Source organism: Embiotoca jacksoni, unplaced genomic scaffold (genome assembly GCF_022577435.1).
Source record: "Embiotoca jacksoni isolate LCO1_2020_lvr unplaced genomic scaffold, fEmbJac1.0.p SCAF_3, whole genome shotgun sequence".
NCBI lineage: Eukaryota > Metazoa > Chordata > Actinopteri > Embiotocidae > Embiotoca > Embiotoca jacksoni.
Window position 1 is genome coordinate 19406697 of NW_027185381.1, and position 144179 is coordinate 19550875.

Here is a 144179-nt window from a genome sequence, read left to right on the forward strand (position 1 = left end):
GGAGAAAGAGTGCTTAAAGCGAGGGAGATGATGGATTTGTTGTTTGCTCTTGCTAGACTGGGTCTCCTAACAAAGCAGAGAGGGGGTGTGAAGTTGAGAAACAAGCTGAGAATTGGCTCATCCACTGTTTTTTAATTGGAGTTTGTGATACTGGAGTTTTTAAGCCTGAGGCTAAAACGGTTTGATTTTTACTGTAACTACTGTCAGCAGAATGTGGCTTATTGTACAACATAAAATCATACAAATTCATATCCTAAATTCGTAACATTATGGGGTAAATGACATCAGCTCATCATATTTTATAAAGCATCTGAAGTTAAGAGCATTTCAAAACAAGAGTAGCGCCAGGAGACCTGGCACAACGGGTTTAACCTCCAGGTTACACAGGAATTTCAGGTAAATCAAACTTCAGAGACCAAACCTACAGCACAGTCCTGCTATTGTTGTTTTTTTTTGGCTGGAAGAAACCAGCTCAGTTTCATGTGACATGGTGTTACATTTTAATGCATCAAATATCTTTCTGAAAATGATTGTGAGGGTGTTATTACCACAAAATAACCTGAAGTGGTTATCTGAATTTAGAATGGTTTTCCCATGTTGTTTCCAATTCAATAGATTTTGCTGGTACTTTTCTGTTTCTCTACTTTATTCTGAAGACCAAAAAAAGAAATAAGAGTGTAGAAAATAGGTGAACTGATCTTCCACTCCTTTTACTGTCCGTTATCATGAAGGTAGTAAATGTTCTGGCTCTGTTTGCTCTGGAAGTAGAGCACCATCCTTCTGTTTTGGGTTATAAAATGATGTCTGAATATACCATAAAGCAATAGCTGACCTTATTTTCCCTTCATATCCCGTGACAGGGCAGTACCATATGGAAATAGGACAACTGGAACTCAAGCCTGAATGTAAGAGTCTCTCAGACAAGTTATTAAGTAAAAACAAATATGAATGCCAAAATGAATGCATTAGTCCATAGTTGTGTTATTTCTTAATAAACTCTGCTTCTGTTTACCTTTTTGTTTTCTTTTACAGTAGACTTCACCTGTCCATTTCCAGAGGTCAGCTATCCACCTGGAGGTATTGTATTTATGTATTTATTTATTTATTTATTTATTTATTTATTTATTTATACCAATCTATGTATTAGCACTAATATGCCTTCATTCAAATTTCATTCATCAAATAAAGGACTTAATGACTTGAATTCTTTATATCTCTGTTTACTTAGAAATCTATGATCCCTCAGTTTACTCCCTCGCACCTGTTGCCTCGCCAACACCTTCTAGTCCTGGTGAGGAATCTATATCCACACCTGCAACATAAATATTACAAAGGGAAAGAAAAGATTTACAAAATGGTCCAACAATACTTTAATGTCATTCTTTCAGATATCAAACGGTCCTTCAGTCGCCCTCATCAGGTCAAAAAACACAGTAAGTAAAAGAAACACGCTATCACGTTACTTTTTAGAATGTTAAACATTCTGATATGTTTACTGCAATTCACTTTTTCACCAAAAGACCCGAGGGGGACCCATTTGTGGGAGTTCATCAGGGACATTTTACTTCACCCTGAGCGAAACCCAGGGCTGATCAAGTGGGAGGATCGGACAGAGGGGGTTTTCCGCTTCCTGAAGTCAGACGCAGTGGCACAGTTATGGGGCAAGAAGAAGAATAACAGCAGCATGACCTATGAGAAACTAAGTCGTGCAATGAGGTACACCCGCACAGCTATCACACATGTAGGTACACAAATATAAAATCTCATGTTTGCATAGTGTAAATACATACCACACACTCACACCTACATTACATAGTGCCTAAATTAGAAGGTGTGGGGTAAAGTTTTCAACAAATTACTCTATCATTAAATTATTCATAGAATTGCTGCAGATTAAAAAAATTAATCCGACACATTTACAGGAGCTTTCCCTAGTTTGGCCAAGGCTAAAATCAAATATGCCATGAGGAAACATTTCACACTGTATTGTTCCCAATCCAATTTACTTAGAAAGCTTATAATGCACTTTCCAGTAAAAAGAGCCTACTGTAACAGCTAATAGATTCACTCTAATACACTTTAAAACACATATTCACCACTTCCCATCGCTGATTACCCAGAATGGACCCATTTTACTGAAATGGCCTTCTCCTCAGAAAATCTTCCAGGCTGAGTAGTCACAGCTTCACATTCAAATGAGCTAATCTAATAAACTTAATTTAATTGTGGTGCAATCCACTGGGAACTACAAAATGTGCCTGCAGGTGTTGTTAGTGTGACCACAAACCTGATTTTCTGTTTACTGTGGTGCCGCAGAAGAATTTGCAGCTTGATGGCATCACCAAATAGACTGGGGCTTCCAGTTATCGATAACAAAAGCAAAGGAATAACAACCAAAAGAAGTTTGCTTCAAACTCTTTCTTTCAGTATAATTATTTTGATTAAATACAAAATCGGTATAATTTTCACAGACATTTTAACTGCATTATTTGATACATTATTTTTCTGCAAGTTTAGAACATATTTTTTGAGGGAAAATGGTCATTCTAACAACAAAGAAACTGATGTCAAATTCTTACCTCCTGATAAAACACAGTGAGTTTGATGAAAGAATTACAATAACATTTAATGGAATTACTTTTTTAAATTAACCCTGAAGCACTGATGTCTTACGCCTCATACTTTCCTTCCAAATATGATTGAGTACGCACCACAGGATCACAGTACTGCAGTGAAAGCAGTAACTATAATCTGGTAGATTTACTTCACCAAAATCACAATTATATCAGAAAAGTCAGAAGAAATAAACACAGAAAATGTGTAAACATCGGAAACAGGTAAAATAGTATTAGCATAGGAGTTATATAAAGGACACTTTTAGTTTAAATATTTAAAGCAGTTATAGTGGCTGTTAAAATAAATGCATTGAAAGGGTTTGAAGATTAAGCACAACAATTAAAAGAGCTGAAATATATATATATATAAAGCTAGGAAGTAGTTGAATTGTCAGCATGTATGTAAACTGAAAGTAAATGGATCAACAGTTGAAGAGCAACGGTAAACTGTCAGCTGATTAATAGGAAGTGGCAGCACCTGAAATGTCAGTGAGTGTGTTGGCAATGAAAGCGGCCGACAGATAAGAGCTTGCAGCAGTTAAACTGTCAGTGGAAATGTAAAAGATGGAAGCGGTTGAAAATCACTGTGGATTACATTGAACTGGAGGAAAATACTTGCAGTAAAACATTTTCTGGGTCCCTCCTACTAAACTTAAAAGGTTCAAGTTTTAGAATTTCAAACATTTCTAGATGATCTGGAATTAATTCATTTTATTTGTCTGTTGCAGATATTACTACAAAAGAGAAATCCTAGAGCGAGTAGATGGACGCAGGCTGGTTTACAAGTTTGGGAGGAACGCAAGAGGATGGAAAGAGTCAGACAAGTGACAATGTCATTACTTTATCTTTTTTTGGTTGTTTTATGCAATTGTGTTGTTTTTATTGACTGTTTTTGATAATGTTATTTTTACACGTTCGTTTTTCTGCTGACTTTTTCTTTGAATTCATTTTTTTGTTGGGACACTGCAGATATTCTCTACTGTGCCTTATAGCAGTCAAACTGCACATGTTTACAATCTGGCTGAAGGAAAGGATAACAAAACTGCCAAATGAAGCTAACATATAACATAAGGAATTATGTTTTTCCTGGATTTTTTTTTTTTTCTGAATCAGATACTCTCTCCAAGTCCCAGAGGAGCACCATGTTGATATAGCATTCAAAACACATTTGACAAACAGGAGTATATTGAGTGGTTTGACATTGATACTGTGAAGTGTCCTTTGGGAAGGATGCTTAAACGCTGCAACAACAACAACAAAAAATAATAATAAAATGAAATGCCATAGGCACAAAGCAGCAACGAAGTACAGGAACACACTAACAAGTCATAGACTATAAATATTTACTGCACAATCTGTCTTACTTCATACTTTGCATTCACCGAGCTGTCAAGAAAGTGTGTAAGTTTGTTGATGTTACATACAAATAAAGCTTGTGATTTTTCAGAATTACATGTGTACAATTTGGGTGTATATCAAGAGAAGGACAATTCCTGAGATTTTTAATTGCTATGAAGGCGGATCAGTTCTATTAATGAGCAGTTTGGCTTCAGTCTAACATGTAAATTGCAGCCGATCTTGCCCAGACTTAAACAATATTGACTGTCAGCAGAGGGAGGTTTAGATCCACAGCTGTAAGGCTTGTTCCTACTAAATCTGTCTACAAATCCGACTTTGAAAAGCTATGCATATGGTCATTCTGAAATGACAGTCTGAAATGCCACACACTTAATTGTTTGACAGTGCGTGCCAACGCCGGCAAGCTGGTTTCTGTGGGCAGAAGACAAACGACTGGTCCATGATGGCCAGCAAGATAAAAGCAGTGTCAATAAAAGGCTCTCTTCTTCGGCCTATGTTCACAAGCAAATCCATATCTAATCTTCACTGATTTATCTGCCTTTCACAACCCTTCTTTACATAGTGTGGCATTGAGTGCCTCCACATTCTGTCATTATCTTTCCTGATGGCTTCCAAATTTGCCCGTGACACTATTGTATCTCCTTCACTTATGTCTTCTCTCTCACACATCAGTGTCAAAAACCAGTGATGTCACAATATGGACTGAAGGAAATTACATGTCATGTTGTTATTAAGGTCTAAACACAAATCCCATATGATCAGACCTGATAGAATTTCTAAAAGATAACGTTTCTCCCCATTAGCAGGAAACCATGTCTGATTACAAGAGTTTGATATAATTTTGTGTTTCATTGCTGATTGGATGAAATACAGAAAATTGGATAGAGACAATAAAGGCAGTGACTGCTTCTGATTGGATTGGAATTATAGCTACTGATTACCATATTGTTACATTACATGAAATAAGCAAGCAGTGATGTTCAAATTCAAGTGCATATCCATCACATTCTATTGTTTTGATTCATTGTTGTATATGGAGCAATCATATATGTTGTAGTCTCTCAAGAGCTGCACTTGTCATAAACCACACGCACTTTTAATTTGACTTGTATAGAAAATCAAGCACAGCTGTGATTAAAGTTTCACTAATATAAAAGTTACAAGTTGTGCAAGTTTTAAGTCCTTAAATAATGACAGTTAATGATAGCTGTGAAGCAAAGCAGACAATAGCTAATGATGCATTGAGTACATATTATGAATTATTCAAACTTTACTTCAAATGCTTCATTGTATTTAATCACCATATCATTATGACTCTATGCATTGTACATGAACATGAATATGTTGTACGACAAAGACATGAAATGGAAAATGCCAGCTCTAATCAGAAGCACAGAAAGACATGAACATCTCACATCTGACCTTAGTTTCACTAATAATGTGGATGCTACTGTGAGCTTTGATATTGGAAAATGGTTGATGTGACTCACTGAAGATAAATGAACAGTTAGGCAAATGATGTAGACAGATCTACTGTCTGCAGACAAAAGCTTCATTTTCCTAACAAACTACTGCCCAGTGAACGCAAACTTTACATACCCTCGGTGTGCGATGGCACATGTAGGCATCACATTCAAATCAGGATACTTTAACATGCAGAATGTTGTATGTGAGGAGTTTTTGTTTGATTCTCTGAGAAATAAATGGTTCTCAAAAAACGACTAATTGTACCTTTCGAAAGCACCGTTAAACCAGCATAACAAGTATTTACAAGAGTTGGTTGTTGGGCATGAGCGGCAGGCAGGGATGGCACATGCAAGCATGCCCCCAAACCGGTTGTAATAGATCTGTGTCTGTGAAGGAAGAGAAACACATTAATGCACATGAGGGGAGATATTTAATCCACGTGTCTCACTTTAGCAGCGAGAACTTTCATTGCACACGAACTATTGTAAGACTACACTGGTACAGACAACAAGTAAAAGGTACAAGTAAACTTACCCATTGGCCTCCTGCACTGATGAAACAATAACTGCCTTTGTCAGGCCAAAAACAATATGCAATACCTGCCCACTCACGAGTGCCTTTATCTCTTATTGTCAAAAAAAATATTTTCAGATTTGAATGAGCCACGCAAAGGCCATTTTATTATTTAAAAGGGAGAACATTAATTCAATCAGATAGATGCTGGAGGAAGAACAGGGAAGTGATAAAAGATAGGCACACCACGGGCATGAAGACAGCCAGATGAGATTTTGTGTCTTTGTCCCATGCCTACTCAATGGGGCTATTGTGTTCTCCGCAGCAGATACACTGTTCCAGCTTATCAGGGCTCCTTATCACTTTCTCTTCACACTCAAATGGACCTGTGAGGCATTCAGCCCAAATTGTGAGTTGGACAGATTGCGTCACTAATAAAACTTTAATTTTTGGAGGGGGTATGTCTTAGTTCATTGCCCACTACTAAACAACACACTAAACATATGAAAGAAAAAAGTAGTTTATGGTGTTGAAACGATAATTTCTTCATTTACTTTCATTTACATAAAATGAAAACCCTTCCCAGAGACGTGCTCACATTAACATGCTTCTGTATGCTGCTGTAGTGAAAAAATTTCCCCTCGGGGATTAATAAAGTAACTACCTAACCTAACCTAACCTAACAAAAATTAATTTGATGATTTACAGCCAGGTCGTTTCTGCATTTTTTTGATTCAATCAAAACATGAGGAAGTATTTGTGAAATTGCAAAGAGGTTTTGTTATGATAGTATGTTATGAAACCAATTTCCTGGTCAGGTTTTTTTTTTTGCAATGTTTGTTTCCTTATTTACTTTTGACCATTTACCATTTATGCCATTTCCTTGTTGACTTGGACACTACATAAAATTCATTCATGTTTTCATGTTGTCACACGTGCATTCTTTTCAGGTGAATTTTTAAAATTTGATTCTGCTGGGAAACGTGCAAAAATTTCTGTCACAACATAAAGCCAAATAATTGTTTCCAGAGTACATGTGGATAAAATGGAAATGTAATTAGTGTAATTTTAAAACACTCAAAATCATTAATCATGTCTTTCTGTGTAAAAAGTATTGCAAATGTTTTTATCAAGATAGTTTCAGATGGGCTGGAATTAAAAGTGTAGCATTATGCAATGCATTTACTTAGTGTGTTGAAAAAGGTCTCCTTTGTTTCATTGTTTGTTTTCATTGTTCTCGGATGACAGAGGCCTTTCCTCATGCACCCACACAGTTTTTCTTTTTCTTTTTTTCATCAAAATGGAATTTTCCATGATCAATAATTAAATCGATGGAAAGTTGATTCACACCCAGAAAAACAAATGTTAACATACCAGCACTACAGAACTGAGAAACCAAAGCAGCTAAACAGAATCCATCAATTGTTACTTGTATTATTTACACCTTTGCTTTTACTGGTATGACATGTTTAAATCTCTCCCGTGGAAAAAAAAAAGGACAGTTGGGTCCAGTGGTTTGACTATTACACTTTCATCTAAAATATGAATGATACTGTGATGGACATTGTTCGCAATATGCAACATAACTGGGATGTATGGTGTTAATTCAAGACAGATGCTCATTGCTTTCTTTTGTGGTCTATTAGAGTTACACCAAAAAGACACAGCAACATAATGTGCACTGAGTAAGTCTCATACTAACAGCACTTGTACGGTTTAACTGAGAGCACCGACCTGTTTAATATATAATGGCTTAAAACTAATTTAATTTACATGTTTAAAACCACTCTTTACCGGAGCCTCACTCTGTCACCAGCAGAGGGCAGTAGATCACTAAACCGTGGAGATTTCACCCGTTTAAATGTGACAGAACAACAGTACAGAGGACCTCGAAAGGACGATGGAGGTACTTCACTTCTGCCTGCTTGTTAATGTCGAAATAAATTCATAATATTTTTTCTTTAAAAATAAAATGTGTCACCGCTCAGCTCATGTTAATGGGATATTTTAAAGACTTCCTAATTTTAACAGGATGCATTTTGTTTCGGAAACGTTGCCCTCCCGCGTCCTCCCGGACAGTTTTATCGTCCGGCAGAAGTACAGACGCGTCTCGCAGACTTTGAGGACGACAACATGGCGGCATCCTTGCGTCTGGGTCGTCAAGGAATTTTATTTGGCCTAAGGTTGTCTCGTTTTAATAAATGTTTGCGGGCCGCGCACCCCCGGCAGGACCGCGTCAGACACCTCTTTCAGTCCCCATGGATGCTCGGTGAGTGCCGCGCGGTTTAACGCAGCTGTCGTGGCGTCTCGCATTTGCTTCGGCGGTGTTTATAGTGAACGAGTCTTATTTTTCCAACTTCAAAGTGTTAATAATGTCAATACTTGAAATGCTAGATTACTGCGTCGCTTTACTTTTATGCCACCGTTAAATCATAGTTTAATAATACACCATGTGAAGAAGAAGAAGAAGAAGACACCTGGTAGCACCTAACATTGGAAGATGTAAATTATAATGTTTGCCCTTCAGGCTTTGTAAATATAAATGATCACAGTGCAGATATGATGGAAATACCAACTTTATTTGCTTTATTTACTGAAGTACACACACCAAACAAACAAAAAAGACCGACTGACAGGTACCAACACGTAAAAAAAGAGGTGATTAATGTGATTTGAAAATGTAAATGTATATTTTTTTTTTTTACTGTTGTTTGACTATATATTTCCGTCCAGGCATGTTTGAACATATAAAGTACTCTTTGTTTCTGTCTGATTAGATGTTGTTTTTTTGTTGTTGTTTTTTTTTATACCCATTTAAAAAGGTAATTTACCCGGATAGAAAATAGACATTTTTAAAATGACACTTCCTGCCTCGTTGAAAAATCCAGAATCTATAAATATGCAAGAATTTTACTTTTATGGAGTTTATTGCTTGATAGAAAATGTAAGATACACTAACAGCAAATTTACAATTTAAATGCCTTGCAGGCTTTCCGTTTCTCTTCTCCACCCGTGTAAGCTGCCTATTGGACCACAATTGGTTTCCTAAACTAGCTGTAGTTTATGAGAATACAGTCAGACGTAGACGTATGAACAAGTTTAACAATTGATATTTTTTTAATTGTCAGATACTGAGGGACAACAGTAACAAGAAACGTGATACTGAAGGACTGTGTTCATCTTACTTCAAGTCAAGTTTTGTGACACCCCCAGATATCCAGCAGATGGCAGCAGCACACAGGCCTCACAGGCTTTGCACGTTTTAACAGAAGTTTGATTGATGGGCTTCAATGAAGCAAAGCTCTTAAAAGAATCAACTACAACAACAAAACTCTTCATCTTTTTCTTTGATGCATCGTTGAGTCCATTTGTCCAGTTTTAATTGGATTTGTTTCATTTTATTTGGTTTCTGACACCTTGGATTAAAAAAAAAAAGTCTTAAAAATGTTTGTATGTATTTTTCCCAGTGCATATTGTCATGTGAAAAAACAATTTAAAAAAAAAAAGTGCGCATACTCCTCGCCTCTGCCTTATCCAGCTACTATTTCTGTCTTTTCTTCATCGTATATCACGTGTATCATATATTCTATTTCAGTATATTGTAAATGGCTGCAATGTGAGTGCAGTTCGTTGGGCGTAAGGAACACAAAAAAGAAAGGGCTGTTCCCACTGCCATGTCTGAGAAATAAACCCGACTGTTTTATTTATGTAGCACTGCAGGCTAAGTTGTAGTAAAGAAGGGACGCCTGGATTTGTGCTTTGGTCCGACAGCCAGTGTCCAACACAATGCTGTGAGCCGCCTGTAATCTGGCCTTGTTGGTGACGGTAGCTGGTGACAGTGGGGTGCTTTGATGGCGGCTCAAAGGCCTGCACGGATATGAGTGCCTCTACAGCCTCTGGTGGAGTGTCAGCCAGGATTACAATAACATAAGTGACCTGCCAGCATTCTTCTTTCATAGTGGCGCTGCCTCTTCCTGTGCTCTGCACGTTGACCCCCCCTCTCTCTCTCCCCTCCCCCCACCGAGGGGCTTATTGCATCCAAGTGCAGCTACTTCTGGGTTTGTTACTTGATTTGTTTTGACATTCATGTATCCTACTTGAAGTTAAAGACAGGGGCTGCAAGGGGGGTTCTGAATGGGAATTTTTGTTTTGTTTTGTTTTTTTGTTGTTGTTGTATGGATTCATTATGCTTTACTTTTAAGCAGGATGATCCCTGACTTTGCTGCATGCCTTCATGTAAATTGAATGTTATTCCCTCTCCATCCTACAGGTGTCAGCCCACTCAAAGTGCAAATGCCAGCTCTCTCCCCCACCATGGAGCAGGGAAACATAGTCAAATGGCTGAAGAAAGAAGGTAAAGGAAACACATGATGAAACAAGACTTTCAGAGGCAGCTCTCCTTGCCACACCTTCTACTTGATGTCTCTTTGCTAATTGCTGTTCAACTACTTTGTTTTCCAAAGGGACAGATTTCCTCAGTATTTTTTACACATGGAATTCCCCCTCCTTGCTGTAAATTTGAACACTCACGTGTTGTCCAAATTGATATAATTCTCAAAGTAACGGCCTCTACATGTAGATATCTGAATCAAAAGCTCAGCATTTCATTTTTCCCACTATAACAGACCGACAGCAGCACTAATCTTTACCTCCATGACATCCCATTGCTTTGTAAGACAGAGGCCTGAGCAGTGGATCACCTGAGGGCCTCTGGTGGCTAATTGGCTCAAGGATCGCAGCAGTCGCTATTCATCACTGCTTAGCAACTCTGCTCAGCCGCACTCATTTATCAAGAGGCAGCATGCTGAATTCTGATTGGCCGCTCTGCTGTGTTGCCATGTGCTTCTGTGACTTGGGCTGAGATATGTTCATGTATAAGTGAGAAAGGGAAGGCAAAAATAAATTCTCAGTGAGAAGAAAAACACTTTTAAAAGGCTACTTTCTTTCATTTGCACAAGATATTGTTGCCCATAAGTTCGTAGGATTTTATAAAAGAATATATTTAATCAGTCTCCAGTGAAATCTTGTGTGAAGAAATTATTTTTTCAATAAAGTACACTTAACAGTTATGTTCCAGCTTCTTGAATTAGGATTCAAGGGCCGGGAACATCAACCTGAAATTTTTTAATTTCCTTTTTTTAGAAGAAGAAGAAGATTGAAACAATATTGAAAAGTTTAGATTTCTGAGATTTATTTGTACAGCAAATATATTATGTTAACACAATCCTGGCCCTCTACTATAGAGTGTATTTTTGTTGTTGTTGCATTCTTATAGAGGGTGAAAAGGCCCAGGGTCGTCTGTTTAATCTTTAATATTGCACATCACACCTAACCCCTGGGGTCATTCAGTGTTAAAGCTTCATACAAATCCAATCTTTACTCACTCTCAGGGGCTTCCAATGTCAATACTTCCTCTGCTTGTTCTACCTTTGCCCTCCCATCCCCATCTACTCTTCCACCTGTTCTTCCTGTTTACTCCCTACACCTCACTGTACCCTAAACAAACTCCACAGACTCATCTCTTTTTTTAAATGTGGGTATTAATTTGAGGTTTTTTTTACCTTTGTCATTCCACTGTCCTTGATTTTCCTAGTCTTTGCTAAATGCGCAGCTGATACCGTCTTACAGCTTTTTATGCCAAATGAAATGCGACTCGATATCATATCTGAATAACCCTTTATCTTGTATATCTTACCTCTTCTTTGCATCTTAACACATGGAGATATGTCATGAAGAGGGTTCACTCACACTGTGTCTGGTCTTAACTGACTCCATGAAACAGATTGACTGCAAGTGCTTTGGGCTACAATGTAACCAAAACCCTTTTTTAATTTAAACTATTGATTTCTAAAGCATTTCCTCCACAGATGATGTGTAAATGGTAATGGTAAATGGTCTGTACTTCTGTATCACCTTTTGGTCTCAAAGCGCTTTAACATGGTTTTCCCATTCACACACTAATGAGACAGATCACCATGCAAGGTGCTGCCATCAGGAGCACATTCACACACCAATGGTACACCATTAGGAGCAACTTAGGGTTCAGTGTCTTGCTCAAGGACACTTAGGCATGTGGACAGGAGGAGCTGGGGATTGAACCACCAACCTTCCGATTAGTATTCAACAAAATCTACCGTCTGAGCCACAGCCTCCCTCCAAATGCTCAGTGTACAACTGATAACAGTAGTTTGCGTTTTCTCTGTTTCCCAAGAGCTGATTACATCCCATGTATTTGTGTATTTCTCCATTTGAATGCCAGTGGTTTCTCCAAGTGTGTATATGAGCATGATAAACTAAACCACTGGGTCCTATTTGACATCCTCCTTTACTGCTAATCAGATGATAATATAGTCCAGCTCTTTCATGGAGTAGACTGGTGGGAATCTGCTAGGATTGTAAGGATAGGGAAAGATCTCTCCTAACAGACACGCTGCATTTCCGTATCTCACATTCTTTCCCATGAAACATTGATTAGGCTTCATTTGATATGCAAGGCAAAGCCAGAACGGATATTTTTTGCTCCATAACCTTTTTGTCCTTTCAGTGGAATTTCTCTAATTTATATGACATTTGATTTGTTCTATCTGTGTGCAAAGCCCCAGTGTAAGAGCAGATGACTGTGATCCTTCTATTTTCAATCACAGCTCAAATGAATCTTTGGCTTGCACTTTAACGAAGGTCCGAAACCCCTTGACAATCAAAACATTGTTTGGAAATTGGGTGCTTGAATGCCAAATACATGTTTATTTTAATTTAAAGGTTCTCGCATATCTTTTTTTACTCCCACAGGTGAGGAAGTGGCAGCAGGCGATGCCCTTTGTGAGATTGAGACCGACAAGGCTGTGGTTACCATGGAGTCTAATGACGACGGTATCTTGGCAAAGATATTGGTGAGTGAACAAAAACACACACACAAGCCTGTTCTGCAGGAGATGATAAAAAGGGAATTTGGAGGCAATTTACTTGCAAACAACAAGCACATTTAAACCTCGAGTGTGGTGTTGTTACATTTATAAAAAAAGGGGGAGGTTAAGGACATGTTAAGTTGCGGTGTATTTAAATGTGTGTGCAGTAGTTAGAAAATGGTTCACAGGATGTTCTCCTCTTAATATTTGTGAGTCTTTCCCTTGTTGCGTATGCTAATTGGCTATGCTTGTTAAATCTGTTTTCCCTATACAGTGACAGCAAAGCTTTGACGAGGTGCCTTCGCTGACAAATATTTCTTGCTTTCCATCCCCCCAGTGGGCTGTTTGTTGTTTGAATTTTTAATAGGTTGCCAGAGACAGAATGATCACTTGTCTTTCATCAGTACTCCGCCACATGTTTGTCACACTGAACAGAAGTCATTATTACCTAGTAACTTAAGCAGGATAAGTTCACTTTCCTGGCCTCCCCTATTTCAAAAGCTGAGGGATGACATTGAACTGTTATTGCACGTTCCTGCCCGATCCTCTGCACCATGTCACAGAGATTGCCTTATCTAATTATATGACGTGTAACGGCCGTGTAATTTTTGACATACTCATGTTGCGGTGATGCCTGAGTGGAGCAGGGTTCAATTAGGCAACGTGTCTGTTTGTAAAACCTTAACAAATAATAAATACACAGCCAGTCTGCATCAACAAATACGCATCACAAATGCACACCCAGATTCATAATCATTCACGAGTACACCGTGCACTCTATTGACAATTATTAAACCATCGGCCTCCATGTCATTTTTCATGTCTTTCACTTCACTTGGCTCCATTCGTTCACATTCCCTCACTTAGCTGCTGTGAGGATGAGGTAGTTTCCATAGCAACCAACCAAGAATTGGGGGGTAGGGGCTTTAGCTGGCAGAGAAAGATGGTCTGCTTCGATAAGCCCCCTACTCTCTCGCTCTCTGTCGCTCTCTCTCTCTCTCCCTTTCTTTCTTTCTTTCTTTCTTTCTTTCTTTCTGTGATACAGAGTATGTGTTTGGGTAAAATAAAAAACAGCCGACATGGCCAGTATTCCAGAGATTTTTTTTTCACTACCATTGCATTGCATGGCAAATGTGGCATCTACTTCGTCTGGGTCAGAGTACATTAGCCCTTAGTGGTGTAACTGTGGCTCTCCAAGCACCCAGCAGGTTTCCAATTTAGAGACTGCCATAATTACCTGTCTGTGGCTAAATGCCTGGACAGATGTGGAACTGGTGCTCCACAGGGGTTATTTATGGGGGTCAAGTAACACTCTGGCCCCTTTACCAATTTCCAACCAGAGCTCTTTGGGGTAAGTGAACTGGGGGTAGATCTTGCTTATGTTGTGATATGGAGGTTGGATATAGGAACACCCACACCATGAACACAGATTACTGCATCTCATCATGCTTTTACTGCGTTGCCTACCCTGACCCGAGGACTTTAATCTGAAAATCAGCACCAAGTGCAGTCAATCATAGGCATGAGGAAATGACACGCACGTTTGCAGATACATAGATGCACGCTGGTCCTCTTTGTTCAATATGAATATGAATGTTACTGAGCATGAATTGAAGAACACCAGAAATGGCTTGATAGATATCAGTAGGTGAAAGTGGATTAGTTGGTGATTGAAATCATTAGCAAATAGCAGATAAGATTAATATGAATTAATGAAGATGTCCGACATGTTCTGTGGTTCTGTCTCTTTCCCATGTATCTTTCCCTTTACCCCCACCTTCTCTTCATCTCCGCATACTGTCATCCAGGGGATCAATTTAACCATCAGCAACTCCTCTAAATCAATTGATGTTATAAATCACTTTCTAACCTTGTAGAAGTCTTCGGTCAAAATGGCCAAAAAGCCTGTCTGTTTTGTTTGCTCCAGAACTTCTAACCAGATGAATTTTAATGTGGATTTTCTAGCCTGTAGGCTGTTGGCAAAAAGATCCATATTTTCCTTCAGGGAAGACAAGCAGTGCATTGGGGAAAAGAGGTTCGGACTGAGTTGGCACATTACTTCATGGCATCTACCCTTTAGAGAAAGTAAGAGCAATCCAAAAATATTTCAAGGAAAAAAGTAAATGACTTGTGATTAAGATTACTTGACGGTATAAACGCAGAATGCCATGGTTGTGGTTAGCGAGCTCAGGATGCCCAAAAGGAATAAGTTGACTGAGCTACAGTTTGAATTGTAAGTCTTTGTGATTTTATGTGAGCGATTTCATTGGAATGGCAGCCTGTTGGTGTTAAGACAAAGGATCTAGCTGCAATCCTCTTTGTGCATTATATGTCATGCTCTATTGATCAGAGACAAACCTTGTCCCACTAACTAAACAAGCTCGCTCTGTTTTTTTCCTAGTGTGTGTGTTCATGTTTAGTCTAAATCCATATTCCTTTTACAAGTAAGCCTTTTCATACACTGTACGATCAGAGATTGTTCTGTGCTGAGCTTTATTGGCACCGTCTCCAGTTCTGTGTACATTGGACATGATCTGTTGTAACAACTCGATGACAAACCTAAAATGTGCACGTTTTAGGGAATGTAAATCCAAAGCTTTACAGCTCTAACTTTCAAAACTGGTTAATGCTAAAAGGAGATTCAAAAGATGTCAAGGCTGAGCCTATTGTAGCTGAGCTGAGGAGACTCCCATGGGGTTTGTATGGCTGTGTGTTAACATTTTGGTGATGAGTAGGTTAAACCTCATAAATGGTCCACTCTGACTTGGTAATATCATTAGCCTTGCTGATGGGCTCGAGAGGTCTCTGAAGAGCTTTTTTCTGAGATGCGTTAGAGAATGTTGCCCCTCAGAAGGCTATAGATCGTGCCAGCTTGTGTAAACACAACTTGAAGATGAGAGATCACACAATTGACCAATTACATTATACAAAAGTGGTCATCCATTAATGTAGAACCATTGAATGTGGATTTAATTACAAATTCCAATTTATTTATTTTTTACAGAACGCAAATTTTCCAACATTATAAAAGAAGAGCCAATTGATCCAAACTGTAACAAACCTAAAGTGTATGCTTCAGTGTTACATCACACTACATGTGATTGAAGAGACTCTCCAGATGTTTTTCATAGTTTATATAGTGTACCAGTCTAGACTTGAGTACATTAAGACTGTGAAGGTGAAATGTTCATGATTTGACATGCTCATATTGCGGATGGAATTACACTGCTAGCTGCTTCTGTCTGACAGCAGCATCTCTTTGGACATAAGGGAAACCAACTTTGTCAAAAATGGTGGCTATTTTGAGCCATTGCAAACACTGAGGTGTGAACACAAGTTACACGTCCTATACCTTTCTGTGTGTTCTATAACCATTTGATGGCAGTGTTGAGCCCCACACCACTGCAGCGTGCTATTCATCTTTTTATGCAACTCCCCATGATGCATACTGGCTACTGTGCATGTGATTTTACTGTGAGAATCCACCCAGGTGTTCTGTCTGTGTCTGTGTGTGCGTGCGCAGAGATTTATATGCTTTAACACAGTGGAAAATATAAATCACAATTGTTTTGATATATATAAAACTAATCAGACTGGCTACATTTAGATTGATCTTAAATACAACAGGGGTAGGATAAATATTTGACAGCATTTGGCACAAATGAAGAAATGACTTCTGTTGGTTGACGCTGGGAGGTAGCGAGGAGGAGTGGCTACTAACAGTACTGAGATTCAGCTGGAAAACAATGTTAAATTCGAACTAACAGTTGGACATAACGCCACTTTGAGTGCTGGCAAAAAAGTATTTTCTAACAGATTTTCAAACAAAATAGGCAAATAACATGGTTCGATGGGTGCAAATCTATTTTGGGTAGATTATGCAGATACATTTATGATACATTATTTTTAATGGGTTGTAATAATTAACATACGAATAAGCATAAGAATTATAATACTGTCTTTTGTGATCATTATCTATACACATGAACTGTTCTGCTGTCTGACACTTCACCAAAAGCTGGGATTTGCACTCGTCGTCATTTAAAATGTCTGTTTGGTCTCATGTTTTCCTCGAGTTACACGCAGATATCCTAATCACATATCACTACGTCGGTTGTGTCGCGATACCACAGTTATTGTGGGAAACATATTGGGTCTCCATTTTCTACCGTGGAAAAATTGTTTTGGGACTGAAGAGAGGGATCTCTGTAGAAATTTACAGATCTCTGGGTTTCCCCGAGAGGCGCTTACGCTTACCCTCATCTATCACCTACCACTGGCCAAGACATTAAACATGAAGAACAAGACAGACGACAAGCTTAACACGCACGCACGCACACGCACGCACACACACACACACACACACACACACACACACACACACACACACACACACACACACACACCTGACTTATTTATCCTTTGAGAAAAAAGTGTAAGTTAGAGAGAAAATAGCAATTGACTTTGTTAGTCATACATTAAACATATGTTTGCACTTCATCTGAAAGCTGTGTCACGGATCTATTTCACCATCTGGTGTGTTGTGCTCTTGTGTGCCAGTATATTGCACCTTTTGGTTAGTCTAGATTTGCTCTTACATCATCATTTCGTTTTTCAATACATGGCAGATTTACTTTTATAACAAAGTTCACTGAGCCGCTAGTGTTTTATCAGACGCAGTTATTTTCTTATTCTATAAATTGATTGGGTGTATTTCAAATGTTAGCACTGTACAGCAGTGCTGTGAACTGCAGAGCTAATACTGAATGCAAATTGTGCTCGTCGTGTTCATCTGTGTGTTTATCTCCATAACCTCGCTGCTGGACAGTTTGGTAGAGTATGTTCACAACTTCACTTTCACAATTGTCCCATTAAAACTGCATCATGTAATTGATAAATATTTTTGGAATATTTATTCAGTTGTTTTCTCTCGACTGATCAGTGGTGTGTTGGATGGTTGAGTACAACAGCACATCTGCCTCCTGCTGCTCTGTCATATTGAGCTACACATTTAGAGGAGGCAGCTCACTCAGGAGATGCCTTTTGAAAAGTGATGAAGTGCTGCAGTTCAACCCCTCTGTGTCGTGCTTAGCCTTTCATTTAGGCTGATCAATATGTGAGGCTTGAACAGCTTGGGGAGAGTAGCTAAAGGCTTGCAGTGGATTTGGATTACTCCGTAAAAAGATAGTGAATAAATGGTAACAGCTTTGAACAGCATAAAAACTCATCCAGGGCACTGCAAGAAGCTATTCAAGCATTGTTCAGCTTTTTCAAGACGGGTAATGAAATTACTGATGAGGAAGTGCCATTTTTCAAGAGGTGCCCTTATAATGGCTGTCAAACTGTTTATCTGTGAAATGAACGCCGTGTTAACCTCAGTCTCACTTTCCCTTCATCTACTTTTTATCTTTTGCTTAAAAATCGTACATCAGGAGTCCTTCACCTTAATTCTAGCGGTCTCAGTTACAGTTATGAAGTGATGGAACCAGTTTTGTTAATGCTCCCCACTCACTGTATAAGTGTCTCTCTCGCCCTCTTCACAGATGGAAGAGGGCAGTCACAACGTGCCCCTTGGCACTCTCATAGCCCTCATGGTGGAGGAAGGGCAGGACTGGAAGCAGGTTGAGATCCCCCCTCCAGATGCTGCACCTCCATCTGTAGCTCCTCCTGCTGAACAAACAGCCTCTGCCTCGGTTGTGGCCCCTGCAGCTCCCTCTCCACCTCCTCCACCAAAACCTGTCACATCAGGACCGTAAGTGTCACTTTCCTTTTTTTTTTTTTTGGTTGCTCAAATCAGAGCTGTCAAATAAATAGGTTAATTAGTGTATAGTGGTTTCTCTAAAACCTCAAATTTAAAAATGCTTATAAAAAAGCTTTTAGTTATCTATTCTTGCTTTTAAGAAATAAAGATAGCATTAAACAGATTGTTTTTGTTTTTTTATCAGAACATCAAGATTAAAGTTAAGTCTTTAAAGCAAAAGCATAACATTTTGCCACACTCTCTTTCTCTTGTTCAGGTTGCGTCTGAGTCCAGCAGCAAGACACATTCTGAACACCAATGGCATAGACCCAAGACTGGCCACACCTACTGGACCAAGAGGATTGATCACCAAAGAGTACGTGTTTGAATGAGTTAGCTGAGGTTAGAAAGAGCAAAAGATAATTATTTCACTAATTAATGATGGAAACATTTTGACAAAATATATATATTAATTTTTTTTACGTGAAAGAAAATTAATTTTTTTTGTGGAAGCTGTAACAATTTGTAAAAATCATTACACCCTACAGATAATTATAATATGACCTATCACACTTAATATTCATATTAATGATAAAACTAATACTGACTGAAAAAAGCATTGTTAACAAGATTTTTTTGAAACTTCATATTTTTATCTTTGACTTGCTCTTTTGCTTTGCTTTTTGCTGCATTGTTTGTTTGCACTCGATTTAAGTTGAGCGTTATCACAAAAAGATCTTGAGTGAGGGATGATGATTCTGTTGACTAATGTCTGTTACTGTCAATGTAGAGCTGAAGATGAAGTGTGCAGATCAGTTTAACAGATCAAGAGTATAGGCTGTGTGAACAGAAATATGGAGGAGGCTCGGCGAATGAAAAAGATGTGGTTAAGATTTTAGGTGTTTTAATCCTGCTAAGTGGTGAATTCACACAACGGAAAGCTGTGAACACACAAAAACACACACAACTCTAATGGCTACCTGCTGTAGGGACCTGATTGAATGCACTTGTTACCCACCTAACTCCCTGCTGGGGAATCTCATCAAGACATTTCTGTTGCCATAGCAACCCAGTCTCTGGGACCCACTGGTGACCATAGAAACAAAGAACATATGCTTTTGTGTGTGTGTGTGTGTGTGTGTGTGTGCAGTGAAGGAGAAATATGCTGTATATGATGTGTCACCTTAAAGACTTAGGATTCCTCGGAATTCAGCAAAGTCGTTCCTCTTAACGCATAATTCGTAAACTTAACTGGATTTAAAACATCACTTCTATGCTTTATGTTTAAAAACTCTTCTCGGTAGTATCATTAAAAAGTGCATCAACTGCTGCTTGCAGGCCTCATATGCACATTGATTTAGCCAATTTAACATTGAGTGTTTTACTCATTAGAATTTTAGACTAATGACTAAAACAAAAGGGTCCATTTTAATTGCAACAGAAAATTACAAATCAAAATTCTAATTTCAAAGTTTCTTAAATGGCAAACGGGGAACATTCTTGTTCTAGACAAGAGAGTTAATGTATTGATATGTTCTGTGTATGAAGTATAAAGCTGTAATTAATCCTCTCGGTTCATAAACATGAGCGTGCTGTGTGCTTTATGGGAGTCCGATGGATTTCCAGGTTTTGAAGTTTTAATTGTGTAATTCGTAATGCGGTTTTAATTATATCCCCATGATTTGACAGGGTTGCTTAGATGCCTCTCTTTAAACCCTCGGTTGGACTTGAGATTTGCATGGATGGTTTGCCAGCCAATTCACTTACTGACACTTAAGCTGGCTAATTAACTCAGAAACAAAGGCTGATGCTGAAAGGAAACCAATGAAAGTTCCAGATGAGAGAGAGAGATGAGCCTCTGGTTGCAAAGAGGTCTTCCTGAACTGAATGATGTGCTGTTGAAACAGTTTGCTGGCCAGATAAAAAGCCAATACACCTTTTAAAGCACTACTAATCTGGGGAGTAAAAGGTGTAGTTTTGTCTTTTTTTTATGTGGATAGTGTTTTCTTTGAAAAAGGGGGATTTCAGGATGACAAATAAACAATTTGACAAATGTACAGCTACAAGTCAGGATCTTGTTAGTAAAACATGCTAATCAACCAGTAATATATATGACGTCTAATGTAAATACAAAAAAACCTGCTCGGTCCAGCCACAAACCTAAGTGACTTTTGAACTCGCAGGATGTACTACAGATCTGCAGACGAGGCTGCCAAATGCACATACTAGAGACAGTCATGAGAGAAGTATCTCAAATGTGAGGTAAAATGTTCATAATTATTATATATACTCAATAACTGATGGAATCCAAATATGTTATATTTTTGTGTTTTAGCAATTACCTTTTAGTCATTATCTTTTGGATATGTTAAGTTTGATATTACAGAATGGCTTATAATAGTGTATTAGTATAGGCTTAGCATAAATATATGGTGAGACTGAACAGTTCTTCTCTTGTCAGAAACCAATCTCAAATTCACATAGGCTTAGCTCCTTCGTGAAAGGGCATAATAACAGACCCAATTCCCTTTTCTTTGTCCTGTTGGCACATCAGATAAGCCTGAATCTAGGGAAAGGTACCCCTCCCATTTCACCCTCTGCTCCAGCAAGGCCCCTCTGTATTGGACATGAATAACGGAGGTCACGCAACCCAGGGATGAGATCATTGCATATTACATAAGCCACAGGGGGGAGGGAGGGGGGAGGGGTTAAAACAGTATACAAACAAATATATTTCGACCTCTACCTTTCTCTCCTTATCTTTTACCAAATAGGCTGTGTTCGCCAAGAGGCAACACAGTGAGGACTAATGTTTGTCATAAATGTTACCTTAAGCCATACCCCTCGTGTTTATTTGTATTGTCCTATAGGTAAAAAGAGCACGTTATTATTAACTTGTTTGTTTTTTAACCACATATATATTTATCAGTGTATATTTATTATAACCCTCTTGATTGCACTTGTCAAGCATGCAGTGCAAGTATCGCAGTAGTTCAGAAGGATACACTGTAATACATTGGAAAAAAAACTGCTGTGCTGATATTTGAAAGTTATAATTTAAGTCCATAGCTGTTAAATGTCACTTGGTTGCTATTCTGTGGCACTGAATGAATTGTAAAATCTTTTGTTTGAACTTTTTGCTTCCTACAGTTTAGTCATGTTTATGGAAAAACTCACAAAATGGGTTAAATAGCCATGTGGGTTGGTCCAAAAGCTCGGCTGTTTTTGTTTGTTTAATGATTAATGATTGACCTTGACCAACACAGGTACTCTTTAACAGTGAGAGGCTTGCTTGTTCCCTGGCTCTCTGGCATGTAAAGCATCAGACCTGTGCTTTAGCTGAAGTAATACCTTTCTATTATCAGTATAATCAGAGTATACATGAACCCACTTTAAGACAATACAATGTCTTGGGTAAAATTCGAAGTCATTAAAAAGTATGAAAATACAGTACAGGTTTTTTTTTTTTTAAAGAGATGTTGTTAGAAACAGTTGTTAATGCCTTTTATCACCATGTTACCATCAGCCATACAGTACTATTTATATTGTTAAGTCACCGGTTGTTTCAAAAGCACATTTTCTTACTGAAACACTTGACTAAAACTTTTTTGGGACAACTTCCTCAAGGAGTGAATTTTTGATTTTGACATATTTTTTTATTAGGGCCCGAGCACCAGAGGTGCGAAAGCCCTATTGTTATTTAGTTTGCTCTTGTTTTGCCATCTAAATGTGATGTAAGTGTACTTGATTTGAATTTGCAACGCTTCTTTTTTTTTCTTTTTTCTTTCTTTTTTTTTTTTTTTTACTAAAGTCAGCATCTTCTAGTCTGCTTTAACACTAGACTCAATTTCAGTAATTCGTTATTTGTATTAGAATCTACTAATCCAGTAGAGTGGGTTTCATAACTTCAACACCCTTTCTCTCATTTTAGTCTGTCCTAGGTGGCAGCAGAAGACAAAGTTTTCATGTGTGTCTATTCACAGTTGGTTCTTCCTTTCTGTCTATGTGCATGTGAGTGTTGCCTCGGTCCCTTTTTAATATTCTAGTCACCTTCTCCCACTCTTTCAGAGGCTGGTTTGCCTTGGTTGTCAACAGAGGTGTAAACGGTTGGTTTGAAAACCACATGCAGTTGACCTGCATTCATTTCACAACAGAAACATTTGGTCAATTTATATACGGGATATTCCTATTCGTTTTTTGTGGTGGAATTTGTGTCAGTCTGTAATTTATAAACACTCGGTGTAGTCCCTCAGGTTTGTTGGGGGATTTCCAAGTTGCCTTAGCCACTCCACAAACAAATACCCCTATCAGTAAGAGAAAAGGAAGAACTAGTGTGCCAGAGGGAATTAAAAAAAAAAAGAAAAAAAAGAAAAAAGAAGAAGCAGCTCACAGACAAGGAAGGAAGACATAGCTGTGGGGCCCAGACTGTTCCTTGCTGCATGGTACGGTCAGAGGCAGCTGGTCCAGACAAAAGACTGGATGCATGTTGGTAGGTAGACTGCAGTGCACTGAACTGGAACCAGAGAGCACAGAACAGTCACACCTGATACCTGCCCCTCCCAGCCCTGTCGCTGCAAAGACCAAAATTATGGGTGAAAAACATCGAGGGCGGATTTCTCAGTATACTGTCATCCGGTCTGTCGTATCCTTTACCAGCTCATGTTGTCACTTTCTTCACAATATTATGAAATAGTAGCCTATTACGAGGAAATGATCCCTATTATGCTGTACAAGGCAATGTTCATTAAATGATATCACTCCAGTTAAAGAGTAGTCATATCAAATTTTTACTGTCTGTTCGAGGTAATAATAATAGGTCATGTTAAAAGTGGGATAAGTTGCAAGAGGGGAATTCTTTAAAGTATGCAACTTAACATGAAGTCCAAAAAAAATAATCAGTCTGCTATATTTAGTTTTGGTGTCTTCGGAGGAAAGTAGAGATGTCCATGTCTCACCCTGCCAGTAGGAAGGATTATGAAACCAAGGTTTTGAATAGGCTTGTCCCCTGCTGCACCTGACACCTGATCCTGCCTGCCCTGATGGTGTTTGGGATGAGCATATGATTCTCATGACACCCATCCATTTACAGATAACCGAAAGTTTCCTCTCGACAAGCATGACGCAAACAATAAAACGGATGAACCCAGCAGAGTGCCACTGGACTCCGAGAGGGAGCATCTGGGTGAACAAAGCATTATTCTACTGTCATTAGCTGTGGGATTGCTGCTTCACACAGTTGTAATTTCATTTATAATGGTCAAAGAAAAATCAATTACAGCACTTTTCATCCAGCAGAAATAATTTTGTATTTGATTTCATACAAAGAGAGGCATGAAATAGCAAAGTTCATCTCGGGTTTGATGTGTTAAATCAGCCGGTGTACAAGTGCAGTTCAACAAACATGGACACAAATAAAATTCAGAACATTATGTGAATGTTTTGGAAGAAACTGCGAAGCCTTGTATCTCGTGTAAATGTTCGACTGAATGTATGATAACATCTTGAATGTTTCATTTTATCCAGATATGGTATTTGCCTACGTTCTGAGCCAATGCTCTGATGTGGTGGTATCGAAGCATGTGTGGTCATGGTACCAAAGGTTTAAGGGAATTTGCATCTTTTTGCCCCTTTCCAGAATAACAATACATTATTTGATGTGTTCTGTTTTACAAGAAATATTTAACTAGGAATATAATATTGTTAAAATGTATCAGTGTTTCTTCTCCTACCAGAGTTTGTCTCATATTTAATTTCCTGTTGGTTTGTTTGTTTTTTACTTTAGAGACGCACTGAATCTTTTGAAGACATCTCCGCCCAAAGCAACACCAGACCCGGTTGCCCTGAGTCCTGTCCTCACCCCGGCTGCTACTCCTCCAGCCCCAGGCAGCAGACCCAACATACCTCCTCTCTCCATACCAGGAAAACCAGGAGCCCCGGTGAGCACTTCTCACACTCTCTCAGCACTAAGAAACAGCAAAATATCATTCAGAATTTAAAAAAAGAAAAACCCTCCCCTCACCTCTCACTGTTGCTCTCTCTAAACGCCCTTTTTTTTTTTTTTTTTTTTTTCCCTCATTTGGTGATTTACCTTCGTTTCCCTCCACTTGTCCTCCTCAGGGAACTTTCACCGAGATCCCAGCCACAAATGTGCGGCGTGTAATTGCTCAAAGACTAACCCAATCGAAGACCACCATCCCCCATGCGTATGCCTCTGTTGACTGTGACATGGCTGCCGTCATGCAGCTCCGCAAAGATCTGGCCAAAGGTAAAAACACAAGACTGGAAGTGAGCTTGTTTGCATTAAAACAGTTTTTTACATACACATGTTAGCATCATGTCCTTCAGTTAATGTCTGACTCTTAAGAGTGTCAAGGCAACTTTTCCATAAAGATTTGAATTTCAGGGTTTTCACATGACTGACACTCGTGTTCAGAAAACGTGTCGTACTCTGTCAGGGTAGTCATGTTCCTCGGGTTCAAATCGACACACACACACACACACACACACACACACACATACATCTCCATCCCACGGAGATGTTGGCTTTTATTCCTCATACAGGGAAATTGATGTTTGTTTACAGTACTTTGGAGATTTTAGGCAATCTAGATGTTTAGATTTATATCTATCAAGTGATACAATCAGGGATGCCTGCAACATCATTCTTTCCGTCATAGTCAGTTTGGAATTACATAAAGAGACAAAAACAACCGAGACGGCCTAAATCCATGAGGAACTGTGGCTCGTTCCCCAATATGCTTTGAACAACCTACCTGCCAAGTCCCTTACAGAATTGTTGCTGTTTTAAAAGCAATGGCTGATCACATCAAATATTGACCCCAATTTCATTTAGATTTTTTTTTCTGGTTATTGCATTATGTGTGAAGTTAATTTAGATTTTTTTTTTTTTTTTTTTTTTTAAACCATCCATCACATTTGACTGTTTCCAAGACTTACTCAACAAGGGTACGGGTGGGAGAGAGCTCATATGTTCTATGGGTCATGAAGTGGGTATAAATGACACATTAGACTAAACTGGTGGCTGCCTCAGCTAACTTGAAATGGCTCAATAAATTTCAGAAAACAAATGGTAACAACAAACAAGTTCAGTGACAAAATTCAGTAAAAATGTTGGGATGACTATTGGTGCATTCGCAAAATATTTACCAAATTAATTTTTTGATAAATAATCGCAAGTAATGTGAATATAATGACTGAGTGGGTAAAGGCAAATAATATAATGGCTCGATGTGTTTGGCGAGTGCCGTAAATGACATCACTTTACTGTAAGGTAGCCTTTAAAAGCAGGCAAAGACAACATGTCACGACAGTATGAGATCCAAAATCGAAGGCGATATCTAAACTCATTTCACAATATTGATGTCAAATTTATATATTGCCCAGCCCTATTTATAGGACACTAAAGTACACTACAAGAGTATACATTTCTCTCTGGTTCAAAGTGTTTCAAGTAGATTCCTTTGAGTGTTTGCTCTTTTGTTGAGCACTATGTAATAAATGAGAGAATTCAAGACGAAGAAAAGCGTTAAAGGCCTGCGAAGCAAAATATATGAGTGAGGGCAATGTGTACGAAAGGAAAGTAGATCAGCCCTTTCATAAGAGTTATTATCAGAGGTATTATGTGGATGGAGCTTGATTAGTCAACCGCCAGCAGTGTTTTTCTCACATTTTTGGTGAACCACCCTTTTACTTTATCTGCCTCGCAGCCTTCTCAAACTACGGTTATTGAGCAAACCGCATCCTCTTGTGCAACGGACATCCAGATGTATGCGTTTTTGTAAAAGGAAGTTTATACCACAACCAGAGAAAGGGAACGTTTTTCATGTGTAACAACAGTCACTTTTCAGACACATTTACTGCAAAACCTATTTATCTTTAATGACTAGAATGTTGTCTGTGCTTACTTTGGGCTATTTTTCATGTTGTTATAGCAAGAGTGCTTTTCAGTTTACTGTTTTAAAACAAGCTTTATTTAGCCTAACCTTGCCTCGGTGTCAAACAACCAGTGAATCTCTCTGGGCCCTGTGTCTGTGATGGAGGAAACGGGACGGCCATTCCAGAGCTATTAGCGAAGTTGTGTGTGTACTGAGGGTGTGATTCTGTGTCCGGTTGTTTTTGCGGACTCTCATTGTTCAGGAGCAGAGCGATTTCACGGTTAGCTCATTAATCATCCTGCTCACAGCGTTCATAACTGTCTGGTACCGCACTATCGGGCAAGTAGGAGTTGGCAGTGATGCCAGTCCAAGCCCGCCTGGCCCGCTGGTATCACATATTGACACATTGAGTGGAGCCAATGCTAATGATTGCTGGAGTGCAGGTCAATAATATATAGGTTTTTTTTGTGTTTTTTTTAAACCTGATTGTATGTATAGTATCACTCATTGGCGAAAGTTTAAAATGGAGGCTAATGTCAAAAACAATATTTTGTATTTATTAGTTTAACCCTCAACAGACTGCTTTGTGCAGTATGACTCTTTGCAGGTCTTTTACAGAGTAGATGTCCTCTGCCTCTATGTTGATGGTTTGTCATAGCTGTCTTTGACTGTGCTTAGATATTTACCAAACCCTTTCTTTTAGCTGTCCAGCCACTTCCTTCCATTAATTATGGTAAAAAGCAGATATTACAGATGTTGATTCTTATAAGAGCTTGAATCAAGTTCATAGATTATTCTTTGTCTTTTCAGAACAGATCAAAGTGTCTGTTAATGACTTCATTATCAAGGCAGCCGCTGTTACACTCAGGGTAAGTATTATTTAGAATCTCTTCATTTCTTATAATTGGTTCTTTGACAAATTTAAGCAAGTGCTTTCATTTCTTCATCCTGTAATCTTCTGTATTTTTATTATATCATGTTTAATTTACAATTTGCCAACAGGTAGCTGAACTTTAATTTCTGTCAGTCCTTAACAAAGCCTGTGCACATACAGACATAACAGAAAAACATAACAGAAAACAAACTGAGGGATGATGATCTCCAAAATGCCTGTTTACAGAAGTTTTTTTTTTGTTTGTTTGGTTTTTTTTAAACAAACACTAAAGAAAGACTCTGTTGTTCGATTAGAGGAATGTGTGGAAGGCATTGGGATGGGGGAGGGTGGTAAAAATAGATGCATCCATCTTGTAATTTAGTTATTCCAGACAGGAATGTCCCAGCAGCATCTCATAAGAACATCAGTTCCAATCACTCACTTATTTGTTTAAGAATACTTGTCAGCACTAAGCATTCGCATGTATCTAAGACTGTGGGAGCCTCAGCATTGTGTTAAACAGACCACGGCTAGATATGCATGTTGCATGAAGACCAAGCAACAGCAGACAAAACTGGCTATTTGATGCCTGTGTTACAGTAAATATGAGGAATGTGGAACATAAATGTACATTTCCCACGTGATGGCAGTGGTATAAAACGCTAAAGCACCACAAGGCTCTCTCATAGTCCAGACACAGGGGCTGATTTATCTGCGTGCGTAAAGTCACGTGCAAACTTCACATCACCCGCAAAAAAAATGTCCAAGCTGATCTACTGACGACGTGCAGTAAGGATTGCGTCTTTCAAATGTGCAATTCAACACGTGTTGTCCATTTTGCATGTTTGCCTGAATGCATATGTAATATTGGGTGTTTCTACTCGAGCGTGCAAAATACTGGGAAATGCAAATACATACATTTTGCACCCACAATGATATTTACTAAACCTGAAAGTAGAAATAGGAGAACGACTGAAAGGAACGTGTTAATCAGTTGCACAAATCTGGAGAGACGGCTGCTCTTATTGTGGTGAGAAGAACATGGTTTTACACCCGTTTAAACATTTTTGAGATGACGGAGGCAAACAAGTATTTAGACATATAGTTTGTCCAACGATGACATTTCTGAGTTATTGAATGAACTGAATTGTGATTTACAGCCAACAACAAGGAGAAGCAACATAATACCAGCAATTAAAAAAATAAAAATGATTGCTACTCAGCATTTTCCTGCCTCTGGGTCATTCCAGCGTATCGCTGCGGTTATATCCCAGCCAGTCCCGTTATTCAGGTGTGCAGAATTCACAGGTAACTTCATAAGGTTCCCGAACAGTCACGACACACTGAATGACACTAATTCACCTGCTCATCACAGAAAGAGCTGAACCTGCTGATCGAAGCATCTTACCGTCCCTCCTGTTTCATTGCCAACTTTTTATTATTAAGTAGTTTTTTTCGCCTTTTTGTTCTTCCCACAGTATCAACTTCCTTCCTGACAATCTCTTATAAAGCATTTTGTTCTTGTTATTTTTATAATTCTTAATTTCAATGCGATCAGATTTCCTTTTCCTTTTGAAGTCGTTCTGTTAGAACGGCTGCAATCACTTTAACAAACGCAAACTCGTCATTTAAATACAGTGATTTGCATCTGATATCAGTGATGCAAATACTCTTAGTAAATCAACCGGAAAACGGGTGCAAAATAAATGTACAAACTTTTGGAGAAAACAAACAATTTAATGCCCTTTATTTGAGATCTTAGTAAAGCAGGCCCACAATGTTTTACTGTTAGTACAACGTGAGCAAAACACTTCTTTTTATTGGTTCGTCCACTCGACTAAGATATGTCATTTGCTTGTGTAACACTGTAGCATCACAGAATTGGCAGAAGTACTGTATTTTTTCCCCCAAGTTGACCTTAGTACATCAGGAAGTGGTCAATTTAATGTCACCATTTTCATTGGTGTTTGTAGGTCACGCCCCAAAAAATAATAAAGAGGATTTCCTGTGAAAAAGTAAAACATCTGTTTTGCTTTTTCACTATGTATTTATCTATTTTATTATAGAAGCTCCACCACAGCAGAGATCAAGTCCTCATTTTATCTGTGCAGTAATATTACACATTACTGCATGAAAGCACTCTGGAATCAATTTGGGGACACATAATTCTTCATGCTTTTCACTTTATGTCTTTTTGTCTTGTCAGTTTTACATTTTAAACTCGGGTAGGACCTGGGTTGACCTCTGACTCTTTGTTATAGGAAATGCCAGACGTAAATGTGACCTGGTCTGGTGATGGACCCCGTGTGCTCGATTCCATCCATATCTCAATTGCCGTGGCAACTAACAAAGGCCTCATTACTCCAATCATCAAGGATGCTGCAAACAAAGGAGTGCAGGAGATCTCAGCTAATGCTAAGGTAAAGATCACATGGATAAAACCATTTAAAGACAATAGAACATTTTCTATACATTATAAGATGCTATAAATGAGCTCCTCAACCCCTTGTACAAAAGCATTTTCTCTGGATTTCTTCCCTGGTTGGTAGATTATAACTTGAAGCTGTGGGGGTGTCCAGTGTTTCACTTCACAGGTGAAGACATGGAGTTTTCTGGTCATTTGTACATGGAAAGAGATATGGGAATTGAGACTGGACTGCAGTCCAACTGTATGAAAAAAAAAAAAATAGCTGGAGACATCTGTAGAGTTGGGCTTGCCTTCAGGCTTGAACTTTATTTTATTCAAAGTAGTCCCCCCTCCGGTCATTATATCAGAGTATGTGGAGCAGGAGTTGCTTCCTTCAGCTGTAAAAGGTCTGTAGATTTGGCATAGTTTGATTTAGAGGGGTTTTTTTGGGAGCAGGTTTAAGCTGCCACTGGCCACAGCTGGAGTATAAAGCAGCAATGGGCAGCTCTTTCTAACTGCTCATTGATTCATGATGGTTTCTACACAACGTTAGGCAGTATTGTTCGAATGCTTTTTACCCGAATTAATGCCGGTACATTTTTGACATCCCATTTTTATGTCGGCAGCAGTAATAGTGGCGGTGACCACAGCCGAAGTACCTGCATTAGTACTGGCAGTGACAGCGGCTGAGGTAGTACGAGTGGGGGAGTTCTTCTTCTACTCGTATTACCAAGTTGGCAGCGATGAGAATAGGTGTGGTCGTTGTTGGGCATGACACCCAGTATGTGTCCCGAGTGTCAGTGAGAGTTGCTGATGGTTCAGTTGAGAGGGTGTGTAATTAGATTTTAGACGTCCTATTACTCAGATTCCAGCATTCATGACTGCGCTGTAATGGCTTTAATCCATGCGATCCGCTCTTGCAATTTATGCGATTACTTCAACCCGAGTGCCGTCTGTTTCTCTCGATAGACATCTTGTCACACTGATGCTATTGACGTAAGTGAGGCGTTGTGAAATATTCCGTAGCACTGGAAATGATGTGTCACCTCAACATGTGATTGTAGAGATAAGTAGTGTCGCAGTATTTCATTACAGTTTGACTCACCTTTTCAAATTTACAATTTACGCGTTTGATTCGTCGCCCTGTTGACTACACATAGCTGCTACCTTTAACCTATACATTGTATACAGTATATTAGAAGCATATATTTTATACATGAGCGTTGGCATACATGGCATACAACGTCTGCGTATTATTCTGTATACAAAAATGTTAAAGACGTTTAGTTCACAGTCCATCACAAATAATACGACAACACAAAGCACTGCAAGGATTATAATAACACAATGCTATTCTATGCCAGTCATAGTGTTTCAGGATGGAGCTACACTACAATATAGCACAAAATATTGTATAAATCTATTGTAACATACAACATATTTGTTTTTTGTTAGTGTTAAATGCAATATTTGATGAAAGTGAAAGGTTTACATGAAGTCCAAAAAAAAGAATAATCATTTTTAATATGTTGTGGAAAATCCTCCGCCCATACACATCAGCAGACACTTTGTATCCTCTCGGAGACGCTTTCCCGGCCCTCAGTGTCGCCGCCAACCACATCAGCTCGTGTCTGTTGTGACATCTTTCTGCCTAACTAAAGTTTGTTCTTCAGCAAGCGGAATGCAGCTCGAATGGACTGACATCAGGTGACCGACTCGGCCGCTTGAGGATATGAGTGGAGCTCTTTGCTCACTTTGGCCGTAGGTTTAGGATCGTTGAACTATTGAATGAGGAAATGTTACCCAATGAGTTTTGATGCATCTGGATGAGTCTGAGCACACGTGATGCTTGTGTACACCTCAGCATTGTATGTTGTCGTTTCCATCAGCAATGAAATGATGTGCGTGTTTGATTGAGCTACACACGCCCAACAAACAAAGGCGGTGGTATCCTTTGGATCATGAGCTATTCCTCTTTTGCTTCACCATTTCCTCTTTCCATTAATTTTGAAAAGAAATTGTTTTTTTTTGGAGAACTGAAATTCTTCTCGTCATATCTTTGTCTGCCATTCTTAAACTGCATTGTTATTAATATCAGTTTGCCCCTATTTTGACCCCCCATTTGGAAAATATAGTCGGTGTGCTGCATTTTTTTTTTTTTATTACTTCAAGTCAAATAAAACATTGTCCATTAGTGTTTTGATATCAAATCGATTTATTAAATGTTACATCACCAACATGCACCTATACACATAGGCAATAACACATTTCCATCCACTTAAGCTTTCAAAATGTTCTTTGCCTCCCGCTGCTATTTACTGCTTCTGCCCCGAGTTAAATCTACATTTGCTGATGCTTATCGGTCTCAAATTAAAATCAACATGTGGTTTGAATGAGGGCATGAGTTCTTGTCTCAAACGTACCCACCACCGCCGCCGCCCCCTCCCACCACTGTATCTCATGACCATGTGAGTCATTCTCAACTTTCTGTGTTGGTTGTGTCCCCGCATTAACCTTTTAAGAACGATTCCATTATAACAAAGTTCATTTTGTACAAAGACGTGGTGCCGATGCAGCTTAGAGCTTAGAATAGGATGAAAGGTCCATTTTCAACAAGAGCCTATTTGTTACTTCATCACTGTGTGTAGCTTAATGTTGAACCTGTATTTTCACAAAGTGAAACGTTGATCTTTGATGTGACTGAAATTAAAGAGTCATCCCTAGTGAAGGTGAAGTGGATCAAGTGCATACATGAGAAACAATACGATTATCAAACTTTGTTCCTATCTGACAGTTACATTGTGCTTTCTTCAAGCTTGTCACTTTCATTCATGCAGCTATAGAACGATGATCCACAGAACCTGGCTGGCGTAATGTGTCTGTCTTTTGTCGCCAGATGTCTCATCTTCCCTTCTGGGTGTTGTCAACTCCCTTTCTTCATTTTGGCAATGCACAGTCTGATAGTTTCCACTTATATCACTGTGTGCCAGTGGACATTTAATCATTTTCTTGAACGTGATATTTGAAAAATGTATCTCTGTAAGCCTTTCACCAAAAGGTCTGACTGCTATAAAACTTTGACTGACAGGCTTTTCACTTTTGTTGAATTGCGCTGTGTGAAAAAAGTTTGTCTGAAATAAGTCTGTTGCATGCACCAGCTATTTGATGTATATCAATGTGCGGCTCCCAATTAATTATTATCACTTTGCTGCTACTAACGATCACCAATATGCTCAGAACAGCCAAATTCCTTTGTTACATTCTATCAAAATGGAAACATCATTCAGTGCCAAGTTTTGATACCCAGGCATAACTTTGGTCGCATTTATGCGTGACTGAATCTCATCAGCATCAGTGAACGGCTTATTTTATTCATTTCAAACACATTTTTGTCCACATACCTGTCTGATTTGCATCTGCCACATTAACTGGAGGCTTCTCGGTGCGCAGCCGGGTGGGGAGCGACTAAGTAACGCTACATGAGCCGAGGCGTTTAGGGAACATTAGTAAAATGTAGTGTCTGTAAGGCATTTAGGGGACGTTGATTAATGTAGCCACAGAAAACAATTTGGGTTCCACTTTCCCCTCTCCAAACTGCATGAAAAATTAAGATTTGTATCGCACGTAATTTTCTTTTATTTTTCTTTTAAATGGAGTTCATAAAATTGGTATCAAAAACGGAAATCGTTTAGGAGCCTGTATCCGCATCAGATTTTTCTATTGATACCCAGCCTTACACAGGGCTGCATGGCTGTAGATGGCTTGTTTGGTTTAGTGGCCTACTGTAAATAAAATAACAAAACACACTGTGGTTCAGTGCCACACTCAGTCAATCAAAACTGTGCAGGGTTATTCCTTTATTCGCTTTGACAAATCAGGAGCTCTGACGTATTTCACATTCTCGCATGTACATCAAGTTTTGTATGTCACGTATCATTTGTGTATTTGTTTAAGATTATATGTATCTGGCATCAACGCTTCTTCCATTTCTTCTCTGACGCAAAGCTTGACAGTAACTTGTGATGTTTTCGAAGGCTCTGTCCCAGAAGGCTCGAGATGGGAAACTTCTACCCGAGGAGTACCAGGGAGGCTCATTCAGGTAAATCTAAGACGTGCATCATTTCATGGGTGAAGAATATGCATATCAAAAGGGCCGGAATTATGAAACCGAATGTTATTTTCAAGACTTTTCGATCTTTATTGAAATGAGAAAATTGACAGTTATACTCAACTATTTGCCTTGTGTGGGAGGAGCGGCCCTTTCGCCTCTAAATGTAATTCTATCTCATAACTTTCCTTTGCAACTCAGTAACAAGATAACCGTCTTAAATTTCCGCTATCATGACTTGCGTCCGGTTTCGCAGATAGTGAATATATTATGCATATTCTACATTTCATGTGAGCCCCAACTGAATGTGGTCTTGGGCGACAGGGACCATCAGTTACTGCGCTATCCACTGCGTGGCTTTTTTAACTCATTAGAATTAATGATGTCATTTAGACATAAATGGGGTTTCTGTGTCAGGGAGAAGTGATGAATTCCTATAGAAATGCAGCCCCCTTTGTCCTCTGCAGGATATATGTGTATCCCCTTCCTCTATTCGTTTTATCCTCCCCCTGAGCTACAACTCTCATTAAGACCAACAGGAAACTGCCCTCGGGTCAGTCTTGCCTATCATACGCAACACTTAGGGGGAGTTTCAGAAGCTGGCGCTGCTGTATTAATATTTACTTCTCAGTGTTCTCTTTTATAAAATAAGATGTTGACTGAAAATCATATTTAAGTGCTTAATTCACCGTCTCTTTTTTTTTTTTTTTTTTTTTTTTTTTTTTTTTTTTTTTGTATGCAATCACTACAAGTGATAATGTCCCTTTTGGCATCAAGGAGTTGGTTTGACAGCCACCATTATGTCCGCTTAGTTAGTTCTTATGCGTTATCTCCCCCTGCCGAGCTTAACTATGTGCGTACTGTCTCCTCTCATCCCATCCCTTCCTCCCTCCTACATCCCCCCCCCCCCTCACTCCCCCCCCCCCCCCGGTGGCAGTATATCTAACCTGGGGATGTTCGGAATCAGCGGCTTCAGTGCCGTGATCAACCCTCCTCAGGCGTGTATCCTTGCCGTCGGGACCTCCAGGGCTGAGCTGCGACTGTGCGAGGATGACCAGACGCTGCGCACTCAGCAGCTGATGACAGTTACGTTGTCCAGTGACGGACGGCTAGTGGATGATGAATTAGCCTCACGGTTTCTTGATAAATTCCGTGCCAACCTGGAACGACCGCAACGCATGGCCCTCGCCTGAAAAACAGAGAGAGAGAGAGAGAGAGAGATCTTTATGAAACTGATTGGTAAGAAAAAGCAAGAAACACGCAAATGACCAAGCCTGGCTCGTGCTCTAACAGACAGAGAGCTCTTAAATAGTTGATACCCATTCTTGCCTAGATTAAGGCTTACAATAGTAACTTTGCACATAATGTAAACTCCAGTTTGTGGCTTGCTTCTGAAAGAAAATCACCAGGTTTTGAGTTGAAGGAGGAGTTGAAGTGGACTTCAGCCAGAGTAGTCGAGGATTCTAGCTCTGGTGCCAACTATCCCCAAGATAGAAGTCGCATTGCAAAGTGTGTCCCATATTCTGGAAAATGGATGGTAGGTCTAACATTATAGTGTTGTATATAAAGTGCTTATTCCGGTTCAAGTCCTATTTTTCAGTCCCGGTGTATCGGCTCTCTTGTCACCATAAGTACACATGCAAACGGTACCATAAACGACTCCATCCCCCGTGTGCATTCGTCAAAGGGATTTATTACTGAGCATCTGTGGCAATGCAGTTTCCAAAAAGGTTTAACCCGTATGAACCATCCCCAGTTGTAACAAATTTCAAGAATCTAACTCGTTAATTATTAATTGTTCATGTTAACATTTTATTTAACTTATTTAAAACATACATCACTGATAACAAATCATTCAAGTCCACGTGTACCCATTATGTTCAGGTTATGGTATCTTTAGATGCCAATAAAAACACACTGTTCAACCTTCAGATCTTTGTGTGTCTTATTAAAACTCATTTTCCACAGTTTTCATGTAGCAGCTACCAAGGAAACCACAGCTGTGTGCGCGTGTGTGTGTGTGTGTGTTTTTATTTAATTAGAATCTAAAGAGATTACATAATAATCACTTCATAGAAGCCAATTAAGATAATTTGCCTGGTTTAGTGTACAGGTCAGACTCTGCTGGCAGATGCTTATCTTTTGCTGTAAGCATGGACAGAACAGCTGTTTACATGCACAGGTCGGAAAGAGCTTATCTGAGATATGCAAAAACAGACTGACGTCGTCTCTTCTTGAGATTAAAGCAGAAGTGCGGAAGATTTTTATTTTAGCCTTTCTCAAGTCTCCAGTTTAGATTTCCATTTTACACACTGCATATTGCTACAGGCTTATACAATCAGATTATGGGAGCAGTTGAAGTAGTGCAGTTTTACAAGGCAAAAAGACATCGTGGCCGAATCCCTGGCTCTGCTTAGGTGCAGCATTGACTAATTTGCAAGATGGGTTTTCTCCATTTAAATTTAGAATATAAATGACCTGAGGTCAGGCGTGGATTTTGCAGGTAGCAGTGGAACAGAGGTACAGGAACTGCGTTAATTCTTAATGTGATCCTGGCCAGGACCGTAGAGGAAAAACACTGCCTGATACTGACTCCAATAACTGCCTTCCCCCGACTATCCTGCTTTTACTGCAACTCTTCACTCACTTAACAACCACTTTCCAATGACTGTGGAGCGAGGACATTTTGTTCTATGGTTGCTGTGGCATCAGATTGAGATTCAACTTTGAAGAGAGGGAGACATGGACACAGACATGAGTACTTTGGGGATGGGGGGGGGGGATTGGTGATAGAGTGGGTGGGTGGGGGGGAAGATGGGGATGGCAAAGGCAATTGGCACAGGCCAGCTGTTCTCTACAGTATGCTCACTGTTCTGCTAGCCATTTGCAGACACACACACAGACAGTTTCCGCAGTGCTGGTTACCAAGGCAAAGTGCACTCAAATACAAAGTGACAAGACAAAAATGATGCCATTTAACATTTCAACCGGAGCCATAATCACCACACAACATTTGGATAAAAAAAAAAAAAAAATATTGTGATAATGCTATTTTGTTTAACTGTCATGTTGTTCTTCTTGTTTGTAAATAAATAAAACACAAGATGTCACCATAAACGAGGATCTCCGACCCGTAGCTCGCGAGCTACCAGTAGCTCAGTAGATCGCAGAAGGTTCGAACAATACGCGACGTTTCCCACGCGTAGACTTACCTGGGTCGGCCGCCGAGGTATAATTTAAGCTGTTGTTAGGCAAAATGTGAGAAGAGTCTCGGAGTTGTTATTGTTCACATAAAAGGTGCTCATTCACCTGGTTTGGGTGGAGCTCAGCTATGTGAATAAATGTTACGAAACATGAGTAGGTCTTGGACACTTTCATTTTGTCAAAGTAGCTCTTAGAAGAAAACATGGTTGGAGACCCCTGCTAGAAACATTACTTTTGTAATCACTCATACTTCTTTCAGTTGATTTTTTTTTTTGCCAGATTAGAAAGTCATTGCATTTTGTAAATTATATTCAATTTGTTAACACATTAGAGGCCATATCCCATCATCCGACATCACCTCTTCTCAGCCTGCGTCCATCTAATCCTTTTCTTCATATCTAGTTGTCTCCTCCCCATTGACTATAAATGTGTTATTTCTCTGTGAGATGTTCATAATCCAGCCGCTGTTTTGTATTCAGTATTTAGCTCCGTTTTCCAACTTCACCATCTGTTGGGAAGAGATAGACGGCCTTCACAGATGGAACCCGGATCGAGTCAAATTCAGAAACTGACATAGCTGCTTGAGAAGGTAAAACCAATGTGTGCTGCTGCTGTCAAAGCACATAAAAAAAAAAAAAAAAAAACAGCAGGGATAGAACGCAAACGTTTGTGTATGCGCACCATGTGTTGGCATTTTTTTTTATTATTTTTTTTTTACTAAGGATTGCAGATCCGCTACTTTACAGTACAGTACAGGCGAACTGTGTCAAAGTGCTCAGAGCTGCCGCCAACCACGTGTCAATTTTCTTAGAAACGCTGTCTCGTGTTCCTGCGCCGACGTACGTCCTGCGCTGACGTGACGTTTGTATCGGGACAGAGCCTCCTTATGTTGTTGGCATGCAATATCCTTTAGGCCTAACGAGTGCGAAGCAGACCATTCTTGTCGAAGCGATATTATTTTGCTGTTCACTTTCTCTGCACTTTGTTGGTACCCATGTCAAGATGGTGAAATCGTGCTCTCTTATTACGCCTCCCTGCTTCGTAACATTTTGCTATCGGCTCGACAGCTGCTGGAGCTGTTAAGTAAAGCGGTTGAACAATGCCTTTTCAAATATCAGCTCTGCAAACGCAGCAAAACAGATTCTGACATTTCCTTGGCTTTCGTGTCACAGGCTGACATTTACTCCTCTGATGGCCGCCCGCCAATCTCTGCCCAGCGATCTTGTTTCGTGCAACAGCTGGACAGGAGACCTGCCCACAGACAATCAGATTTGTTCCCGGCAAGTTTTTTTTGATGAACTGTGTCTGCAGGGTCTCGAAGATAATGCAGGGGCCCGGGCGGGCGTGTAGGTCAGACTCATGGACGCACAGCATGGTTTCCGAGTGATGGAGGCAGTTGCTATGGAGACCAAAAAGGGCGAGTGTGTACCTCTGTTGTGCTGATACTTGGATGCCCTTCAGATACATAATCTGACGAATGTGTTGGTCCAAATAGCAGAAGTGGCACTAATGACTGAATTTCATGTCTGAGGGTTTTCGACTGCACATCCAGTGAGGGATGGCAACGCGTCTTGACTGGCCAACAACGAGCATGGGATGGGCTCGTGTGGTGCAGTCCCTCTGTTTGCACCCCACCCTTTCCCAAATCCAGCATCCAGCCCCTCCCAGCCCTCCTGGCCTATATATTATAGCTTTGAACCACGTGTGTACTAGCAGTACTTTCAACTCAAGTGAAATCAGTTGGATTTTTACTGAATCTCTACATCTTCTCAAGGAAGGCAGCATTTTGAAGGATGAAATAAGAATCAATTTGAACCATCTGAGATTTTTACTAAATCTCTACATCTTCTCAAAGAAGGCAGCATTTTGAAAGATAAAATAAGAATCAATTTGAACCATCTGCTCACTTCTAAAAGGAACATAAATCTTTGTATTGATCTCTTTTAGTCTGTTTTATCTCTCAGAAGTTCCTACTTTTCCCTGGTCTCGCACTCACAGGGACACATGCTGTACAGTATTTCCCTGTGTGAACGGGCTTTGCGAATAATCACCAGCATTGGTGAGAGGCTCGCTCTCATCCACATTATCTCACGCTCAAGTTTGTTCAACCATTGTTGACAGGATTTCCTCTGGTCTCCCATTTTCCCTTACTACCAGCACTTCTCCATTCAGCTGCTGTTTAATTGAAATGCGTACTTTGTTCGTGCTCAGAAAGACAGCTGTGAAATTACCACCGCGTACTTCTACTTCCTCTTTCTGTCTGAGTCTAAGCCTTGATGTTATTTCTTTAAAAAAAAAAAAAAAAGCTTCCTTTGCAGCTCAACTTAAGGCTTCCTATTAAACTCTTCGGAAAAGAAACTCATCTAAATGTCCCATAAATCAATGCAGCATCAGCGAACATTTCACCTGTGAGATTACTGAGGTTTGTCACTGTGCAAACTGAATGTGCGGATGCCACACGACATTCCATTTGGCTATACAGCACGCTGAAACACTCACTGTCCTAACACTCACTCTCTGCTGCCCCAGCACCCAAACAGAAATGAGGCCCTTGCTTTGTTGTTGTTGCAAAGCCCGGCCTTTTGAAGCAGTCCAGTCATGCTCCCATGACGCCGGGATAGCTCATTCAGCCCGCGACACTGCAGGGTGAGGCAGAGCTCGGCCAAAGATACACAACAAGGGCGCAGTCCTAATAACTTGTCTCACCTACTCAGAGGCCTCCAGCCGAGCAGCAGCAGCACAGATACTCACGCTTCTCTGTAAAAACCTTAAAGTTCAGATAACAGGAAGTAGTAACAATAAGATTCTTATCCAGATGAAGACAAACATGTGTCTCATAAAACCCAAAAGATCACACCTTTTCATCCTCACTTCCTTCACAAAATCTACTCATAACTCGCTATCTTTGAAACAAAGATTCTGCACTGCTAAAGGAACGACTAAAGAAAAGAAGAAAAAAAAAAATACTAACAAATTAGACTGACATGAACTTAGATAACCTTAAATAAACTACACAGCAAATTCAGAGCTCTAACCGGGCAAAAAGAGAAGCCAGTAAAGAGGGAACCTCCAGACTACCAAATTGAGGTGGGCGTTATATAACCCGGAGACAGTGGCCAGCTGCCTTTAATTCTTTGACGAAGTTCAGCTCCAGCCAACCAGAGAAGCTGCGACACTAAAGAGACAACACACACCCACCACAACAACAACACAATGCACAGAAGCCCTGGAAGAGAGGCCCTTGGGCAACCACTCTGTACACCACATCTGTGCAAACACTTATTTTCACTGCATGTTTTGACTGTGAATTGCGCATTTCATCTCGCTACTCTATATGGACATCTTGCAAACTCTTCTACTCACATTCCAGTGCGCTGGTCGGAGGGAAAAAGGCACGTTGCTTAATCGGAATGCTGATGTGGTGCCATTAGTCAGCCACTACCACAAGGATTCCCGACCACATGGACGTCTGATGAGAGTGTATGTGTGTGTTCTCACTGCTTTACCATCATGGAAATTCTCTTTTTTTTTTTTTCCCCTTCCCGGTTTTGCGTGTTGGCTGACTCAGCAGTCTGATGCTTAATTCAGGGTTTAGTCATGTGGAGTATACAGCTGTTCACCTCCACTGTAACGTGACACAGCTCTGATAGCCGGATAATAACCCCGGAGCCTTGGTTAACTCTCGATTTTTTTTTTCAAACCACTAGTCAGGCTTATGTGGCTACAAATTCACTTTATCCGTCTTGACTTTTAAAAAACACCTAATACTTGAATGAGAAACATGACCTACTTCCTCGTTGGGCCATTTTCATGTTCACACGAGCTCTCAAAAGCAAGATGATTTCAACTCCGGTGAACAAGTTTATTTTACTTGTGTAGACTGACCGTGATTGAGAGTTCTGTGCATTCCGTTGTGCTGGAGTGTTGACCATGTTAGAGTCTCCTTGATTCAGTCTGGCCTGTGTGGGACTGTGTGTATGTTCAGCTGTTTAAAAAGGGATTTGTCAGTCACAGCAAATGTTACACACCGACCCGACTACCCGTCAAAGGATTGGATCATCTTAGCAGTTTGTGTCAATGTTGTTTCTCCGGAGAGAAACTGGGGTAGACATTGTTCTGAGAGGGGAACACACTCTAAAACTCTCTCTAACTAGATAACGATTTGTCTTCAGAGTCTCTCTGTCACACTGTTTCTTACTGTTGCACTTTCTTTTTCTTTCCATTCTTGTCTCCCTGGATTTTAATTGTCAGTGTTTTATTTTCAGTAGTTCCATATTAGATTGGACCGTACATCATTTAAATTGTTAACACGTTTACATTAGTCTTCGTATCACAGAGAATGTATTAATGGCACCACGGAAGAATGATGAGAAAACCTCACTGAGGTTAACGTGAAGAAAAAAAAACCGCGGTGAACCAAACAGTTTTTCCTGTATGGCGTAAACATGCTTGTTTGATTTTATTGCTCTCAACGTCACCATGGCAACAGGAAGTGGTTAGTATCTGTAGGGTAGGAAGTGTGAATTGCGTTGATGCCCTGTTTTCTTTTTTGCTTCAACCTGTGAAATCATAGGTGAGTTTGAATTCAATCATTGGACTGTATTTACATTTGGATTTAAAATCATTGGTTAAATATGTAGTATGTTTTGTGATCATCAATTGAACATGGTTTCGACCCTCAGTTGATGTACTGTAGAGGTCAGCAGTTCGATTCTTTCAGACTAAAAGTAAGCATCTCCAATTAAATACGTTATCTTTGCTTTTTACCCACAGGCCACCAATCTGACTGTTTTTCCATGACCACTTATGAAACTGCTTGACCTCATCAGTGGTTGGAAGGGTTATTTATAGTGCTGCATTGGGAGCGCATTGTTCTCAGGGTCTTCAGCACTGTTCAGAAATTAGTTCACCTATTTATTTTTTTCTGCATGTTTTGTACTGATCAGTATCAGCGGTGTGATTCAGATTATGTTAGTGACTCTGATTCCAGTATTTGTGTTTTTGGTGTATTCAGTATTTTAACATATGCTAGCATTGTAGCTTTTAGGATCCCCAGTAGCACCCACTGGTTTTGTGAACTTCTGCATTGACTTCACTTTTCAGATCCAGAATCTGCGTCCATTTTTACGTACAGCCTGCGCTATAGACACTTTTGTGTTTAAGTATAGCCTCACTTACCCCCTTGCATGGTTGTAGACTCTTACTTAGCCTTGTTCGTTTAAACTTTCTGTTTTTGACTGGTAAAGCATCTACGTTTTTTGATTGAATGGCATAACTGTAAGGGTCTGGAAGTCGCCTGCGTTCATGTGACTTCCAGTCTGAGAACAATCACTTTCTCATAAGATGAGGCTAATGAATGTGGTCTTTAAAACAATGTTTAAAATAAAATTTAAAAAAAATAAAACAGAACTGAATTTTTTTTTTATCATTGTGATCGAGGAGCTCTATTGGTGCTATGTCACTGAATTAAAACTGCTAGCAGCAGTGGGTGAGTCGGGGTGGCATTCCCCCCCCCCCAAAAAAAATATAGAAAACAGTAAAGTCACAAAACTGTATAGTTTGACGATGTCGCACACAGTCAGGAAAATGCTTAAAATACCAATTCAATTATTATCCATCTAAAAGTAGCCCCAACTCTCAGTCCAGTACCTCAAATCTCTCTGTATGACAACCCCTCTTAAAAATGAGTTGAAAATACTATGATGTAAGTGTCCTGAACTTGAGTGTAATAATAACTGTGTTCAACTAAAGGGCCAGGTCATTCATTGTTTGAGTGCCGTTCCCATGACTACGAAGTTACTGGCCATGCTGAGCCATTAGACATTGTTTATGGTTGGTTGGTAGGGAAGTCACAGAATTGCAGACAACGTCATGCTTTCTTATGACAGTTGTTTGTTTGAGCTATTAGACAATCGTATACAAACAGCATGAGACACGTCACCGGGGAGATTCCGAAAGCCTTAGATGACTCGATCGATCGCCTGATGAAGGGAAATGTTAAACCTGAGGTAAGACTACAGATAAGTTTCTTTATGATAGAGGTGAATACTCTGGTTGTATTGATATTTTGATGTAGCATAGTTCAATATCAGAGGGCTCCTTACTTAGATTAGTATCTATAATAGATTTTCATAAGCATAATTTTGGTCATTTCTTTCAGTGCGGTTGTGCAAGGCAGGTAAAGGCGTTTTCTATTCCGGTTTTGGATCTATGAAAACTTTGAGATGGGGTATGTGTCTGGGAAATGGATGTGACCTCTTTCAATTGGTGGCAGAAGATCGCACTGAGACATTGAGAGGATAGCAGGGAGCAAAGACAAGAAAATCGGTTGAATTGACAATGGAGTGAGGATTGGACAAAAGACCAGATGGAGCTGAAACTGTTGCTGTCAGGAACATGAAAAGAGGAAGTGGGAGGGGGGGGGTGGTGGTGGCAGGAGACAGAGGGGAAGGAGGGAGACAAGGATAAGCAGCCCAGACAGAAGGAGAGATCACCTACTTGTTATCCATTACAAAGTGTAGCAGGAAGAGGGGAGAGAAAGAGCCAGGGAGAAAAAAGAGAGAGAGAGTGTGTGTGTGTGTGTGTGTGTGTGTGTGTGAGGTGGGGCGGGAGGGGAGGTGGGGCAAGTGTGGGAGAGGCAGAAGGGTGTGTGCTCTCATGAACAGCTCTTCCACTTCTGCACGTGTCCCACTCGCCTCTGTGTCTCTCAGACAGAGAATAGAAAAGTTGGGGCAAAATCTGAGTCAGCTCCAGCAGCTACCAGACACTCACAGCAACTCCCTCCACAACTACACCGGGTTTCTTCTCTCTGCCTGTCTCTGCCTGTCTCTCTCTCTCTCTCTCTCTCTCTCTCTTGCTTTTTTTTTTTTTTCTTTTCTTTACTGCTCCCTCACTCATTTACTCTCTTTCACACACACACACACACACACACACACACACACACACACACACACCAGCAGTCCCTCCTGGCAGAAGGAAGAGGAGCACCACAGGAGAACTCTTGCACACCTTTACGCCCAGCTGCACGGCCAGCCATCACCAGGACGCTTTGCCCAGGATGTGGACTCTTCTCTTGGGGGTCATCTTTGGATTACTGGCCTCCTCCAGGTCGGAACCACTTCAAGGTGAGGAGACTTGTGCCTTTGCTCAGCAACTGGCTCTTTGTTTGGTGGATTTTTCTTTTTCTTATTTTGCCTAAATCGTGCCGGTCTGAGTGGCAACACTCCTTTGTTACCAGATTTTAGGACCAGACAGTATCACCCCCCCCCCCCCCCCCCCCTCTTGAGCCTTGTTGAGCATTTGAGTGAGAGCTCGTGTAAAAGAGAAGCCAGTGAAAGAAAGAGGCTGTGCTCTGTTGCTGCTGCTGCTGCTTGTAGAATGGATGAGTGGATGCCGGCAAGAGAGCATGTGCTACACCAGCACAGACAGTCTGAGACTCCTGATAGACACAAAGGAGACAGGCGCTCTGGCTCATTCTCTGTCTCATACATTCACACACTGAACCTTATTTATCAGAGTTTTGGATGATCAGTATAGCTTTTAGAAGCAGACTTTATTTTAAGGTAGAGGCAGAAATAGAGATTTGTTTTCTCTTTTTTTTTTTTTTTTTTGTGCAAGGCTGTCACGCTTAATGCTTTATTGTCTGACACAAAGGATGCTCAGAAATCCCCCCCCGCCCTCACCTTCCTTAATGTCTCCGCATTCTCTTTTCTACATGTGATTTCTGTGTTAGGTTTTGATTGGATTTGTTGCTCGGAGCGATACAGCTCTGGAGGTGAAGTTGTTGTTGAATCAAACAGGTCTGGGTTTTGTCTGGCTTGTTCCCTGAGGAACTGGTGGTGGGGTTGTTCTCAAAGACTCCTTCTGGCAATGTTCCAAGGAACAATCAGCATCAAGCTATAAATTTGACCGGATTTTAAAGGCAAATGAGGGACTACTGAGCCAGCTTATATGTGCAGTGCATGTGAAAGGAAAGACATCTCTGGGTCCCTGTGGGTCCACTCTCCCCCTACTGCTTCGACATGTGTTTTCCCCTCAGGCTCCTTAAACTGTTGAGGAGTTGTGAGCTCTGTGTGTGAGTTTGTGCCTGTATCTCTATGTCTGAGGGTTAAGAGTAATTGGTGTCTGGCAACTGAAGTGTCCTGAGGTGGTTACTGCCCATCCTGGCCCAGACGTTGTCTTTGAACTTTAGACCTTTAGCTGCATTTTGCCTGAAGCACATCATTAGGACTGGGGCTTGTGGACTTGCGGACTTGTGGCCAGGCCAGACTTCCATGTAAACCGAGATGAGATTTATGGAAGCTTTTAATGATGCTGTGTGCATGCCCACCAATGGAGGGTTTTGTCTGGGGAGAATAAAAAGAAGGTAATTTGACATAAAAATGGTATCTCTAATGAAGCAATGTCTGAAAATGCCCTCAAGGCTTTTTTTTTTTTATCCAGCAGTTAATTGAATCCATTTTAATTCATATGTAGTTGTATGACCTCTGCAATAATTGCAGCAATAATTCAAAGTAATAAATGCATTTAAATAATCCATTTGATTGGAAGACTATAAAATGTCTGTGAAACTTTCGCTCTTTAATAATTTGTCTATTTCTCACACGTATCACTAAGTAGGAGATTTAACTATTGATCTCATTGAAGAGATAAGCAGCACTTGCAACACACCCAAAACTCCCTGTAACTTCAACTTGTGCGCTTGGATCTTTGGAGTTTCCTGTATGGATGACATGTTCCGATTGTCCACTTATGGCTTGAACAGTCTGACCATAATTATTGCTGGACAGGAATTCTGTCCACAGAAGACCGACCTTTTCTTTGGACAGGAGTCTTCTCTCCCTCTCCCATGTACATGCACTCAGGTTATTGGCCTCCTTGGTTTAGCGACCCCTCCTGTGAGCGTCCGTGTCATGTTTCAAGGTGAGGGGTGGTCAGAGGCCCCGTGGACTGGGCCCTGACAAAGAGGGCTTGTGCCTGTATGAGCTCTGAGTACTTCCAGACACGTGTTGGCCTCCTCTACCAACGTACCCACTGCTGGAAACCAACCACCCTGAAGCTGAATGGCCCTGCACCAATATCTTGTATAATTCCTCTCCTCTCTTTAATTTCCGTCCTTCATCGTCTATCTTCAACTTGAAGTGGTCCTAAATGGTGCAGGAATTCTCCTACCACAGGTTTTGTCAATCTTTTTGTATGCTGTCACACCTATAAATTACTTTTTAAAACCATTTTGTGAAGTTCAGCCTCCCTGTCCATACTCCCTCTGTCTTCCTTTCCTCTTTATATACACCAAACTACTCAAAAATGTGACTGTAAAGTAAACACATCCTCCTGCATGAGGCTTTAGTTTCCAAACTCACTATCATAAAGCATAGAAGTAGACTCTGATCTATACATTGGATTTGAAGCACAAAGAAAATAAAAAGGTATTCTCTATATTCCATAATTTTGCTAGCAAGATACTGTATAGGCTAAGTATAATCGATTAAAAACAGTGCTACTGTTACTTTAGAAGAGTAGTTTGACATTTTGAGAAATAAAGTAATTTGGATTGTTTCTGATAATTAGATGAGAAGATCAATATGACTCTTTTTTTTTATTAAGTATGAAGCTAAGTGAGACGGAATTTGCTCAGCCATTGAAGAAAGACTGGAAACAGAGGGGAACAATGAACTAGCAATGTGTCTCTTATATATTTCTGTTTTTCTATGAATTAACAATTTATAACTTCAGATGTGTTTGGTTAGTTTATTTTTTAACTTTGGAGAAAGTTGGAATAGATGTTTCCCCCAGTAGGTTAAGTCGGCTATGCTAAGCAGCGGTTCCAAAATCAGCCACAAAAAAAAAAATCAATTTAGACATTACTCATGCGAACAAAAACAAACAGTCAAAGGACTCCTGTGTTTAAGTGTTCCACTCCATACAGCTTTATTTTTTAAATTTAAATGTTTAAAAGGAATGTTGGAGGTCAAGTTTCTTAACACAGATCATCTGTTTGAATTAATTGAAAGTTTATTTTTAATCAAGAGGGAAGCTTTAAGACTGCAAAAGGAAAAAAAAAAAAAAAACATTTGCCTGTTCTGTTTAATAGAAGCTTTTCAGTTTTCAAAAGTGAACACAGTGGGTGGAGGTGTAGGAAGACAGAAAGTGAGAGAGGAAATGTCACTTTATAGAGAAAATCACATGGTGAGAGTGCTTTTGGTGACCTCCAGGGAGTGTGTGTGTGTGTGTGTGTGTGTGTGTGTGTGTGCGCGCTCGCACAGACATATTTTCCCCTGATCTCATGTTTCACCTGTCCCACCGGCCCGGTGGACCTTTTGTTGTGACCAGTGGAGAGCAACTTCCCTCAAGTGTGATATTGCAGGACACTGGAGCATTGTGGCAGTGAAGGAAACAAGGTTTCTCTCCAAACCAGCTGATGAACTGTGGGTAAAAGGATGTCACAGCTGTAGAAGGACATGTACAGTAGAGTCTCCGTTCAAGCATGACGTTCTTCATCTCAGGGTGTTTTCAGAAACCTTGTGTGAGAACATTTTCAGCGAAGAGCGTTTAGAGAAAACATGGATGAGAAGATAAAGATAAGCCAGAGCTGTGTGTGTGTTATTCATTTTGACATCACTGGTTCTCTTGCTGTGCTCCGCGCTGTGTCGTGGCTCTACAAAGCCATGAAGAAACCTTTAAGTGTGTTTGTGTGCCAGTGCATCTGTGATCTGCCTGTCTGTCTGTGCACCTGTGCGCGGGGGGTAAATTGTACTTTATTGCTGGCATAGAAAAGACAAACAGAGAGTGATGAGAGGAAAACAAGACAAAATGAGAGAGAGGTGGGAGGGAGAGGGGGAGGGGGGGCTGGAGTGAGAGTGGAGAGTCGGGCTTGTCAATTACTTCTGGAGCAGCTGGAGGTTTTTGGCAAGATGCTGCGTTAAAGCTCTCTTTCTCTCCGGCTCTGTACATCCAGACTCTGCAGTCTCCTTGGTTTCAACTCAATCAGGTGACAATAGAGCCTTTGGGAGAGTCAATGTCCTGGCATAACAGGCCTCTGGACTGTATAAAGACACCCATGACCATTCCCTCTGCATACTAATGATTAGTCCTCAGATTCATGTCAGCCTCCTTTTCAGCTCACTGATGGTAAACTGTGCTCACTTTGATCTCTCCGGGCAGGTTTGCAAGGCCAGGGCTGTTGTCTGTGTTTTTTTACGCCGTGAAGGACACAGTCCCATGTGGCAGCATGTGATGAGGTTCTTTCAGGTGTGTGCGTGTGCATGTGCGTGTGCGTGTGCGTGTGCTCGTTTCGCGTGCACGTCTGCAAAGAACTGAAACTACTTTACAATACAAGTGTTGGCCTTTGCTCTTGTTGCTCAACTGCCACTAACAGCAGAGAGCTCAGCTTCCTGCTGCTTTGAGTACTCTGTTTACTCATAACAGCAAGTGGAAAAGTGGGTGGGCTGTTTTTCTTATCATATTGAGTGTTTTAGAAGTCAGCTTTCTCCAAAAGGAGATAAACAAGGCTCCCAAAATACAAAAAACAACTTTGCAAAGGTCTTAATATTTGGGGTGATATACTTTAAAGTTTGGGTACATGCAGTTAAGATGGCTGTGGTTGGATAAGTGCAACACAAAGACATTTTCATTAGGCAAAATTATGTTGTTTTTTTTTTTTTTTTTTTCTGGCCCGAGTATTTCATTATCCGCCAATGCAATAAATGTGTCATGGTCGGGCTGCTACAGGCTGAGAAAGCTGTACAGTTGGTTGCTAAACAGTGCACTTCCCTTTTCATTGAGACTGAGGGAAGAATGAGTCTGTTATTATCCAGTAAACCGCTGTAAAATCTACAATAGAGCTGACTTAATTGCTGCAGGACAATTGTATTAGAGTATATTACAGTGTGAAGGCATTACTTTATATTAGTATGTTGTTATATTATTGTGAAGGAGCATGTTTTACTGTTTTTAAGTTCAGCTTAAAAGGAAAGAAAATGTTTTTAGTGTAAGTTTTGTGGACGAGTTGCATTAAGTTTCTTACAAATTGTGCATTTGTCCTCTCAGAGGTCTATTTGTTCAGAATCTGTGTACTATGGGTGTGACCAAATGTTAGATTTTAAACCAAGTGTCCTGACTTCCCTGCAGAAAGCTATCAAAAACTCTGCTCCATATTATGTGCTCTCTCTCTTCCTGTGTGATGTTGCTGCATGCTTAAGACATCTTTCACAAGTCGTGTATTTGTCACTATAGTAGCACATTTAAACAACACATACCAAACAGACAAACGGCTTCTTTTTTTTTTTTTTTTTTTTCATTTCATTTCTTACGCACGAACACTGCAGATTTCAATGCATTTTTACATCTGTGAGATTTATCGTACAGGATCCTCCATTTATCAGCTGTCTGTTTTCAGTCAGAATGATATGTTAAGCTTCCACAGATATAACCCATCCGTTTGCTGATCAAATTTTCAGGGTTTTGATAATACATTTTTTTACTTTATGATTTCCCATGAAATTTGAAACCACCAGAAATTAGGAATGAAATGCTTTTGAAAAGACTTTCAATGGACTTCCACAAAAATTCTCATGCACTAAACTTATTTTATTTTTTGGGACGTGGGAGGGGTAATTGTACAATGATGACTATGTCAAGAGTAAATATCCTGCATGAGAGCTGCGTGTCCCCAGTTACTACATTGCAGACACTTACCAGGTGGTATCTGTCTTTTATTCTCAGAGCAAATGTTAAACTGCTTATTACAGAAAAATCCTCAGGTGTTTAAACTCTAAAATTGATTCCTTGTCAGTTCCAACCGTTTTTTTTTGGCTTTTATTGTGAAGTCCATGTGTGAGCTGAACATGTGGCTTTTTTGAAAGGAGTGGTAACCATGTGTACACAAGCTGTTGCTTGCTCATCTGCTCATTTGCTCAGCCTAGTTTGCATTTTGTCGTCATTTCCATTTCGGAGAGTCATTTTCTTGAAAGATCTCGACCAAACGTATATGCAAATGTGCTCACGTGACACAAATGGGCATGAGGCACTCTGTGGCAAGGGTGACCAGATTTTATTGTTCAGCTTTTCACTGATCTAAACTGATCAATGTTGCTTTGAAGATCATGTTTGGCCACCAAAATCCGATAAATTCATAGGCTGTTTTTGTAGTCTCGAGTCAATAATAACTATTGAATGCTTGCATGAAAACCAAATATAGTGAAAGTCCCTGCTCCGCCTTCCAGAAAGGCAAAGAGCCAGTTAAAAAATAAGAATAAATCAAGGAGGATATGTCACAAAACCAAATGCTGCCCTTATTATTGGCATACAACTGAGATTAAGCATTTCTGAATTATATCAAAACATGAATAGGGCTGTTTGTTGCAACTTGAAACTAATAAGAGAGCGATAGTAAAGTTTCCCATTAGCATAGTTTACTTTGTTTGCTTTTTACTGTTGACAAACAGGGCCACAGCTCATCCTTTGCACAACAGTCTAGACAGGAATCCGGCATTTGTTTACCTCAGTATGAACACTGGTGATTTCAACCAGCAGCAGCTCTTTAGAGGTCTGGATCACCTACAAACTGTGACTTCAACAGACACAAAACAAGACTCTGCTCATCATTCACGGTCTCTGTTATATAATCAACTAAAAATGAATATTTTGTGGCAATAATTAGTAATAATTGATGATTTAAATTGGGGCTGTACAGTTCATACTTATTATTAATTATGGGCAGTCTAATGTTAAACTTACTGTCCTTTTGAGAATCCAGGTAATGTGACAAATCCTGGTGTGGATCACATAATGATGTTTGCATGGAAAAAGTAAAATAGTTATTCATCTTTTAAATGAACCAAATAAGCAGCCAGGTGTTTACAAATTGGATACTTTTACAATTTTTAGCCGTATTAGTAGCATATCAAGACTGAAGAATCTCTACAACAACTAGATAGATTGAGATGAAATTGGTTCAGACATTCATAGTACCCAGAGGATGAACCCTAATGACTTTGGTAGATAATGAATGGTTAATTCTAATTGAACAAAGATTATAAACAATAATTCTTAGTTTCAGGTAATAATACACTAATAAAAACATAGTTATGAATATTATATCCCATTTCTGCCAACAGTTCCTCTTAAATCCTACACACTGTTCCTTTAATAAAAGAACAACAATCTCTACACTTGCAAAGACTGTATAATTTCCTTTTAGACAGTCTGTGGTGTTTTGGCAATTCTTATTTCTTAATTTCTTAAGTATCAGTATTGTTTAATTCTGTACAATTTCTTCCACACTTTGTTTGGAACAAAAAAAAATCTGCGGAAATCCTCAAAGCCCGAAGGCAAAGCATTGCTGCCTGTCTTATGATGTACTCTCAGAAAATAACATGGAATAATTCATCCATCTCGTGACACTTGTATACTGGCACAGACACATTACATATGTACAAATCAAGATTTTACTGATTATATATCTTATTGTTGTAGAAGTGTTCATGTGCACCATCATGGTTTTGTACAAATAGTTTGTTTTCCTCAGTCAGAAAAAAAAAGGTGAAAAAGACAAACCCTGGATCCCCCAAATATTATGCAAACAAAATATCAATGAACAATAAAGAAAATCTCCTAATTATTGAGTTAATTCTGTCATGTCAAAAGCAACATGGGTAGTAAACCTATGCTGAGTTTTTAAGACACAAACAACAATGAAGAGGAATCCTGTAAAATAATGCATATTCTTCTGTATATGTTTCCCCTTAGTGAACTCCCGCTCCTGCAGCCATGCTGGGGTATTTCTGGTTGAAGGAAAAAGCCGTCACTCCCTGGACTTCAACATGTCTGTGAAAGTGTGTGAGCAGCTGAACAGCATCTTGGCAAGTCCAGAACAAGTCCAGGAGGCCTATGCTAAAAGCATGGAAACCTGCAGGTGAAGCTTTGTCTAACAAAGTATTTGTGTTGATTGTTGCTAAGAATACTTTTTTAACTGAACAGTTGAACACAATGTTTGTGAATTTTTATCTGTAAGTCATTAAAACTGTAGATTGAACATTCATGATGAAACATTTACAGTATGGACACTACATTTTAAAGATCTTGCAATGAATTGGATTAGCTCACATCTTTAATTCCTTCAGTTCTAAAAAGTCACGAGAAATGATGTCACTCATCATAATGAAACCCCATAATAGAGCTTTAAATACACTCGATCACCATCATTGCACTTCCAATGAATGAAACCACCATCTGTTCCTCAACTGTATTTGTCTCTACTTCTCTACACCACATAAGTGACTTCTGTTTCCAGTGCGATGTTCTGTGATTGGAGGCCAACTGAATTCTGTATCAACAAATATTCATGGTTTGTCCTTTCAGGAACGGCTGGATCAACAATGCGAGCATCGTCATTCTCAGACGCACGCATCATGAAAACTGTGCAAAGAACATGACTGGGTTAATAATTAATTCACGTGTAAAAGCTGGAGATCCTTATGATGCCTACTGCTATGATGAAAGAGGTGACTTTACCAACAGGAAATAGTCAGTTACATTTTGTCTGTGAAGCTCATACACAAAATGTCATATATTTACAGCATAGACCTTCTTATTTGCTTCTCCATTTTATTAATGTCTTCTTCCTGCTCTCTCATGTACCAGATGGGCCCGAGGTGAACTGTAGTAATGCCTTTACAGTGCATGTCAACTTACCCTCAGATGAACCAGGTTAGTACTGCATTCCCCTTACTCTAATACATTTAGCATCCCAAGTTCACACATTGAAATACAGTTAAATGACACCAAAGCTAAAAAAAAAATATTAAAAGTAGTGTAATATGTAACTATCCAGTATGTATTCATATTTGGCGTCTAACACAGAAGGATCCTATTGCAGGATTGCATAATTCTCTGAACAACTGTAAGCATAGAGGGCAAAATAAAACCTCCGGGAACACCTCGGTCTAGTTACCAAATGACCTCATCTCCATAGTCAACAAGACATCCTCTCAGCTCCCAACTATTTTACCTGAGGTAGGACATGCGGTTAACCCAAATCATCTCCTGGTGAACAAGAAGACTGCAGGGTGAGGTCATTTTTTATAGACATGAGTGCTCATAAAAGATCACTTTACCAACCACTGACCGTTCATAGGCAGCATTTCAAATGGCCTCATTATAGGTTGTTAAGTTGTGTATTATCCTACAAAGAAATAGAAGAATTATATAATAATGCTTTGTGAATGCACAATGATAGAAAAAATGGTTCGAACATTTGACAGTATGTACTTACTTGGGATGTGGCAGTGATACCAAAATGAAAATATAAATAAAAAAGTGCACTAGAATAAATACTGATACAATTTGGGTCATGCTTTCACAAAACATAGATGCCCTGTCAATTATCAGTAATTTTAAAAAGCATAATGAAACCTGTTTAAAATCCAGAGAGAAGAAAGCTGAATAACACTTGTTTTGTATTTTATATGTAAATACCGGCCGGGGCAATTTTTTTAATTTTTTTTTTTTATTTTATTTTTTTATTGTTGTCTATGTTTCTACTGTCTGACAAGGCATCGTTCAATAATTTTGCTTTACCTATTTAATACACTGTGGTTATAACATTTTATGAAGGGTTGCTGAGTATAAGACTGTCAGAAACTCAACTTTACTGCAAAAGTCCTCCATGCAAGCTGTGTAACAAAAGTGGTGGAATGATGATAAGAAATGAAAAAAATAAAGACAAGTTCGAATCCCAAAAGAGAATGTAGTTAAAATGTGTAACACTATTAAATGGGATCTAGATAGATTTTGACACTGTTTTATGACAGAACATATCACAAGTTTTGTGTGACTGTAATCATTCACAATCCTTTCTATTCTTCAATCAGATGAGTCCTCACCGGTGCCTCAGGTCCCAACACCACCAGAAGGCAAAGAAGAGCCAGAGACAACTCCAAAGTCACAACCTGAGGATGCTGCTAATAGTGAGGGTGGTCCCTCCACAGCAGCCCCCGGGGAAGATGTTTTTGGGGACGAGATAGGTGTGAATCCACTAGTCACTACCATTCCAACAGAACTGAGTACGGAGGAGCCGGAGGAGCCGGAGGCCACCACAGAGAACGCTGCTGCGAAAGAAAATGCCTTTGGAGGGAATGGGAACAGCAGCGTGGGGCCCACTTTCACTCCTGGAGAGCTCGACCAGACTACCGGATCAGGGATGCAGCCATTTCTCCCTGAGAACGAAGGAGCCTCTCCAACGGCCCCTGTTGGGGTGACAGAGGAAACACGACATCCCAACGAGCAACCCGATGAGAAGTTAGGGGGGGAAGGAGAGGATGCTCGAACAAAGTGTAAGAAAAACACAAAGCAAGGCAACCTACAATCAAAGCACATGTAGAGTTGTGTGTATGATTCCAGCTCACCACATTCAGGATTTGGATCAAATAACACATGCATTCCTTTACCATGCAATAAAAAAATCACTGCTTTGCAATGAAATAAAAAGACGGTATGTAAGAGAATGAGTGCTCATTCAGCTCTTTAGTAATTTTTCGAATGCATTTTATTGCAAGCTTCCTGTTATATTATCTACCCCCTGTATAACCATGAATATAAAATGGCAATGCTTAACTTAATTTGTATTCAAAGTGCATGAAACTATGCTTTAAAACCAGCACATCATGACATCAGATTCAACAGGTTTTGGAAGGACTGTAGTAGCTTTTAGAATTTAGGACGCCCCCTTGTGTCAGTTTAAGCTGCAGAGTGGATTTGTTAATTTTGCTAACACACTAAATGAAAAAAAGCTGAAGACACTGAAACATATGTAGAGTTCAAGTAAATTCAGGCCCAAACTTGAATATAATTAGTTTTGTTTTCAGACAAATAACAGTACTAGACATAGCAGTTTTAGACAGATCCAGTAAAGGTAAAAGGAATTTTCTTATTATATATCTTGCAGTAAGTACACTATTTGGTGCCAAAGAGGAAAATAAAAATATTATTTAAGGTAATTTAATTTGGAAAGCAATGTTTGCATTTATTTTTTGAGAAAGAAATGTCAGTAAATGACTATTTATGTATAATTTTGTTTTATTGCACTGCAGCTCCACCATCACCTAATGACCGGGGACGGGTCATGGGTCCTTCTGTGCCTAAGGATGATGTACAGGATGACAGTGGTTCATCAAGTGAGCAATAATTCTACTTCACGTATACTTCTAACACCCTGAAGTCCACCGCAGTCAAATAAGTTCATGTTGGGAAAAGTACACTCCACTTTGAATTCACTCTTTACGGACAGTGATTTTTTTATTTGTTTTGATACTGTTGAAACACGGCTTGTTTTTTCTTTCTCCAGACTGGCTGGTAATTATTGGAGTGATTGTGGCAGTTGCTGCTATTCTTCTTGTATGTGCAGCTGTTGCCAAAAGAAAAAGGTAGGGCTTGAGTTATTTATTTATTCAACACCTAGGTGTTCCAAATTTGTACATATTTTGCTGCAGATGGCAAAAATCAAACATAAATTTGTGTGTCTGATTGTGCTTTTGCAGCTGGTGTGGCCGGAAACAAACCCTGATGATCACATCCAAAGATGGAGGCGAGGGCAACGGGGCAGCAGCATCAGCATCCGGCTCCCACAACCAGGACAGAGAGCAGGAAATGGTGACCCTCATGAACAAGGAGAAGATCCAGGAGAACGGCAACACGGAGGAGTTCACGGTTATCACGCTGGAGGAGTCGCCAGATAAAGAGCAGCTGGCGTGAGAAGAGACGAGTGTAGAGACAGACAGGAAGGAGTTGGTGAGGGGAGGAGAGTCAGAGTGAGGAGGTGGGTGGGAGAGTAGGGAGGTGGGGTTTGGGGGCTCCGAACACTGGGGTTTTAAAACTGCTTTTGGTGGCCAGCACTGAATGGACGCTGAGTAAAATTGGATGAGTGTGATATGAGTGTGATAGAGAGATTGTACTGCAGCTGAGGCCTCTCAGTGGGACCACGTCTTTCAAACCAACACGTGCACCATTTTGTTTCTGTCAGGTTAGTTAGGACTGAAAGGCGTTCAGAAGGGCGTGGGAATGTGTTTTTGTGTCCGTTCTTGTGTTTGTGAATTTGTATGCTTTGTTTTTGATGGGGCTGGACAGGCTTGGGTGTAAAGGGTGGGTGGGTGGGGGGGTGATTTGTGAAGAACATATTGGTTAGAAACGGATCTCCTTTTTATAGATTTGGTGGATCCTAAAACGTTGGGCTGTTCAGCCTAAATGAGAAATAATAAATCATTGATGATAAATGAGTTATTTAATTTGAGATACAAGAAAAAAAAACGATTTTCATGTATTTAATTTTGTTTGTTTCATCAGCTTATTGTTGTAGGCTTGTGTATATTTCAAAAATTGCCTGTGGACTGAAATTTGGTTTTTCCATTTTCAAGAAAACTGAGGGTCTCACTTACCTTAATTTATGCAGCTTTGATTCCCTTTCCCTTGATTTATGTATATAAAGTACATGTTTTGAAATTGACTTAGCAATAGCTGCCAGTGCTTTTTGTTTTGTTTTTGTTTTTGGTTGGGAGGGGCTTCATATCCCTTTTGAGTAAAGGAATGTCTCCGTTTTTGAGAGTTATTTAATTAGAAACTGTACCTTTGAGGAAAACAGTTGTAAATGGATTTTGCAATAGTCAAAGTGGAGTGGATATTGCATGAATCAACTTGAAGTATATCACAGAAAATTGTGCAATTTATGCCCTACTGAAGTCAGTTAATATGATATACATTTATACTGATTTGGGGAGATGATGATACCCTAAAGTTATCCTGAGGATAAGAAGAGTTATAATGATGATGTAGATGTGAAGAAAGAGAAAATGTAAGAATCGGATAGTATCTCTTGTACAACAATCATTTTTAATGCAAATTTAATGCAAATTTAAGCTAAATTTTGACAAGTATGTGACAGAGTCTTAGCTGTATAATACTGAACTCAATCACATCCGATAATGGGGAGCTTATGTGCCGTAAACACAGCAATGTAAAAGGTTTCTTCCTAAGAAAGGGACTGTGACAACACTGTCTCTTTAACCCAGAGGGAAGGGGGTGTCCTGAATGAAGCTTGTGTGCTTGCTCAAGCCTCGTGTGCCAGCCGCTCTTGTACATCCACACATGTAAACAAAATGCTGCAGTTTTTCTACTGACCTTCTCATTGGTAAAATATATCACAATTGTGTCATATCAATATCATTCCTAGTGTGACAGCTGATTTATTTTTTTTGCCTGGTTTTCAGTATAAAGCTGAATAATATACAGTGATTGCAAATAGATTTATGTTTCTGACTTGTTCCGGTTTTTTTTCTTTATTTTTGCTCCTATATGATTTGTTTGGAGGAGAAGTAGCAAATGTATTAGAGTAGGCAAGTTTTATGAAATATTAACAAAATATGTCGCTGAAAAGATTTGTAAAGTCATGAATGAAATAAATGTGTATAGAAATAGATATGCTACAATGTGGCGTTCGCTCACTGATTACTCTGTGTGTGTGAATACAAAGGGAAGCGGATGAATGGCATGACAGAAAAGGCAAGTGGTTACATCGCTACCACATAAGAGGAAGTGAGGTTTCCATGGCACCAGGGTCGTCATGCGAGAACATGTTAACACAGAAAACAAAGAGTGACACAGTCATTTAGAAAAATGGAGATGGCATCTCTCCAGTATTAAAATGCATGCAATGTCGTCAAACTGACAAGAGGGAACAATAACCGTTTTTTTTTCAGCATGCATTTATTATACACTGCACTAAGTCATTAAATACTTTCATGAAGCTGCTCAGGTGGAATGCTGCAATAATTTTGGGCATTGAGAACAACATGCATTCTCTTTCCTACTCAACCATAATTTGTGGAGTAACATTCAGTGAATTTTTGTGACTATATTGCACTAGTTTTGCTCGTGCTTGTTAAAGCTTTATAAGCAGTGATGCAGTGGAGAGTAATGGCTATATATCAGCCAGCAAATAGCAACAAAAGTCTAATGTTTTAGCTTGCATGTAGCTAAAAGTATGCTGGAGAAGTGAACTTTTATTCAAATATTGCATGTAATATACTTTATGTAAGACACTTTTCAGACAGTTAACAGTAGAGTTACGGCAAATTTTCTTCTATGATAATGGTGCGGTGTCATACTACCTCTTGCTTACACCTGGGCCATCACCTCTAGAGAGCAATTTTCAAACTTAACATTCCTCAAACTCAGTGTCTTGCACTTGGCATGGGACACCTATTGGATTGCTGGTGCCAGATTGGATCACAGGGAGGGAACTCTGGTTGGCTGTTGTTAGGTTGTGGGAGGGTCAAATTTAGGGCTTAGATTATAGGGTTGGGGATGAAATGACAGACAGAGAAACAACCAATAGTAGCAGTGTAGAGTTTAGGGGGTGCATCTCTACAGCTGAACCAATCTAGCACCAACCATCCTGGATCTGAGTGTTTGGTCTGGAGTTCATTCACATTGCATCAGCTATCCTAAAAGTTCACATTTGACCTCTTTTCACAAGCCTGTGTTCAGCAAAGCTTTTTTTCTTTAGTGTGGGTCCCCCTGGAAAATTGTCGATATTACTTATTACCTTAATCTTTAAATATATCGATGACAAAGCAGGCTAGATGTGCTTAATAATTGCCATCGAACAATTTATTGTCCATTTCAGCTTTTTTAGCCCTTAAGTAAATAGATAATAGTCAATGTAATCCACTTATTTTACAATATTTCACCTTTTGGAGTAATGCTTTGGTAAAAATTAGATTTTCTACAGTCTGGGTGTCATAATTAGATCAATTGAAATGAACATAAATAATGTATTTCTATGCGTGGGCATGTGTGGGATTGTATACTTATGTAACAAGAAAAAAATTCATACCTTCTGAAAAAAATCTCCAGAGATCAGCCAAGTTTAGTTATGAATCAACATTTATTAGTTATATTTGTATATGTACACCAAAGGTACAACACTTATTGATATGTAGAAACAGATTTTTATGTATACCATAGACTGAGGAAAGAATTCATGATTTATTTTTTTGTCTTTTTTTTTTCTCAATAGTGTATTTCCCCCACACATACTCCCTGCCTTTACATCAAGATTACAACAGCTTTACAAAGAGGGAAGGCCTCGAAAAGTAAGATCAGGAAAGCACATTGTAGGCAGGAGTGAGACAGGTTATCAGCTCTTTTTAGGAGTTTCTTCAAAAAGACACATTTCGGTGGAAAAGGACAAGCTTGAAGAAATACTGAATCTTATGTCGTGTCAATCGGTTTCCATGTAATCAGTACCACTTAGCTGAGCAGGTTCCAGGTGTTTGTGCATATAGTTTCTGTGTAGAAAGCAAAAAGGCAAGTGGAGTAAAGGCAGTTTACTGAGTGGGATTTCTATAAACCTCCGTGATGTTGATGAGATGACGGAGGTCGAACGTGAGAAGATGTGGAATGTAGAAAGGCTAACACAGAGTCTAAGAGATCTAGATATCCATGTCTTGCAGCTTTGAATGCACATACACCAGGTAAACAAAGACGCCTGAGACTAAAGCCAGTTTACTCCTTTGAAAATATTTCAGATGAGCCACCTGAGGAATGTTGCTCTAAACTGGAACAGGCATTTAAATACAATTGATGTTGTTTGTTCCTTCACTCATTACAACCGATAGGCTGTGTTTGATTCCCCGCTCTATCCTACATACAGGGAAAATTTGACCTTTTCCTTTATTTGTCTCTCTTTTCAAGAACCTTTATCACAGTAATTTCCACCAAAATAACTCATGTTGGCCCCCTTATCAAACCAGAAACTTCCCCTTACTCTTTTTTTCTTTTTTAAATTTCGCTCTTCCTCACTGTCTTTCTTTCTCCTTTTCATGCAAACAGTGTTCGTTCCAGGATCACTGTAATTTCTGGAATATTCTGCATTGCCGCTGAACAGAACAATTATATATTTATGTATGTACAATGAAAATGAATTCACACTGCTTATATCTTCATGGAACAAACATTCAAAATGCTTACATTAGATACAAAAAAAAAAAAAATATTTATATATTGGTGTGTGACGCGTAAGTAAAACAACTAGTTAACAGCTATTAGAGAATAAAAAAAACAAGCAATTTATTATACGAGTTCCTCTATACATTTTGTCTAGTCTAATTTTACTCAGGACATAGATGATTTTTTTTTTCTAGAGGATTACATTAAAAATGTCACAGCAATGAAACTATATTCCTACATACCATTTTAATGCCCCCCAAAAGAAAAAAAGGAACAAAACCCCCCAAAAAAAACATCTGTTACCTACAATATATACACAAAGTGCAAGGAGGCACTTCAAAATATCATGCTTTTTAAGATAGTGGTGCAAAAAATAATTATAATTTTTCTTTTAATTCATGCTTCTAAGACTGTGAGTTTGAACATAATAGTGGTCAAACACTCAATCCCCATCGGTAACGCTGGTCTGCATCATCTCCTTGCTGGAGAGATTTTTTTTTTTTTCCTGAAGATCACAAGGTCAAAAGATGAAGCTCAAAGAGCCTAATAGGGTGTCAGTGCAGTGATTACACTTATAGATGTCATGACCTTCAAGGTTTAAAATAGTTTGCATGTGCGCTTATATGTGTGCATGTGGAAAAAAAAAACAGGTGTGTGTGTGTGTGTGTGTGTATATGCGTCAGTCTATAAGGTGTGTTGAGCAGAACACCAAGTGCGCACCATGTTGTATCAAAGCACACTTCTGTTAGCCGAGTTTTAAAAAAAAAAGAAAAGAAAAGACGTCTTCTGAGAGTGTGTTTTCAGGAACTAAAGCACAGAGTGCTGCACTACATCTTGTGTTAAGGTTCCTACTTCTACTTTAATTGGCATTTGTTTGAAGTGAACACCTTCAAGGCAAGGTCATCATTTAGAACAAATGGAAAAAAAAACAAGAAGGATACAATGCTGATAAAGAAATCAAATCCACACCCACATCGCAGACGTCTCACCTCTCACTCACACAGGCTAAAAAAGATTAACAGCCAGTAGTCCTGCTTTGTTTTTGTGTTTGCCACCTTTTTAAGTCATTTGGTTCTATGAGATGATTATACTTTTATTACCTGATAGTTGGCAACATTCTGTCATTATGCGTATATATGAGTCCATTTCTCTGTTCTCGGTTTCCTAAAATGCCTTGTTATGGACACACAGCTGCAGCATCTAGGGTTTGTAGAAACAGTCTTGAGCTCTGGTGGCAAAAATATATTGTTGTTTACCTTTTTAGGTCTGGCTAAACAAGAAGCTGGCAAGTGTACCCGAAGAGTGTTATATCAATGATCTGTCTCTGTTTGTGCAAACCAAGAATCCATCTAACAGCCGAGTGCTGCACTGTTTTCTTTTTTTTTAATGTTTCTGGTGACGTGTGCTCTGGCAGTGTTCAATCTGTCTGTGCTTTCAGATACTACACTGGTTCACAGCAGCGTTCAACCACTGGAATGTAGTTGGAAAAAATGTGCGTGTGCTTTATTATATGTGCTAGGAAACGTCCCTTCCTGTCATATAATCATCTTATAATATTACTTTCTTTTAACAAAGACCTTTGCAATAAACTGTTAACATTTCTTATAGTCAAAGCTTTCAAAAGTTGTGCTGTTAAGAGGCCATTTCCTTGAGGTGAAAAAGCTTCAGAGAGCCAGTAAACATTCTAGGATTATAAGATTTTTTTTTCCTGTAAAAGAGTAAACATACAAGCCTGAGTACCTTACTTTCATTGTGTTTATAGTGGGGGTTTTTTTTTGTTTTTTTTTACTCGTGTCGACATGGAGCAATAATATGCATGACTTTGATTATGCCACTGACTGAAAATCAACCTAATTGGCATTTTGGTTTCGTTTGTGCTCTTTTACTTTATTTGTGCTCTTTATATAATATTTTACTTGTGCTACAATTTATTAAGGAATGTCATATTTTACAGGTTTATTTTGAACCTTTTTAATTTCATTGGCATCATAAAGTTTTTTTGGGGGGTTTAAGAGAAGTTTCTGTATAAAGTTTTATATTTAGGGCAGTGATTTTCTAAGCATTAAGTTTTGAGTTTTCATCAGAAAAAGTAATAACATCAAACTGCTGCGCCAGCCAGTTCTAAATGGACGACTTAAGAAAATGTAAGAATGTGTTGCGGATGACGTCATAGAGGCAGTTCAAAGGCCTCTGTGAGTTGATTGATTTTCTGTCTGTTTGGTCCCTATAATTGACTTGGTCATGTTTTTAACCCTAGCTTTCTCTCTCTCTCTTTCTATCACAAACACAAATTAGTTTTAAATCTCACTCAACAGGTGACACAAAGGAAAAAAAAGTCCCATTTCTTTACAGTAGACATAACAAGGAAAACAAAGAGGGGGATATAAACGGGCTCCATGGTATGATTTGTGCTTTATAATTTTACTTTTAATAGTGCTTGTAGGTTATGAGGCTCAGTGTGGTTTTTCCTCTTATCTATTGTTCTCCCTGACTGCTACCCTTTCATCAATTTGCTAGTCCTCTGGGATAGTGGCTAATATTGGGCAAACATAATTGTAGTCAGATGCACTTTAAAGACTGACTGTTATCTTCTAAGAGACTAAGCTGAAAAGTAAAAGCAGTGGGCTTCTGCTCACATTGTGATGGTACTGACAGGGATGTAAAGCAGGGAAATTCAGTCCAAATTACATTGGTTGTCATGATTAATGCTCTAACTCCCACTCATCCTCTGACATTAGAATAATGAATCACCTTCATGAAACTTGGAAGATGGTCTCAGTGCAGTTATACAGCCACTTCTTCTCTCTTTATATAAATGTAGAACCAGGTTGTATTGCTAAGAATATCTTATCTAACTTTATTTTTCTCCTTTCTTTCCTTCCTCAAGCCTTGAAGTATGTTGTGCAAGTATTTGCTATACAGGACATAACTGCGCTCTAACAGGTGAGGTATACCTATGTTATCATTTCACGGTTAAGTGAATTAGTATTATATATCAGTCAGATAGACAGTTACAAAAACTCTTAAAGGGACTAATAAAAAAAAGAAAAGAAAGAAAAGAAATCTAAACTACATAAAAAAAAAATTAGTAGTTCTGTTCGTGTGACTTTTCATTCACTCTTTTTTTATCACCAGATAGGAAAGCTTGTGGAGCCCAGGAGCAGGGGATCTCTGTGCTGCCATTATTCATGTTTCCATGGTTCCTCCTCAACAAGCGTGCACTCCGCAGCAGAGCCGTTAGTGGCTGAGGTTACCTGCAAGCAGTTAGCAGGGAGATCTAAACAGTGGATCCAAGGCACAGATTAAAAAAAAAAACCACAGTTCATTTGCTATCAATCTTTGGATAAAATAATGTATAGTAACATTGCATTAATGAGTCTCACTTGTGAGATAATATGATCAAATTTCAGCTAAAAAAAAATCTGATTGGTCAGTCAGGCTTATAAAACTTATAAACTGTGACTGACCATGATTTATTCTTATGTCATCAGAAAAGCAACTTTACTGATCTATTCTGATACATCCCGTTTTTAAAGGCCAGGTGTTGAGGTAAATGTTTTAGATAATACACATGACTGTAAACATTCAATTACTTGCCAGATAATCCCTTACAACATTCTTAATTATTTTGGTCATCGTAATTGTGGTACTTTGGCAATTAAAACACAGCCTCTTAGGTAACATTGCTATTTTGTAACATGCAAAAACTATGGACGAATACTGGAACTCCTGGACAACCACTGGTGATCATGCTTATGGTAACTGGGAAGTTTCTTTAACTGAATTGGGAACAGACCACAAATGGATGATGACCACAGACTCAACAGGCAGTCAAAAAAAAAAAAAAATGAATCAATTATGAATACAAAATATACACACTGCATGAAAACAAGGTACAAACACTACAGAATGAATGCATTGTTATGTTTTAGCTATTTCGCAAGCACTCTACAGTGGTTTGCATATTTGGAATGGGGTTAGAAATGTGAGTTAAAATATTTACAGGTAAAATGAAACAGAAAAGAGAAAAATAATGTCACGGTAGATACCGGAAATAGCAAGCTTTTGTGTCACATTTATATGTAAATTTCTATGGAGATTCAGAAGGGAGGACATAACTTTTGACTATGGACAGATTGCTGGTGTGACAGGTTACCGCCGTTGCTAGGCAACACCCTTCATCCTTTAATAAATGAATAGGCTCATCAGTAGACCTTTCCCACCTGGGTGTGAGTGGGCAAGTGTGTCAGGGAACAAGTAGCCTGAACTCCCAGATATTATTCTAAAAAGCCCGGAATACATTCAGCCATGGGATTCAGACTGCATCATGTTTTACATAATGGGAGCTACTTCGCAGTTCTCCATTTCACAGCACAGTTCTCACAATGGGCAGAAATAGATGGTGTCAAAATGCAGAAGCCCTGGCAGGGAGTGACTCATAACAGCGTGGTAGATGGGTGTATGTAGGGAATATATGAACTGCTAATTAGCTGTAACACTTCCCTCTCACTACCTTTAATCCTACAGCAAATGGTGACCCTTTGGAAACAGTAAAATAATTCAAATAAGAAACATTGAATGGCTCTAAGCTGCTCAAAAATAAAATAAGAGCTAAAATTATTACAGAGACTCTCAATCGAAACATTATTTCATCAGGACATTTTTTGGAAAGCAAATGTATTATGAACTTTTGATAGAAGGGGGGCTGTTAAATAATTCCTCAGAGTCATAATGAGGATTATCTGGCTCTGCTTTTTGATTTAGAGCCAATACCCACCAGGTTACAGTGATCAGTTAAAGCTAACTATAGAGGGAGAGCTGATGTACCCTAAATATGTATGCACTGATATTTTATAATTACAGTTTTGGATGTATTTATAACACAAAAGCTGCTATTCCAGAAGAAAGAAATACATATGTACACATGCATCTGTTGCTCTTTTGCTCTGCTACTGAGGTAAAATAACAGTGGTTGTATTTACATTGTTGTGTACAAAGATGCAATGAATGAAACAAACAGAATCAAGCAGAGGTGCAGGGTGAGCATGCAACAACAGAGAGGGTTATATACAAGTCTCTACGTCTGTAGGCATTAATTGTACCTTGCATTCATCTACTACGACAGGATTGTTAGCAGTGGCACTAGCAGTTGTGGTAGCGGTAGCGGTTAAGACGCACTGGTTGGAATTGTTTTCGTGGTGGTTCTTCATGTCATCGTAATAAGACTGGGTCTTCGTCATCATTTCGATGTCGTCGGATTTAGCCGCGTGTGCGTCCAGCTCTTCCAGCTCTGCCTTCGACATGTGGTACACGATGCCTGCACCGTAGGAGTCACCCACCACATTCACTGAGGTCCTGAATCGATCCCTGAGGAGAGAGAAAAAAGTAAGAAAGATAGATTTGGATGATTTCATTAAGAAAAATACTGGGAGGGATTTGTACAGGCAAAGAGAAGACTCGGTGTGTAACCACAATACACATTTTTCTTTTGTCGAACTTACAACAGCCAGTCGACAGCAACCAGCAGACTGATGTCTTGGGTCGGCAGGCCTACGGCAGTCAGGATCAACAGCATAGTCACGAGGCCGGCGCTGGGAATGCTGGCAGCTCCAACACTGGCCAATGTGGCTGTCAGACTGGATGAAAAACACAGGTAAGCAGCACTCCATCACATTCTTCAAAGCCACTACACCTAACCACATCCACCAAAACCCCACTCTACACCGCGCCATAACTCCTCAGACACCGATGACCGTGACATCGCTACATCCCACAGCCACAGATGAGAACATTTATTCTCTATGGTGCTTGTGTAAAGAGCAGAGGAGTGGGTCCTCCATCGTTCATAGAGAGAGAGGTTGAAATGTGAGCGATAGGATGTTTAATTTGAGGGTTCATCGATTTATATGCCATAAAAATGTCAGATTGAAGGTCATCCATCCTCAACTCACTCTATTATGAGAAGTAGTGTTTGGGGAAAGATTGTTCTCGATAAAAAAACATGAGCAAGTGGTTGTTGTTTCTCTTTCTGCCTGTGCATGTGACACGACACTGGGACATGCAGCTGCCACCTCCTGGTGGTCTATTTGATGCACTATGAATTTATTTTCTAAATTTGCTGCTTTGAGCCATGCAGGCTTCCCTGCTCACTGTTAAATGTCTCTACACTACCGCTGAGTTTGTCCTCATTTATTCAGAGCTTACTGTGTTTGCTGAAGTGCATTTAAGACTCCATTTAAAGCCTCTTTGAATAGTGAAAATCCTTACTCTTATGACTAAAAGTACCTTTGTCTGCAGTCAAATTCATCTTTAAGGGAAGATGGGGTCCATTTAATAAACCTTTTCTTTCACAAAGTTATTTCTGAACTAAATCTTTCAACTTACAATAACTGTAACCATGGATTTATTTTTATTTTGTTCTGTACAAAGTGTATGGTTTTAACTGTGAACCCAGTGAAATTAAATGGCTCTCATGTGCAAAGCATAAGTGTTTTTCTGACCTGACGGTGACAATCTGTCCAGGGTCAAGGTGGATACCGTTCATTTGGGCAATAAAGATGGCAGCCACGGCTTCATACAGAGCAGTTCCATCCATGTTGATGGTGGCACCGACTGGGAGCACAAAACGAGTTACTCTTTTGTCAATACCCAGATTCTCCTCCAGACAACGGAAGGTGACAGGCAGTGTACCAGCACTGGAGGGAAAATGAGGAAGCAGATTATACTTGTGTAAATATTTGTACAAATATTAAGACACATTCATCCATTAACGCAGCTGTTCATCCATTGATCCATTGATGCTGACCTGGAAGCTGTCCCCAGAGCAGTGATCCAGGCCTGGAAGATGCCCAGGAAGAAGGTGAAGGGGTTTTTCCTGACGATAACAAAGTAAATGCTAGGCAGGAAGATCGCTCCGTGGATGATGAGGCCGATAATCACAGTCACCATGTACATGCCTAGCTGCCTGGCCACCACCTCCAGGTCCTTGATGGAGATGATCTTGCCACAAATCAGACAGGCAATACCGAAGGGAGAGTACCTGATGACATAAAAAAAAAAAAAAAAAACATGTTATCAACTTAATTTTAGCTTTAGACACAGAGGGAAAAGATGTTTGTCAAATTCTGTTTTACATAGATATGATATTTTTATATGTTCGAAAAACTAGTTAAATACCTTGTCATAAACAAAAAAATAATTTTGACTTTCAAAATGAATTTCAAAATACAACTGTAAGTCGAATGACAATCTGAACTGATACTAACCACATGATCATGATGACGAGCTTCATCACAATCTCATTGAGGATACTGAAGAACTCAATCATGAGTCTGGCCCTCTCTCCCATCTTACCCATGCAGATGCCGAATGCGATGAAGAAACCAATCAGACCTGTGACGGAAAATCACAAATGTATCAAACTTTGAAGTCCAGTCTCCATCATCAGGGAATTATTATGAGAAGATGGTAGGAATTTCAGTGAAAAAAAACATTAGACTTCTCTATTTATTTGCTCCTGTTAAACCTGTAAATGCAATACTAAAAATGCAATATTTTTTTCGCCATGCTGGTATTAAGCTCAAAGCACCGTGCCTACAGGGTTTTACACTCTTAGACTTGTTAAATGTTGATTGTCCCCATACAATGCTGTGAGTCTTCAGTTAAAATAAGTGTTACATACCCAAAACATTCATGCCACTTTTGAATTGCAGTGACTTTTTGATGAGGAACTGAGGCTCCTTGGTGATATTCGCGACTAGGCCCTCCACAGTGGTGGCATTGACATCCTCCTCAACAATCACCTCCACCTTCTTGGTGACTGTCTGGATCTGAAATAAAAAAGAGTAAAAGATATTTGTGATTGTCTGGATCATGAATCTTGGGCCAGTTTAATAAACTGCTTATGACACATGCATCTAAACTGAGAAATTGCATTTGTGTTTCTCTGTTAATAAATCCACAGACTGTCCAAAGACACCCAAGCCTGACCATTTCCAAACACAGAAGGTTTTTAATTTCTCTGACTAGTCCATATTAAGTGATACCACTCATCAAAGACTAAAAGTGCCCTTTGTATCTCACATACAGTCCTTTTTTTGGTGTTTATCATAAATCCATTGCATCCATTACCTGCTCGAAACAAGCCTGCACCAGGTTCTCTGGGAACAGGTTCCTGATCAGATCAAAGAAGGCATCCAAGCTGGACACGTCATCGTTCTTCTCGCCCTGGCCCAGATTCTCCTTCAGTTTAGGGTTGCCAGGGTGGATGACTAACACTAGGATGACTCCCAGGATAGCAGCAATAATAGTGGTGGTCATGTAGTAGACCATAGCTCTGGTGCCCAGGCGACCGCTAGATTTGGCGTCCAGACCGGCCAGACCTGCACCCAAAACAAGCAGGATCATGTTTACCTGGTCATTACTTTGGTCTTATTGAATGGAAATGTTGACTCAATGCTGAGTCATGAGGGGTGGAACATGAGGGATAAATGCAAAGACCATTAGGGGATTATGTAAGGGTGTTTGATCAAGTGCATGACAAATTAAATCATAACTACCAAATTCTGACTTCAGAATAAGGAGTGCAGTATCTAACACAATTTTAATTGTGTTACTGCAGAGAAAGGTGTAGATGGAAAATGTATTTGCTCTTGTAATCAGTCGACTCAAATGTACGTTGAGTTGTTCACTGCTATCAGGTGTTGATATATAAATTGCAAAGACACCGGTGTAGTATGTAAAATATCCATTATTCTTAATGTATTCGATTTGTGATCTGTCACACTGCACCTGTGATTAAACTGGAGATGATGAGTGGCAGGATCAACATCTTCAGCATCCTCATCAGGATATCTCCAGGAAACGCAATTACCATGACAATATCTGGATGAATCGGGGAAGCAACACGAAGCAACATTCCTGATACAGCTCCCAAGATCACACCTTAAGCGCAAAGAGAAGTGGGAAAGAGTGAAAGGGTGTTTTATTGCAAAATAGAAACACATCTAAACTCAGTCAGATAATTAGGATTTCAGGGAAATAGAAGTGACATATGTCAGTAAAACTTTAAAAAATGGCTGTTTTCTGTGTCACTCGAGTTTAAACTCAAACCATGAAAAAACAAATGATTGATGCTTTGTTCCTAAAGATATCTTAATAACTGCCCCCCACCTTATCAGTTCAGTCGTTCTGTACAAGAGGCTGTCTGCTACATGCATAGGGAGGACAGTGGGTTGTAGAGATTAAACGGAAACCTGCTAAGGGAGAGTAAAGCTCATGAAGGATTAAGATCAGATTTCTTTGAAGCAGGAAGGGGAGGCAGCATGTCAGATTCCCTGGTGGAGCATCTCTAATCTCTGCAAACCCAAAATGTTTTCAAGGATTTCTTTTTTCACTTTCTGGTCAGGAAAATAAAAAAAGGCAAGTATTCAATAAATGACAGAAAAATAATTTTTTTTTTTTTTTTTTTTTTTGACCCTTAGAGACATAATGCCTCTTCTAAGCAACAGTCATTTTCCCGCCACACACTGTTCCTGCCAGAAAGTGAAGTTGACCTCTGGGTGCTCTGACCCCCCCCCCCCCACTGCTCACCAGGCCTGGTCGTTGGCCTCTGAGTCTGTCTGTCTTAAGCCAGACAAAACTCAAAAATTCCCCTGGGGCTCTACTTCCTCTGCCAAAAATAACACAGCCTGATATGTTGTTTAATAACACACACTGGAATCAAAAGCCCTCCAGGTTTTTTTTTTTTCTTTTTAACTAAGTTGTCTTCTGTGCTTCAATCTATCCTCCAGTCTAGCAGCATCCTGTGGTTTCTGCACACCCAATGATTTTGGATGGCGCTTAATTTCCTGTGCCTTCTCTTTGGCCCATTTGCAAGTTCCCATTCAGCCTCTTATCTGCCAAGTGACAGATAATCAATGATCAGGCTAGCTCGCTTGCTTTGCAAGAGTTCTGCCAAGTGGCATGAGATGTACACACCACACACGCTCAGACAAGCACACATCCATTTAAGCAGGATACAGATAGAAATTAAACAAGTTAAATAAGCACACTGATGTGCATTTAGACAGTTTTAAGGTTCACAGCCAGTGATTTTAAAATGGTAAACCTGATAGGGACCACATAGCTTGTCAGATACAAAAAGTATAAAAAATATGTGCTGCTTAAACAAATCTAATTTAAGATTTAAACAGAAATTGGATCACTGCTTTCATGCCCTTTCTTTTTTTCACAAAATCTTCCCCTGCAGTGCAAAGAGCCACTGCTATAATCACAATACTTCCCATGCACCACCAGAGGCTGTTTGGGTGTCCACAGCTTTTGATAGCAACAGGTGGCACAGAGCTGGGGAAGGTCAGAACACCCAATCATCTTACTGTCTGGTACACTGAGAACAGATGGCATCTCCTCCTCATATTGCAAGCAAACTACATAATCGAGCTCTGAGTTAACAGAAGACTGAGCTCAGTCGTTGTCAGTGTCCATCTTTAGCGTGCCATGTTTTATTTTTTTAGGTCCTTAATGTAAGAAAGAAAAACAGGTGATGATGTGGTGACTTACCGAGGACGGTGAGTGTGAGCAGAAGGTTCTTGAACAGTTTGGAGCACATTTTGGCACATTTTGACTGAGGCCTGGCCTCGATGGGCTCCAGGTGACTCTCATGCATCCTCACCTCCACTTGTTTAGGCATACTGTTGGCACTGTGAGAAAAGAGAAAAAGAAAGAACCAAATGAGAGGGGCTATTTACGAAATGCAAAACCACTGACTCTATTGAGTATACATTGCATGGTCATATATATGTTATGTTTGGCTCTGAGGTGACATGTAGAAAACACATCATTTGGATTTGTATAATGTCCCTGAAAACTGTATAAAGTTAAAAAGAAAACTGTGCATAATTAAAAATGTTAAGCATTCAAGTGTTGCCAAGCTGTCACTGCAACGCTGTTCATGGTTACTATAGCATCCAACAGATGGAAGCTGACTACAAGCTGCTGCTTGTAAAATTGCAGCCCTTTGGGGCTATACAGCATCTCAAGTCTGTTTTATTAAAAGCGTATTGTGTATATCTCTTTAGAACAGAATTTTGTTCAGACTCATGTGAAGAAGTTGCTTTATATTTTCATAAAACTATAACTGTTTAGTTTTGGTTAACTTTATAGACATCTGTGCACTGATTAAGCAGAATTCTATTTAGAAAAATGCAAAAAAAAATGCTGTTACACATCAGACATTTAGTGAACAGTAACGAAGCAAGAAAATCTGAATATAAATTTTAAACTAAGCAGACAAATATCAGAATAGTCTTATTGGAATTTATTATGTATGTTTTTAATTAATTTCTATATGTGGTGGTTCACACTATAAACAAACACCAACATAAGTCCTTTGGAGAGTGTCTCTGCAAATCCCTGCAGACAGCGAAGAAAAAGAAAAACAGATGGCGAGAAAGAAAAATTACCAAGAGCACCAAACAGACTAAATTTGCATGAACAAAAAAAGTTCACTATTGAAGACTTATACACCCTCTTATATTGTTTATCTCTCTCTGTGTTATGACTACATGGGAGTTATTTTAGAATGACTAGAAACCTCACATTCAACAGCAGGAAGAAGGGGCTAAGCAGGATTAATTGAATGAAAAGTGATTTCCCATACAAGGCAGCACAGAGACTTTTTCGTCTCTTATCGAGGTGTGAATGAGTTTATTAGTGAGATGTGAGCCAGCTGTATATGTCACCAATTAGCCAGGTGTCCAATAACTCCATCAGACAATATATCAAAATATCAATATATCAATCAATAGATCATATTGTCTTGCTTGGTTTGACATCTTTTTTTGTCTAGGAGGAAATTAAAATATCCGTGTTGCTATTCATCTCCAATAAGCCCATAAAATGTCTGCTGTGACGGATTACAAATAACAGCAAAGAGGATATAATGTGACTTTGACCTTCACCTCACCCCTGGGGTTCATGTCCAAAAACGCACAAATGGAAGCTTCAATGGTGAAGCAAAATTCTTTTGGTCCTCAAACCCTCCCCACATAGTTCACGATGAAGTCCAAACACTTCAGAGATATTAATCATGCTGGCTGTCAAGTTGTTGCTTTTTCTTTCAAAGCTGAACTTGATCAAAGGCAGGACATGGAGCTCAAATCAATAGGCCACATTTGGAGAAGTTCATCCCAAACAAAGGCTCTTCACTGTGTTATTGTTGTTGTGTAAGCCATCACTGATAATTCTACATGAAAACACACACACACACACACACACACACACACACACACACACACACACACACACACACACACACACACACACACACACACACACATACACACACAGCCTCACACACTTACACACACCTCCTCCAGCTTTGTGTATTGTTGCGGTGAAAGCTTGGCTATAGGAAGACCACCTGGTCAACTTCCAGGCACACAGATGGACCCGTCCTATCTCCTCTTTTTAATATCAAAGTGAAGTGTGAAATACAGAAAGTACACGCAAACAGCAGGCAAATAGCAGCCTCTTTAAATTCTACCTTTGTGTTATTTCTTAATAAACTGGAGGAATCTGTAAAGAAAACCAGAAATAAAATGCTGAAAAATTGGTACTACTGAGTAACCCCATTCCAGAAGAATGATGAGTTCTGTTAATTAATTTTTTCCCCCTTTTCTCTCCCTTTTGATATTTTTAGCACTAAGGGAAGAAGCAGGCGATATTCTGTCATGATCCTCTCATTAGCACTCCTCTCACCAGGTCAGCGACAGATGAGAGAGCAGGTTTGTGGGACCCAGTAATAGATGAATATGATAATATATAGCCGAGAGTCATCAGAGAATTATATATTTCACACCAGTGGAAAATAGCAAAGTGTTTTTTTTTTTAATGTTATGGAGTAATTTTTCTGGATGGAAAATTCTTCTCGTACATAATTTTAGATTTGATTAACATTGCATGAGCTCTGAATTATTTCTCTGGGCCCTAACAAATAATTCTGAGATATTAAGCTTCAAAGTTTTCAGCATCCATTGAGTTAAATGAGCTGCTTCTTTTAGAAACTGAATGCAAAACATATCACTGAGTTGTTAAATAGCCAAACATAAAGTAGGATTCTTTGACTATAATCGGATTTCACAAAAAACTGTTCAGCAGAAAATCAGAATTCAGAAGAGCACAAGAATGCACACAAATGTACAGTTTCTGCTTCTCAGTCTGTAATGGGATCATCTTTTAAACCGGTTAATCGTGGCCCAAGGGTTTAGTCAGATTAATTGCATTACAGGCCAGTAAAGCCATGAAGAATTAATGAAGGACTTAACACCTATCCAGGTTACATACAATCTAAGCTGACATATTCAAATTCTTTTAAGTTATAATTCTCTTTTCACCTGTGCACTTCATACAAAAACTTGTATATTTTACATATAGACATATTGTTTAAGTTAGTTCATCTTAAAGTGACTGAAGCAAAAGACTTCAAATTAAAAGGAGTTAGAGGACATAGTGCCTAAAACCATAAAAGCACAGTACTTACTTCATTTCGTTGAGGTAAGTGCTATATACATTGACCAGGGTCAAATCTCCAGCCTTTGGTATTTAAGAGCGAGCCAGCACAAGAAAGTGTTAGTAGGATCACAACTTCTCCATTCAAAAAAATGTGGTCAGATCTCAGCTGATGAGGTCCGAGGAACAGCCGGCGGCTGAAAACAACAGAGCTTTTCTGACAGCTCGCCGCTCTCAGCTGTCCTCCAACTCCGGGTCCAAAGCATCCAGAGAGGAGCAAGTCAGCACAGTCCAGACGACAGACCCAGGCACAGCCACAGTAACCTAAAATGCCCCATCCTGATGTCTGCAAAAAAAAAACTCAGCCCCCACCCCCGACTCCACCACCACCACCACCACCCACATAACCAGCTACACACCGAGGTGCACACGCACACATGCATCCAACAAACCTACAAGTAAATAAATAACTAAAAAGAAGAAATGGAGGGAGGATTCAATATCTGAGTTTAAGAGTCAAATCCCTCAGAGTCGGTCCATTCCCAGGACACTGTAATCCTCCGAGAGAGCACCCTTCCAGACTCATCCAGCCACCATTGATAGCATGAGAGAGGTCAGGCTACTGGAGATGAGCATGATGATGCCTGCTAATGGCACAATTGCTAAGAAGGGAATAAATGACAAAGGAATGATGGATGAAAGATTTAATGTATTTGAGGTCATCCTGATGGAGAGTAGATAAGAGGTTCATGTTTACTGCTCTTTACAGTAGTTAAGAGGACATATATAATGAGGTGGACATTTTTATTTCTTTCTATTTAAATATTTATATATACTCCACTACATGCCCATTTGAAAAGGAAGGATAGCCACAAAATCAGGTCCACACATTTAAGTCACACACACTCCAACATATAGATTCACGTATTCTCACTATTCAATTAAACTCCAAAGCGCTGAAGTCCTACGCACAAATGATCTGTGTGATTCATGTGAGGATGGTGTCACGCTGATCTCCCTCTAGTCTCCCAGCAGCATGGGATTTCACATCGTATTGAGCAGTATCACATTATTCTAATTAGGGAAATGTGTTGGAAAGCTATTTCCTCTTCAAACAAATGACCAACTGCACAACAAAAGCCAGAGGAATGCCATCTGTTTGCAAAGGTTGTGTCATGAGAAATCACTCATCCTAAATCCCTTGATATGTCATAGTCATTCAAAGGGCTCACTCAGGGAAAAGGGTGCGTTTTCGGGATGAGAGCAAGGGACCAGGACAGAGAAGAAGGGGTTACAGGGGGGAGTAAGAGGGACACTGAGGGAGAAAGGGGTACTGGGGTCACACCAGCACCTCTCAGCCAAGAGAGGGGCCTGTGAGGGGAAGGCTGAGGCAGCCATCCCTGCTCTTGGCTGGTACCATGTGAAGCTCTCTGCTTCCTCTCTCTTCCTTCTTAGGGGCTTTGTTTCACACGCAAACAGTGGCAGTGGCCCCAACTCACCCGGCCAAGGGCTGCATCCAAACTGGCAGGGGCGAGAAAATAAAGGAGGGGGTTCGAATGGGAGGGGGTGCAAGGGTATAGCGATGGGGGGAGGGCAGTGGGCATGTCCAGAATGCCGGTTCTTTCAGGCCACTGATGTCATGCCTGTGCCCACCGTGGGAGAGCAGCGGAGGGACCAAGGCGCCCCTTTCTCTTTGCCCCTCCACAGTCTCTTTTTCCAGGATGAATGAATCTTTCAGAAGCGGCAGCCCATTGTGTCCCATAATCGACGGCGATTATCCCGATTTTATGCAGCCTTCCCAGTGCGAGGAGGTTCCCTGAGTGCTGGCATTGAGGGCCGCTGCAATGCAGCAGGGACCACGAGGGGTTGTCGTAGCAACACTCTGTGGCTTAGAGAGAAGGGGATGAAGGGGAAAGAGGAAGCTCGCAGCCACACACATACCCAACACACAAACACATAGCCTGCAAACACACACCACATACAGATGATGCATGGCTTGAAAGATTAACAGATAGACTCATTTTATCTTTACCTCACTAAAGAACATTTTATGTCTATTTTAAGTAGAGCTTTTTGTTGTTGTGCTGCAATTTTACTAAACTACTGTCACATGCTTTGCCATAGCTGAGGTTTATACTGTGCCACCATGTGCTCAATAATCAATGAGTTATGTGTATATAATTCGGGTTGTTGTGGTCCTCGCGATAGCACTGAGGTAGATGTAAATGAGAATAAGTTTCCCACTGGTCTCTTAAGGAGCCCAAAGCCTGTTCTCTTGATTGGGGCATGACAATATACTGTGAGGTAAAAGACAACTGGAGCTGGGCCGGCCTCCGGATATATCTGGCCCCTCTGGGCCTCACAGCCACTTCCATTACAGTGGGAAAAAATGGGCTCACACATACTGGCTGCCTAGGAGCTGTGAATCCCCCAACCATACCCCCCAAAAGGAAGCTCTCAGCAAACACTTCAGGTTGTGCTGTGCATAGGAAGTGGGAGATAAATTCCAACATCCAAAGAAAGGGAAGCTTTGTCACTTAACACCTCTCAATTATGTATCCCTTGATGGCTGTTGGGATGAATATATTGAGTGATCAAAAGGGAGATGCAAGGGAGATGTCCTGAGCAGAAAAGAAAATTCCCATCAGGAGAAGTTGCCTTTAAAAAACATTTGTAGGGACAACCAATCAACCACTGAGACTTTGCTATTCCTTTATCCTCAGAATACTTTTCTCCAGTGACTGCCCAAATTAAGTTCATCCAACAGTGTTTTCAGTTGGTTTATTCCTTGGAGACTAATAAATAAAGATGGAAAACTTGTTTTTTTCTGTTTCAGCAACATCTAACAAGGGTTTCATATCCGAACCTGATCTACAAAATAATAATTTACTGGGTATTTGGGTGAGTCCATTGTCTGCATTTATTTATGTCTCATTCAGCTCTCAATCTACTCATCCAGAGCACACAACACACTTTACTGATGATCCTTTATGTTCCCATACTGAATATTGCAGAGTACTGTGTTGGTGAAACCAAACCTTTATCCTCTACATTTGGTCAATTTAAGAGAGTAGGTGCTCATTTGTTAACTTCAAAGCTGAGGTTCACTTCCAAGTGAACCCTGCAATGATAATACATTCTGATCAAAGACTGGCACGGAGTCAAGGGAACTGCACAGTGAATGAAGCAGATCTTTTATGATATTCACTCAAGTCAGTTCCACGGTGCCACTCACTGTTGTTGCACTGAATTAAATATCTAATCACATTCTAAAGAACAAGAACCTAGAACATGTGTCAATTTATCGTCCCATTTTACTACATTTGTAAAGTTGCATTTAGTACTAGTTTAGATCAGACCTTTACCATTATGTGTTAAAACAAAGCAAATATTAAAAGTGTGCTTTTGGTAATATAGTGTAGAGTTTGGTTATTCTGTGGAAAACACTCTTTTTTTGGTGGTATATGTTTACAAGGACAGTATTTTTAATTGATAGTTTAATCAATGCTTAGATGGGTAAAGATGCTCACCAAACATATCTTACAAGCAAATTGTGCCTTTAAATTCTACATGTGGGCATTTTTATTGCTCTAACAGCTGTAATACTTCATTCTGACCATCTACTATAGTCCCATTTAATACATGATCTTTAGTGACTGTGACAGTAAAGGGCCATCCTTGAAAACATGTGGGCAGTCTGTTCTTGAAAGGCTAAGCCTTCCAGATAGACATGGGTGCAAGGCAGGTATTCAGTACCACGGTCAGTGACTATAAACTCTGAAGGAGCTGCTTTTATTAGCTTGTAATGCTATTCTACAAACTGCAGACAGATGAAGTAAAAGTTTTCACATCAATCCTTACACTAGGAGAAAGCCCAAACTTTCTTGTTTGCTCAACTTTTTGTGTTTTTCTATAACTCTAATGACCCCCAATCTCCTCTGCAGTTACTGCCGTTGATAAGCACTAATTTGCAAAATTCTTCATGCCTTGAATGCAATCGCTGTTAACCTCAGTTTTTCACATTTTCCCTTTTTACCATTATATTTTACTATTAGAGTGGATCAGAATTCTGATAATGCATAAATGAACCATACTGTACGTACGTGCCTGTCTGTCAGCATCCTCTCAGGTTTCCCTTTGTTTGGCAGGATGCTTTGTGTCCATAATGAGGCGGTCATTAGAGAGTCTCTGTGAATCCTGAGGCTACTGTTGTATCTGCATAAGTCTCTCAGATGTGACCAGTCGCACTGCAATTATGTTCTAACAGCCCATTATGCCAGGGCGTGGTTTTGTCACATGACTGAATAAGGTGATTCAAATTCTTCTGGATAGTATCTAAGAAACTTTCGTTTGATGGCATCTACTTTAACCATTACTTCCGAAAACTTAAAATCTCCTCTTTTTTTTCTTTGCTGCGAATCAAAAAGGAAGACATCTCAACAAAGGCTTATCTCAAACCTCTGACATATTCCATATCTCTGCTTCTTGAACCCTTCTCCTTTCCTCTGTCATGTTTTTAAGAGTCTTAACTGTAATGCATTGTTTTCAGCTAGGTCCTTCTAAGCTGCTGCTAAAGGATTTTGTTACTGCTTGTCCAGTATGCCCCATCCCCAGCCCCCATCACTCGCCTACAGCTGCATAGATGAAAGGTCAGTAGAGAAAAGAAGATCATCCATAGTAATGTGAGATTTCCCCACTGTACCTCTCTGAACCTCCTCTATCAGATGATGGGTTACAAACCTATTGCAGACACACTGATCTCTCATCTGTGTCTTCCTATAGTCGCTCTTGTGTTCATGCTGGCTGCATATGAAGCAATGCTACAGTACTATCATTAGCAGAGGCACATCTGTTTAACTGCATTTACTATATAGCAGCTCACAGCTTTTGATGGCTTTGGTCCGATCCCCATAGGAGCTCATTAAATCAGCCCGTAAGGTAGGACCACCCCCACCCCCTACTATAACTACCACTATGGTATACCCGCTACATTGGTGAGAGGGGGATGACAGGGAAGGTGGGAGTGGTGAAACGGCAACAATGCAATAGAAAGATAGATGAGCAATTACGTATGGGGGAAGGGTGTAACATAAAAAGGGGGAGGGCGGAAAAGAGAAGGTGTGGCTGATGAAGGTAAAGATGGAGACAAAGGAATTGAATCGCAAACAGATGAGAAAATAAGGGAGGGTGGAGAGAGAGGGTTGGACGAAGGTTTGATTAAAGCAATCAGCTGAAGTGGAGAATGAGCATGTATGTACATTTACTGTAAATGATGAGCTGCTACGTTATCAGGTTATCTGTGGCTACATGAAGAGCAGACGTCTGTGTAGGGCAGCTGTCCCTGTGAAATGGGATTACAGCACAAATCACATTTCATACATCACTAGACTCACCTGAGACACTCTCAAATTTAAATACGAGATACAATGCACTTCGTGTCACAGTGCACCCACCCCTCCTCATATTTGAGCAGTCGGAAATACAAAAGCCAGACACGTGTACACATAAAATATTGCACTGTCATCTGTGATCATAAATCTCTGCTGGTTCAGTCCCATGGTATGCGTGTTGAGGTGATAGGGGGTTACAGTCTCTTTCAGGATTTGCCAATAAGAGGACAAAGTAGGATGGATGTTCTCTCACTATTAAACACTGAAGTCTGTAGGGACTAAGCACAGCCTGAAGCAGTAGCCATGCCCTGCTCTCCTCACACCACCCTGCAGTGTTGACAGAAAGGGCATTCCAGCGCGCACACACACACACACACACACACACACACACACACACACACACACACACACACACACACACTCACTCACACACACTCACACAGCTCATTACACTAGCCATCAAAGCCTGACCAACACATATACCTATTATAGTACATTACTCACCCACTCTTGATGAGGGCTAATAGTGAGAGTACATTTTTCAGTGATTATAAGGTATGTTCAATAATTTCTAGAAAAATACAAGTCAATATGAAAATAGGCTTTAAATATAGTAATGCCATAATTTGCAAATTTTGAAGTGAGAACATGTTGACCACAGACAAAAGTGCTAAAAGTATACCTGCTCTATACTTTAGATGTTCCAGCTAGTGTTGCAAACTACACTGGCTATAATCTACACAGCCAACAGAAATTCCTCTGACATCCAGAACAACTCATGTATGTACTATTGCTTGGTTTGATATAGTCCTGTGCTTCTTGGATATGTGCCATATGGTATCTACTGGCTGGATGACATGCTATGCTTATTTCTGTAAATATAGCCTGAGACATATGTAGACATGGCCTATATGCTGATGTTAGTGCACACACATTTCTATAAGGTGTGATTATTAGTTGAACATGCAGTGTTCTCTGCATTCATTGTGTTTTTCTTTTTTAATTAGAACACTCTTTGTCTGTGTATCTGTACTGAGGAAAACACACATCATCAAGGATAACTAGAATACAATGTGGAAGCATATCAGGAAAGCAGGGAAGTGTGACCAGGCTGTCAGTCTCTCACTTTCGTTGTCTCGTTGTGTGTACAGTATGCATCTCTCCTGCTCATTACACACACTCTCTCACACACAATTTCTCTCCATCCTTTTCTTTCTGCCTGTTCTTTAGCCTTTCTCAAACACATACCCAACATTATCGTTGCTATCACAACAAGCCGTATCACCGGGTGTTGTTGTACATGTCTGACAGACAAAACATTTTGAGCAGAGGCAGGTATCTGGAACTGTGTTTGGACCTGTTTTCATGCACTGGAGCATTTTGGATCCCAACAAAACCTGTGAAGTATAGAAACCTGGCATGAACATGTTTGTTGGCTGACTTTTAATTGACAAAATCAATCAGTCAATGACGTGAAAATATTAAATACATCTCCAATGATAAAGATAGAATAGAAAATAGAAATATGCCTGGCTTCCGTTTGGAAAAGCCAAACTGCAGGCTGTCAGCTTAAGTATGACTTGTCTTGAGGCCCCTGCACTGTGCAAACCTGCTTTCCTTTCAGGACCACTTCACTAACACTGTTCTTTCAGAACCACATCTACGCACACAAACCAGGAGTCCTTTTTCCATAACCCTGAAATACTGGGAAAATAAAAAGTTAACTACTGCCTACTAATTGTTGTTACAGGTGACACACCACAGGGAGACCCTTGCGGCTGCTCACTTCATTGTTTTTCTTTCCACGTGATTATTCGCTGCACACTTTGTTAAACTACGTAAATATTTCTACAGTCCCAGGAATGCCATAGAGAGTGAGCACGCTAGCACAGGCTTTTTTCAACACCTAATTATGACAGCCTGCGTATGGTCACAGTCGATCATAATCAGAAGCCCTGGTCAAAAGCATTTTCAACACATTTCTGCTGTTTCATCCCAGTCGCAGCCAAATCCCCAGAGCGCACACATCTTAGACTGCTCAGAGGATAGAAAACCCCCCTCAGTCGACATTTAAGGCATACAAATTCCACAAAATCCTGGTTTCACTGTAATCCTCGTACTGTAAGAGAAAGCTCAGGATTTCCAGTGATGTCAATGTAGAACTGATTTTAATACACCAGATAAATCTTAATTAATTTAATTTGAGTACATAATATTGATCATGATTATTTTTTGTCTTTTTCAGATGCACAGCCATAGTTCATTTTAAGGTATATATCTGTCCACATGTCTAGATAGATAGAGTTCCTAATTAACCAGTGCATAATGTGGTGAGCCAAAACCCTCTAACAAAACCCTCTCTGTGTTCATCAGCAATTGAGGCAAGCCGCTCTTGGAACACGCCACCCCCACGAGAATAATGGGCCACTTTACAGGCCTCCAAGTTAGTTCACAGAATCTGGAGCTGGGAAACCGCTAGTACAGGGTTCATGGGGAGGAGGGGCAACTTAATTGTTTCCTCCGTTTTTGTTTTTGTAACCCCCCCCCCTCCCACCCTGCCACCCCCCCCCCCCCCCTCTCTTTCTCCTCTTTTAGCTCTGAAAAGCGGGCTGACAAACAGGCGATGAACGAGATTGTTGTGTGTTCCGCTGGACAAGTGGGTGAGGTAAACAAAACTAGACTGCAGGGTCCATCAACTGGAGCTCCTCAGGATGGGATAGGCTGAGCAGTGGGGAGCAGCACACATGCAGAGGGAGGATTGGTCAGGGATCTGTGTGAGTAGGAGGGGTGAGGGCCACTGCCAGTGTTGGGGGAGAAGAGGGTAGAAAAGGGTGAGGGTAACGGGTCCTGAGGGGATCAGAAGAGAGAGGGAGAGAGAGGGAGAGAGAGAGAGAGAGAGAGAGAGAGAGAGAGAGCAAAAAAAAAAAAAAGGGCTTATTCCGGAAGAAGTCGGAGGTGGACATGGGTGCTGAGGTTACTCCTCCAAGTGTGGGCATTGTATTTGGCGCTGAAGTTCTCATGCATGTCCTGATTTGGCTCCCGAGAATGTCTGAAAGTGATGGAGCTCTCTGCGATTAAGCGGACAAGTGGCAGCTCTACTTTGCGCTCCCACAGCTCAGGCTATTTACATACTCAAGAGGAACATTAACGCCGGCCGATCCCCCCAATGCTGAACAAAGAAGCACACAAACCTGCCTCTGAGGCCCATTACGCACTTAATTGAGGATTTGTGGAATAGTAAAAAGGGGCAAAAGAAGAGGAAGGTGGGTGACACTGGGAAGGGTAGTGGGTGAAGTGGGCAATAACACTAGTTTTATTTAAATTGTAACTTTTTTGCATAATTTCTTTCTGTGTTCCCAGTCAATTTAGACTTCCTCTGATGGCAGGAGGTTCAAATGTGGAAATGATATCTAGCCACATTATAGTCACCAAATGGAAACTCTGGGCCTCATCAATCCCTTTCTTCTATTCACCTTGTTCTCCTTATTTCCATTTCACTGATCCTGCCATTATCTTCATTATTAAACTGCTATAAAAGCTTAACTCCGGAAAAGAAGGACATGAGGAGAAAAGCAACTAAATAATCTCTTTCCGGATACATTGAAATTTGCAAAAAGTTCACAAGAAGTTTAAAAAAACGTTTGTTTGTTAATGACGTATTTTTAATATGAATGAATGTCCTTTTGTCCCTTTTCTCTGTGAAGTCACGTGGACCTCTTTCTGAAGTGACAAACAGTTTCATTGAATATTTTTATTACTGGGAGTGAATGTGAAGTATTTATGTTTTATGTTAAGATGCTTCTGCTTGTGAGACATAAAGACATCAGAGATAAAGTTCAGAGCCCTGGCGTAAACCAAAGGTAGCTCCATCTGATAATCAGTGTGAATCTGTCAGACTGAATCTTGTGACAGTTGTTCAGATGAACTCTTTTATTTGTTTTGAACAAATCACTTAGTGTGCTTTAATTATGATTCCTTTGTTGCTACTCAATGGGCTGGTTGTTCAGAGTGGCATGGTCTTTGGTGCCAGGGGAAAAGACAAAAAGAATTAGACCCCCCCTGTCCTGCCTCCTCTTCCCTTTACCAATCCCTCCCAGAGCAATTTCGTGACTCCCCCTGCTGACCTGAATTCCAATGTAACAGGTGCCAATGGGATGTGGGTGGTTTGGGGTTTTCAGGGAGGAGGAGGAAGAGGAGGAGGAGGAGGAGGAGGATGGCCGTAATAGTGGTGAAGGGATGGGTAGGATGATGCCCTCACTGTAACAGTTAACACTGACTCAATCCCCTCTGGGCACCCCTAGCTAGTATGATGATGTCCCTTATTAATTCTGAGAATCTGAAAATAGATTTACTCATATAAATTGGAGCAGATAAGGTGACTATCAGACAGATGAAGTTTTGTATATTTCTGTGAATATCAGGGTGTGTTGGCCGACAGGTGGGTATTCTCTCAGCTTCCTGAACTGGCAGGCTATCAGTACATGACTTTTGACCTGTGTGCACCAGATGGTCTGTGTGTTTGATTCACAAGGCCACGTGTAGTCACAGGCTGTGCTCATAAATATTATAATAAAGTTCTACAAATGATACACTAAAACTAGTGGAAGGCTGAAATTACATCGGATGACATCAAGATTTAAGATTGTATTGTTGACTTTGTCATTATTTATCGTCGCATATATTTAGGTTTCATGGCATTTTGTCTGCTCTGTCCTGCTCTTTGATCTCATCAAGGCAAGTTCCCAATAACATTTGCTGTAACGGCAGTACAATTAACGAAATGTGCACCTGTTTTCACTGTATTGTTGTATGACAGATCTAAGGTGGCTTTCTTTACCTGCACTGTGAGAGCAATAAGGTCAATTTCCACTGTACACGATAACTATCAGACCAATTCGAAGTTGAACGGAAATGAAAACGGAGATCATCTTTTCTACATACATGGTTTTACAAATAAACTGCTTCTAAAAGGCCACTAATACTTCATAAATTGCTCATCACACATGGCTCCACTTTGGTGGTTATGTTTCTTCCCTGATACATCAGCACCATTTGTATGGGCAGTTTATACTGCTGTCTCATAGCGAAACTGAAGAAGTCCCCTCAACCATGGTCAGCAGAGATCTATCGTTTTGCCGCCCAGCAGCAGTCTCACTAGTGAATGCCTGTGTTTCTGTTCCTGTGCAGTCATACAGAAGGGAAGGGAGCCAGGCTCTTTGTTTGGTCAACCCATGGGAAAGGCCTCACTCTGTTCAGCTCTCTGAAAAACGAAACACTGATTCTATAGGCAGGACTACAAGAGCAAAAACAAAAAAAAAGGAGCATGGATCCCTTCCTCCCCATATTGGGAAGATTCACAACCTGAATCCGGGGATGAAAAGGAGACCAATCGCAATTCAAGGCCCAGGATGGAAAGAGTGGGTAAATTAATACAGGAATACTCCAGTACAGAAACAAATGAAATTGAATGATATGAAGTTAATTAGGTAGGACTGAAATGAAAGGAACGGTTAAGTGTAGAAAAAGAGGAGTATGGAGAAAAAGAGACAGAGATAGACAAGCATGAGGGTGGTAACGAGTGAAAAGAGGAGCTGGATGGCACTTTGGCAGCTTCAGCGTGTTCCCAGGAGGATTACTCAAGCACTAGATGCCACAGACTGCCAGCAAGACCCCAGAGAAGCTCCATGAATGGAGACACACAACCACACGCACATAAACACACATCTCTGTAGATGTCCCCCTGCTCTGGTCTAGTGTCCATTTCACCTGTTTCCTCTCCTTCCTTTTTTTTTTTTTTTTTTTCTAGTTTTACTCTCGTGTTCCGTTTTCTTTCATTCCTTCACTTTTCCCAGTTTCTTTTCCCACACCCTTTTTTTTTCCACATCCTTTTTTTTTTTATCACACTTTCTCTCACTCCTTCTGCCGCCTCGGCAGAAGTGGGAGGACAGGTTTGACTTAGCCAATCACAGACAGGTAGCGGCTTGTGCTGCTCTTTTATTTCCTCATGTATGGGCAGAGCTGTGTCTCCAGGAGGAGAAAAAAACAACCACCCTCTCCCTTCCTCACTCACACCATCCTCTCATCATTTATCTATTTACAACAACAAAAAAGACTTCTATATTTTACTGTCTGTCCTCCCCATTTCTTTCTCTCTCTGTCACTCCCACATAATCACTCTCTCCCACTCTATCTCACACTTCTGGTAGTGTACAATTTCAGTTTGTCTGGCAGTAACTAAAATGTTTCCACATTCTTCTTGGATTTTATTGTTTTTCTAAGCAAAAAAAACTGCATTAAAGAACATTATGCAGCAGTGTATAGAAAATGAAGACACTGAAAAACAGCGTTAACCATAATTGTCAGGTGTACAATTAAACAACATATATATGACAAGTTCTTACTGTGAAAACAGGACCATATTATCACGTTCATTTCATCACATGTGAACATATGAACATCCTATAGGAGTCAATTAATCTTCCATCTTACTGCGCAGTGAAAATGCAATTTTCTTTTAATCAGCTCATGCCTGCTTACTGGTGATGGCTCATTTGCCATCTGGTCTACCGTTCCCAGTCATATAAACTTATCCCAGACAAACCCATGCAGTGGATTTTTCGTCTAATAACTCTCAAACACAACAGATCAATACAATCAATCCATAAAACTGTTGAAATCAATTGGTAATATTACATTTCCACTGACGAGCACAGTGAAGAAGATATCAGTTATCAGCATATCGATTTTTGACAGACGACAATTAATTCCTTTTCCTCTCCATATTTTTCACCCCTGGCATGCATATCCACGACTACCCTCCCCCTGTGTGTGTGTGTCTTCATTTAAACATTTACCCTGCCGTGAGTACCCTGATGGTTGTCTACCCTAATTAAAGTAACATCCTCACAGATGGTTACAATAACAAATTCTGAAAATAATATTTTGACTCGTTTCACTTCCAGGGATGTTGCAGTGTCTTGTCTTTCCTGTGTGTGTGTATATCTCTGTATGTTGTCTCTGTGTGTGTATGCGTACGTGACTCAGATACATTAATGCTCAGAAGGGTTGTTACTTCCAATATTCTACATTGAACTCACACTTTGCTATGATTATTATAATAAAGACAGTCAAAGATTAATGTAATTTAGACATTTTGACATTTGATTTATGGCCTGTTTAAACAGGCATTTCATTATTGACAGACTTGAAAGTTATGACTAATTATATTTGAAAATGCATTTAAAGTGGTCCAGGAAAAATACTCTATAATGCTGTATTTATTTTTGATACATTCAGTCTATTCAGACAGCACTCAATAATTCTGAGTTGATAACTACATAAAATAGAAAAGAAAATGTATTTCCTATGACTTGGTGTAAGAAATCATAAATACCCAAGAAAAAAATTGGTTTTCTTTTCAATTTTTTTTCTAACAAATGCAGGTAAAATGGATTAATCTGGGGAGCAATCCCAGATAAAAGTCCATTACACTAATGATCCTCCATGTGAATGGTTGCTAAATGTCTTCATATGAGCCCAAACAGACTCCTATTTATGTGAATGTGAATTGTCATTTATGTGAATGGGTTGTTATGACTGTATTTCACAACATGCCCTTACATGATAAACACAAATGCTTGTACGTTTAAAAAAAAAAAACTTCTCCCATGCAGATTCTGAACATGAATCTACATGATTATATATAAAATGAAGCATCCTGCCTTTCAGCATGTGAGCTTGCCTTGAATGTCTGTTATATTCATTCATGTAAGGCAGCAAATGCCACAGTGCAGTAGTTTGGAGAGCAGCCTCTGGCAAAAGGACAAAATGCATTAGCTGCATGGACACTTTCCTTTACAGATTCTCCCAGCAATTACACTGAAGGCCAAGGCCTCTTCAGATCCCATCCCTGCGACACACCGCACATGCTACAGGCAGTTGCTCACACTAAGACCACCAGTGGATGATGAAATTCCCATTAAAATCCAACATACACATCATCTCTGTGTGTGCACCAGGTTTCATCCATCAACATCCTGTTGACAGAAGCATCCACAAACACACCGTGTACACGTTTTCAAGACAAGCCAAGAGTAATGCAGAAGGCGATCAACTGAGGGAGCCAAGAGAGTTGGTTTCCATGGTGACATTGATGGTGCTATTGGAAAACTGTGTTTCTGTTTGTGTGAGCCCCCGCGCCCGCGTGCATGCGTTTTAATATGAAAGAGGGAAAGGCCTGCGACGATTGGCTCAAGAGATGGGTGGCGTTAGTAAGGTAAAATGCATTCTATGTCTCTTTTCAGTAGCTTTGACTCGTTCTGTGTAAAAATAAAATGCTTCCCAAGCTATCTTCGTACAGCAACAAAAACATGGAATTCCAACATGGTCATTTTGTAAAGGCAAAATGCAAGCAAACAACTCCTAAGGGTAGATTACAGATAAGAAAATAGGCTTCTGCAAATCACCACACATGTTACCTTCACAGGGCAAATAAATTTACACAGCCTGTGTAAACACTCTACACTCTATATTTGAGATCTCTGAGAGAGCACTATCATCTAGAGCTGCAATTTAAGATACAACTTGTTGACTAACTCCTCATCAAAGTCACCTGTAAATGTTAACCAATTAACATAAACGTGCAGTCACACCTGGTGTCTGACAAGATTTTAGCCTATTTATAAAATTTCCAAGCTACAACTTTTAAATGAATTCAGTTGTTCCATGAATTCAGCTCAAAACAACTTTCTTTTCAAACAGCACGGGACTTGATCTGACTAAGAAGGCAAACCTTGCACAAACCTTGCCCGAAGTAAGACAAGCGGAAGTCTTTTGGTTTATTTCAGAGAAATCAGCTTTTGGCATGATTAAAAACTCCAGAGAATAAAGACAAGCGTTTGTTTCAGTCGTTATATCTCCAGCATGTGTTGGTGTTGGCCGAGGTGCAATCTCATCAAATGTGGACAAATATGCTTTACAAAAAAAAAAAAAAAAAAAAATATATATATATATATATATATATATATATATTTTACTTTGGTTTTGACTGACAAGAAATAAAGGATCATTTATCCAAAGCACATGCAGTCGACTGTTATTCAGCGCCTGCACGCCTATGTGTGCAATTTGCGAAATCCGAATTGGAGTGAGAATAAATTCAGCCCTTTTGTTCATTCGTGTAGCGTAATGTGCAGCTCATATTGTTGACGGTCGGCGCACCGGGACTTTTCACTGCAGGTTGTCAGTATGACTATCGAGTGTCTGGTTTTCTTAAAAAGAAAAAGAAAAAGAAATCAGAGGTTTATTTAAAAGGAAAGCTGCAAACTGGTGCTCCAACTTGGCGCCTATTTTTAAATGGTTTACCTACAAACACGAAACTCGTGCACATGCACTATTTCTCAATTAAATCAGTTATTTCGGTTTCCCTGTAACTTGTGATAATAAAGAACAAATGAATCATTAAGTCACGAATAAGACAAGCCAGACATTCCTTCATCATATCCACCACTGAGCCTTTGTGTGTCCCGTTTACAGGCTAAAAAAAAATCAATGCCAAACAGCATCTTACCTTTGTTGCAAATCACGATGAAAAAAGTTTTTGGTGCTGTCCCCTTGCAGGGTCTTGTCGCATCCGCTTCAGAAGAAGGTCAGCCTCAGAGCTGCAGAGCGCACAGCGGTCCAGGACAGGAGCGCTTCACGGACCAAACAGAGGGATTTTCTGTCAGTAAAATCCGAGGAGCTCCGCAGCTCAACGATCCCACTGAATGAGCTCTGCCTCACCTCACTCTTCGGCGCTTTACTCCCCCACCCACCTCCGCCCGTTTCCCCCCTCTTTGTCTCTTCTCCATGGGAATGCCCGCTCCCGTTGGCTGAAGATGCAGCCTATGCCGTACCAATTTCTTTCTCTCTCTGTCTCTCTGTGACCCTCTCCATCGCTCTCTCTGTTTCTCACACACACACACACACACACACACACACACACACACACACACACACACACACACACACACACACACGATTTACCGTCAAAGCTCATGCAAAACCTAGATCTGCCTTATTTCGCTTAATATAAAATCCTCAAAAAAAAGTATTGTAATTAATTCAATTCAATTCAATTTTATTTTATTTATATAGCGCCAAATCACAACAGAGGTTATTTCATGGCACTTAACACATCAAAGTACTTACAGCAGAACTTTACAACATTATGCAGAGAAACCCAACAATTCAACAATTCCCACATAAGCTAGGAGGGGGGAAAAAAAACTCCTCTTTAAGGAAGAAACCTCCAACAGAACCAGGCTCAGAGGTGGGTGGCCATCTGCCTCCACCGGTTGGGGTGAGAGGAGAGCAGAGAGAGAAAAGGTCAGCATAGAGATACAAGAGAAGAACTGTTGGTGGGGCCGACAATCGCAGAGCAGAGACATGCAGCCCCATGGCGGGACATCTGGAAAAGAAAGAATAGAAACTACGCGAGCGAGGGAACTGAATGGGGAGACAACAGATAATAAGCAAAAGCTATGGGAGAGAAAAAGATGGTGAGGTATGAGTCTATAGAGAGTTAAAGAGTAGGAGGAAAGAAAAGACGCTCAGCGTGTAACGAGGTCCCCCAGCAGCCTCGGCCTATAACAGCATAACTAAGGGTTGGTTCAGGTCTACCTGAGCCAGCCCTAACTATATGCTTTATCAAAAAGGAAAGTTTTGAGTCTAATCTTAAAGCTTGAGAGGGTTTCTGCCCCATGAACACAAACTGGGAGCTGGTTCCACAGGAGATGAGCCTGAAAACTAAAGGCTCTGCCTCCCATTCTACTTCTGTAAACTCTAGGAACCACAAGCAGACCAGCGTACTGAGAGCGAAGTGCTCTGCTAGGATTATATGGTTCTATAAGATCTCTAAGATATGATGGAGCCTGGTCCTGTAGGGCTTTGTAAGTCATCAAGAGAATTTTAAATTCTATTCTTGATTTAACAGGAAGCCAGTGAAGAGAAGCTAAAACTGGAGAAATATGATCTCTTGCTAAATCCCGTCAAAACTCTTGCTGCAGCATTTTGGATCAGCTGCAGGATTTTTAATGAGTAATTTGGACATCTTAACAACAAGGAATTACAATAACAAACGCATGAATTAGTTTTTCTGCATCACGCTGAGGAAGGATTTTCCTGATTTTATTAATATTACGTAGATGAAAGAGGGCAGTCCTGGAGACTTGCTTTATATGGTGTCTAAAGGACAAATCCTCATCAAAGATGACTCCAAAGTTCCTCACAGTTTTGCTGGAGGCCAGGACAATGTCATCTAGGGTAACTAAGTGATTAGAGAAAGAGTTTCTGAGGTGTTTAGGACCAAGTACAATAACTTCCGTTTTGTCTGAATTTAGAAGCAGGACGTTTTTGGTCATCCAGACCTATATGTCGTTTAGACAAGGCTTCAAGTTTTACTAACTGATTAGTTTCATCTGGTCTTATAGAAAGATATAGCTGAGTGTCATCTGCATAACAATGGAAGTTTATGCAGTGCTTCTTGATGACATCTCCTAATGGAAGCATGTACAAAGTAAAAAAAGTATTGGGCCTAACAATTAAAACATGCATTACCAAGGAAAGACAGGTTAACAAACCAGGAGAACACCCGCCCCAGTTGCAGTCACTTGTTCATCACCTTAACAAGTACATATACTAACTTTTTTTTAAAGACTCATTGCCAGATTGTTAAGTCAAGTGTGCTGATGCCCCTCTACTTCCTGTGTCAGTATCAAGTGCCCGGCTGTTTGGCGCCAGCCTTGACCTCCAGTCTTCTGCATTCCCTTTGCCAAAGGTGGTGGGGCAGAACCAAAAGTGGTTCTGCCTTTGCTGCCAGCCTCCAGCCCATCTTTCAGTGAGTGTGGGTGCTGAATGCTTTGACCTTATGTTTTTTCCCATTACTGTATTAAATTTGTAAGTAAAGTCTGTAATTTTTGTGGCATTTTATCGTGCATTTGGGTCTTTCCTCCTGCCCAGTTGTGACAGATCAACCATTAGTTCAATAATCAGTTTAATATTATGTATGACCAAAAAAAGTAGAAAATTGTCCCAGTGGAAAACATGAACCCTGAAAACATGCTATCGTATCTGCTGCAATGATTGATTCTCAAAACAGTGGTCAATTCATTTTTTTGTTGCCTGACATGTTTGATATTTGCATTCCAGACAGTAAATATTGGACAGTCCTGAATTTTTTGTTCTTTAGGCTTTGTGCTTCAGCAAATAAAATTTCAAATTAGATAATGAATACAAAGGGACAGCTTTAATTTGAGTTGATCAACACAGAAAAAAAACTTCTGTAGCTATGACTATGCAACTAGGGTTAGGTCTTTAAAACTTAGTGAGTAGGATATAAGTCAGAACTGCTCCAAACGAGAGCCAAACGCTGACTAAACCATGAGAGTGAGTGCTGGAATAACTTTTCAACTGAACTGATATTCCACTTCTGCACACATGGCTAAGTACAAAGTTTGCATTAGACTTGAATGGTTTACAACTGGGGGAGCCTCTCTGTATGCATCCAAGCAGCCTACTGGCTTGAATACAGAAAGGCATTTGTGTGGATAGCACTAATTGGAGCCTTTACTGATTCTATTTGCAGCTTTGCCAACATGGATGAGAAAAAGGAGAAAGTAAGAATTATAATCGCAGATAGAATATAATTTATTTCTTCACAAGGAAACTGCTTGTTGAATGGATCAGTTCTGGCTGCTTAAAATTTGTAATGGAAAACTCCTTAACATAATGTAGATTCTCCAGTGCTACTGGTTTTCGACTATTGTCTGTAGTTTATTTTATTGGTAAGTGTCTTGTCCTTGCCAAGTATAGAAAATATTTTATTTGCAGCATAGATGTATTATAAGTCCATGCTCCCTAATTGGTTATGGGTGCTCCTTAAGGAATCCTGTCTTCAGACAAAAAGCAAGTTTTAAGGTTAAAAACAAGCTTACTTTATCCTGTTGTTTGAGAGAAGAAACTGCCTTACAAGGTAAGACTAAGGAGTGGGGAGATAAGGGGAAAAACCTAAACCTAAACCTAAACCTATATAAAAGTGCAGAAAAAAAAATGAAAACATTAAACGCATGTTCTGTCCAGTAAATATTTTGTGCTTTGTGAACCTAAAAGGAATATCAACTGGAATTTCTGATTAAATAAAAATGAAATGGATAAAACTTTTCAAAGTGGATAGTACAACTGTTGACAACTAACAATGCCAGAGTATAATTCATTAGGGACACGACGCGTGCTACAAGCCCTTTCTTGGAATGCAGATTCAGGGTTGGAGACAGATAGGTAGAAAACAGGAACAACCAGATACGCCATTTAATAATAATAACAACAACCCCAAGTTTTGTTTATACATTTGTCTGAAAACATTCAAATTCAATTGTAGGGTTAGCATTACAGTTTTCAAAATAGCCTGTTGGGTGCTGTAAGCGGCTGCAGTCCCTACTCTGAGGTCAAGTGGGAAAAAAGAGGAGAGAAATACGGAAGAAAACAAAGCAAAGTCTGGTACTGTACTGGTACTCAAACACTGTTCTTTTATTATTTAAAAGTTGATTAAAAAAAAAAAAAACGTATTAAAGACAGATGTATTTTGCCATTCACAAAAAGGATACGGAGGACCAGAATTTTATGTTTTGAGGTTATTCTCTGGTCAGTATATTTTCTTACTGAACATTGCTTGTGGTCTTTATTACGCAAGTAACTTTTGCGTTCAACTTTTGCAAGCATGCTTAAATTCTGGTGTTAATGAACTCTCTCTTCTGTAATTTGACGGATCGCAACCAATTTGAATAGGTGCATACCGCCACCTCCCGTACCGGAGTGTGAGGTTTCAGGGTTAAAGTTTCATTACTGTTTTAAAAGGTAATAATAATTATAATTATGGTAATAAATTAAAAAAAATAAAAAATCCTACGGTCTAATCCTGTTTTTATTTATTTATTTATTTTTTAATTTTTTTAATTTTTTTAAGAAATCGCACGAGCGCCTCTTCTTTAATTAACTCATAGTTAGGGAGATCATTTCAGCGTTGCCTGCATAGCTGCATTTCCGGTCTGCTGGCCCTTCGCCCAACATCGCTCTCCCCTCGGCCTCCCTGCGGGTTTCCCGAGTGTCACGAAGTCTACCGCCGCCTTGCCCTCTCGTTGCCCCCGCCAGCGCCTGCAGACCTGCTCCGGTGGAGATGCGGCCTGACTTTTCTGAGTACTGCCTTGCCGCCAAAATTGCGTGCACGTCGCGGATTCCTTCCTCTGGTTTTTATTTGAGGTCTCCTTTTCTGGTGGTGCTGATTGTAGGTCTTAGTTTGATGTCTTAAATTCAAACTGTTGACAAGATGGTCCAAAATACAACGTCAATGCATTTTTTTTTTCCCATTACAACTGATCCTTCACTCCGAAGACCGGGTGAGAGTACAATGTTTGAAATTCACATAGCCAAACCAAATCGACAAAACCATGTGCTCATTACAGCATTTGATTGAGGATGCGTTGTTTGACAACATTGTGGGAGTAGGCTGTCTGCTCGCATTAATTGTAAGTGCTTTTATTATTATTATTTTTTTTATTATTATTAATTGCCAAAGGTACTGGAATACCAGCAACGCATTAATTTGTTGCTCATTTGTTACTCCCGACACTGGTAATGAGAGTTATAAAGAACTGTAAGATAATTGCAAGCTACATGCATATTTCAAAGAATTTGACATGAATTGAAATTCAAACTGTACATTATGCAGGTTGGTGTTTTGTATGGTCGAATCTTGAGAGAGGACGACTGAGGATTTTCAAGCGTAACGATGACCACAGCTGCTGCGTGTTGACGAGAAGCCGCTCCATGGGTTTGGACGTTGGATTCTTCAGTTGAGTTGCAGGTAAGCCTCAATAAGAAAATGGGATGCCCCCATAAATTGAGCTGAAACAGCAACTTTACCTGGGGAAAAAAAAAAAAAAAAAATACTTCTTGACTTGACTGAACTAAATTATTTAAAGTAAAGCACCTAAACAGGATGTAAACAAAAACATGGCTTCAGTTATTATCTTTTAGATGAGGACCGTTGTTTACTTTGTGTGGTGACAAAGTTTGCCATTGATTTTTGTTTTGCGGATGAACCATCTGCTCGATGCTTCGCTCTGGTATAACTGCACATAACTGTGGCAGACTTATGATATGGCAGCTTTACCTGGAAGAGTTTGCACTGCATCTCATTCTCGTATATTTTATTTGAAGGAGTTTCACACAGAACTATTTGATGGCGGTTGTCGTCTTTGCGTGTTTCTCCTGTTTATACAGTGGCATGTTATTTCAGAGTTTTAGTAGCACCTGGTAGGAACATATTTGTCTTTTCATGGTTTTGATGCTTAATGGAAGTTGGCCAACAGCTTTTGGGTGCATTATAGACACCATCAGTAGTAAGACATTACTTCCAGGTGCCGGTACACACACACACACACACACACGGGACAAACTATTTTTTAAGACAAGATGATGGTTGCATAAACTATTCGATTCTTTTTATGATTTAATGACTATTCCAAAAAAAAAATCTACAATAATTAATGCTGAATTTAGACTGTTGTTGGACCATGACTGGGATCTGTTCTTCACATGAAGGGAGGCATTTTTCACAAGTGATGTACCTAAAATATTTATTCCTGTTTTGTATAATGTTTGATAACTAAGCACTATTGTTAAAAAGTGGTTGAACCTGGCATTACTACATTTTTGGCAACTCTTACATGATCAGTTATGTTGCAGCTGCCATTTACACCTGCTCCAGTATGAAGGGTACATTGCCCTTAAAGTTCTTAAACCAGTGTGGAAGAGCAATCAGAGAACCAAGTAACCTTTAACAAGGATGTTCAAGGATAATAAACCCGGCAGGTGTTCAAAAATACCCCTGGGAGCAGGGTTTCTCAGAGGATGAGGTTAATGCAAGTATTGAACTGTGTGCTCAGCCTTGTATTTGTGAATTATTGGCTTCTGTGCTGCTGAATGAATCACATGTTTACAAGAACAGCTAAATCAAGAGTATGTTACTGGCCCCCTAAACAAAGGAACCCACATGTACACAGTAGGCATATTTTCTACATTATCTTTCATTCAGTCCCTCTCCACTTCGCTATATCTGTGCAGCTCCTCTCTGGTTTCCTTTCTCTCTGCTCTCAGTTCAGTTGCAGCTCCCAGATTTTGTGCGGGGTTTTTGCAGCTGCTGTGTGAGTGAAACAGTCAAAGCTATAACAAATAATACTGCCACTCCTGGTTGTCCAATTCAGTGTCACACCTGCATAAGTATGAGAACACAACTGGAGATTTATATCAGTGCAGCAAAATTGCTTTGTGTGTTGAAACATGTGTTAGGTATTTAGAGGTGTATGAAAGTAATCTTTATTAGCAACAAATGGGCTGGTTGGGCTGAGAGCCACAGAGTCGGGAAGTGTACAAGAAAGTATTGAGAACAATTATACAGAATAAAGCTAGACCTATGCTTTAAATGCGGATACAGTTTTGGATGTTACAGAAGCAGTCCTATTTAATTATGTCAGACCAGAATACTAACAATGGATGTGTGTAAATCTTTGGTGTTAAAATATTTTAGCTCAAACGGTTCTTCTTCTCACACTGAGAACAAAGCACAGAGGGCCTGACTAGGAAACTGGACAGAAACCTAAACATTTTGTGTAAGTCTGGTGTTAAGTATTTTGCCCCTCCGCCTCTCCAGTGTTAACTACGTTCTCATGGTCGCATTTTCTCATCATTATCCTGGTACTTTGCTAAGGGTTACACCTCTGTTCCCAGGCCAGTCAGCTTATGGTTAAGTGTTGCCTGTGTCTCTATTGATGATGCCCTGTGAGCTAACTAGGGCCTGTGAACAGACAGTCTCCCAGCCCAAGTGGATAGGACTGTCCTCTGGGAAACATGTGACTATGCTAAACTGTTGTTCAACTTTAGTAAATGGCTGAAGGAAATACAGAAGGTCTTTGATAGATGGTGTTCCTGTGAAGTGAAAAAGAGGAAGGTAGCAGTTTTGCATTCCAGTTGTGATGTTGCATTATTAACATTAGTTGCTGAAAAGTGGATACTTTTTGATTGTAACAATAACAGGAAGACGAAGAGAAAGCAGCAGGTGAAAATGGGCAAAAGTTTGGTGATAGTCCGTGTTGTGATGTCAGTGTTTTTTTGTTTTTTTTTAAAGATTTTACCAAAGCAATTTTAAAGTATTTCCTGAGCCATCTTATAGTTTTATTTCTAATTTACTTTTTCCTTGTTAGCCAGTGTAGCCTCAGATGGTCAAGGAAGGGTTTTGTTTTAGTGGGTCATGAATATCAGTTAAAAACTAAGTGACCAGGCTTTCACAGTCAGAGTACCTAAACGTGGGCATTTCTGCCTGAAAGTTGCCAAATCACTAACATCCTGAATCACTTAATTTTCCTCGAGCTCTAATTTCTTATGTAGTTTTTTGGGTTTCATTTTTTTTTTTTGCCAGTTTTGACCTCAGTCATAGTTATGGTTTATTGTGCTGTATTGAACTGGAATGCTCAAGAACTTTGAATAATAATGCATTTTTTTATTGCCTCCAAGAAGTCAATATCACTGCAGGTCCTCTATCTATGTAAATTTACTTCTGAATAATGGAGGAAAGTCAGAATGGAAATAATTTATTTAATTTGAGCACAGAAGAGATGAATTGATCTGTTAATAACATGCGCTGTTTATGGTTGTGAAAATGGTGCTGCACTGATCTGGATTAATTAATGTCAATGATATGATTTAATTCTAAATGTAGTCAATAAAATATATTGGTACATGCGTAGACTAAGAGGATAATAATTAGAGTCTGACAAGTCTCAACCACACCATAATTTTCTTTAATTAAAAACATTATGATTTTTCTGTCTTTCAATACAATATGTACATCTCTTGAGTCATATAAACTGATATAATAATTCAGAGCATTACAACTTACAGTATATACATCACAATGAATACAATCAAAACCATCATCAGCCAGATGGTCAGCTGAATGGTTAGCTGGTCATTTTCAAGTCTGTAACTTCAGGTCGAGGGAACACTGACGTCTTCAGTTGAAAGGCCGATGCTCAGCACATCTAATGTGTTAGCACCCCCTTCAGTTAGAGCACTGTGTTGTCCAGTGTTGGTTCTGCATTTAGTAAGAAAAATGCCCTTGTGCATAACACCCAAACAAAAAGATTAGACAGAATGAATACACTGAAAAACAGACAAAGAGAAGACTGTAAGATTTTTATTTCATATTGCTCTCAATCCAGTCTTTGAAGTTTGCTACACGTGTGTAGACTGTGTAGAGGTCAGGATTGCACTCCCCTTGGTCATAGCCAAAGCTAACCAGTCCCAGGAGCCTCCACAGCCCTTTACTCTCCCTTTGCCTCTGTGTAAAACTGAGAGAGGGGTTCTGGTTGTTGCTGGCTTGATTCTCAGAGAGGGCAGGGAGGACAAGGATTCCCCCAGTATGAGAGGGACATATGTTAGATGGTCCATAGTCAGCCTTTCGGCTGGCGCAAAGCATGTTGTCTGTAACACTGACTGGCACCCCGTTACGAGCATACTGCTGCTCACATGGGACGATATCAGCAAGGTGAACCATCCCCACCCTTGCCATCTCATCAGGGCCTAAACTGGAATCGGGCAGTGGGGACCAGCCTGTCACAAGCCCTTGACCAGGACTCGAGATCGCCTCTTCTTCCTGGGTCTCTGGCAGGCAGAGAGGCAGGACTTTTTCTCCAATCCTTGCTTTGTCCAGTAACTTTATCACAGCCATGTCAGAGTCAAGAATAAATGGGTCGTAGTTTGGATGAACAACAATGGAGGCCACCTGAAAAACAAAGACACTGACTTACTCTGCAGGTTTGGTTAAAAAGGATCATCAGAAACAAGAGCTTCAATAGCTTACCCTCAGATGTTGAAGACCTTTATTTTCTCTGTGGTCATCACGATAGTGCTTCCCCACCACCACCTTGATCTTGGCTGTATCCAGAGGATACAGCTTGCCCAACTCTGTCACACAGTGAGCTGCAACCAGTAGGCTCCTTTGGTTAACCAGAGCCCCACTGCAAACTAGCTGCCAGTCAGAAGCCTGATTGTGGTTGCCAGTCCCTGCTCCACCATCCTTCTTCAGGGATCCTGCCTGGCTGTCTGCCTTGGTCACCTTGGTCTCTGTACCCTTAGTGGAGCGGCGGTAGATGGCTGCCAGCCAAGGCCAGTGAGCCTCTTCCGGCCTCTCTGGGTCAAAGGTTGGATGCTTCCCACACACTGCCAAAGAGTAGGTGACAGGATGAGATCTGACACCGTAATCAAGGGGAGCACAAGGAAAACATCACAGTAAAAATTGGATTTATATTGAGACTGTGTCAACATTTAGAGCTGAGGCAGTCTTTGAACTGCCTTACACTTCTGAAAGCTTTTATTTCAAACTATTTTAAAGATCATTTGAGAAAATGCAAAGTAGTGGCATAGATGGGGCAGCATATAAAACACGCTAAACCCACACAGCCATGTGAAAAGAGAGTGTCCCGTACTGAAGAAAAGAGTAAACGAAATCTTTAAATGCATATTTCGGAACATAGTTCCTCAACATAAACTCCACCTACCTTCTGCAAAATTATCACCGGACAAATAATAAATTATCAGACTTGAGACACTCTATTCACGAGTTTTAACACCTCTGAGCTGCTTTTGATTCTTTGCCTTACAATACCATTGTCAGCACCCTAAATGCAAATTCATCCAGTGTTTGTTGACAGTGGGTAAACTTGTTGTGATAATGTTGAACAGAGCTCACAGAACCAACATCTTTCCAGTTTGACATTATGGCAGGTTGCTCATGAGGGGCAGACCTTTTTGTGATTGCTACAAATGTTCTGTCCCACAGAGAATGAAGCTGCATTCTCCAGTCAAACAGCATTTATTCAAGATGTTGTTGCTGATGATAATGAGAGGAAAGCGGAGACGTGGCTGTTATAATTTTAATATTTGATTACAGCCTGGAGGAAGGCTTCTTTCAAATATGCTGAAGTTTTCTGTCATTGCTCCATCTGACAGTTAAAGCTGCATGTCAGCTAATAATTCTTAGTTTCTTAGGGAACCTTCACTGAGTAGTAAAAAAAAATAAAAAGCCCCAGAGCACATAGACATGCCTAAGAGATGTGTGAAGAAGCTGACAAGGTATTGCTCAATGTCAGTAATTAGAAGCAGTGATTATATTTTTAAAAGTGCTGCTGCATGCTGAACTTTGTTAATATTGCTTCACTAAATAAATGGTTATCAAGACACCACGTCTGAGTGATCACATAATCACTTTTGTCTACATCTGATTATTGATATGTGGGTGTAAATCCCTGTATGTGATACAAAATGTGTTAAATGAATATCCAGTGGTTTTACAGCTTGTGGTCCTCTGCTGCCCTCACCTGGTGTACAGGAGACATGGCGCCCGCTCCATTTCCCTGTCTTCAGGCAAGTGCGCCGATGACTGCCAGAGTGGTGGTAGAACTGAGATGCACACTCGTACTCTATATGTGTGTAAAGATGGTGGAAGCCCTGGGGAAGCACTGGGGGGGCTTTAGTGGGGCTGTCAGACTGGACTTGTTGGCCCAGCGCAGAGGAGTAGAGCTTGTGGACAGGTGTCTTTCTGAGGGTAAAAAAAAGAATAAGACCAGGGTGGTAGCAGCCATAACCCCAGGGTTGAGTAAATGCTTTTTAATGTGAGAATGAATTTTTTTTTTTTTTTCCAGACATTTACTACTTTCAATTCTGCTAATAACCATGTTTGTTTTATTGCAAACATACCTGGATGGTGCCTGAGGTGGCAGAACCCTTTGTTGAACCAGCTCTGATACTTTGGGCTCTCGGCATGCTGCAAATACACACGTGTATATGATTACACACCCAACACATAAAATGAACATAGAAAAGCCCCATTAACGTCCGCTGTGATTTGAACGGAGGAGCTGGAACTGGAACCGTGACCTGATTTACCCTAACTCAGTCTTCATGTTGAGTTACATGTAAGCCAATTGGCTGCTGGCTGTAGTTTTATATCAACAAAGAGACATTTGTGATATTGATCTGCCCATTAACCCCTTGGACTAAAATATGAATAGGACCATTTGCCAAAATGTTAAGCTGTCCTCTAGGAAATAGTGTATGCATACGTTTTACTTAAAAACTGTAAAAAAAAAAAAAAAAAAAAAAAAAACGTTAACCAAGACAACTTTCCTGTTCTTTAATTGATCAAAAAAAGTGGGGCCAGTGGACAGTTTTACCACTTAACTCTTGGCAAAGATGCAGAGCATCCAGGCCAAAAGCCATAAAAAAACAAATTGATATTTACAGCTTTGGACTTGATGGATTATTTTACTGTAAAAATCCTGTTCTTACTAATATTTAGCAGTAGCATTTATCTAAGATTTAAGAATGATTTACTTACTACCCAGCCTTGATGCCTTTATGAATTGCTCATTGTCTAATAAACACATAATATGCAGTACTGTCTGCCAATAATTTAGTCTGTCTGAAAGTATACCTTATTAGACCTGTACCCACTAAAAATGCTTTATGTACATGCTTACTGAAATGAATACCTTTCACAAGTTACCAAACCAGCAAATCCTCATCAATATGTGAATAAATAAAAAAGAAAGAAAAGGAAAAACAGTAACCAAACAGATGGCAGTACCTCTGACACAGAGGGGTTGTTGGCCACCCCAGGTACCATCTGGCTGGCAGGTTCGTCGGGTATCACCACTAAGCGCATAAGAGTGGTTACACATAAACTCCACTGTTTCAGGCTCCACCCCGGGCACCACCTGGTGGTAGCCATGGTAGAGGCGAGGCAGAGATGGGCAGCTTTTTTCTGGAGGAGGGGAATAAACAGTGGATGAGGGTTTTGGCCAAAGAGAAGAAGAAACGTTTCATTTATATTTTTCTAAATGGGTCCCTTACCAGTGAAGCTTTGATTAACTTCTCTCTCCTTTTCTTTTTCTTTCTGCCCCCTCTCCTTTTCCAACTCTTCCTCGGTTTTCTCAGAAGAATCCCTCTCGGTCTCGTCCTTATTAACTGTTGATTCTTCCTTCGGTTTCTCACTTTCTGCACCTGCTCTGTACATGGTGTACTGTGTGACGTTGACTCTGCTCGGCATGATTTTCCTCCCAGCCGTTGGAGATCCAATGGTATTATTTTCTTCCTTGGTATCCGTGATATCATATGTAACTGTTGTGTTGATCTTTGTCATTCCTAGTTCAAATATCTCCACTATGTTTTCCTCCTCAGATATGACTGTCCTTAGCTTGGTGTCATTAGGGCCGACTTTGTCCGGATCTCTTTTTCCATTGACCTGCTCCTCTTTTCTTTCCTTGTCTCCTTGCCCTTTGTCTTTTATCAGAACTATTTCTGTGATATCTGTCTTCCCTGTCTCGAGGTCTGCGTCTGAACTGTCTTCTTTTTTCTCAGGTGCCTTTGCTACCTCCGGTTCTTTCTTTTCAACTGTATTCAGGTTGTTATCTGGGCCTTTACTATCCTCTTTATCTTCTCTGCCTCCAGTAGGTTTCTCTGACCCAGTATTTCTTTCCTCTAGCTCTCCTTCATTCCCACCCTCAGCCACAGTTTTCTCTGGAGTAATCCCAGTATATTTATCTTCTCTGTCGACTGCTGTTGTATTCTCCTGCCCGGTGTTTATATCTTTACCTCCAGCACTTTCCTTTTCTCCAGCCGTGTTCTCTTGAACATTCTCCTTAGTTTTGCTGATATCTTTGTCACTATTTATGTCTATTTCCTTGCCTTTTTCTGTCTCTTTTACTTTGTCTTTGTTCTTTTCTGCTTCATTAAGTGTGTTATTCACTGTAGATAAGAAAACATGACAAAATTCATTACTGAATTATCTTTTAGCAGGCGATTGGAAAGTGCTTAGTTCAAAGTTGTCTCATTATGCTGACTAGCTCTCGGCACTGACTCATTTTCTCTTAGCTTTTATCGTTATAAAAATAATGGCAAAATCAACTCTTAGAAATGACCCTTCCATTTTATCTCTAATCTCCATTACTGTGGACATTTTGTCTGACCTTTAGTGCAAACAGGAGAAGTCCCACTCCAGGTGTTGTTAGGGAGGCAGGTTCTCTGGGAGATCCCACTGAGTTCATGAGGCTGGTGGCACAAGTACTGTAGCGCAATGAGGACATCATTGGGTCCATAAACCAAGAAGTGGTCCCCATGTGTTGGCTTGGGTGGCAGAGCACAGACTCTTTCCACTGGAAAAAACAGGGAAAAAAATCAGGCTTTAAGAAGCTGCAAATAGGCCTTTTTCCATGGTTTGTACCATCTCTCAAGCGGTGTGCATGCATCCAAAGACAAGCAAATGACACGTATGACTTTCCCCACATCCCAATTTGTAATTGTTTGAGAGAAAAAGCAATTCACAATATTATCTTACCACACTCTGGGGCAGGCATACTCCAGGTGCCATCACTCAGGCAGATGGCTGTATGAAACCCCTTCAGCTCAAACCCAGGGTCACAACGGAAAGTGATGTGTGCACCAGAATGGCGAAAGAGACCCTCTGTAGATCCATGGGTGGGCACCGGAGGCCTGCGGCATCCCACCACTGAGCGGAAATATAGGCATGCATAGTTCAATAATGGACACTGGCTGTCTTTTTTTCCTTTTACTTGACTGAATGCTTGATCATTAGAATTACGACGCACAGCGGGTTTAAGAGGCATCCCTAGCATACCTTAGAAATCAGTTTATTGCACCTCCATGCTGTAAAAGACCACACAAATAGAGCTTCAGTGAATTCATTGCCGTCTGGTGTTTGCAGGTCACACAGGTACTCAACAAAACAAAGTCTCGAAGGAATCAAGACTCACTGCTCTTAATTACAAAAGGTCCAGAGATTTATAAGCCTAGCCAGCTTCCTTAGAGGCTCATTTAACAAATAATTTCACCCATCATAGTAAAGTGTAAAGTGCAAGATGTTAACACATGGCTTGTAAATGAGGAAGAAATAGATGTAATAAAAGCGCTTTAATCCAACTGTTCAATTTTCCAGTGTTGTAAATGAGGATTTTATAAAGTGCGGTAGCAAAGATTGTGATACTTTTGTGTAACTCTCGTATATAACAACCTAATGCAAAATAAAACTATCCCTGTCATACATGGGAAAATGATTGTGAATATGTAACATGCTGTGAATACAGTATCTGTTTTTATCTTCAACTGCAAACTGTAAATGTGCACACAAGTGTTGTGATAAAGTCTTGCACCACCCACAACTGAGCTCATGAAGCACACATGTTAACACAGCCGTTATCATACCATTACAGCACTCTCTGTAGGATGATCCCTCAGGAGATTTTCTGTGTTGCTGACTTTAAGTGGGATCAGATCCATGAAATGCACTGTCTGTGGTTTTATAACTTCAAACCAAGGAACCCTCCCTGTAATTAGGGCGTTTTTGTCTTACGGCATTTCCAACCTTCAGCTCCTTAGGGGTTAGATGTTGGCCAACCAAAAGTGGAAAAGTAAACTGTAGTTGACCTCCTTTGAATATTTTTTTTTTCCTAAATGATCGATCTTTCATGTCAGAATGTGCACACAGGCATATTTGGATTAATTTGGAGCTATTGAGGTGAGGTGGAATTTTAACATTTGAGGCATAATGACACATACTGTGAGTAAATCATCATTACTTCCACTAATGTTTTGGAAACTGTTAAAAACTTCCCTCAAAAACCAATTAGACTCAAGAATACATTCAGCTGTGCCAGAAAGACACAAGAAAGGGGACAGAATGTATTTTCTGTCATGAGTTTCTACAATAATGTGTCATATCGTGTCACACAAAATGAGTTTTAGCTCAGGCTTATAACAGATGACAGGCTGATTATTGGAGGCATAAAATATGGTTGATGTCAGGTTCATATTTAAAATTCTCCATCTGACTCTAGGGCAGAATTGTAGACTATATTTCCTCTACAAAATGTGAGACATTAGCGTTCCAGCTCTTTTTCCATTAAAATTAACAGCTGAGGATTCCTCATGGGAATACAGATGAATGCACACTGTGGAATGAAACTACTGCCTCTTTTATGAGAGTCTCATCCAATGGAAAAGCTGGCTCCTGTTATAGAAGTAGAATTGTTTCACCATTCGTTTTATAGACTTGAATTTAGCCCTGAAAAATAACACCACAAGAAAAAAAAAGTAAGTTGAGTTTGAGAAGTCTGTTTTTGCAGGCTCTTAAGGGAGGTAAAAGCCACAAAAACACAAGGTACGGTCCAGACATCCATAAATAAAAGACCTTGTCGGCCAAAGTGGCTCTAACCACAACCTGAGCGAGCAGTACCCCACATGGCCAAGTGGCCATAGCGATTGAAAGGTGGTAGACTAGGTATGTTCAGATGGTTTGCCATTTTTGTCTTCTGCTTGTTCCATTTCTTTCCTCCCTCAGTCAGGTTCTTTGCCGTTCACCTCCTTTATCACTCAAACGCAGTATGAATTCATCCATTTGTTGGCTCAATTAATAGCTCTTTATTTCATGCAAACATATTTGTTAGGTGGTCGTTTGGAAATGCAGCCCATCCATTAAACTTTTTTTTAAAGCCACAGATGGGGCCGACCTCGGCTGGGGAAGGCAGCTGGCCTGAAATCAGTCCAAACCACAAACCTATCCCTCGTCGCAGTGAATTCACTGACTCAGCGTAGCAACAACAAGGCTTTAAGGAATAAATCAATTCCTGTTAAATGTGTTGGAACTAGGTGTGCCTCTTTTCAGATTAAAAACAAAACAAAATACTGAAATAGTTGTGGTATTTTGTAAGCATAAGTACAGCCAGATACAGGTCAGATGCCTCATGAGATGGGGAATTCCTGTCCCACAGTATGCCATAAAGACTTGCTTATTCTTCCATGTGATTAGAACTTGCATGCATTTCTTTAATTGTACACATTCATGTTTTCCCGAAAACCTAAAATATCAGGATTTCAGATAGACAGATAGACACACAGACAGACAGACAGACAGACAGGTACTTTATTGTTCCCGCAAAGGGACATTTTTCCGTTACCGCAGCATGGAAGACACAGTAATACCAATTACAGAATAAAATAACTTTAAATAATTAAAATGTACTTGCATGATCATGCTGTAAAGACTTAAGTTACATTACAGACTCACCATTTTCACACCTCTTGCCTGTGTAGCCCGCCAGACAGGCACAGTGGTAAGTGTAAGAACTGTCCAGGATACAAGTCCCGTCATGCAGGCAAGGGGAGGAGCTGCAAGCTGTAAACATACCAGTGTAAGATGTCAGTGTTCAAACAGAAATACTAACTTAATTAGCAATATAATACACAGTCTCTACGCTAAAAGGAATGGCTATCCACATCAGGCTACATCAGCAAATTCATATTCAAAGCTGAAGTCATTTAAATGTCAATTTTGTTTACATTTCTAAATGTGTGCTGCCATTTCTACACAGACGGCCTCTGTTTACTTTTACTAGATCTAACTTAACTGCTGTGTGTGTGTGTTTGTGTGTATGCTTTTGAGCTGTAGACCTTGAGAATTAGGACATTTTTGGAAAGTGAGGGCATTTTGGTTTCTCAACAAGCCGTTAGCAGGCTCAACACCCTGATGAAGGCTTTTGCCTTAACATGTAGGTGCCAATCATGTGCTATTAAAGGCTTCTTATTATGCACTGGACTGAGTGCCATGGAAACTTCTTTCTTGTTTGCATCTGTTTTGGCCATGATTTCAAAGAGCTCCTTTGTTCATTGAGTATGACTTCACAAATGACTTTTTATTTATTGCAAATAGAACAAGGACACACACCCATTCACTGCTATGGAGTGAACACTTGATTTTAGGTTTTAGGTTAAATAAGTCTATTAGGCAAGAGTCAAGGAAAAGGTTAGTATGTTAAGTTACCAGTGGTCCTCACAAGTATACAAGTAAATCATTAGTAGCAGTAGTAGTATTAGTATTCTTGTTTTTCTTGTTAATTTACATACCTGAGCTCTCCTGGAAAGTGGCAAAGAATCCATCAAAATTCTTGTAACCATCAGACACAAAGAGAATGTGCAAACTGTTGCCAGAGCTGTGAACTGGGACAGGTTTGTTGTTCCCACAGAATCTACCGATAACACGCGAGTTAATGCTGTCTCCATCTCGGACCTCCACGTAGTCATAATGACAAGAATGGTGAAACTCCAGACTCAGCATCATAAACCTGCAAGTACAACAATCTGTATATAAATAAACCGGAAAAAAAACACACAGGTCTCAAGGTAGTTTTTCAAAATCTTCTTGAGATGATTTCCTGGGTATGATGATATTATGATACAAAATAACTAGTTACTTTCGTGTAAAAAAAAGATTTTGGTGGTTGGTGAGGTAAATGTAGTTGTTTTTCCAGGATTATGAGAACACCTGTGTTCCCTGGCAATGCCACACCAGCTGGCATCATTATAATGACTCTTTAAAATCTTCAGCCAGCAAACAAGTAATTTACAGCAATGGTACGCAAGTACAAACAGCTGAAACAGTTATTTGCCCCATTACAAGATCATACTGTTCTTAATTATGTGCTATTAGATTTACCAGGTAGGAAAACATTTAAAAATTTTGATTTTGTTGTTTGCAGCAGAAAAGACTGAGAATTTTTTTTTTTTTTTTGTAGGTGGAAGAGGGATTAATGAAAAGATTGATGCAGCATTGCAGCAAGGGCTCACCAGATATTGTGGCTAAGACAGGTATACGCAATTAACACCCCATAATTACTGTGTATTGCAACTTTGCCCCTATATTATACAAGCAAAGATGTAATATTGAGAAATTAGATAAAGCACAGTCACTACTGACACCTGGCATCAGCAAAGCACAAAAACATATGCCCATCATTGTCTTTGAGGACTGGGCAAGTTTTAGGAATATCTTAAGAATTTTCTCACCCTTTGTAATAGATTATGTATCATTAAGACTCATTATGTGCCCATTAAACAGCTGAAGTGCACATATAGTTGCCATTACATTGTTGTATTTGCCAGTAAATACTGCTAATAAACAGCATCCAAATAAACATCCAGTTATTTCAGATCAACAGCTGTTAAATACCTATAAAATAGATGTATGAATGCTGACTAAACATATTGATTGCACTACATTATTTCCAAATCAAATTGTACGACTGGAGATTTCTGGTTCCAAAATGACAAGGTAATGTATTATGGAATTTCCAAAGGCGTCTTTGTGTGCTCTATAGACAGAAGAGTGGGTCCGTTTAAGTGACTGCATATAATATTGATGAGAACTTTACATCCACTTCCAATTCATGAGCTGTTTGGTTCAGTTCAAGTCAGAGTGTGACATTGAGAGGGCTGCCAGCTGGATTAGGAAAAACACAAAAGAATCATTCCTCTTTTCAGTGATTTCAGCTGTAATCTTTTTAGCCTCCCATTGGAACGGACATGAAAGACTGATAAACTGGAATGCTCCCAAATCTTTTAATGTAAACCTTTGTCACAGACCCCTTGGCCACGGAAGCTTAGACTAATGAGATATACGATAATGCTAAATGTTACCCTGCAGCAGCTCCCAAGAATGAATGCCAATTGCAATTCAGTAAATATGTTACCTGTAATGTGAATGCACTACAAGCCACCATCATTAAAGAAGGAAATTCATGAAAACCCTGCCAGTTCGTTCCAGGCACAAATTGCCGTCTCCATGTACAACGCTATTTCATTCAGAGGTTTTGCTGGATTTGTGTCACAAACTAAGGACATAAAAATGTGACATTGGGTAGGACCTATCATGGTTGTAAAGTTTAATGAAGAGCTGTATATGTCCAAAAAAACACCTAAAATTAGAAGTTTTTAATATCCTTCATGCACACAACAAACCCGGACCGCATGCATAGCCTGCATCTAGCTGCATGGAACTTTTGTTCTGCTAAAACACTGCGCAAATGCTTGCCTGTAAAATGCTGTATGTGTAATGGAAAAAAATGACAAAAATAGAAAGTTATCACGGAACTGAAAAGTAATAACTTTGCTGAAAAAAGGAGGGGTGTTATGTTTTCCCAACTCTGCTGTAAACTTGCCATTATTCCATGACATACATCACACAGAAATATACTAACTCAGTGGAAAACTTACTTTAGCAGGTCAGTCATTAATAACTATCACAGATGGACAGTGAATGAAGATCCCAACATGCAAGGATTCAGAGTCTGACAAAACTGTCACAATTTGAACTCTGTTGAATCAAAAGTTGGTCGTTATAATCACATCTAATATTATTTGAGCATTTATTGGCTGGTGTGCAACCTAAAAGATTTATGTTTATAACCCTCGGTTTAGAGAGATTTTTTTTTTAGGTGTAACATTGTTCAAATGAAGTTAAATGTAAATAGCCAAGTCTAGGGCTCAATCAGAATAACTAAGTCACGGCTTTTAAATGTCTTTCAAATGTAAATTTTAGCCATGGTAGCACACTGACTGTAGGACCTGCCAGTCGGTCAGTCCACCAATTTAATCCAAACTAAAATATCTCAACAACTTTTTAATAGATTGCCCTGAAATTATGTAGACGAATGGTCGCTAATTTCAAGTTGTCCAATACCTTCGGTTGTGATAAAATACTGATATTGCAATCGACTGCAACATGTTTCTGTCCAGCCTTTCTCTCAGAACTACAACTGACTGAAGTGCTCACTTAAGGATAAACTCCCTTTTGTAGCACAAGTGGGTAACAGGTCTTGTCCTCAAATACCCCTGAGTGCAGGAAACTGGAGCACAGATACTATTTGTTAACTACACAAGAAATATACGTCATATCTAATGTTTTGTTGCTCTAAATACGTCTTTCTCGACTGTCTGTAGTGGCATGTCTTTGCATTGGTATATTTTTATTTTAATAGTAATGTTGCTCCACAGCTTGCTTTTCCTGTCATATAGAGTGATGTCCAACCCTTTGGCTGTTTCACCGAAGCCACTGGGTGACGGCCTTGAATCTGTCGACCATATTTGAATACACTTTTAGTACTCCAACGTGTTTTCTGCTGAGGTGATGTGCTGTAGTCGGCTGCTACATTGTAAATGTAGAATTACTTTTGTTACAAATTGTTTATGTGTCACAAATTGTTATGGCCGTGGTGTTCTGCCCTGTTAAAGAGAGTTAATTGTGGGTTATTAATTGTTGTGTTACAAACTTGGAACATGACGAACTGCAGTACTCAATGCAGTGAAATGGTGAATCCTTGATCGTAATTATAGTTCAATGAACGTGTATAGTCCTGTATAGTCCGCACATAGTGTGCAGTCACGGCAACCATTTCAATGCTGCACTCATGTGGTGTTACATTTTAAAAACCTATTGTACAAGAATTAAAAATCAAGATACTGAATGAACCAGCTCAGCACTAAACTTACTTGTATAACATGACTGATAATATTTCTTTCAAAATTGCTCAGATGACACAGGAGATAAATAACAATCAGTAAACCAACAGAGGAAGTACCTTTATTACCTGAGTTCTATGGTAAACTGCCTGTCCACCTGTATGGTCCACTCACACCTAGCATTGTTGGGGTAGCTCTCCAGCACCAGGTGGCCTTGCCGTTTATGAATCACTCCGCCACACTCTGAAACACAGAAATTCCGTTATGGAAAGTTGAAACGGGGTTTGGTGCTTAAATTACAGTTTAATTATTATTTTGAGGGTCTACATTAAGCTGCTTTGGTTACAAACCAACAGTAATTGCAATTAGGTTTCCGAAGTCACTGCAGAAGCTCTGCTTTGCTCAGCAATGTAAAGAAGCATAAACACAATACACACACGGGCAATAAAGGCATTTCAAGGGTTCTGCTTTCAATTAAATATATGCTCGCTGTGCCCTTTGGTAGAATATTTGCGTTTAAAAGCTAGAGTCAATGTCCAAATGTTACATATTAAATTGTTTTATGGGATTTGTGGTTGTTGACTCTGACTTGTCATTCAGCTCCTCATGGAAACTCTCCTGGGCATATGGCAGCCCTCCAAGTTGGCACAGTTGTCCCAGATAAAGATAAATCAGCAGGGAAGGGAAGACCATGAAGTCCATGGTATTAATTTTCCTAATAGAAAAATCATTTATACTGAAACCATGCATGATCTTCTGATTGGGATGATGAAAAGACATACTCAGGCAATCTCCACCAGACCAACCGGGCCGACACTCAGCGCAGTATTGGCCAGTAATGAAGAAGTCATCCCTGGGGCCCCACGTCCCATTGTTACAGCGCTTACAGTTCTCAAATATGCTGCAGCCTGAAAGAAAGAGAGACAGAAACAATAATAGGAGTCAGACTGCGGGGCCGGAATACAAAGGATTTAAACAAAATTACATGAAATCTTTCAAAGGAGTTGTCTTTGTTTGGTACAGCAGGGCACATTTTATCTGACAAGCTTGAGCTTTGTTGGCACTAAAATGTTTTCCTTTGTATCAACTCTGCTAAACTCATTAAGCTCATCTTTCACTACAACAAAGTGCAAAAACCCATTGCTGCTTCCTGAAATAGAAATTTGGAGAAAACCTGTTGAAATAGCTTCCTGAGAGGATGGATTTTCACTTAAGAGGCTCCTCTCTCCGTAGGGAGAAGACCAACATCTGATCTGAGGGCAGGTATGAAGTTTTAACAACAAAAGGGCTGGGAATGTACACGCAGATTTATGATCATACACAGAAGTTGAGAGTGCATTTTTTTAGTGTAAAAACAGTCAAACGTGATCTACAAGTATTCATTTAATTCTGAACAGCTGTTTGTTTTTTTCCCATAAAGTAAAACGAGCACATTCAAGCTGCGAGGAAAACGTGACATACTTCTATAGGCAGAAAACACGAGTTTTGATGTGTCAGCAGCAGCACATGTTTTCTGAGAACCCCTGGTGAGTGTGTTTTAATGCTCATTTACATGCTTGTGCTTCTTACACATAAAATAAAATGCTCATCTCTTGAGACGGAACACTGATTTACTCCCATTTCATTCACAAAATCAAAGTTCCAAGTGTGATCATTCACTCCTGCCAATTGTAGAGGATTCTGCCAGTAAGTCAAGAGAGGGAGCCAATGTGAAGTTGGCCTGGAAACAAATTAGATCAAACACAGAAGTTATTTTCAGTCTTTCTATCACACTGTTGTTCATGCTACAATGCAAACAGCTGTGCCGTCGACAGACGGCACTGCGTCTTGCACAAACAGCGTGGTAGATATTCAAGATGGACCCAATTCTCATTGGCTGAATTAACGGATGCATACTTTTTAAAGATGTGCCTCTAATGTTTTATTTTGTTGAAGGACATGAATATCAAGAGAGCATTAAATAGAAGTAATTAGATCAATTTGTAGTAGCTGTACCTGGATGGATAATGCAGGGGTCGCACTCATTGATGGCGTTGCGGCAGCAGGGCACTGCGTAGCCCACTTTTGTCCCCTGGAGTGGGCACTTACAGCGTATCACGTCATACTCGCAGCAGCCTCTGCACATAACGTTCCATTCTGGACCTGGACAATGGTTGTATAAGTACCTGTAATCTAAAAAGGATGATACATCAGGAACTGGCAGCAACTCAAACAATAAAAGCAAGATTCACTTTGTTTATGTAACCATCATTTCATACATGGCGAAAAACTGAGCTGAAGGTGAGTCAAACATGAGGAACTATGTCAAACATAATGACTGGCCTTGTGTGAAACTGTGAGCTGATATGGGTTATGGTCAGCCGTGAAAGAGCAGTGGAAGGGTTCTGGCGAGTTTGGTGTTTATTTGAGCCGCTGCTTTGCACTGCCTCTTTATTTCCACTGCCATATGTTTGCAAGCTCTTACATAGGAAACCACAGAACTCTCTGTAGTTTACCTCCTCTGTGTTATTACGTCAGAAAACATGCCAAAATGGTAAAGTCACTGTCGAGAGGGGGGGGGGGGGGCGCAGAATCAATTCATAAATCAGAAAGTGCTTTATGTGTAAACAAAAGTCTGCTTTTTCATGAAGGTTTTGCTCAAGAATTGTGATGTTTAATTGGATTGGAAACCAGTGATTAAAAGACCTTTGAGCCTGAGTGGTCATGGTTATGTAACAGCGATTTTAAAAACAGAAACAGACAACTGGAAATTCTCTTGTGGCAGATGTGGACGGAGAAATAACAGAAGCTGCACTTTAATCTTGGCACGGTGTCAGTGCAACATATTTTATCTCCGCCCAGTCCTGTAGTCACAATAACTTGTTTGCCCTTACAATAGACTCATTTATTTGTAAAGTTGTCATTGTACTCTCGATCTATTTGATGATTGAGCTTTGTGAAACCAGGACTCGAGTACACAGACACACAAATGCACTGACGCACAAAACCAACAAGTACAGGTGATTAAACTGTTGTTGGTTGACAGTCAACTAGAAAGAAGAAGCGCAGATGTCTTGGAATTCTTTGAGTCGTCCCCACTGCCCTTCCACATTAATGACATTATAAATTGTGTCTCAGTCTAGCTACAGTCTGGCCTTCTCTTTAGCTATTTCTCAGAGAAGAGTTATGGCATACGTACTGACATCAATCAAACAGAAAGTAGGTTGTTCAATGCCACTAGGTCTTAATCTAAGTTTTTTAAGGACAGGGTGTGTGTGCTTCACAGAGTGGTTGCAGTATTTTGACTGTTTTAGGATTCCTGTCAGTTTCTTTGGTCATCTGATGTTTTGATAACATTGGCTCAGCTGGATTTGTGTAAAACCTCGAAAGCATGTTCAGCAAGCTTGTGACGGCATGTGGTGTCTTTTTGGCATAGCTGTAATAGATTTTGGGACAGAGATAATGTCAGTCAGATTTTGTGGACCCCTGGGGCGCACATGCACTAGTCCCTTATACAAGACTCATACTGTCACCAATAAAGGTTTTTGTGGTAAAAATGAATGCAAACTGACAGCCCTTCAACTTTGTTTTTGAAACAAAGCTGACGGCCTTGCATTGTCTTTTTTGTTTTGTTTGGTGTGTCTCTGAGAAAAGCTCATAGTTTCTGTCCAGGCTGTCATTTTTGTGGATTGTGTGAGAACCACAAACATCCACGGTATGGACATTGCCTGCATGTTTAGAGAGATGAGTGTAGAGACAAAAACACAGATTATGCACACACAAGTACCACGAGTACAATACAAGTATGCATTTTGACAGTGGCAAAGACATTGTTTCATCCACAACAAGTAAAAGACTTTTAATTCAAGCTGTTATTCTCCTTCATATATTTCTGTACACCTAATTCAAATCATAAAACAGAAAGTCTGCTTCATGTTTTTAAGAGATAACCCCACTGATCTATTCAAGTCCAAAAGTAGAAGCAGAGATATCGTTCTTTATTCCATACATTTTTTTTTTTTTTCCCACTAAACACTTTACCCACATAAAACTTGATCACTAGCAGTTCAGTCAGAAACTGGGCTGCTAGTAGCAGCTAACGTAGCCTGTGGGTGGTAGCCTCAATCAGAGATGAGGAGCAGACTGCAGCGGTTTGGTGAGATAATTTCTTTCTAACTTCTCACTCCCACGGTATTGAAATGAATAATACTTAAGACGCCATTGGTGTTGACTCAAGTGACATCAATTATCAGAGTTTAGAAGGCTCCCACTGGAACTACAAAAGGCTTTCTTCAAGATATTTTCACTTGTAAAGGAGTACTCAACAACACGACCTGTAAATAGACTTTGGTGTTCCCCTTTAATCTGGCACTTGAGCAAAATTAGAAATCACAACGGAAAAAAAAAAAAAACTCCAAGATTGGGAACAATTCTGTATTGAAGCTGCTTTGAGTGAAGTAGCCTGTGAAAGTTGATTTATTGGACATAGGCATGAAAAGATCAAAAGACTTTATGAGCTGGTCTGGTAATCTCATTATATAGATCACTGCTGTGTGTCTTGTCCTTCCATAGAAATTAAATCCTGTGGTTATACCTGCCCTTAGTATAAGAAGATTGAAATGTATAGTTGATCAGAGTAGAAGTTTGGCAATTCGTCTGTCTGACCTCAGACTGTTGAGTTACATCAAATAGGATTTATTTATAATAGGATTAGTTTCCAGATTTCGATAAGGTGTTTTTGTATGTTCCTACTTGAGGTAAATAAGCTCAGGCAGCAGCATTTTGCATGTTTATACACTGTGACTGGATTCAGTTTGCTGACCTCCAGCTCTGTTGATAAGGCTGTTATGTTTTTCCCTGAAGCCTGACTGTGAGGTTTCTCCCCTGGAGCTAGACACATGCTGGAATGCATCTTGATTTTCCTGGATGTCTCCCCTTTTTTTTAATCAGTGTTTACTAAGGATAGCTTTTACACTGTTGTGCTTTGGCCTGCACCCGGCCGATTTGATTTTACTCATTTCAGCATTAAGCTTACTGCCTTGTAAAGATCCATCTGTAAGGCTTACAGGTCAACATCTGCAGGTAACTACAGACTGAACAGTAACAGTTGGAACATGTGGATTTTTTACAGCAGATTAGGACGGTCTGAACAGGTGTGCAAAGCGCAATGTGTACGAGCAAGTAGGAGTTTGTGTTTGTATGATTTGCTCTCAATGTTTAAGTCTATAAAATGTGATATCATTTCTTCGGATGTTATTCTTAAACACAATGCTGTGTGCTTGTGTTTTATGCAAATACAGACACTGAAAACTTGCACAGACCTGTTAACTCCTATAATTTAACCCATGTTTGTGTTTATGCTATGTGCCCCTGGCAAACATGTATTTAATCACAAACTGGAAGTGTTGACAGTTTTCAGACAGGTACTGTAATCAGGAGGAAATTCATCTGCAAGCAAAGTTTGCTCCTCTGTCGCGTCTCATGGCTGTTTTGCACCCTCTCCATCCGACCTGTCAGACATTTATGTGCTTTGGTGTGAAATGCTGCCATCAAGCTATAGAAAAACTCTTTAACAGCAGGTTGTTTTTCCCCTCAGTCTTGTAGCTTGTAGATGTTTGTGTGGGTGGTTTGGTTTTTCTGGTCTTATGTAAGTTGTGTCTGATTTTTTTCCATTCCAGATGTGGAGCTCCTAAATGTACTCCTCAACATTCATGCCGAGAAGCCATTGAAATGAAAACGACAGAGGCATCATAACACATGTCCTGTCTCCTCATGGAAACCCTTGCGTGTCACAAAGTGCATCCTAACGGGTCCAGATTTTTAAGCAGCCTCTCTCAGCTGCGCACCTTTGAAGTGGATCTCCAGACTGACATAATTATTACCAAGGGCATAAATTCATGTGAGTCCTGTGACCTTGTGTTTGACCTTTCTGCCCTGCTTTCTGGATGAAATCTCTTTTAAACTGAGCTACAGATACAACCCAAAGTCAGGATCTGCCTTTTTTATTTGTTCTAATTCTGCAACAGCATTGTCTTTGTCCTTTAGTTCACATTTACAATCAAGTGCTGCATTCAGAGTCTCAGATAACTAACTCTAATTTGATATCCAAACATTATCAGAATTGGAGCCAGCCACATTGCTGTGTGCGCCATTTAAGCCAGTCATTGTCCAGTTGGTCCTTGTCTCACGGACTGCATGAGTCTTGTCTTGCTTCACTCTGCCAAGTTATTTTTAGCTTCTAACAAAGCTGAAGAGCCAGCAAGAACTTGTTTGACATGCTTAGCAATACAATACCATAGCACAATGTTGTGGCTCTGTAACCCCTAATACACGTGGTATTTCATTATTCAGTGGTTTGGTCAAATTTATCTTAAAAGAATAGTTTAACATTTTGGAAAATGTCTGCCCAATATTTTAAACTTTTTTTGACAAGTGTTATAAGAAGTAAATAAGAATCTATTGTCATCAGCCATCAACAGCCAGGAGTTTAATTTAGGACAGCCAAGACATAGTCCTGTACTCATACCCATGTAAAGCCCCACTTTTCTATTAGATAGACAAACAACACATAACTTGCTGATTAGCTTTCCTGGTGCTGGTAGGTGGATTTTGTTACTTCTGGACAGAGCCAGGCTTCCTGTTTCCACCTTGTTTTTAGGCAGTGTGCTTAGTTAATCAAATTGGTTACTGGCTGTAGCTTCACATTTAGAAGATCATCTACATCTCTGCAAGGCAACAAATGATCATATTTTCAAAAATTTCAAACTACTGCTTTAATCTTCAGTTTACCCAAATTACAAAAAGCCAAATTTCTGCCTTGCTCCTTGTCATCACTTTCCTTATTATGTGATCGTGCTGTTTTGCACAATCCTGTTCATAACAGTTGAAGTCCTACTTGCTCCCTTCTGTGATTAAGTGAGAATTTTTGTCAGAAACTTTTCCCTAAGGCAAATGACAAGTTACAGTATTTATACACTAAATAAATAGTTTCCTCCTGAGAAATATAGCTTATTTAACACTGATGTATCCTGGAAAATTTTTTGTTTTTACAGCAGCTGTGGGTGCATGTGCTGTATGGGCGAGTGTATAATTCCTTTTGCCTACTGCTGACAACAGCTGTCTGGTATTTTGAGGTCTGAGTGATTTAGCTATCATGGAACAGGGAAACTCCCAGGACAGCTCTGTGGACATCATGTATCTGAACATATCCCGTTTCCTGAAGCACTGTTCCCAGTGGTCATCCTGCAGATTTAAACAAACTTCCCTCAAATTGGCAACCACAACCCCAGAGAAGTACCTTATCACTCTATTATCTGCTGTGGTAAAATGGTATGTACACACGGCAATATGTAGGACAAGCAGGAGTCACGTTTGTTTTTGGTGTCTAGCTCCTAAACTTGAGTGTGACATGACTCTATTTTTTCCAAAATCACAGGCCATGCTTTTCATCATGTAACTAAAGCTCTGTGCCCAGATAAATTTGACATCTACTACCCTAAGCCTTTGTTTCCTACTGCCCACTACCCAGAAGCTCTAAAAACTTCCCTGTGGTCTTTAGCTAATCACACCAAGAGCCCAGTGTGTCAGGAAAAAGGAGTCAGGTGGGCAGGAAATCCTAAACAGGATGCATTACACAGATCAAGAACTCCTCAGTGGGACACAAAAACATGCAGAAATGTACATAAACGCACACACACACACATGTCTCAACAGTCACAAAGATATGATTTGCATATAAACAAGTCTGCTCTTTTGAAAAAAACAAATGGAAACAATTTTAAGTTGCTCAATAGAAAACATCTATCATCAGCTGATTATATACGATGATGAAACAAGCCGTGCTTAGAGTGACTCAGCTGACAACAATACAAGTAGGCAAATCTGTCAAAGGAAACTCTCTTAATCACTGCAACTAAACACAGCTGCGCTCCCGGCCCTTTGCCACACTCACCAACATTACAAATTGAAGGTATTATTTTACTTTGTGGGAACCGTGCAAGGAGGGACTGGACGGAGGAGGGCAGAGGTTTGGCTGAGGAGTCTTGGAGATGGTGTATGGTATGCACATTACCACAGCCAGAGTTTGACTCAAACATGACTCATGTCTCCCTGCTGCAGTTCAAGTGGCCATCTGGGGTAAACAGGCAGAGTCCATCTGAATCTCAGGGAGCACTCACTCAAAACACACTTCAGCATTTAAAGGGAGGCTCCAGCACAAAAGGGAACATGTGCCAAGATTCAACAGCCCTATTAGGACTCCAAGCCCTTCAGTTCACCTGAAGGAGTGTACGGTTCCATCCAACTGTTGTTTTTTTTAATTTTTTTTATTTAAGAGCAAAACAAACAATTTCACTTTTATTTCAGACAAAAAAACAACTGCAGTTAGTAGCAGTGAGTGTAACAGGGCCCCTATTAATAGAACAATAAACAAACCTGCACAGGACAATCCCTCACTCTGTATTTCATAACAAAAGTTGGAAAGACAAAGATTGCACAAACTTGACTGATGTTTTTGTCTCCTGCCTCTGCCAGGAAAAAAAAAAAAAAAAAAAAAAAAAAAAGATTTTCGTGTCTGTCTGGGAATCTTCCTCTACAAGTGTTGCTGAGTACTATTGTGCTCTTAAAGGATTGAAGACAAGAAGGGATGGCAAGAGTGCTGATGCCGGCTTTTTGAGAACAAAGAGCCAAGAGGCTGTTCCAAAGGTAGAGTAAAGGTAAAAGTCATTGTAGTGCTCTTACCATAAGGCCAGGCTGTCCCTTGGGGTAAGAGGATGAAAATAAAGAGGGAGATGAAAAGGAGCCAGCCATCCTTCGCCGAGATGAAGGTGTTTGTCCAGGGGATCGTGCCTGGATGGGTTGGCCTCAGATGCAGTCCCTGTCCCACAGACAGCATGCTGCAGTCTGGAACTCTGTTTACTTTCTGAACTCAGCTGACATCACCTTCTCCTGGCCCTTCAATCCTCCCCTCCCCCTCCCTCCATTTCTCTCTCTCTCTCTCTCTCTCTAACTTTCTTACTCCCTCAGTTTCTCTCTTTCTCTCTCTCTCTCTCTCTCTCTCTCTCTCTCTCTCTCTCTCACATCTCTTTGGCTTCAGGTTACAGCCCAGCAAGGAGTTTCACTTGCAGTGGTCTCCCAAATAACTCCCCTCGCTCCACTCAGAGGACTACGTCACTGCTTGTGAATGAAAAGCAAGCTCCAATGTTTTATGCTTAACTCATTATGGTGACACACACACACACACACACACACACACACACACACACACACACACACACACACACACACACACACACACACACACACACACACACACACACACACACACACACACGCAAGCGCGCACACAATGAAAGGAAGCACATAACAGCCAGATTATGTTCACCACTGAGTGCCTGCCACCAGACATAATCAATGATGTGTTGCTCGAATTTACGTCAACTTCACTGCTCATGTGTTCATGTCTGAAATGAGGACTTGAGATCAGTTTTTGTTCAAGTTCACACCTAGCTAAGTGTGAAAACAGCAGCTGTGTGTCGACTCAGAGAAAGTGTGTGTTTAACAATAACGTCCAGTCAGAAAATAATTGGAAGATTAAAGGAATGGTTTGATTTTACAAAATGCACCGTGTTTATTTCTGCCATGACTTAGATAACACTCTAATGTCCGTAAAGTAAATATGAAGCTATGTGAAACTCTTAGTTAAGCCTGGCTTGGCTTAATTCAGTGTACAGACTGGAAACTGAGGGAAACACGCTAGTCAGCTCTGTCTTAAGGTAACCAATTCTACCAGCACTTCTAAAGCGCACAAATTTATACATCGTATCTCTTTTATTTATGTCATTAAATGTAAAAACATCAGTTAGGCTTTTTATGTTAACCTAACTGGCTGCTGATTTCAGCTTCCTATTTTTCGCAGATATAATAGTGGTATTTCCATAGTTCATATACCATGCTGTCTTTTTTTAATTTATTTTTTTTAACTCTCATTACGTTGATTCCATGTACTATTATATATTAATACACATTATGTACACATAAATATAGTTGAAATAGTCAAATTTCTCATAACTCTGAAAATGTAGGTAATGTCCAGACTGCACCCCTTAAAAAAAACAACAGTATATGTTGTCTGTGCAAGGAGCTTTGTGAAAACCATATTTACTGTAGAGCAGTAGTTATTATGATGGGAGGAAAAAAGGATGTCAGGTGACGTAGAGTAATTTGAGTAATGTGATTACCGTAACTTTTTTAAAATTTGACCCAAATCATGATATTTTTTTTTCCTAAACCAAACCAGGTACTTTTGGTGCCTTAATCTAACCGGACTGCAATCATTTCACAACATTAATTGTGTGTTTATCATTGCTACCATGGTGATGAAAGTCTGTTGCAGGTACTTTCACCATATGTATTGTCAAATATAATATGTTGCTTTGGCAAATGAGCTATTTTGTCTTTTAGGTATGAAGACATGTTAGTCCTATAGAGGATGCTGAAAACACTCATATGACTTGATTTAGGAGTCATTCGAAATTGAACAACTCTGTGGTTTCAGTATGAGGACATGTTTTCTGTATCACTCTGCACATCACACGGTGGAACAAACTACTTTGAGATAGTTTTAGCTTTGGATAAAATCTGCTTGTAAGCTCAAAGACAACAACAGAAACAGAGCCAGTGAAAACACAGTTGCTCAATTTAGTTGTTTTCATTAGTTGTTATTTTGAATGATCCAATGGGTGTGTTTTATTTCGGTTGGATGTAACACTGGTATTTTTTTCATTTGTTGTTCTTTGCCTTCTTGGACTTCAAGCTGCTTGCAGGAGCTAACGGGGAATACAGATCAAACGATTCAGAGCAGGAGAATCCAATATCCCCGGCGGTTTTCTTAAACAGCAGGATTTAGAGCACATGAGCGGTGCTGCAGTCTATGTATGCATTTGGTCGGGAAACTGAAAAACAGACAAAATCTTAAGAAAAAACAAGAATGAAGACAGCGGGATAGAGAGGGGAAAAGCAGGGGAAAAGGAAATATCGTCTGCCTCACTGTGCTTCATATCACCCTTTCACCACCTCTCTACTGTTTGTCCAGATGCCCAATAGTTTATTATGTGAAACTCAAGTCTTTTAGGTTAGTGTGGACACTAACCACAGCTGCAGTCTGCGCTGTCTGTAAAGAATACAAAGTGGACATTTTGTGTTTTCACTCCAATTTTTGATGTGTCAGTATTGGATTTAAATATATGCTTTACAACATTTTAGTCAACTGTTGTTGATACAACACTTTCATTTGTTACTAAATAATCAGCTATCAAAGTAATGTAAGGTGTACTGTATATCACTTAAATACAAATTCCAGGAGGCAAACATTACTGTCCTGTCCAAAACTTTTCCAAAAGAAAAATACTCTTCCCCTACTTACAGGACTGAAAAGACAAGTGACACTGTGAAGAGCCATATCATTATTCCTAATGACAGAAAACCGCTAAACTAAACTGAACTTTGTCACTAAATAGGCTTACCTCTCTCCACAACATGTGTCCAGGGGAATTCCATCATTGATGGGAGCCAGAAGTCACGGCAGTAATCATTTGACAGTAGAGACGATAGTGGAGAAGCTTTATGTATATCTGCAGTACCACACGTAAATCTACAATCCAATACTGTGACTTGGTAAAGAAAATCTCAAGCATTGCAGAGCTGGGTTAGAAAATTGATTTTGTGTTTGTGACTCCATTCTTTTGTAAGTCTAATAGCATCCGAGCTGATTTGTATGATTATGTGCAGCTATTCTTTCTGTGCCAAATCTTGCACTAAATATTGGAACTAGTGTGTTTGGTCTGAAACTACGTTACGCTGTCAGTTTTTGAAAAAAATACAGACAGAATTTGGTCCTTCCTGTTTCTCACTGGGCAGTGACAAATATAATGTCTGACAATGGCTGTCATATGGTAACTTATGTAATTCTGTCGTTGTTGTTAGTATCTGTTTTGCTCAGACTGTCCTCACCTAAAACATTGCCATTTAGGTCATTGGTGCAAGCAGCTTAACATCACCCATAGTTACATTTAATATGATCTCTAGTGGCAGTAGTGATGGTGTGTAGGGAGAGGTTCAGGGGTAGTTAAATAGATTAAACCCAGGGTTTTTACCTAATAGACCGCTCTTCGTGTCCCGTGTGAAAACTAGGCCAACACTGATTTATTGTTACTTACGTGCATAAATTGAATTACGTAATGTGTTTAACTTAAATCTAGTATTTAATGTAACTTGCATGATGTAACTTCCAGGAGTCACTAGAAATAGACCTATTTTGTCGCCCTGGTAAGAGGACGTGTCGGTTTTGCCTTCTTGACTATGGAAGACTATAATTTTGGTCACCTTGCCAGACAAACAGAAGCCTGCTGATTTTCTCACGACCTACAGATCATGTTGATTCTGAGCTGCATTGTAAAGGCTTCTCAGGTGCCACCACAGTGGACTGTGGCTGGTCAAAATGAATGGGCCCCCTGCCAACAGCACATGGTAAAATCTCATTACCAAGTACATGGGAAAAAAATGGTGCAGTGGGAGCACAACACATTACCTAGGAGCCATTACACTTAATGACAGGGAGAGAAAAATCCACTGTTGGCTGCACATTTGTTACAGAGGTTTTTTTAGTGGCTACTTGTAAAAGTCGTCTTAAAATGATGTCCGATCAGTTCATTACCTGTAGCTTTAACTTGTTTGTGTTGTGTTTGAGGTCCCAGGGCTCTCACAGGATCAGTGAAAATGAAGGTGTCTGACTTTGGAGCCATGTGGTTTTAATATAAAAGAATCTAATTGTGGCATTACATTCCTATTTCTATGGTAACACGGTGGACACAGAGTAAACAGCTACCTTTTTTTTTTCCAACAGTTAGCCATCTCACTCTATCATGGCATGACCTGCTGTCTCCATTAGATGTGGTGTGTGGAAACTACGCCGTCTGCTTCACAGGTAAGACAGAAGCCTGCAGCAGCTTTTTAGCAAAGCCGGTGGCAACTGTTGCCATGCAGGAGCAGAGTGCTATGACGAGGTGCAGTTTAGTAACTTAATAGGGTAGAACAGTCCTAAACTGGACGCCAAATATGCTCTCATTTATGTGCCGCACTCTAAAGGGAACACTTCACTTCTGAAGAGAGCTTGTTTTTATGAAACTCTTCAGAGGTTAACTGCTGCACTCTGCAGAGCCACTGTGTTTATGCAGAATTATCTATCCCTAAAGAGGAGCAGGGCGGCAACGGATCTTTTAACTCAGCCATTTTCCCATTATGCACATGCAGTTAAAGAGGAAGTGGCAAGAAATATAGTTAAGTTAGACCTGGTAATAATGACATGAAAATAAGTGACACAATATTAGAAATAATGATAGAAATAATAGAAAAATGAGGCCAAAATCAGTCTGTATTCTGAAAGAAGAGGGGAATCCATGTTTGTATGCTTTAGAATATTTGCATGAACTCACTGTCCCTGCTCACATGAAGCCCCTGCATGCTTGAAAGCCATTTGGATTCTTCATATATGCCTATTGGTATGTCATGCTAGATTAGTTTAGATACAATGCCTCAAGAATTGCATTTCCCATTATTGTTGCTGCCCATCCGATTACAGATACTTCAAAGCCTTCTCGGTGATTGAAATGCATATTATATTCAAGTCATCTAGCCAGAGACATATAATGTAGTTTTGGCTCACATATCCTCCCTCTTTGCTTTTAAGTCACATTCCAAATTGTACCCGCCTGTCTTTGATTTACCTCAATCCGTAAATCAGGTCAAATACATTTATATGTTAGTATGTATGAATCTCTAAATCTGTCCTGCTGGGCCTCCACCCACTCAAGCTATGCGGCTATGGCTGCTCTGGCTGGAAATGACAAAGACTTGGATTTCACATTCCCTGATAATCCCACAGCAAAAGGTCCATGTGCAGGGGATTGCAACAGCAGGGTACCACATTAAAATTAAGATTATTATAGCACACCCAGGGGCATCTAGGCGGTGCAGGTTCTGGTCCAGGCTCTGGTCATCTCACGCCTAGACTATTGTAACTCCCTCCTGGCAGGTCTACCTGTTAGTGCCATCCGACCTCTGCAGCTCATCCAGAATGCAGCAGCTCGACTTGTCTTTAACCTCCCGAAATTCACTCGCACTAGTCCGCTCCTCCAGTAGCTGCCCGCATCCGTTTCAAAACATTGGTACTTGCGTACCGCGCTGCGAACAGATCGGGTCCAGTGTACATCCAGGACATGGTCCAACCTTACACCCCAGCCCGCTCACGCCGCTCTGAATCTGCCAATCGGCTGGTCGCTCCCTCACTGCGAGCTAAACACTGTACAAAATCACGACTGTTTGCTGTCCTGGCTCCTAAATGGTGGAATGAGCTCCCCAATGACATCAGGACAGCAGAAACTCTGTACATCTTCCGCCGCAAACTGAAAACACACCTCTTCTGACTTCACCTTGAACAGTCGAACTTTAGTAGCACTTAAAATGGCACTTACTGATAGCACTTTGTAGTTTGGCTTTCTTGAAGAAATTGTATTTTCTTGATTCTTGTTGTTCTGGGTTTTGTACCCTCATGGGTGTAAATGCACTTTTGTAAATCGCTTTGGATAAAAGCGTCAGCTAAATGAAATGCAATGTAATCTATATATAGGATGTTAGAGATATGGTGTGCACATCTGAGCATGTGCACATGCATTTATGATCTGGTGAGTTCCACGCCCATATAATATCCAGCATGCAGCTGGAACTCTTCCAAGAATATCCTATAGAATCCAGTGAGTCTCCATTCGTCTTTGTTGCATTAAGCTACACTTTGAATGTAATGTAAACCTTCTGAACAAATGAAATCAGGAACTTTGAAGTGAAACGTGAGCTTTTTCTCTGAATCAGAACCTTGCTGATCTTTGCTAGTAAAGCTTTAATTGGAAACAACTTCTTTTAATAATGAACAACTTCTTCCAAATTACAGCACATGCGAAATATCTGCAGGCGTCAGCTTTTCATGCTAACTCGTGCGCAACCAAATGTAAAATCAGCCAGTATTTACAAACTTCAGAAAACATTACACATATTAATTTGATCTTTAACTATTTAATTTACGATGTAAAAGCTTGAACCCAGATGAATATCATTGTTGTGTTTTTGTTGAAGGCTGTTGATGTGATACGTTAGTTTTACATTATGTAGCAGTATGTGTACAACACTGCAGGCTGTACATCTATGCACTTTTTTTTTTTTTTTTTTTTTTTTTTTTCATTATTCTTGACTTTTAAAAATATAACTTGTGGACCAAAACAAATCAATCAGGTAACCTTATCACTTATTTTAAATACTGTCTAATAAAGCATAGCCTTCCCTTTTGAAAATAAATGAAAGACTGACTGTTTCCACTAGGTCACCTTCTCTTGCAATACTGTGAGTGGGATATGTCTCAAAATAGTCTTACACCATCAACCAAATGCCTTCCAAGATCATAAATTGTGTCCTGTCCGTCCCGGTTTATGGGATGACTGTAGATACAGTCGTTTGAGCAGAGCTACAAAGTCTGACAATTACATTTTTGGATTTGAAAGAACAACTGGAACTGGTAGCAGAAGCAATGGAAGCTTCTGAATTAATTGCTGACCAAGCTTACTGCTTGGAACGCTGGGGTTTATAAGAAAAAAAAAATGTCACTGTTATAATGAAAACCTCAGAAGGACATGGAAGGAGACAGAGAAGGAAAGTGTGGTATGCAGGAGGAAGGAATGAGTTCAAGCAGGGCTTCATGAAGTCTCTGATGTGAAACACACCATCCTACAAGCCCATCTAGACAATTGCATTTCCTTCCCCTCATCTGTGTTTTCATAAAGTGACCCTTGTCATGTCATTGCCTCTAAATAAAAGCCAGATGGGCAACAATCCAGAGAACCGTCTGACGCAGAGAGTTTGTTTTGGTGTACCATGGAAACAAGCTTTCTGTTTTGGACATCTTTTTTCTTTATCCCCTTCGTGTCACTGTACTCAGTGGAGCCCCAAAGCTGTGTCATTGTGGTGGAAATAATGTGGTCAGAGAGATATAGGGGAGGTGAGAGGGAGAAAAAAAAAGAGTGAAAAAGTTGGGCTGAGTGAGGTCAGTTTGAGGGAACACAATTGGAACCACTAAACCACTTTAAAGCGGACCACAGCCTCCCAAAGCCCATTAATAGGACCCACCATTTTACAGCCCATCGTTCTCCTGCTCCTCTCCAACTTTGCTGCTCGAAGAACAGTTTTTCCTCTCTGATCTCACTGTGTTTTGTTATTCGTTTCTATTGGTTATAGTTCATGAGGAGCCTCCAGACAGGAGCCAGGGATCTTGACATTGTCTCAGTGACATAAGTGGCATTTTGTGTGAGGAATGGAACACTTGACTGGAGGAATTCACTGTTTTATAGAGCAGAACCTCCTAATGAGGCTCAGCATGGAAAACAAACAGGATAGAGATCACGGTCTTTGTGCTGGCTGTCAGGGTGCAGGGTGTGGATGTGGAGCTCCAGACTTGCAACACTTGATCTGTTGTGCGTATTTATAGTCATATTAATTCTGGATTTAGTTTTATGGGAGGGTCTGTTGCTCCGCAGCCATCATAATAACATTGGTCCAGGTGGATGTCCTTTTCTGCTGTGCCAAATACAGTAATAGCATTGCCATGTGGCACGCTCAAGCACAATTAAATGGGATATGGTCCTGGAAAACAAATATTGAGATCATGTTTACAATATAAATAACACAGAATGTGTATCAGTAAATGAAACTATCAGATAGGAAGGTTGGAACAAAGGAAGGTAAGTAGGTAATTAGAAAAACAGATATTTGAAGCTCTTTGGTGCAACTGTGAGAGCAGATAAAAGGATAATAATTTGACTACCTTGTAATTTAGAACATGATTTACAGTAGATTGTGCACAAATAAACATGCTCACTGTCACTTTTTCCAATTTTTTTCCTCTTCCTTCCCTCCTTTGTTTTCACACCATATTTTAGCTTTGTTGTTATAATTGCAGAAAACGGCATCAGACAATAAACAACAGGATACATGAAACAGCTCAATAGTTTTGCTTTTTTTTAAACCATAGTTCTAGGAGAGATTATATGTGTGCAGCAGCCTCTTGTGGCCAAACATGGAATTGCACAAGTGTTTTAAGAATGTCTGGCAAATGTCTGTTGGCCCAGTAAACCACATAGCAATGTACTGTGTAGATCAGGAGAGTCTGGGTTGCACTGCGACTGTTTGTGTTGGAAAAAGAAAGTCTTTCTTCCTTCTATGTAATCTAACAGTTATTCTTTTCAGTTTGTATCCTCCATATGACCCATTCAGCCATTTAGATATCACACTACAAATAAAAGGTATCTATTAAAGCAGTGTATTTAGTTTATGCTGACTTTGGAGCAAATCAAACACTTAACATGTAATATTTTGTGTGGGTGTGTCCTATGAAATAAAAGGCAGAGGCAGCATGAACAGAAAGCGTCTAAATAAGCAATTCCTAAAAAAAAAAACTATCATCATTCTTAGGTCTGCGCTTGTAATTTTAGATGACATTACGCTGCTTCATCAAAGACAAAGTTAATTTCAAAAAGCTTTTGATCTTCACAGTTTCATGGCTTTCACTACAAACATTCCGGACTAAAACCCACGATGCTGAAAGGCCTGAACTACATGTCTAAGAGCAGATCCCTTACAGTATCAAGCCGGTAAAAATGCTATACCAAGATCTTTAAAACATTTGCCAGAAATATGATCTTGATAATTGATAAATCCTCCTGATAGCTGAGGATGTGATTCTGTCTCTAATAAAGTTGCCCTTACAGAACTGTTACATCATGCATTGCTCATATTGATGTGTAAGCTCCTTCTACGTAGGCAGCTGAAGGACAAAGCGTACCGCAGCATGAAACATCGGCTGTGGTGACTGTGCCTGTGGATGGAAATGCAAATGTATTACCCTCCCATCAGTTAGGCAGTTGTGCTTGTGAGAGTAAATGGACAGTTTTGCCACAAAGATTCTCGAAGCATGACAATGACAAAAGGATATTTCAGATGACGTGAATTCCTGCTGTATTAATCCTGCAAGCTGATTCGCAAATGTGGATGTAGATGTACTTATTGTTGAAATATATAATGTATATAGTTAACCAATATATCAGTGAACACATCAATAAAAACTGGCATTCACACAGAAGCAGTTGCAAAATTACAAAGTGAGCCAAAAACCTAATTTGGAACATGATGCCAAATCTGGACATCAGCAGTCAAGCTGCCAACTAATATTAAACAGCACTTTTGGTTGGAAATTTGGTATAAGTCAGGAAGTCAAATGTGTTTTATGAGCGAGTTAGTGTGCTTATAAGAAAAGGCATCTTATTGTTTATCCTCCGTTGTTGATCCTCACTCCCTCTAGAGGGAGTCGGAGCCTACAAATCTATGAAATGCTTTACAAAAGAGACATGACATGATTCTAAAGCAGCTCATGAAGACTGATAAGCAGGCCTGATGAGGAAAAAATGATATGCCTATTTTTTTTTTTCTTTCTTAGAACTTCTGCAGCAGAGTCACAAAAACCTGTGCAGATTAAGTTGTAAAGAAGAAAGAAGCCCTGTACTGCAGCACATCACCTTTTAGATTACACACATCCCCTTATTGCTGCTTCCATCTGCTATGGAACATATTGATTTGCCACTGCAAGCAGCAAAGAGGAATCAAGATGTGTCCACAGCTAGAATCTCAGTGGGAGAGGAATGTAAGGAGAATGCACCGGACTGGAGCAGGGCACCATAACTAATCACTCTGATCTTATTTTATTATTTATATTCCCACAGCTGGGTGAGGGTTGTTTGATAAATTCACTACTTCTTTTATCAGCAACAAGCCACCGCCACTACTCACAACACTAAATTATTCAATTGGGCCTGCTTTGTTGTTAATAGCAGTGATCATTCTTGCTTAAACGGTATAATGTATGCGCTGACAGCCAACAGTGATACAAACCTGTCCCGAGGGACACAAATCTATCAGTGGTGAGCGCCTATCCGCTACATTAGGGATTCCAGGCACCAGTGAAGCATAGGAAAGTAAAATACACTCAACATCAAGGTCTGTGGAAAAGACTCGCTCCACAAGGCTACAGCCATAAATGATGATACTTTCACACCGACCTCCAGTGAAATAAAGCCAATAGGAAATGGCCAGAATGTTGAAGCTGCTCTGAGGTTTGAAATGAGGGAAAAGCCTCTTTCACATGTTAACTCGGTTGTACCGATTTCAGGCACAGACAGTCGAGCCGGATGTTGTTATTTATGCAGCGCAGTTCAGAGAAAAGAACAAAAATGAAAAGTTAACAGTAAACGGATTATTCCTGAATTAGACACGCTGTGCCAAGACCACGAAAACGTTTACAAAACCAGCCATTCTTTTGTGTCAAGTTGCACTGTGTTTATATTCAACAAGATTCTGCTAACTCAAACAGTCTATATTGCATGCTAATTTGGAGCAAAAGCCTGAGCTGGCTTTGAGTACGAATTTTCTTTCTTTCTTTTTTTTTGTGGGTCCTGCAGCATTTTTGCCTTGAAGTCTTTTCAATGTGGCTTGTTTGCTTACCCCCCCCCCCCCAACCAGGGTCCTGTCAACAATACCAGCCTCATGGGTAGAAAAAGGTCACGATGCCACGGGGTCACTCCTATGTCCAGGACTCTGACCTTTTCCCTTCCTTAATGCCCCAACAGCATTATAACTACTGCTGAGGGGGTGTCATTGGGAAGCATAAATCTGAGGGTTGAAATAAGAAACGCTTTCGGAGGCTACTGAGATTACAAGATTTAACCATAAAGGAAGGACTGGTGCTCCAGTTTATTGCCAACTAGCTTGTGTTTACAGTATGCCCCATACAGCAAATAAATATTAATACAGCACTGCAAATCTGACTCCAGACTGATCAATTTTGCCATTTGAGATATGGACTGTTTTTCTTTTATCTTTATTCCTCCCATGAAATCTACAGAGTAATTTAGCCACTTTGTTAAATTGTACTCTATCTGCACATGGTGCAGAAGAAGGAATGGCTTATCAGAAGATATTTTTAAAAAGCATAAAATAAATCATGCTAGTATGCATGTCTTCATACATCTGTTCAAAGGAAAGTGACTGAATTCCCTGTTCTCTCTAAGCTGGTGCCATATGCCAAAAAAAAAAAAAGGCTACATGTTTTTCATTAGTGGTTGCTTTAACTGGTTTGAAATCTGGAGCGAGGGCAGGGAGGAGCTGAGAAAGAAGATGCATGTAAACCGCAGCACTCTTCTCTTACACATCCAGAAGATTCATTCCGATGTGATATGAGAGCGAGCGCTTCACGCTGTTCGCCCATTAAATCCGAAGCTGCCAAATGTTTTGCTGAAATGCTAGGAGGACATTCAAACTCCATCCCTAATCTTAACTGACCACCTCTTAAAAGAGCTGGGCCAAAACCATCACATGGTGTATTTCACCTGAAAAAAACCCAGCAAGGCTTTCAAAGTCCTGACTTTCCAAATAATGATCAACTGTTCTTAAGCTCCCCCTTCAGCCAATTTGAAAGGCGAACCTCACCACAAAGCACCGAGCACACTTGAGTCAATAAGCCAGTTAGCAGAAAGGAAAGAGAAACAATTCAATTCTTGACTTATTAAATAGGGGATTTGGCGTGGCATGTCAGAGGGTGTAATCCAGGAGATTGGACACTGATTCTTTAATCAAGTGGCTTCACAGTACATCTCCGAACCTCCCCTCCCGATTTCACTCTTGTAAGAGGGTCTCCCTTGTGTAGCACTGAATTTCAATGGCCCACTCCTCTGCTGGATCTACCCCCCCCCCCTAACTTATGCTGCATGGAAACCAGATGGGTACTGAGGAGTATAGTACATAAGTAAGCCAAGCCTTCTGCTTTTCCTCCATGGCTACAGGAGAAATTCAGCATTCCTTAACAATAACCTGTTCATTAGCAAACAGCAACCGGCCACTCTTCTAAAAAACCTTGAGCCTGCGTGTCAGGAAATTGGCAAAGGCAAACTAGTGAAACCGCAGTGAATGGTGGCAAGAAAAAGCAGCAGTTTGGTGGCCGGGTGCCACGCTCGGGTACCAGCAGTGCAGTGGATCTCTTGTTATAGCAACAGCTTCAGTTTGATTCTGCACAGGCTGCTTGTTTCATCTTCCATTTCTATCTCGATAAAACCAGGAGCCAAACTGCTTTTAAGTACTGCATCGTCCTGGGAGCTCTGTGGTTGAGAATTAAACTGCCTGACCTCTACACATTCAACACCAGCAACATCTGCCTGCTAATTGAAGCCAACACAAGTGTGCGCTGACGACAAGGTCCATTTTTTTTTTTTTTGCAATTTATGCATTATTCCAGAGCTTTACTTGCGATAAGTGCTGACAAGACCGTGTCTCTGTCACCAGCGGTTAAAAGAAATGTCTTATCTGTCGCTGGAGTATTTATTGTAATGGTGCGTCATCAACTGCAAGACTACCACAACCAAATTCTGTTGCTGTGAAGAGAGAGAAGCGCATGCTGGGTTTCCTGAACAGATGGTAATATCCCAGTTCCTGTATTCTAGGCAGGTATTGACAGTTCATTCAGCATCCATACATACTCACGGTGAGAATACTGAATCAGACCGCGATATCTCCTTACCTGCTCCTCCAACTTTTGTAGAACAAACCCAAATGCGAGCACACGCATGTCCCAAAAACATACATTCCCACACCAATATTTTCATCTTTAACATAAGCCAGGAGACACTAATTCATCTCCATGGATCTTTCCCACCCCATCCCTGAATCCCAGAGCATGAGTAATTGTCAGGCCCTGTGAAATAATCGTAGCTTTCAACGCTAATGGAAGCCCTGCACATTCATTATTCAGTCCAGGAAACAGAGTGCTGCAAAGTGTCAAGGGACCTATGAGTTATTACTCAGCATGAACTAACCTTAGAGTCGAAGGGAAGTGACAGAAAGCCCGCTGCACTTTCTCCTCCTCTGTCTCCATCCCTTTTTGTCTCCTTCCCCCGCCCGCGTCCATCTGCGCTGGCAGCCAGGCACCACACAGAGAACACGAGATCGTATCACAGCTGTGGCGTCGTCAGACGGCTGGTGATGGGTGTACTGTGTCACTGCAGACAGAATGACAGACGGTCGGGGGCTCTCTCGTGTCACTGCGGCGCTTGACCAGCCATGACCGCTGGAGAAAAAGCGTTCCCCGTGTGTTATGGCCCTCTCGGGACCGCTGCGGGAGGAATGCAGCGCGGGGGAGGGAGGGGAAGAGGGGGATGCGGAGGGGAGGGGGGGCTGACCTGCAGATAACACATAGCAAGAAACAGATAGGTTTGATATGTGAACGTGCCCACACTTGTGCTCAAGGAAAGGCACACCGAGGGCCATGCTGCCGCAGACTAAGCCAGTTAGTGGAGTTGCTCTACGCTCCTAAAAAGCAGCACACATCAGACAGAATTCCAGCAATGCACTTAAGCCTTCTTCATTTCCCCTGTCTAGACCTTGGAAGTCTTAAGTCTTGCTCTTACTCGGCTTTCAAGTGAAAGTGAAGGGAAGAAGCAGTTTGACCCAAGTGAGGCAGGAGTTTTATATCAAGACTAAAGACCACTCATTGAGATGATTTTCTAACTCGCTTAAATATCATTCCATATTCGTTTATACTTGTATGTGTTTAAGCCTGTCTCGCACCCTACCTATCTGCATTTCGGGGGAAGTATTCGCAGTGTGCAATTAACAAAGGCTAATTTGTTTTAACAGCTGATGGGGGAAAAAAACCCACCTCAAGATTAAAACATAAAAAAAAAACATGCTCAGCCATGCACCAAACCATTTCTTGACATTCTAGCAATTGCACCTGCCTCTCTGCTTGCGCACAACCCGTACGTTTTGCTTTCCCGATACACTACCACTGCTCTCAATCTGCAGTGCAGAACCAACACCAGCTAGGAATAAGACAAATTAAAACTGAAATTATACCACTGATGGCAGAAAAAACCCAAACCATGGCAAACTTAACTTGGCAAAGCAGATAGGATCCACGAGCAACGCGCCCACGTCAAAAATAATTTCACCTGCCTGTCGAAAAGCAGTTGTCTTCCTGTGTTCCTACATTTTATTGTGTTAAAAAGAATAAACTAGGGTTTTGTGCAGTTGAGTATGTCTGTCTTCAAGCTACAAAGTAACACAGCATGGAGATAAGAGTTCCAGAGCTGCAGGCATTTAGAGCATACATTAGTGGACCTCTAGTTTACTGGGTGTAATTGAGTATTCCTGTCTGTGCCGTCTTTTCGACTCAGGCAATTTAGCATGCCAGCATGTTGCTATAAAAATGACCCAATTAATTTGATTAGGAAACTACGGTTCAAGATACAGAGTGTGAAAACACGAGTCGAATGGTAAAGGGTTGGGAGGGAGGGGGATTGCTAATGAGAGATAATTTAATGAGGGAAATTTGTATAAAGGAGTTTGTGTGCATGCGTGTTACATTTGGTTTAACAAAAGCCTCAGACAAGGATGAAACAAGCAGGAGTTGACTTTATTGTGCCCCGGGTGTTCATAGGAAAGTGTTCAAATACTTAGCAGCTCAAATTAAAATAATGTGGTCTTTATGAATATAAATCAGGAGTGTGAACTATTAAAGATAATGAAACAGGGCATTCAAGTATTCATGACAGAGCAGTCTTCATCGGATGGTGAAATATGGCTGAAAGCTCTATTTCAAGCCAGTAAGATAAGTTTCACGTAGCGTAAAACTGAAGCTGGAAATGGAGGGAAATGTCTTTACACATGTATCTGGTCTTGATGATAAAAAAAAAAAAAAGAGAGAATTGTAATCAAACTATCCAAATAAACTTAAATTATTATTGATTGTATTGCACTCAGGGAAAGAGAGCTATTTAGTTTCAATCATTTCCACTCATTGAGTTGGTGGGGTCTGCACCTCACAGGCCTCCGTTACGTTAGTTTTTACTGCAACTATCTTCACGATCTGGTTCTCAGCTGTAAAACATGATCAGCTATAAAGATCCAGTCAGACTTGCACGGTTTAATATTCAACTGTTTGTCCTTAAATGGTTGCCATGTCTGTATTTCTCTAGCTCTATGTCCAACTAATGTGGATGTGGCCATGAGCATACAGCCCTAAAGCTAAAAATCAACACATTCATTTCAAATAAGCTGGAGCACAGAGCTAACACAACTAAAGAAAATGTGGCGAAACTACTTTGTTCATTCTGTTTTATAATGACCTCAGTGGACCAAAATTAGAAATAGAGCAGAAAGAAAGTGCAGAATATTTTGCACAAATTTGGACAAAGTCAGTTCAGAAAGTCTCAGCCTCCACTCCATCCCTGTCTGTCTCATTGACATGGCTTCAAATATAATGTTTAAAATTGTGACATTATTTCTAAAGTATTTTTTGCTCTGGGTATCAATTATCATAATGGCTGCCACACAATCATCTCATATCTCTCTCTCTCACACACACACACACACACACACACACACACACACACACACACACGCAACGCGGTGCGGTGCACTTGCTCCGCTCCTCTCTGAACACTCCTTCCCACGATCCGCCCACCATCTCGGAACTGAAGTCACGTGTCTCACCGCCTAGTGTCTCTGCGAGTCGACAGCACCACAAATCAAACTCACCCAGCTGCCGGTGGAGAGAGAAAGGAAGATGCGAGACAGAAAGCCCATACGACGCTCCTGGGCTCGAACGGAGACTCCTCAGTAGCTGGTACCCGCTGTGCCATATCCGAAATGCTCTCTCTGTTTCCCGCAGAGGAGGAATATGACAAGGACGGGACATGAGATTCACGCAGTTTTGGAGACCCTCTTCTTCCTGTGATCTCAAACAGACCGCCTGTGAGCCGCGGGGCTTGGGGGGGTAAACGGGACACGGGGCGCACGACTGCGAGCTGCTCCAACTCAACCCTGGATTGAAGAAATTGTGCTCTTTCCGTATTTCATACAAATCGACTGGAGTTCTGTGGGCTAAAGGGGAAAAGGGGGTCTTCACCATGCGGGCTCTCTCGGCAAACTTGTTCGCTCTGCTCTTCCTGTGCGCTCTCGCAAGTGTTTTCTACGTCTGGAGCGCACTGGAGAACCGTTTGGAGCGGCACAAACGGAGGTTCTTAATGCCGGGCGGAGGGTCCCTTTACCAAGGTCTGCCTGTGGACCTCTCCGCCAAAACTTTCCGGGCATTGCTTGCTGTCCCGGCGGCACAAAGACCGCACTTGGGGGGCAGACTTGAAGCTCACAACCTCACTGATCAACCTGTCTCTGCGGGAAATCGAGATTACCATGTGAATAGGGATAACAAGAGGTCAGCGCGGCGAGAGGGCCCGGTCAAGTTAGGCTCCCCAGTGGACGACGGGATATTCTGGAGCGAATGGCTGGAAGATCTCTTCCCTGTGGGCTTCACGGAGGAATATGCTCGGGCTTGGCGAAAGAAAGGACGGACACACCGGGTGGTGAAGCTGGAGCCTGGATGCGGCAGGATATCCAATCAACTCGCCACTTTTGCAGACGGGACCAAAGCGTGTGTGCGTTACGGGATAAATGCGGACCAGGTGCAAGGAGAAACTTTAACTTATTATCTTGCCAGTTTACTGGGCATCACGAATCTGCCTCCTCTGATACTGTCCCAGCTGAGTGGTGACAGTGAGCAATGGGCGGCTGTGAGGACTCGGATAGGTGGTTTACAGTGGAGCGACCGAGCCGTGGTTTCTCTCACTGAGTGGATCTCCAACCTCACCGGGGTCGTCACACCTGCGCCGCTCCGGCAGGAGAGCAGCGGGCTGCATCCTGTGCTGGAGGAGCTCCGGAACAAGACGACGGCGGAGCTGGTGGAGCTGATGCAGTGGACCGACCTGATCATCTTCGACTACCTGACTGCGAACTTCGACAGACTCGTCAGCAATTTGTTCAGCCTGCAGTGGGACTCGCGTGTGATGGAGAGGGACACCAACAACCTCCTGAGAACACCTCACGGTGACCTTGTGTTCATAGACAATGAGGCGGGACTCGTGCACGGCTTTCGCGTGCTAAACATGTGGGAAAAATATCACAACACGGTACTGAGTTCCGTGTGTGTGTTCAGAAAAAGGACCACGCAGCGAGTGGCCGAGCTGCACAGGCGCAAAGACTCCCGGCAAAGGCTGCTGGAGCTCTACCGAGACAGCGAGCCTTTGTCTCAGGAATTAGGATTTCTCTCAGATGAGCACGCCGGTGTTCTCCAGGACAGAATCGACAGATTACACAAACACATTTTGCATTGCAAAGGAAAGTACAGCCAGCTGTGAACGATCAGTACGCACAGGTGATGGATTTGTTGTCTGCACAGTGTAATGAGCTTTGCAAACGCGATTGGCACACCTGTGCTAAACTGATGCGCATTACACAAAACTGTCTTGAATATCCAGCTGAACTACCTCTTGTGAATAGAATGTGTTGCCTACTTTATAAATAAGTAAATTTGACACGTGTTTATAAGCTCCCTGCTGAGATTTCCACTGTATGCCTCACTGAGGAAAAATGAAGGCCAGTCGGTCCTGTCTCACTTCACTCTACTGATGTTCACCTGAATAGTTAATGTAAAAGAGTAGGTTATATTTGTGACTGTAGGGTATCGTAATGCAGCCCTTTATGCGTGTTTGGATTCTTGCCTTGTGTTCAATAATCCCAATGATAAACTCCTAAGCCTTAACATAAATTGACTTTGAAAACCGTATTTCTGTTGACATCTGGCTCGCTTTTTATATGAAATCTTTTGCACACATTGTCATAGCCAGCACCTGCTCTCTTGTAATTGTGTTTGGATTTGCATATTCAGCCTTAAAGTCACACGTGTATCATATCCATAGTGCATTTTGTAAATCTGTTGTAAATATTGTCTGCAACCCGTTTTGCAAATTTGATGCGCAACTACTTTAATGTGCATTGTAACATTCCAAAATCTCTTGTCCTTTTTGATAAAAAAACAAACTGTAATTTAAACAAACTGTTGTCTTTTTTTTGGTACAGTTTACAAGTCACTGCTTGATTACAGTGCATCAAATATTCAGTTTGTGTGAAGTGCTGGGGTTTTCTGAAGCCTCCGTAGCCTCTGTACATGCCCATACAGTGCTCTCATTGTGCTGTAGGAATATCTTGTACAGGCACAGTGTTCCCCAGGAGCCATTCTGTCAGCCACAGGCGCGCTATAACAGGAATCTCTAATCCCTTTTATAATCTCGCCCAAAATGATGAACGAAAGGAGATAACTGACATGATTTGACATCGTTTGAAAGAGGTTTTACTGTTCCCTGTCCATAGTATAACTTTCACTTTTTCATAACAGGAAGACGTTGCATAAAATGTGTTACACAATATAAATGGCCAAGTCTGGGTGTCTTATTGGTTCAAGCTGTTCGGCTAAAAAGTAAGAAAAACTCCCAGTGGATGGATGTGCTGCCGAGAGGCCAAACCCACAATTAATGAGATTTTCGCTCAAAGGAGGGCCTTATGTATAGTTTCTTACAGGTTGAATTTGTAACTGTTAAAGCTTTTTAAGAGAACAAAATGACATGTATAATGCGTCATTGTCAGATGTATTATTTGCCTTACAGTTCATGCTTTCACTTCACATCACCACATCAGTTTTTAATTTGACCCTTATGGGAGCATCCTTTCCTTATTCGTTCCACCGCGGGCCCAGTACATCAGAGGGAAAGTCAATGATCAAACTTTTGAAGGCCTAATTCTTTCCAGTCTTTTGCTATCCTACACCTCATCTGGTTCCTGTTACTATTTTTTTATATATATATATATATATATATGGCCAACTCCAGGGCATACCACTAACCGTTTGTACTGCTCCATAAAGAGAGATGAGTGCATCTTGTTCAAATGGTGGCTCGATTTCTGTACTTGTACTGGCTTAGAGCACCTGTGTCAGTAATTTATGTTTCTAGCCTGCTAGGTCGCAGCATAATGGCAGAGAAGCGGCAGAGGTGTAAGTTTGTGGAACTGGAGGCCTTTTCCACACTCTCTGCTTCAGCTGTAATAGGGACTTGGGGATCAATATGTGTACTGACTGTTGTATAGGCAAAAGCAGGTCGTGTTAATGTGCTGGCTGTAGGGTTAGCATGTGAACATGTGTGTTTCAGGGGAGGGGTTGCAAAGTCTGCACTTGCAGCTGGGCATGGTGCTCTGAGCCTGTCTGTTAATGCCAGACACTGCAAGGAGATTTACAACAGCCTGCAGACACCAGGGATTAAAAACAATGCTAAACTGAGGTCTGCATGTCTGAGCCAGACTCCCAACCTTTCTTCCTGTCCTGCCTTGCACAATCTACCCCCTCTGTATTTCATCCATATTTTATCTCACCCTTCCTGTCGTGCATCCGTCTTGAATGTTAACATCAGTCAACTTTATTTATTACCTAAATGAAAGATGAAAGTTTAATTTCCCTAATTATTTTTTTTTTGTGGATTCCTTCACACAAGAAAGCCCATTTTTAACCAGGGACCATGCCAGCTATAATCACACTAATGGTGGATTTCAAAGAGGTTGTAGAAACCTGCCTTTAACTGTTCACATGTGTTCCTCCTTCATTCTTCCTGCCTGGATTATTTCAGATCACGACACAAATCCTTCAAACTACTCTTTTTTTTTTTTTTTTTTTTTTTTTTTTTTACACCCAAAGGCAACAAAAACTTTAAGCAGTTAACTTTGCAGTGCCGTCTAATAATTAGAACTTGTCCTAGCACGTGGCACCAGTGCAGCAGGTCATTACACATGAAATAGTTCTGCTGTTCTTCCCACATGTGCTTGTTTTCTGTGTCAGTCAGAGGCTCAGACAGTCACACAGCCAGGGGCCCACAGCAGGCCCGAGCACAGACCCCAGGTACTCAAGCTGATCTTCTTCTGCTTTGTGCACATTGCAAACATTCCAGAGGAGCCAAGGGAGGATCATCTCCATGGACACACAAACTCACACAGACACTTTGCAGGCAGGCAAGCGAAAAGAGTCCCAGCTGTGTACATAAACCATTGTCGACGCTGGCTGAGATCCTTTTTCATCACTTTCAAAAAAAAAAAAAAAAAAAAGTAACAAATAATAATCAGGATTATTAGTCGATCATATTAAAAGAAAGCTCCGTAGGTTGAAACAGTTTCTTGCTGTAAATTAAGTGAGACCATAGTGTATCTCCAATCAACACAGAGCTACAGATAGCAGCTGCGTTAGATTAGCTTAGTTTAAAGATGGGAAACACCTAGCTTTCTAAATGTGCACACCAACACCTCTAAAGCTCACTAATTAACATCTTCTCCTGTATCTTCTTTGCTGAGTCTGTATTAAAACTGAAGAGTAAAAAGAGCACACTGTGGCTGTACAGGTTTTCGGAGCAGTTATTTCATGGCCGCATGAGCAGTGACTCCCTAAACTCTCTGCCGACTGCCTGGCAAACTTAACTCTGCAACAACACTGTGACGACGCCAGCCAAGAAATAATCTGGCACACACAGCCCTCTAAAATTGCTTGTTGTTTTTGCACTTAGTCTTTAGTATCTGCATTTAAAAATGAGTTATAACGTATTCATTATTGATGTTTGGAGGTGTTAGTTGACAGATTTTTACTTATGTTTGCACATACCTGGTCTTGCTGTTTCTTCCTGTGTGCAGTCTCGGTGCTAAGCCGAGCTAACAAGCTGCAGGATATTGCCTTATATTGATCCAAGACGCACAAATGGTGCCGGTCTCCTTATCTGACTCTCATTAGGGAAGTGAATGAGCGTATTTCCCAAAAATACAAAAATCATGAACTATAATTAGGAAATCCAAACGTTATAATTGAAAACAAAGTATTAAAAATGTTCTATATTGTGTAAAAAAAATACTTTTATTACATGATTGAGTTAACAAGACTGAGTGCTTTTGCCAAAACACAGTGAAAAATGGTTGTTTTGCCAGACACCAGGTGACAAACTGACTTCAATGGTCCCTTTCCCGGGGGCCTGCCATGTGTGAGTGGATGGGCATAACTAGCATTCTTTCATGGCTACACAGAGCAAGGAACTTCCTGCGCATGACTGAATGAATGATTTCATTATGAAACACGGGGAGAGTCACTTAGTCACAGCTGAGTGGATACTGGCCATGATGGGCGAACTGGGGGGCTGCAGCAATGACTGGAGGGGATAAGCAGTGGACATCCAGGCTGTGGTGTGCCTGGAGGGCTGACACAAAGCAGGCCTTTGTCCAGACCAGGGTTGTAAGCATCAGGTCAGAGTCATTTGTACATTCTTTCTCAAGACAAAGTGTAAGGTAAGGAGTTACAAAGAAAGGCGAGAGGGGGGTTGCACATACCTCCCCTGTTAAACAAAAAAGAAAAGTGTTAAACATAATGACATCCTCTGTTCTCATCTGAAAAGGCATGTCTCCAAATGAACCTGAGGAAAATCGACAAATATCTTTTATTTGATTGTCCTTGTTTCTAAATTATGCTCGTTTTATCTGAAGGTGGGAGTTTTGGATTTCATCACAAGCTTTGAGTTTAACATCTGGAAACATCAGACTGAATATCCAGCTTTGTTAGTCTGTGTTATATAGATATACAGGACATTCAAAGTCAGAAGTGATGGTCCACTATAAAACTGCTTGTTTTTGCACTGGAATCTTTCAAAGGAAGTTAGAACCTGTTAATTATTGAGCTTTAGGCTACCCGATGCTATAGATTATTTCCCCAAGTTTCCAGTTTTAGTGCTAAACTAAATCTGTTGAGTGGCATTAATCTTATCATCTAGCTCTCTTTAGTGAAAGCAAATGAGCACAAATAAAAACGTCCTTTCTTGAACAAGAGATTTCCCGAAACTCTGATGGCCATGTCTTCAGCCCATAAACTTGCATCCTTGAGTGTGGAATTGTTTTTTGCACAGCTCTGTCATCATAAAAGGAGAACGAACCAACACATCTCTCCAGCTGTTGTTCACTGTCACTGGTCTGCAATGCTTGCAGATTATAGAAAAGATTACATCCTACTTGTTCTTTCCATCACAGAAGTCTGTTACTTCACTGTGACGGTTTATTTTTTCATTCTGTCATGATTACCACTGTGTTCAATCTTTGTTCATATTGACAGAAATATTCAATAACACTGACAAATGACGTTTTTATATTCCTCATTACATGTTACATGGTAATATCAGGCTCAAAGCAATGATGTAGCCCGGAGTATGTATACAAACTGAAAATAGAGATCTGCATATAATCCATTAAACTGTTTTAGAAACAAGAACTGTTTAACCCCAATTTGGATTCCCTCTATTTTCCCTTAATACGATTTGCCATGCTAGTCATAGCATACATAAAAATAAATCCTGATTAATTTCACCACTTAATTCCATCCTATTTGTCATGCTTCATCCCTCAAGCCCAATCTCCAACATGTCAGACCATAGCTTGCAGAAAGACATAAGCATAAACATTTAAATTTCATGACATAAAGAGAATAGAGCTGCTGCCATATCCAAGAGTGTGCAAGACAAGTGGGAAACGATGGCCATCCACATATCAAGGGAAATTTTAAGATTTTACCAGTGCTGTCAGTAAGAGGGCCAAACATAAAGTTAGTAAAATAAATGGAAAAATTCAGCATGTGCTTCACGCATATCTTAAAATTCGGTTTTCTTCATTTAATCTAGGATTATGCAGGCGTGACATTAGCTCCCTTGTCAGAGCTTTGTGTTGAAATGTTTTGCTTTTCCCCTCCTCACTTTAACTGAAATGTTGCAGAGCATTTGATTGACATGCTTGATGGATTTTGATATTCCTTGGAGTGATGCCTGTTGATGCCTCAGTACAGCCAGGGGACCTGTTTCAAGTACATGCTGTATCGCTCATTTGCATCTGGGTTCATCTCTATGTAAATGTGAATTAGTATGCTCATGGAAATGACTTTTTTTTTTTTTTCTCTCTTCGTTTTTTCGTTTTTTGCCGGAAAGAATAACTGATCATATTCATGGGGAGATAATCTATCATTTTGCTCCTGAATGCGTTTTTCTCATGGCCACCTGCACCTTCACTCGGATCGTGGCCGTAATTAAGATATTTCTATGCAAATTCTTTAGAATGGGGAAGTTATGAATCAACCCCAGTGCTCGGCAAAGACTTGATTGGTCCAAATTATCTGTCTGGACATATGGTTATGTCTGCTTTACAAGGATGTGTGTGTGTGTGTGTGTGTGTGTGTGTGTGTGTGTGTGTGTTCACACAGTGAAAGTGTATGCAGACGCTGCACCATTTAGCAAACCCAACCTCTATCTCTGTTGTTTAGATTCTAAATTAGCATGTATGAAACTCTACTCCTTCTCAACAGTATGGAAATATCTGTTCTTTTTTTGGTGTACTTGTTTGTCAGGGGATTTTTGTTCTTTTTTTTCTTTTTTCTTTTTTGGCACTGTCATGAGGGCTTTATCCTCTTCATGCCTAAAGTGCAGAGAGAATCGATACACAGAAGGGCAAGAGGACGTGTGATACTTGATGACAAAATACCTACAACCTGCTGAGACAGCACATTCCTTCCGGCTAGCTGACCACTTGCTCCCTGAATGTTAGTGTTGGCTGGAGGCTGTACCCTATCGGAGACCCGCGCGTGGTTACTCACAGTAGTCATTTTGAATTATAGCACCCTATGGCTGTGCCAGTGCTCAGTAATTTGGTCATTTCTATGTAAATTGCGCTTTGTGCCGCCATCGTAAGCTGTTGTACCGCGCAAATGCTCCCAGCTTGCCTCATCCCATAATGGTACAGTGTTACACTGAAAATGATTAAAGCTAACCGTGAGAAAATGTTCGCGACAGTCAATCAGTAAAGTAGGTAGGTCGACAGGAGTATAGACAGAAGAGGAAGGCGCTCAGGCATGTAGAGATGAAGGCAGGTATAAGAGGCAGGCGGTTGTTCTGGGTTGCGTCCAGGTGATGGCCTCTCTCACTACGGCTCACTACAGACAAACATTAGGGACGTCTTTATGGCTGACTCTGCGCTATTACTGTCATATGCACAAAATTGGACATGCCTTAGTGAAGGTGAGATGGGACTCCCTGGCATCGGATACATAAGAATTGGGGAATGTAAAAAAAAAAAATCTGTGACACAATTAGATCAATATAACCTAATGAAGCTGATGTAATTTCATGGCTGTTCCACTTCAAGGTATATAAACTTGGGCTTGGGGTCAAATCTTGGCAGCATTGCAAGCCTTCACAGACTTTATTATGTCTTCTTTGTCCTTGACAACAGTATCACCTGATGGTATTGCCACTTTGAATTACCCTCAGAAAATCTGTCTCCTGCATATTTGATCTAATTTTAAAGAAAAAGTGAAGTGTAGACACTATTTTTTTTTTTTTGTAATTTCTGAAAATAACATTTCACTCCCCTTTAGTGACTTTACAAAACTTTACTTTCAGCAAATTATATTTTCAACCCTCAGTTTTTTTTTTAACAATGTTTCATGAGAAGTAGAGGAACTGCCTCAGAACCTGATAGATTCCTATTGAAGATGGTACATCAATGTGTTTTTAGATCATGAAGTAGATTGTGTGACTTAAATAGTTAAATGTTAAAAATGGAGGGTCAGATTTGCTGATCCTTGTACTGCAGAAAGAATAATTGAAAAGCTCCCCTGACCTACAACAGCGTATTGATGCCATTACAGGTATAAAAAAAATTTTAAAAAAAGAAAGAAAGAAAATAGACATGGGGGCCGGTGAAGGATAATATTTCAATAAAAACAAATTATTTCCAAGATTAAAGTTGTAAATTTACAAGAAATAAAACACGAAAAACTATTCTATATTATGAGGTCCAAAATTTGCTATGCTTTTTTTGTCAAGAAAATTATTCAAGTTAGGATCAGCCTCATCTCACCACAGACACTACTGAAATTATACTTTGCAATCGTCTTTAGCAACAGGGCAATATCGATTTTAGCTGAGACTCATGATATTATCAGAAACATCTGGACTTTGAAGAGACATTGTCATACATTTTTTTCTCGCAAATTCTTGACTTTATAATCTCAGAGATTATTGTAAACTATTTTTTTAACTGAAACTGGTGATTTTGTTTCTTATAAATTTACCACAGAATATCAAAAGTTTTTTTTGGTTTTTTTTATTGTTGGAATTATTGTTACCCCTCCCCCGGGTCCATCATTTATTTATTTATTTTTTCTTACCTACAATGGCCCACATTCAATGTCGTACTGACCACAAGTAGTGCTATTGTGCAACGTTTTTAGGAGTAGGCCACTGTTTTGAGGTTAACGCACTCAAGCACGAGGGTAAATTAATATTCCTGGTGCCAGTCCCACACTGTTCCCCTGACTCACCATCGGTGGCATGCGCAAAAAAAGCATAGCAACGTGCCAACAAGAGAAGTGATGAATATGTCTGCAAGCTACCAAACAAATATCACCATATTAGGCTTGGAGACTCACGATACTGTGCTATATGGGACTGTTGAGCAACTTTTATTTGCAATGAATGGGGTTCCAGCTTAAAAAAGTCCTATAATCATCATCTTTCATCAACTCCAGGTGGCTGATAATGACAGGCACTCTGGGAATCGTGCGGTGACTGGTCAGAAAAATATAAAATGGCTGATAAGAAATGCAGGTATACTGT

The 144179-nt window shown here is 40.2% G+C and overlaps 6 protein-coding genes across 11 annotated transcripts in view; 4 read left to right on the forward strand and 2 right to left on the reverse strand.

Moving 5' to 3' along the window:
• ehf (ets homologous factor) overlaps positions 1 to 4064 on the forward strand; it is an 11410-nt gene extending 7346 nt beyond the window's left edge. For 2 of the 3 annotated variants that reach the window (XM_069163517.1, XM_069163519.1), the window contains exons 4-9: positions 861 to 905; positions 1033 to 1077; positions 1229 to 1291; positions 1389 to 1433; positions 1521 to 1741; positions 3344 to 4064. In XM_069163517.1, the coding sequence (XP_069019618.1) occupies positions 861 to 905; positions 1033 to 1077; positions 1229 to 1291; positions 1389 to 1433; positions 1521 to 1741; positions 3344 to 3511 (587 nt within the window). In that variant the 3' untranslated portion in view covers positions 3512 to 4064. The remainder of the gene's footprint in view (positions 1 to 860; positions 906 to 1032; positions 1078 to 1228; positions 1292 to 1388; positions 1434 to 1520; positions 1742 to 3343) is intronic. The other variant, XM_069163520.1, reaches the window with a different exon arrangement.
• A 3982-nt stretch (positions 4065 to 8046) lies between these two features.
• pdhx (pyruvate dehydrogenase complex component X) lies at positions 8047 to 35814 on the forward strand. Of its 2 annotated transcripts, none has more exons than XM_069162754.1 (11): positions 8047 to 8223; positions 10225 to 10308; positions 12744 to 12844; positions 18403 to 18611; positions 18877 to 18975; positions 24382 to 24535; positions 24717 to 24864; positions 27305 to 27363; positions 29630 to 29788; positions 33810 to 33874; positions 34821 to 35814. In XM_069162754.1, exons 1-11 carry the CDS (start codon positions 8088 to 8090, stop codon positions 35074 to 35076), a joined length of 1470 nt encoding a protein of 489 aa, XP_069018855.1. In that variant the 5' UTR covers positions 8047 to 8087; the 3' UTR covers positions 35077 to 35814. The 2 variants fall into 2 exon arrangements, with proteins under 2 accessions (XP_069018855.1, XP_069018856.1); XM_069162755.1 differs by lacking the exon at positions 8047 to 8223 and adding an exon at positions 8418 to 8612.
• An 8232-nt stretch (positions 35815 to 44046) lies between these two features.
• Positions 44047 to 57554, forward strand: cd44b (CD44 molecule (IN blood group) b). Its single transcript, XM_069162919.1, has 8 exons — positions 44047 to 44211; positions 51836 to 52001; positions 52448 to 52590; positions 52730 to 52795; positions 53959 to 54420; positions 55177 to 55260; positions 55431 to 55509; positions 55624 to 57554. Exons 1-8 carry the CDS (start codon positions 44145 to 44147, stop codon positions 55835 to 55837), a joined length of 1281 nt encoding a protein of 426 aa, XP_069019020.1. The 5' UTR covers positions 44047 to 44144; the 3' UTR covers positions 55838 to 57554.
• A 1451-nt stretch (positions 57555 to 59005) lies between these two features.
• Positions 59006 to 88775, reverse strand: LOC138206205 (excitatory amino acid transporter 2-like). 3 transcript variants are annotated; one of them, XM_069162768.1, is made up of 11 exons: positions 88556 to 88775; positions 70649 to 70788; positions 68879 to 69031; positions 68219 to 68469; positions 67770 to 67917; positions 67354 to 67480; positions 66894 to 67127; positions 66589 to 66783; positions 65590 to 65724; positions 65191 to 65455; positions 59006 to 63342 (listed from the first exon to the last, which is right to left on the reverse strand). In XM_069162768.1, the coding sequence occupies exons 2-11, from the start codon at positions 70776 to 70778 to the stop codon at positions 63271 to 63273; spliced, it is 1710 nt and encodes a 569-aa protein (XP_069018869.1). In that variant the 5' UTR covers positions 70779 to 70788; positions 88556 to 88775; the 3' UTR covers positions 59006 to 63270. The 3 variants fall into 3 exon arrangements, with proteins under 3 accessions (XP_069018869.1, XP_069018868.1, XP_069018870.1); XM_069162767.1 differs by lacking the exon at positions 88556 to 88775 and adding an exon at positions 73629 to 73879; XM_069162769.1 differs by lacking the exon at positions 88556 to 88775 and adding an exon at positions 73629 to 73876 and having other exon boundaries at positions 65267 to 65455.
• Positions 88776 to 96859: 8084 nt separating this feature from the next.
• pamr1b (peptidase domain containing associated with muscle regeneration 1b) lies at positions 96860 to 118350 on the reverse strand. Its single transcript, XM_069163281.1, has 14 exons — positions 118162 to 118350; positions 111439 to 111615; positions 110226 to 110351; positions 109572 to 109686; positions 106054 to 106271; positions 105218 to 105325; positions 102473 to 102643; positions 102105 to 102290; positions 100990 to 101883; positions 100724 to 100900; positions 99835 to 99901; positions 99456 to 99676; positions 97940 to 98298; positions 96860 to 97861 (listed from the first exon to the last, which is right to left on the reverse strand). Exons 1-14 carry the CDS (start codon positions 118313 to 118315, stop codon positions 97274 to 97276), a joined length of 3561 nt encoding a protein of 1186 aa, XP_069019382.1. The 5' UTR covers positions 118316 to 118350; the 3' UTR covers positions 96860 to 97273.
• A 15781-nt stretch (positions 118351 to 134131) lies between these two features.
• Positions 134132 to 136881, forward strand: fjx1 (four-jointed box kinase 1). Its single transcript, XM_069163243.1, has one exon. The coding sequence runs from the start codon at positions 134529 to 134531 to the stop codon at positions 135810 to 135812; it is 1284 nt and encodes a 427-aa protein (XP_069019344.1). The 5' UTR covers positions 134132 to 134528; the 3' UTR covers positions 135813 to 136881.
• The last annotated feature ends 7298 nt before the right edge of the window (positions 136882 to 144179 follow it).

Excerpts from the sequence above, each read along its gene's own strand:
- pamr1b (XM_069163281.1), bottom strand. The coding sequence starts at position 118,315 with ATGCTGTCTGTGGGACAGGGACTGCATCTGAGGCCAACCCATCCAGGC. Across the intron at positions 111,616-118,161 it reads AGGGACAGCCTGGCCTTATG|ATTACAGGTACTTATACAAC; the intron begins GTAAGAGCACTA and ends CATCCTTTTTAG. Across the intron at positions 109,687-110,225 it reads GTCTGGTGGAGATTGCCTGA|AGTGTGGCGGAGTGATTCAT; the intron begins GTATGTCTTTTC and ends TCTGTGTTTCAG.
- pdhx (XM_069162754.1), top strand. The coding sequence starts at position 8,088 with ATGGCGGCATCCTTGCGTCTGGGTCGTCAAGGAATTTTATTTGGCCTA. Across the intron at positions 12,845-18,402 it reads GTATCTTGGCAAAGATATTG|ATGGAAGAGGGCAGTCACAA; the intron begins GTGAGTGAACAA and ends CCCTCTTCACAG. Across the intron at positions 27,364-29,629 it reads CAGCCGCTGTTACACTCAGG|GAAATGCCAGACGTAAATGT; the intron begins GTAAGTATTATT and ends TCTTTGTTATAG.
- fjx1 (XM_069163243.1), top strand. The coding sequence starts at position 134,529 with ATGCGGGCTCTCTCGGCAAACTTGTTCGCTCTGCTCTTCCTGTGCGCT.
- LOC138206205 (XM_069162767.1), bottom strand. Across the intron at positions 68,470-68,878 it reads CATCTCCAGTTTAATCACAG|GTCTGGCCGGTCTGGACGCC; the intron begins GTGCAGTGTGAC and ends TTTTGGGTGCAG. Across the intron at positions 63,343-65,190 it reads TCGTAGTAGATGAATGCAAG|GTAACCTCAGCCACTAACGG; the intron begins GTACAATTAATG and ends AACTGCTTGCAG.
- cd44b (XM_069162919.1), top strand. The coding sequence starts at position 44,145 with ATGTGGACTCTTCTCTTGGGGGTCATCTTTGGATTACTGGCCTCCTCC. Across the intron at positions 55,261-55,430 it reads GGATGACAGTGGTTCATCAA|ACTGGCTGGTAATTATTGGA; the intron begins GTGAGCAATAAT and ends TTCTTTCTCCAG. Across the intron at positions 55,510-55,623 it reads GCTGTTGCCAAAAGAAAAAG|CTGGTGTGGCCGGAAACAAA; the intron begins GTAGGGCTTGAG and ends GTGCTTTTGCAG.